The sequence below is a fragment of the Balaenoptera acutorostrata genome, chromosome 11 (genome assembly GCF_949987535.1).
Source record: "Balaenoptera acutorostrata chromosome 11, mBalAcu1.1, whole genome shotgun sequence".
NCBI classification, from domain to species: domain Eukaryota; kingdom Metazoa; phylum Chordata; class Mammalia; order Artiodactyla; family Balaenopteridae; genus Balaenoptera; species Balaenoptera acutorostrata.
In genome coordinates, this window is record NC_080074.1 from 63,318,494 (window position 1) to 63,454,089 (window position 135,596).

At 55.8% G+C, this 135,596-nt stretch overlaps 4 protein-coding genes and 1 long non-coding RNA gene across 19 annotated transcripts; 1 reads left to right on the forward strand and 4 right to left on the reverse strand.

The window, feature by feature from the left end:
• The first annotated feature begins 12,826 nt into the window (after window positions 1–12,826).
• KRT80 (keratin 80) lies at window positions 12,827–35,127 on the forward strand. 2 transcript variants are annotated; one of them, XM_057555847.1, is made up of 9 exons: window positions 12,827–13,126; window positions 18,709–18,917; window positions 23,477–23,537; window positions 23,816–23,911; window positions 30,916–31,080; window positions 31,514–31,639; window positions 32,269–32,489; window positions 32,987–33,042; window positions 33,174–35,127. In XM_057555847.1, the coding sequence occupies exons 1-9, from the start codon at window positions 12,827–12,829 to the stop codon at window positions 33,296–33,298; spliced, it is 1,359 nt and encodes a 452-aa protein (XP_057411830.1). In that variant the 3' UTR covers window positions 33,299–35,127. The 2 variants fall into 2 exon arrangements, with proteins under 2 accessions (XP_057411830.1, XP_057411831.1); XM_057555848.1 differs by having other exon boundaries at window positions 33,139–33,293.
• Window positions 26,461–67,845, reverse strand: LOC130709168 (uncharacterized). The gene is made up of 5 exons (XR_009009637.1): window positions 67,713–67,845; window positions 39,048–39,182; window positions 35,894–35,985; window positions 30,991–31,660; window positions 26,461–29,052 (listed from the first exon to the last, which is right to left on the reverse strand). It is a non-coding gene; the product is annotated as an uncharacterized LOC130709168 (long non-coding RNA).
• Window positions 67,846–77,381: 9,536 nt separating this feature from the next.
• SMIM41 (small integral membrane protein 41) lies at window positions 77,382–82,617 on the reverse strand. The gene is made up of 2 exons (XM_057556943.1): window positions 81,052–82,617; window positions 77,382–78,300 (listed from the first exon to the last, which is right to left on the reverse strand). The coding sequence occupies exon 1, from the start codon at window positions 81,470–81,472 to the stop codon at window positions 81,197–81,199; it is 276 nt and encodes a 91-aa protein (XP_057412926.1). The 5' UTR covers window positions 81,473–82,617; the 3' UTR covers window positions 77,382–78,300; window positions 81,052–81,196.
• An 828-nt stretch (window positions 82,618–83,445) lies between these two features.
• Window positions 83,446–90,012, reverse strand: ATG101 (autophagy related 101). 4 transcript variants are annotated; one of them, XM_057557638.1, is made up of 4 exons: window positions 89,890–90,012; window positions 89,227–89,368; window positions 86,192–86,519; window positions 83,446–84,157 (listed from the first exon to the last, which is right to left on the reverse strand). In XM_057557638.1, exons 3-4 carry the CDS (start codon window positions 86,441–86,443, stop codon window positions 83,753–83,755), a joined length of 657 nt encoding a protein of 218 aa, XP_057413621.1. In that variant the 5' UTR covers window positions 86,444–86,519; window positions 89,227–89,368; window positions 89,890–90,012; the 3' UTR covers window positions 83,446–83,752. The 4 variants fall into 4 exon arrangements, with proteins under 4 accessions (XP_057413621.1, XP_007179458.1, XP_007179457.1 ...); XM_007179396.2 differs by lacking the exon at window positions 89,890–90,012 and adding an exon at window positions 89,691–89,709; XM_007179395.2 differs by lacking the exon at window positions 89,890–90,012 and adding an exon at window positions 89,626–89,694.
• A 7,466-nt stretch (window positions 90,013–97,478) lies between these two features.
• On the reverse strand, window positions 97,479–118,749 carry NR4A1 (nuclear receptor subfamily 4 group A member 1). Of its 11 annotated transcripts, XM_057556335.1 has the most exons (10): window positions 118,540–118,660; window positions 115,745–115,851; window positions 114,249–115,003; window positions 112,167–113,213; window positions 101,582–102,459; window positions 100,643–100,772; window positions 100,184–100,335; window positions 99,645–99,847; window positions 99,381–99,559; window positions 97,479–98,297 (listed from the first exon to the last, which is right to left on the reverse strand). In XM_057556335.1, exons 5-10 carry the CDS (start codon window positions 102,455–102,457, stop codon window positions 98,041–98,043), a joined length of 1,797 nt encoding a protein of 598 aa, XP_057412318.1. In that variant the 5' UTR covers window positions 102,458–102,459; window positions 112,167–113,213; window positions 114,249–115,003; window positions 115,745–115,851; window positions 118,540–118,660; the 3' UTR covers window positions 97,479–98,040. The 11 variants fall into 11 exon arrangements, with proteins under 11 accessions (XP_057412318.1, XP_057412320.1, XP_057412315.1 ...); XM_057556337.1 differs by lacking the exon at window positions 115,745–115,851 and having other exon boundaries at window positions 114,249–114,422; window positions 118,540–118,662; XM_057556332.1 differs by lacking the exon at window positions 118,540–118,660 and having other exon boundaries at window positions 115,745–118,407.
• Window positions 118,750–135,596: the final 16,847 nt, after the last annotated feature.

The following is a 135,596-nucleotide window of genomic DNA, read 5'->3' on the forward strand; positions in this document are numbered from 1 at the left end:
GACTGCAGGTCTGCCGTCATCGTCATCCCTGTCGGCTCCCTGGCCCCTGAGAAGGAGGCAGGAGGCCTTATTAGCATCTTCCCTCCACTTCTCAGAATCCCCCTCAGTCTCCCAGAGGCCCCGCACTCCTCCCTCATCTCTTTCCCCAGACATCCCAAGAGAAGCCACCTGGACGGTCCACAGGCCAAAACTCAGCCAAACTTCCTGGAGGGGAGGACCTGGCTCAAACCTGCACCACATTTCTATGTCATTTGTAAGTGGCTCCAAGTGGGCTGGGCAGATGTGTGTCAGATCAATCCCCACCCAGGAGGTGGGGCAAATTCCCAGGGTACCAGGTCACTGAGCCAGCACTCTGAGGCATGGCTCCTGGGGACAATCTGGCTCCAGAATGATGATGTCACTGGGATGCTAGGTGCCTGCTGTCCCCCTTGCCTGCCCCTACCCCAGGAAAGACTTGTCCTTCTTCAACTGGTCCACACCCCCCGGCTCTGGGAAGCCTTTCCCGGACAACCCCACCCAGCTCTTGCCACAACCTATTCCCAGCTCCCTAGTGACTTAGGTCCAAAGTTTTCCGTGTATTCAGTTGCCCTTGTTTATGTGCTGCTTTGCAAATGTTCTCATAAAGCTATATATCTCGGGACATCCCTGGTAGTGCAGTGGTTAAGAATCCGCCTGCGAATGCAGGGGACACAGGTTCGAGCCCTGGTCTGGGAAGATCCCACACGCCGCAGAGCAGCTAAGCCCGTGCGCCACAACTACTGAGCCCGTGAGCCACAACTACTGAAGCCGGTGCGCCTAGAGCCCGTGCTCCGCAACAAGAGAAGCCACCGCGATGAGAAGCCCGTGCACCGCAACAAAGAGTAGCCCCCGCTCGCCGCAACTAGAGAAAGCCCACGCACAGCAACGAAGACCCAAGGCAGCCAAAAATAAATTAATTAAATAAATAAATTAAATAAATAAAAATTTTTTAAAAGCTATATATCTCATGGTCATCACTAGTTGTGGGTCCCCGTATTAATTCAGCCCATTTTGCTAGAGGATTAGTTTCTGCCCTTAAGGAGTGCCAAGGAAGACTCTGAAATCTAAGTCACATCTCTCTTCCTGCAATTTTTTCCTCTTGATAATCAAGCAATCTCACTGATGAAATGGGCAGTTTCATCATCTCACTCCCAACAATGGGCAGCTTCTCCCCATGGCCAAGTTCTTGCCTTGATTGCCAACGATAATGCTGTATCCCAGCAGGAATCTCTGGGGAGTATCTAGAAGAGGTCAGCTCTTCCTCAAGGGAAGTTTCTCACTTTGGAACACTGCGAACCCTTCCCAGATCAGGTTCCCTCTTCCTGGCCTCTGGAACTAGGCTGAGAACTAATGCAGTGTCCCCACCAACACACTGGGGTCCCTCAGACACTGCAGTAGGATGTAGGGAGAGACTGACATGGGATTGAATCTACACTAATTGTGAGGGCTTATTTCAGTGCTCCGGACCTTGGTTTCCTTACCTGTAAAATGGGCACAACAGTAAAATGGAGTTGACATGTGTAAATCAGGCTGAGGCAAGTCCCACCTTTTGCAGAGGAGGATGCTGGAAGTCACTTCAAGGTCACACAGCTAGTTCCAGGGGTGCATTCATCAACCCAGAAACCCTTTAGTGAGCCCCTGCTGAAACCGAGCAGAGGGCTAAGTTTATCTGCTTATCTAGGTAAACTTATGGTAGGAGGAGGCAGACCTGTGAGTGGGAAGCATCAATAGGATGGAACAGGTTCAAAGCTATAAGAGAATATGAACAAATTGCTAAGGGCTCACAGAAAGGGACCAGCAGCCCCTCCCCAGCGTCTCCTTCTGAGTCCAGAAGGCTCTTTTAACTTCATTTCAATCATAAAAGACAGTTTGGTACAGTCAGCCAATGAGGCTTCAGCAGTGAGACTCCAGGGGGTAGCTTGCCCTGGACGCTGCAAACTCCTGGGTTGCCCCAGACCCCCCCCCTCCCACTCCCCAGGGGCAGCTCCAGACCAGCACCTCTTGAGCACAGACAGGCTTGCTCAGAGAGGCGCTCTTCATCGGCAGAGGTGAGGAGGGACTGAAGGCAGACTCCTGTCTATGGGAGCTAATGTGGGTCAAGGGCACCTTGCGGGGAGGGGCAGCAGGAAGCAATGTTGGGTCCAGGCAGCAGCTGCCCTGCCCGGGCAGAGACGGAGGGCAGGGCCCGGACCTTCCTGCCCAGGAATGACATCAGCCAGCTGACATTCCCAGCCCACCGGGCACCCCGGAGGACTGTGGGGGAGAGTGGGATTTATGCTTCTCCCCAGCCCCACTGACACCCCAGCGGGAAATGCTTTGAGCTCGTCAACATCTCTCTGGCCATGGGCCCAGCGCTCCTGTGGCCCTTGAATGATGGGGCAGAAGCCAGGTCATTAGGCAGGAGAGACTATCATTAATGCAGGTGATGCCACTGCCACACGGACAATGGCAAACAGTCATTAGAGGCTGTGTCACACGGGTGAGGCAATGCTGGCGAGACGCAGGGAGCCGCCCCTCCCCCAGCGCAGCTCACACACACTCGCACGCTCACCTGTGCACACACACCGAGGAGAAAGCAGGCCCACACTGCCCCAAGCACACGTTCACGCACTCACACACTTGCCCACTCACATGTTCACACACACACACACACACAAACACACACACACAAAGGGCCTGAACAGACACACTGCCCAGAAGGGTCCACAGGATCTGGGATGTCCCTCCACACACATCTGAAGGACAGGGTTCCTGGATCCTTCCACAACCAGGTACCCAGACACACAGGTATCGCCCCCTGACTTGAGATGGACACACAGACCTCCAAGGGCCCCAGAGGAGAGAGACTTCAGACACCCCCTCCCATCCCACCCACTCCCTGCTTCAAAGGACCAGCACCCAGGACAGAGAAACCACACAGAGTGCAGAAGCAGGCAGGCTACGCGTGCCCTAAGGGTGGGGACCACATTGGTTTAACACTGTAACCCCCTCCACACCCCCAGCCCTAATGGCTAGCACATGCCCTGCCTTACTTGAACCCCCAAGAAATGATCTACTGTAGGTATGTTTCTAAGCACTTTTCTGAGCCCCCCAGCAGGTGGAAGGGAGCAGGGGGCCGGCTGAGTCCTGGGTTCAGATCCAAGCTCTGCTACCAGCTGGGTGTATTCGTTTCCTGCTGCTGCTGTAACCATGAACTTAGCGGCTTAAAATAATGCAATTTCATTGTCTTATGGCTTGGAGATCAGAAGTCCAAAATGGGTCTCCATAAGCTAAAATCAAGGTGCCAGCAGGGCTGCGCTCCTTCTGAAGGTACTAGAGGAAGATCACTTCCCCACCTTTTCCGGATTCTAGAGGCCACCCACCTTCCTTGGTCCCCTTCCATCTTCAAAGCAACAGGAGTCTTTCTCACAGCATCACTCTCCTGGCACCCTCTTCCACATTCAAAGGACCCTTGTGATTACACTGGGCCCGATGTAATCATTCAGAGTAATCTCTCCATCTCAAGAGCCTTAACTTATTCATGTCGGCAAAGTCTGTGGCCATGGAAGGTAACATATTCACAGGCTCTGGAGGTTAAGACATAGACATTTGGGGGGTCCAAGACATTTGGGGGGTCCATTATTCTGTCTACCACACTGGGTGACCTTGGACAAGTCCTTTAACCCCTCAGAGCCCCAGCATCTTCAACTGTAATCTAGAAATAGCTCCTGCCACATGGGTGGTCATGGCGACTTAGAAGCCACATGAACGGGAAGCTCTGTGCCTCACACTGGGGGCGGGGGGTGTCCTGGGCCAGCAGCGCTGCCCTCTCCCTTTTGGGCTTCCTGAGGATAGAGGAAGAAGAGCAAGCTGCAGAGAGAGCTGGGTAAGGGATCTCAGAGGCTAGCGAGGGGGTGGGTGTCTGGGGGCTCAGGCAGGACTGGGAGGAGGTACGGGGGTCTGTGAGGGTCCCGGGACCTGGGCAGCTGTGAGGCCCTGCCTGGAGGGCAGCCACTCCACACGGCTGCGGACACACGTACCTGCAGCGACCCGGGGTGGGGCAGCAGGCGTGCCGCTCCTGCCTGCTCCTGCCTTCCTCTCCCTCATCTGCCACCATCTGTTTGCGGGGCTCTGGGGCCAGCGGGCAGGCAGGAGCCCCAGTCCAGGCTGCCATTACCCTGCTAAGTTCAGGGTGCAGAACAATGACCCAGGAAGACAAACCCCACATAGAGGAATCGCCCGCTACAAAACACTGATTAGGCCCCAATTTCGCCCAGCGCTGTCTGCCCACTCAGGAGGCAACAGGCCACCTCAGAGAGGAGCTGAGGGTGTCAGGTTCCCACTGGCCGGTCCTGCTCCATCCAGCAGCCCAGGCCACGGTGGGGGTCCAGCCCTGCACCCTGCTCCCTCTGCTCCTCACCCCACCTTCCCTTCCCTACCCCTGCCTGGTCCATCCCCACCCCGGCTCATCCCCGCCTCTCCCAGCCCCCAGCTCCTCCCAGCTTCCCCCAGAACCTCAGAGCTGAACTCAGGAACGAAGACTCCAATCGGGACTTCCCTGGTGGCGCAGTGGTTAAGAATCTCCCTGCCAATGCAGGGGACATGGGTTCGATCCCTGGTGCAGGAAGATCCCACATGCCGCGGAGCAACTAAGCCCGTGCGCCACAACTACTGAGCCTGCACGCCACAACCATTGAAACCCGTGCACCTAGAGCCCGTGCTCCGCAACAAGAGAAGCCACTGCAATGAGAAGCCCGCGCACCGCAGCAAAGAGTAGCCCCCGCTCGCTGCAACTAGAGAAAGCCCGCGTGCAGCAACGAAGACACACCACAGCCAAAAATAAAAATAAATAAAATAAATTTTAAAAAAAACAAAACAAAACTCCAATCAACAGGAGGAAGCCTGGGCTGAGGGCTGCATTTAGAGGCAGAAGTTCCAGGTGCCAATCCCACAGCTCTGCACGATGAGGGGGCAGGGATGCCTGGCCCGCCAAGCAGTGTTGGGGAGATGAAATTGGGTCACCTGTTGGAACGCTTCTTGTAAGCCTGGGTACTAATTTGAGTTATGGGGACATATGGAAGGACTTCCTCCTCCTTTTCTCCCAGAGACACAATGGACAGGGCTGGCCTTGGATTGACCTTTCATAGACAGCTGTCTTGGAGACTCCCCCCATCTCACTGCATCAGGAGATTCCCAGCAGGTGCTGGAGGAAGGAGACGGAAGGATGGAGAGGGAGGGAGTGCTCTTCTAATTCCTAGAGGGGATGCTGCCCAATTCATGAATCACTAATAAAGCCAATTAGATCTTCAATTTTTTTAAAAAAAGAACAGAAAGAAAGGGACTTCCCTGGTGGTCCAGTGGTTAAGACTCCGCACTTCCACAGCAGGGAGCAAGTGTTCGATTCCTGGTCGGGGAACTAATATCCCACATGCCGTCTGGCGCAGCCAAAAGTAAAAAATAAAATAAAATAAATGTGTTTAAAAAAGAAGGATGGAGAGAGAGAGGACACAGCTGCCTGCACGTGGTAGGTCCTGATAAATAGATGTTGAGTGCATAATGTTCAACCCCTGAGCTCCTACTGTATGCCCGGCATTGTGCTCAGTGCTACGGATACAAAGATGAATGAACCACAAACCACCATCGCTCAAACGTCGGTTCTCCAGATCCATCCTGAGGGTCTCCCGTGTGCCCGGTATGGGCACTGAGGAGTGCTGGATGAGTGGGACATCCGTGCACTGGGGGGGTGGTCTGCGGGCTGGTGGCTACCCACGGGGCCGTCCAGCCTGCGTCAGCTGGCGCAGTGCCCAGCACCACCCTGGGCTACTGCCATCCTGGCAAGCTTGCACAGGCCAGGCACTGACGGCTCCGCAGGGAGCAGAATATGGTTTCGGTCTATTATCAGGGCAGATAAAGCAGCAGCTGAAGCTCAGGGAGCAGTCTGGGCTTACAAATAAGCATCTCCAGATGCCCTACCACTCCCCGATCCTGCCTTTGTCAGCCACTCTGGCTTTCCAGTCCCTCTTTGTTCCTCGCTGAAAGCAGCCCCAGGGAGGAGGACCCTCCTAAATAGCTGCGTGCAGTGTCAGGAATGGAAGGGTGAGGAGGCTGGAACCAGCCGGGCAGCTGGCCTGGAGGCAGCGGCTGGATGGAAAGAGATTCCAGAGTTCAGAAAGAGCTGGACTGGGAAGCAGAGGGGTCGGTAATGTGCGGAGAACACCCAAGTCACCACCCTGCCACCCTGATCTTTGTATGTGCCCCACTGCTCAGCACAGGGATAGGCGCCCAGGAGAAGTGCAGAAAGCATTTCCTGAATGAAGGCACAGTTGGCCGCGGTAGTTAAGGTTGGCGGTTTCTCCAGTGACCAGGATTCCAGGTGTGGGGGGACTCACTGGAGGGGAAACTGGGTCCCCAGATCCTGTCTAATGGGGGAGGGTGCTGGAGGAAAGAGACCCTTGCCTAAGAGAGCCATGGAAACAAGTGCTAAATAATAGAGGACACACCATGTTTTAACTCAACAACTATTTCCATGCGCACCGACTATATGCCAGCGATGATGGAACAGTGGGTAAAACAAAGTCCTGCCACCACAGAGGCTGCTTTTGAGAACTCTCCCCATCAAAGACAAGTAAGGGGGCTATCTGGGAAGACTTCCTGGAGGAAGGGGGCAGGCAGGCTGGCTGAGTGGACAGCATGAAAGCTCAGAGGCAGCCAGGAGGGAGGGCCGTGGGGGAGGGAAGAAGAAAGCTGAGTGTCTGAGGCCTGAGAAATGAGGGCTGTTGGGAGAAACCATCCTCGTGGGTTGAGCAGCCACAGTGGGTGGATGGAGAGTGGGCAGGAGGCCACTAGGAGTCCCCTGTTGCTGGGACCTGGCATTTTCTCCTGGGGAGGAAGGAGGTGAGAAGGTGCGGCATTTCCCGGGGAACAGGTGTCTGTGCTGCCGCGGGGCCCTCCCTGGGAGCAGCCTGCGGAAGCAGGGCCTCCTGCCAGTTTCCCTTTGTGCAATCCTCCTTCCTGCCCCCTCCACCCAGAAGCAGGCCTGGCAACCCCGCCAGACATCACTGGCATGAGCCCAGCACCCACACAGCTGGGCAGGGGCTGAGGTACCCTACATGGAAGGAGAGGGACCTGGGCAGCTTATGGCTCGTCCCTGCCCTGCCCCAAATGCATGCCTGACCAAAGTCTGAGCCTAATGGGGCTTCTGCCAGCTTAGGGAGGCTTCCTCCTGCCTCTTTCTTTTGCAAGAAGGACCATGAATCTTCTCGCCCACCTGAGGCACCTGGCCGTGACAGGAGGGCATCAGAGTTCCCACCCTGTGCTAAGCAGGAGCCAAAGGAGCAGGAGGCCAGGCCTCCGGGAGTCCACCAGTGGGTGCATGACACCCCAAGCGGAGGACCCGGCGTCTTGCTCCACGACCCACCTGGGCTCTGTCGCTCTACACCATCTGAAGCTCTTGGTGTTGTAGCCTGTGTTGCAATATCATATAACAAGTGCCCGGTGTGGAAGGGTGGCCTTTTACTCATTCCAGAAGGAAATAGTCATCAAGAACCTACTATGTGCCAGGCACTGTGCCAGGCCCTGGAAGCTCAAGGCATAAAAGCATCATGTGGTCCCGGGGCTCACAGAGCTTGACAGGGTAGGCAGGCACAAGTAAACAACCAACAACAAATCATCACAAATTGGGCTAAGTGCTGTGAGGACAGGAAAGTGTAATTAGCCTATGCTTACCTCTCCCTGACCCCAGAGGCCTGCCCTCAGTACAGAATGCGTATACCTGCCTGACCTCCCCAGAACACTGCTTGGCTAGAGACCTTGGATCACGCTGGAAACCACTGAGTACCTGGCATAACAAGGGGATTGACCACACTGAGAGGAACATTTGTCGAACCAGATTGGAAAAAAGGATTTTTAATTAAAAAAAAATTCAAATCATCCAGTACAATCTAATTTTACAAGCTACTAAGGCCCAGAGAGGCCAAGCATTTGACCCCAAACCACACAGCTGGTGAGTAGCAGAGCCCAGACCAGAAACCAGCTCTGCCACCACCCCATGCTGCCCCCTAGTCTATCCTGGACCAGTTCACAGCCTCCAGGGCTCTGCAGACTCCTGGCCCATCTCAGATGCCTTCTTTGCAGATCAGCACTGGCTGATAGAATTGTACGCGGCCATGGAAATGTTCTGTATCTGCGCCAGCACGGACACATGACGTCGCTCGTCAGGTTCAGGGAAACGGGGCCAGTTTGGTGGGGGTGGGAATAGGCAGGGCCTGTGGTGAGAAGGAGAGTGTGAGGAGATGAAACAGAGAGGAAGAAGGGCAGCAGGTGCAAAGAATCTTGTTTGACATTCCAAGGAATCTTCTAGACCTTAATCCATGGAGAGCCACTGAAAGGCTTTATGCCAAGTGATGAGATGCCTGCATTGCAGCCTTCCTGGGTCCCCAGGGAGGCTGCTGCTCCTCTGGGCTCTGTAGCACCTCTGACACCCCAGTCACGCTGGCTCCCGTCATCGTCACCGTCCCACACGAACAGTTTGCTGCCATCTTAGCCTGAAAGAACCTCCCCACACCCTTCCTGGACACGTCTTCCTCTTCCTTCAAGCCTTTGCTCACTGCCCCAAACAGCTTCGCCCGGGTCAGTGCCTCTCCCGTGTCTCCGCAGCCTGCCTGGCACGTGGAGGGAGCTTCATAGGCACCGTTTTTAATGTCTCCATCCTTGCTATTGGTCCCCCTTTCTTGGCAGTGGGACAGAAAGGAAGGGCAGTGGGCCAGAAAAGGAAGCTGTCTTCTTACCATCTGGGGCTCGATCCCACCTAACTGTCTTTAAGTTGGATGCTCAGTTCTCCAGAGCACCTTTGGGTAACTCAAGTCTGCTGCTTCTTGCTGACTCCTGCTGACCTCCGTCAGCCCCTGTGTTTTCACAAGTCACAGTCCCTGGCTTCGAGGCTGGCCTTGCAGGGCGGTCTCTGGGGTCCGGGCACTGGGTGGCCTTCCTTGAAGGTGGCCTGGCTTCTTGGAGGCACGGAGGGCACGCTAACCTTGGACGCTGCGTGTGGGGAGAGGGAAGTGGTCCCACCTGCTGCTTCCTCTCTGGCCCAGGAGGCTTCCTTGGGTGCAGTCATAGAGGTGCCTTTGGCTGTCACAGCTCTGGCTGCTGAACAGGATGTGCAGCAAAAAAGCTCCAGACATAACTCCGTGGAAGCACCCAGACCCACCTTCCTCCCCTTCTCCTTCCCTACCCTAGCTTCGCCCATGCCTCCCTCCACCCCTGAATTAGCATCCTTGGGGGCCCACTGTACAGACCTCTGACTTTCCACCCTAACTGAGGACCTGACATAACCCTCTCCTGGCCTTGATATGGAGCCCAAACTTCCTAGGGGTTCAGGCCCCCAGGGAGCAGGAAGCCTGGCAGGGGTTAGGAGAGGGAAGATGGAGGGTGGGCGAAAATTTCAAGTCTCTCTGGGGTATGTTTGGGTACCTGGGAAGTCTCCCAACCCCTCCTGGATCTACTCACAGACAAACCTTCTTGGGGCGTCTGGTGGGGCATGAGCTTGGGTGACCCCAGCTGGAGACAGAGTCTTGTGCCCCTTTGGGATTCTGGAGCCCTGTCCTGGTTGATCCTTACATAGTCCAGGGACAGAAATCTCCATCCCCCACCTTCCACCTCGAGTCCACCTCCTTTGCCCCTGGTCCCCTGTAACTGGCGACAGGAGGCAATCCTCATCATCCAGGAGGCCGAGAAAAGGTGGAAAAGGGACAGGGGCTGGCCAGAGGTAAGAATGGGGGAGGCTTGGGCCCCTGAAATTAGTCCTCAGAGAAGCAAGGGGGAGTTTTCTTATTTTCTCTACTTCCTCCTTCCTTCTACTTCTCTCTCCAGGTCACTACCCGCCAACAGCTGATGTATCTCCTGCTCACTCCCATCCACCTCTTGTTTCTTGCCTCCCTGCCTGCCTGTCCCTCTGGGAGAGTCCTGGTCCAGGGCTCCTCCATCTCTCAGCCCTGGGATAGCATCCTGGCCCCGCAGCCCACCTGGATGGCGTTACGGGAGTGGCACGCCCGTGTCACAGTTTCAGTGCCTCGTCTGTGCCTCTTCCCCATCTGGCCCAGGAAGGCCCGGGATAATGCAGAACAGCAATGCATAGTTGCTGGATGAGTGTGCCAGTGAGCACATCCTCGCCTGCCTGAGGCTCTGGGGCGGGACGTGGCTCTGGGCGAGACCGACAGGGACTCTGGCAAGGAAGACTCTTAGCCTCACCACAGGGCATGATGGGAAGGCCGGGCCACTTCTCCAGGAAGCTTCCCAGATGAACCTGCTTAGGTTTTCTGCCCCTCTCTCTGCCTCTCTCCAAAATGCACACCCACACCTATGCCCTCGCCTGGGTCAGTGCCCTCTCTCTTTGTGCAACCCATGGCTTGGTGGAAAGAATTTCTGAGGGCCCCAGAACTGGTGACTGGGAAGCTGAGGGTAGACTGGGAAGGGCTGGCTTAGAGGCTAAGACAAGAGGAAGGACTCATAATTCCAATTGTCCGGGTTCAAATCCATTACTTACAAATTGCTATCAACAGACCAGACCCTCAACCCCTCCGAGCCTCAGCTTCCTCCTCTGTAAACAGGGGCTGATGAGAATTAAAGCGTCTACAAAGGATGAGTGTCGTGCGGATTAGAGGAGCTAATCCATGTAAAGCACTGGGGACATACATGATACGTCTGCTGCTATTTTGGCACCAACAGAGCCCATATGCCTTTGTCTGCCCTCCCCCCTCCCCACAGAGCACACGGGGGTGGCCAGGGTTGGGGCGGGCAGGGTGCTGAGTTCCACCACATGTTATTCAGATATCAGGTCAGGGAGGCTGGGTGGGCTGTGCAGGTGGGCGCTGCATGGGGGAGGGGAAGCACATGTCAGGAGGGGTTGGGAGACTGCCCAGGTACCCGAACTTACCCCAGAGACACTGCAGAGACACCCCTGCAGTGACCAGAAGTGTCTCAGCAGCCCACCCCCAGCATCAGAGCCTGGGATCCAGCCTCAGTATAGACTCGTGCCCTCGGGGCAGATTCCTGTGCCCCAGTGGAGCCAGAAATGCCCATTGTGTAGGACGGAGGTCTGGCCTGGGAGGCAGGAGGCCTGGAAGGGGCGATGTGACCCGGGCAGGAGCTCCCATCTCCAGCCTGTCTCCCCCTCCAGTCCCAGAGATCTCTCCACCCCTGACCACCGGAGTCTCTCCCAGACACGCTCCTCTCTCTGCTGTAGCCCCACCACCTAGGGTGGTGAGCCAGGTCCAGGGAGGACACACAGAACCATCCAGCCAGGGCGAGAGCACCCAGGGACATCAGGCCAGGGAGGAAGGAAGAGATAGGCCCAGGAGAGCTGAGAAGTCCCTGGAAGTGGAAGAGTGGGGCCTCCAGAACTTCAGGAAGGCAGGAGGGAGTGCGCTGGGCTGGCCGAATCCTCTGCTACTCCATCAGAGGCTCTGCGGGAGCAAATCAGTGTCTTTTCTATTTACACTTCATATTTAAGATAAAACCAGGGCAGGAGAAGGAGAAGAGGGGCAGGAGGAATGGGAAGAAGGGGGAGGAAGGAGGCAGGGGCACCTTCTCATAGCCCTTGAGGCAGAGTTGCACTTGACCCTGGCCATCTCCCCCCCAGGCTCAGATCCCGGAAGGTGGGCTCGGGTCTCAGCCACCATCCATGGAGGGCTTGGTACCCAGCCCTCTCCCAAGTTCTCTGCATATACCGCCTCCTGTGGGGTTGGTATCTTCATCCCGATTTTATATGCTAGGACAGAAGTCAAGGAACATGCCAGAGGCCACACCAGTGGTGAGCAGCCAGGCTGAGTTTTTTTTTTTTTTTTTTTTTTAGGTTTGGGCAGGGATGACTTTGTTTTTATTTGTTTGTTTGTTTATCTGGTTGCACAGGGTCTTAGTTGAGGCAGGCAGGCTCCTTAGTTGTGGAATGCGAACTCTTAGTTGCGGCATGCATATGGGATCTAGTTCCCTGGCCTGGGCCCCCTGCATTGGGAGCACGGAGTCTTACCCACTGCACCACCAGGGAAGTCCCCATGCTGAGTCTTGAACCAAGTCTCACTTGTCCAAAGCCACGGGCTCTTGACCTTGACCTTCTATTTCCTCTCCAGCCCTTCAGATGGTGGAATGCACACAGTAGGTGCTCAATAAATAATAGATCAAAGGCAGGAAGGAGGGAGAGCAGGAGGAAGAAAGGAAGAGGAGAAGATAAGCCGGGAGACTCTTGCGCACGTAGAAAATAAACAGTCAAGGTGCTGTTTTCCAATGCCAGGCTGGCACGGTACCCAGGACGGCTGTCTTACACTCGGGAGCCCAGGGCCTGTGCTTGCCTCATCTTTTCCAGAAGTATGTAAGCCTAGATACGTCAACCTTCAGGTATGCAGTGAGGTCTTCGGTGAGAGGCATAGCTCTCTCTCTCTCTCTTCTCTCTCTCTCCTTCTTTGTTGAATCTGCCTTTCCTCTGGCTACCACCCTACCCCCACCCAGCCAGCCAGCCCAGCCATGTCCCTCTCCCCTGGAGCCAGGCCTGGCTTGGTTGGGAGGCCTATGAACAGCGCCCCGCAGCAAGGCAGATCCCTGCCCCGGGAGGAGATGGGTACATGGTGCCGGGGGAGGGGCAGGAATCACATCATCTAACAGGTTGGTCGGGCTGGGAGGCGTCACGCCTTCGTGGAGCTAATGAGCCCTGTGCGACAGGTGTCTGCCCCTCAGTCCCCAGCCTGCCCTGCCTGCGACCGGAGCCAGCTGCCGCCACCCCTCAAAGGCTCGCTCACCCATCCCTGCGCCCTGCCCGCTCTGGGTCCCGTGGGTTGCAATGGCCTGCCGCTGCTGCATCGTCAGCTTCGGCAACCTCAACAGCTGTGAGGTGACCCAGGCGAGCAGTCCCTGGCCTGGGACCTCCGGATGGAGCAATTACAGGGCCCCCGAGCCGGGCTTCAGCTCCGGCAGCCTCACAGGCTGCCTGACAGCTAGCACCATCCCCAAGGTGACCGTGAACCCCAGCCTGCTGGTACCTCTGGACCTCAAGGTGGACCCAGCCATCCAGCAGCAGAAGAGCCAGAAGAAGGAGGAAATGAAGGTCCTCAATGATAAATTTGCCTCCCTGATTGGCAAGGTGAGCAAAAGGTGTGGAGGGGCTCTCTCAAAACTAAGCCCTGGGCAGGTGGCTGAGCTCTGTATTTCCCAAGCATCACGTCTCACGCCTGCCCCCAGCCAATGGGAAGCCGGCACTGCTAACTCCGCAGGCTAGCTCTGAGCGGAGAGATGGGGAGGGAAGTCCCTGCGCCATCCTGACATGGGGGAGAAAGGGCCCCCAGAATGGCCTCTGAGGGGTGTCAGGATAATAATGTGCTGCATGGCCTGGGGTCACCCTCCCTCCCAGGCGTGGACTAGGGAGGGGCTCTGAGTATGACCAAGAGGATGCCCCCTCGTAGGAATGGCTGATGGGGCCACGGGTTGCAGTCTGACTCCAAGGTAGATGGACAGGGCCCACCTTCCTGTCCACGCTGCTGGCTCTGTTCAGCTTTCCAGGGTCAGAAACACCGGCAAGGGCTGGGGGGGTGGGGCGTGTGGGGCGGCCAGAAGGAGGCTGCAGAATGGGGATGCAGCCCTGGCTCGTCAGGAGATAGGAATGCGAGGGATGGATGCTTCGAGTCAGAAACAGGTGTCGAGCCAGTCCTCCCTGCACCCACCTGAGTAGAGGGATTGAGTCCCTGGCACCCCACTTCCTGGACCCCACTGCCATGGCCAGCACGCTGGTCTGGGCACTGGTGTCCATCTCCGGCCCAGGGCAAGGGCTTCAAGGGCTCCAAGGAAGTCCTGTCCACCTCCCAAACCCTCTCCTCATTCACCTCCTCCAAGAACCGCCCCTAACCAGCCCTCGCAGCTCTGCTCCCTCCCGCCCTGCCCGAGAATAATAGTCGGATAGTAACAGCTACTGATCTTTAACAGCTTACCATGTGCCAGGAACTGTGCTGGGTACTTTACATATTTATCTCGGTTTCCCTCAACCTTAGGAAAGAAGTCATTTTCATGCCCATTTTACAGATAAGGAAAACTCAACTTTCTTGTCCCCACCCCCGCATCCTTCTGCCCCTGGCTGGGTCCTTCTCTTCCCCTTGCTCTCCCAGCCTCTGTGTCCCTCTGTACTTCCACCAGGTGGGCACTCACAGAGAGGGGAAGAGGGAAGAAAGTAACATCTGGAGCACCGGCTTGTGCTCTGCCCACACCACCCAGCACTCCACAGTGGCTAGTTCCCCGACTGTGTAGATGGGGAGACGGAGCAACCCAGGGGTGAAGTGCCTTGCCCACGGTCACACAACCAGCAAGGGTACGGTCTGGACTTGAACTCAGGTCTGTGAGACATGAAGCCAGTAGCCTCTGAGGTGGGAGTCATTTCTCCCCGGCCCCCTCTCCCGCATTCATGTGTCCAGACCAGCATTCCTGCGCCCACACCTGGGGTGCCTGGGGTAGGGGTGTGTAGGGGAAGTGACAACTGGAGGACAACCATCCTAGGAGAAGCGCCCGCTGCCCTGGGAAGGCAGGTCCCTGCAGAGCCACCTCCTCTCCAAATACAGCTTAATCCCTTAAAAGGAATGTTTCATGAGCTATGTAATTCAGCGCGGATGGGTGGCTTTCTCCCTGAACGCCAGGGCTGATATCACCCTGTGCCTCTCCGCCATGGGGACAGAAGGGGTGTGTAGGCACAGGGAGGGGCCCGAGGGGTCTGGGTTCTGTTCCCAGGGCCAGGGCGATGCCCTCTGAGATCTTCAGAAAAACTGGAGCTTCCCAACCCGCAATTCAAGCCTTGGCCTTGAGGATGGTGCTCTTCAGGGTGGGACGCAGGCAGCCGGGGTGCCAGCCCCTTGGGGAAGCTGATCGCTGGGGCTCTGCCCAAGGAGTCTCAGCTGATCCACCAACTCTATGGAGAAGGTCTGTTATTAGCTCAAATCCCTCCTTGTAAAGACCGTGAGGGCCCAAGTGGAAGCAAGCAGAGGTTAAGAATGTGAAACCTGGAGTCGCGTTGCTGGGTTTGAATCTTGGCTTCACCTCTGACCGGCTGTGTAATCTCAGGCAAATTATTTAACCTCTCTGTGCCTCAGTACACGTCGGTGTAATGGGCTTGTCAAACGGGATCATTTTTGAAAAGCATTTATAAAGTCCTTACCAGGTACCAGGTGCATTCTGTTTGTTATATTAAAAATACCATAACTGGGCCCAGCCCAGGGAACTCTTGAACCCATTTAGTCCCTTCCAGGCAGAAGGGAGCCTGGGAAGAGGGAGGGAAGGGCCCTGATGGAGGGAGGGGTGGAGGAGCTTCGTGGGTAGGGGTGCAGCATGGGGCTGGAAAGAGATGCATGAGCCGGGGGGTGAGATGCCATCACCAGTGGAGAGGTGGGCTCTAGGCAAAGTGAAGAGATAGGCAGGGCCACCCTCCAGCTCTGCATCCCCTTCTGGGCCCTCTGAGGCACCGAGAGAAATCAGAGAGCACTGGGGAGGAGGAGGAAGAGGGAGAGGGTTGGCGGGGAGACCCCCAGGAGTCCACCGAGGGGCCCTGGAGCAAAGCTAATTCTTCCACTTGCAGGCTGTGTTTCCTTGGGCAAGGCACTTACCCTCTCTGTGCTTCAGACGCCACCTGCCTGCTCTGCTCCTGCTCTGAGGGTAGCCCTGAGCTCATGCCAGTGGAGGGACTGGTACAGCTGCAGCCGTGAAGGAGGGGGATGAGGAGAAGCAGCAGCAGGAGAGGAGGCCGAGGGAGGAAGGGAGGGGGCAATGCCAACAGCCAGCAGAGGCCGGCCGGCTGGGCCCTCTCGCATTCACATGCAGACACCAGAGGGGATGGAGGTGGGACAAGAGGAAGGACTACCAGCGGCGCCCAAGGGGGCTATAGAGAGGGAATCCCAGAGGGGTGGTAAAATGCCTGGGGACAGAGAGTTGGGCACAGTGTCTTCCCTTGGTCTGTGTGGCCTCTGGAAGTCACCAGAGCCACCCGGCACCTGCACGCGGGAAGGCACAAACCAGCCCTTCCTGACGAAGAGACCCTGAGGCTCCTTAGGCAAAGCCAAGTTCTGGCTGAAGGCAGAGGATGTGACACCACCTCCACCTGAGGAATAAGACCTGCAAGTGCCAGAGGCATCGCTCCGAACGCTCACCTGCCTGGACTGTGGGCCATGGGCTGGGGACGTGAAGCCTCCCAGGTGGTCAGCCCCCCTCCTCAGAGGGGGCCCCAGCCCAGCCCAGGCTGCTCAGCTCCCTCCACAAAAAGCACATCTCTCCCCACCCTCGTGTGGGCCTGCTTTTCAGTGGGGCGCCCCAGGACCCTGGAGTTGGGTCACAGTGAGTTCTGTGCTTCTGAGTCTCAGTTTCTTCATCTGTAAAATGGGAAGCAGGTAGATCAGAGGCTTGCTCTCTGAGGCTCCTCCTAGAGCTGCCACCTACGATCTAAGGGCAGGGGTCAGCCAGGACAGGGAGGAAGGGGAATGAGAGGGGAGTGCTCGGCAGCCTTGACAAGTTGGAAGCAGTTAACCCGGCACCTCACAGGGTGCCAGGATTTCCTGCCCGCCCTAGGCCTTTGTTCTGAGAGGGAGGAGCCCTTCTGCAGGGAAGGTTCTGGGTAGGGGATGAGTTTCCATCACCACCCACTGAGACAAGCAACTCCCCCAAGGGCAGCAGGGGGAGGGGGCTTCCTTGGATCCCCCAGAGGCAAAAGTGCCCTTGAACTGGCTGGCCAAATGCACACCATCTCCCAGCAGGCAGGTACTAAAGCATAGGGGATCGAGGTTAGACTAAGGGAAGGACTTCCTGGTCTAAAGGGTTTTTTGGTTGCTTATGGGTGGAGGAAGGAGTCTCACATCTCTCCTCTCACCCCACCCCCAGTATAAACATGGGGCTCTTACTTGTCAAAACACAGGGAAGGTGGAGTGAGCAGAAACCTGCCCTCACCCCCACCCAGCAATCCCTCACACACACGAGTAGGACAGAAACTCTCTTGACCGCATCCCTACTGAACCTGTTTGATTGCGATGACGGCAAACTGTAGGCTTAAAGTCAGCTTCAAGCAGAATTTGCCGGTACCAGTGGGAGTTAAGGGGAATGACAGCCCACAAATGCCATTGTCCAGTGTTCCCGCTGGTGTTGTCTGCTGCAAGGGTCAAAGGGACCTTCCCCAGAGCATCAGAGTATCTCAGGGAAACCCGGGAATGTGGGTAGGACAGAGAGAGAGGCGAGCCCACCTGGCACCCAAATTCAGGAGGAACAGGACCACGAACGTCCAGAGCAGGCAGCTGCCATCAGACGGGCCTGTCTGTGAAGCTTGGCCACCGAGTTGCTGTGTCACCCTGGACAAATGTCCTGACTGCCCTGGGTCCCTATCTCCTCCTCTGTATGTGAAGGGTATAGATCAGCTGATCCAAAAGGCTCCTGGCTGTGGTTCTGGCTCTTTCAGCATGTGATTCTGGGAGCTGATGCCAGCCGTGGACGGGAGGAGGTCCAGCTACTTGCCTGTGGTCATAGGGAACCTCACCAGGCTCGTTGTCACAACATCCTCACGACAACAACAGCCTGCACTGTCCAGGAGCCTAGCCCCAGCCACCTGTCTTGCCTCGCTGGCTTACCCGCGTCCCGGGCTCTGACAGCCTAGGGACCCCAAGAGGCAAACAGTTGGCTCTCAGTCTGATAGGGAACGTGGTAGATCAGGACAAACGAGGAGCAGATAAACCGAGGAGGGCCGAATACTGGAGGGAAGAGGGGAGGCGGCTGGGAGCACATGGGGGAGGGGCTGGGATGGTGGGAAGGAGAGTGAGTGCCCGAGAAAGGCTGGGCCTGGAGAGGACAGGCGGGGTGGGGAAGAGGCAGGAGGAGCCCCCAGGCTGCGCTGGGCTGAACTGGGTGGAGGGAAGCAGAGAACTCAGGAGGGACCCTGCCGATCGGCCAGTGGCTGGGGTGGGAGCTGTACGAGCCCCTGTAGAAGTCTGAGCAGGAGAGTGTGAAGGACGCAGAGCTTGAAAGGAGCCCTGGGCCCAGAGCCCTCCCAGTCTTTGTCCTCAAGGCAAGACCAGCCCTAACTAGAGGCAGAAGCCCGCCCAGCAAGGGCAGCTGGGTCCCAGGGCCTGCAGAGACCTTGCAGCCGACCGGAGGCCTATGCTGCAGCGGTTCAAACATTCTAAGCCCAAACTGCCTGGATTCCACACCTGGCCCTGCCGCTTGCTAACTGTGTGACCTTGGGCAAGTTATTTCACGTCCCTATACCCTGTTTCGTTGTCTGTAAAGTGCAGCTGAAAATAATACCTACCCCGTCGGGTTGTTTGGGGATTTAATGCGTTAAAGACGTCCAGCTTCTGACACCTCACGTTCCCTGGGGTCTCCCACCCAAGTCCCAGGCAGGCCTGGAGAGCCTGTCACATGTGGGCACGTTCACAGCTTAGTCCCCCTTCCCTCATCTCCTTGGCCCTGCCCCTCCCGTAGGAAACCTTGGCTAATTGTCTCCACCTCCCTGGCATTCTCGGATTCCATCCTTATCTCACCATCTGCGTTTGAAAAATCGGTAACTGGAGATGCCACCTGAAGGCTCTGAGTGAGGGCCCCGGGTGGGTGTGCTCCGAGCAGATGCGCTGCCCCTTCCCATGGAGGCCCCCGGAAGGGGGGTGAGCTGGCTGGGCCGCACCTGGCCCTCTCACGACAGCCCTTCCTCTCTCCCAGGTGCAAGCCCTGGAGCAGCGCAACCAGCTGCTGGAGACCCACTGGCACTTCCTGCGGAGCCGGGACTCGGCAGCCTGTGACCTTGGACACCTCTATGAGGAGTACCAGGACCGACTGCAGGAGGAACTGCGCAAAGTGAACCAGGAGGGGGCCCAGCTCGAGGCCAAACTGCTGCAGGAGCTTGCGATGGTGCAGAAGTTTCAGATCAGGTAGGGGGCGCCCTATGGGGGATGTGGGCCGGGACTGAGGCTGGGGATCAAGCTGCCCTCAGGGGCAAGGTCTGGGAGCCCAGGCCAGAAAAAGAGGAAACTTCTTTAAAAAACAATTCTTTAGTCCTCACTTACTTATTGAAGACCTGCAATGTGCTAGCGGTACTCTAAATATTGGGAGGATATGACAGTGAAGCTACAGTTACCCCCCAAATAGTGACCCTTACGACGAAGCCAGTCTCATGCTGGCTGACAGCCAGGCCCTGTGCTTGCTGGCCCCTGGGCACTGTCACAGCTGGCATCCCCATACCCTCCTCTTGTGCCCATAAACACACTGGCTCTCGGCCACATGACCCTCTGGCAACGGGAAGTTGTGTCACCAGCTAGAGCAACAGATGGGCTCCTGCTTTGAATGTAGCTTGGGATTTTGATCTCTCTTGGACTGGCAAGAGAAGGGGGTGGGTGCAGGCAGGGAGCAGAAATGATGGGGTTTGCTTGCACAAGGAAACAATCCCCTAGAGGTAATGTGTGCCTGACCTCAGTGGTGGACTTGGGGTCTAGAGAGAGATGAGGAAAACAGCCCCAGCCTGCAGGATGCTTTTATAACTTAATGGGACACACAGACAGGGGGACAAGCAGCTGGCAAGCAGTACAGCCCAGTGGTTAAGGGCCCAGGATTGAGCATGACTATGTCCTGTGGAAGGGGGTTACTCCCTGCCCACACCCCTCATTAGCTCTGTGACCTCGGGCAAGTTGCCTCACAGGTGAACCCCAGTCTCCTCCCGTGTGGAGTGGGAACAGTGATGGCTGATGCCAAGCCAGGGCTGGTGTGAGGAGGAAGCCGAGAGTTCAGCGTGGTGCCTGGGGCTGATAAACGGCCACTCTTCTGACCCCTGAAAGGCTGAGTGCCCAGCACACAGCGGTCCTTGACTCGGGCTTGCTGAGCTGAATCAGCCAGTCTAGAAAGGCAGACCAGTTACTCTGGTAGCTCAGAGGAGAGGTGACCCTTTCTGACCAGACAATGGCCACGGCTTCAAGGACAAGGAGGCTGGGCAGAGCAGAGAGGCCGGTTTCCTTGCAAGGAGTGAGAGGAGGACACCCTTGCAGGGTGAGGAGAGGACAGGGTGCGGTTGAACCCACACCCTCCTCCGGCAGGGCTTGGGCCAGACCCCAGGCCAATGATCTGAGGCGAGGCCCAAAGCCTCCAGAGTCAGAGGGTGGAGGCAGCCCGTCAGGAGTGCAGGGACCTGGCTCAGCTTTTGCCCACCGCCTCTCCGCATGGCCTCCCCTGCTCAGACCACATTCAGAGGGGAGGGTCACACAGGGAGCTCTCCCCTCTCTGGGGACCTCAGTTTCCTTATCTATGCATCTGGCTGGAACTTCCCAGCCAACTGCCATGATCTGCAGCCCTGGCCTGGGCTGGTCCTCGAGGCTGGGCCCCTTTCTGACCTGGGGGCCACCTCTCCCCCGAGCCCTGCCCTCCCAGGTCCTAGGGAAACACACAGGGAATCTGATTGCCCATTCTGACGGGGACGAGGCAAATCATATTGGTGCACCAGAGCCCACGATTCATTTCACTGATACCTAGCAGGTCTTTGGCCCTCAAAGGAGAAGAGAATGGCAGAGCTGGATGGCAACTTGGATCCTCCTTTTATGGGGAAGGAAACAGAGGCCCAGAGAGGGCGGGGGCTTGTTCTCAGTCACATAGCCACGCATACTGAGTTCCATCCCTAACCTCACAAGCTCCCGGGTGAAGCTGCTCCCGTGAGAGCAGCCAGATCACATCCACAGAGGCACTTTGTAACTGGAAGTTCTGTACAAACACTACTTGTTGTCTTAATCTGGTTCAGCCCCCCTCATTTGGCCTGCTGCCTGGTTTGCATCTGCTGCCTGATTTTACTATTTAGGCTCAGGGCCTCTCTTCACCTCTCTGGGTAGGGAACACTCCTGAGTTGGGGGAGGTAAGGCTGGAGGGTTTCTGGGTCTGCGGGCCAGAGCCATAGAAGCTGAAGCCTGGCTGTGCAAAGCCTGGGGCCCCCAGGAGCCAGGAGACGCCAGGCCAAGCCCTGACAGGGAGGGGTGTGCCTTGACTCTACAAGGCCGATGAGATCAGCTTCACTCCTAGAAATAAACAAGTCTTGGGGCGGGGGGGGGGGAGGTATGGGTGTGACGAGCTGAAAAGGGCTAAGAATGGTTTGGGGAGCCAGTGGCTGACAGACTGGCAGGGGATTGGTGGTGAATGGGGGGACATGGCATCACGTAAGCCTCTAGAGGAATGGAGACTTCCAAAAGCTTTGATGTAGCAGGGACCCCAAGGATCAGCTAGCTAACCCCTCTATTTACTAAGGATGAAGCAGAGGCCCAGCAAGGGGAAGCAACTTGCCCAAGGCCACACAGCAAGTGACTCAGGAATGTCGCGTACGATTGTGTAAGCTGTCTGCTGCACAAGAGCATCTGTTTGAGGGGGTGAACGGGAATTGAAATGCAGTGGAGTCAATGAGAAGGGGGCTGGAAGGCTGCACAGAGGCTGGGAAGGGCAGTGAGGGGTAAAAAGGAGGTTTGGCACCTAGGAGGGCTCCCCACTGGACAGTTCTCCCCAAGGTCCTGCACCCAGGCGGGCAGAGCTCTGCTATCCAGAGAAGGGGGGGATGGGGAGAGGCTGGACACAGGGTGCGCGTGGGGAGGGCCAGTCAATGGGAGCTGCTCGGCTTGGGGCTCCCCACACCCCTGTCCCCAACTCAGGAGACCCCCAGATTCCAGAGGGAAGCCTCTTCAAGTCAGATTTGTGAACGATGTGCAGAGAACTGCCCCCTCCCTCGCCTGCAATGAGGATTCCCGTGGTTTCTTTCTGGAAATGCTGAGACAGAGGGGCTGAGGGCCGGGGCCTGGTGTTGGAGAGGAGGGAGCTTGGGTAATAATAATAGCAGTAGCTTTAGTGGATGCCACGTAGCGTTGTAAACACTTAATGTATTAACTTATTTAATACTCGCGACATCAACATTATCATGACAAAGGCACACAGAAGTAGCCTATCCAAGATCACACAGCTAGTTAACAAGACAGCCAGGAATTGAACCCAAATAGTCTGGCTCTGGAGCCCCACGCTTAACCAGCACACTACACGAGCCTCCAAGCCCCTCTCTGTGTCTCCATTTCCTCATCTGTGAAATGGGACCAACAGGACATCCCTGGCTGGGAGTTCTGAGGGTCACGGGAGGGGGTGCAAGTAAAACTTCTTGGGCATTTTGTTTGCCCTGGCAGGCCCCAGATTGCAGACCAGTCTCCCTGGCCCTCCCCACCACCCTGCCCCCATGACCCGTACTCTCAGAGTCCCTCCAAACTCTCGGAAGCCGAGGCAGTGACCGGGGAGAGCGCAGGCCCTCAGCACACTGAGTTCCAGAGACCCAAGTGCCCCATGGGCTCTCACCCCCTGGGGCCTACTCCTCTGAGTCCCTCAGGGAGGCTGGGGGAAAAGAAGGCCTAGGGGATGGCAGGTCCAGCTAGTTGACATGGGCGATGGGTGACGCTGCCCCATCTGTGAGGTCAGGGACCGGGGCAGGCGGGTGGCTGTAATTAGAGCTGCCAGTGATTCAGGCATTCCCTGGAGAGGAGGGGAGAAAACAGGAAGCCACAGAATCCCCACATCTGCTGGGGCAGGCAGGGCTGCAGGTGGAAAGCATGCAGCTGGCCGACACCAACCCCAGGGGTCAAGAAAGTAAGGTCAAGGATCCAAGGAGCCCGTCTCCCCATCCAACAGTGTCCTTGTTCTGAATACGAGGTGGACTCGAGCAAGGAAGAGGCACATCTGAGGAGAGAGGGAACCCACCTTTGTGGAACGCTGGTGGACTTCAGCCCCCAGGCACACACGCATGCACCCATGCACAGGCACACGTCCACACCCGGATAGACAAGCGAGGGGGTGGAGTTACCTGCCCCCAAACACACCGGGGAACCCATCTGACTGCAAAGTCCATGCCCTTCCCGTCCTCCCGCTGCGGGGAAGATGGCATGGTGTCCTACTGTCTAGCAAAGCAGTGGGGATAAGGGTGGGGCTGCAGGGGCAGGTAGAGTTAGGAGAGGATAACGTGTGAGCAAGATGCTCAGAGCAGACTCAACCAAAGGCACAGCTTGTTTGAAACTGAGACTCTCTGGGGAGGAGATGGGAAAAAGATGAGGGAACAAAACATCAGAGTGAAAGGGCTGCACAATCAGGAGAGGCTTCCTGGAGGAGGTGAATGTGAAGCAGAGCCAGGAAAGGGGCAGATGCCACTGGGAGAGGAATGGCTGATCATCAGGAAGGAGAGAGCCTGGAGAGCGGGATGCCTGCTTCCCCAGAGCCAACACTAGGGTATCGTGGAGGAGAGGGGCTGCATCCACCTGAAGAAAGGGACCACGTTTTCCTAACTGGCACAAGGCACCAAATGGAACTACAGAGGCCCTGAGCCCCACCCAAGGAGGGTTAAACAAACCCTCACCAAGTCCCACCACATCCAGCTGAGCAGCCCCTCTCTCTCTCCGTCTCTCCCTGCCTCCCCCTTCCCTCCCTCCCCACCTCCCAGGTATGAGGACGAGGTCTCCAAGCGCACGGACATGGAGTTCACCGCTGTGCAGCTGAAGAAGGTAGCCTCCCCAGCCTGCCCCGGGGGCTCCTTCCTCATGGACACTCTGCCCTCTTTTGCTCAGGATCCCCAAGCAAAGCCTCCAGAGGCTGAGTCCCAGGACCACAGGCAGAGAGACAGGAACCTGTCCCCACCCTGCTCCTTCTGCCAGGCTCTGAGCCACGTCCCCTCTGGGAATCACCCCCATCTCACCCAGGAAGCAAAGTCCCCCCTACCCCACCCCTGCCCTGGGACCCCTCCATTCCCTCTCCCATCATTCACTGCTGCTCCCACCCCCAGGACCTGAATGCAGAGCGTCTTCGACAGACACAACTAGAGACCAAGTTAAAAGGCCTGAAGAGCTTTGCGGTAATGATGAAAAGCATCTACGAGCAGGTGAGAAGATGGGGCCAGGGTCCCGCTGAGGCGTGGGTAAGGGATGCAGGGGAGGCAAAGGTGTCCAGTGGGTCGTGGAAACTTCAGCAGGCACTCACTGTTGCCAGCCACAGAAGTAACAATTTCCTAAACCCCTTGCATGCCGCTGTCAATAATCCAACATGTCCCCTCGTCACTCATTTCATGGAGTGTGGCAGGTTCCCACAAAGCCTCTCTCAGGGAGACCCCTGCCTTCATGTGTGCTGGAGTGCTGAGGGCATGCAGGGGACCAGGTACATCAAGGGTCAGGAGGTGGCCTCAGAGCAGGGAACCAGGAGGCCTTGAACAACCTTTCTAATTGAACTAACCTCTCTCTCATCCCCGTAGCCTAAATTGCAGACACCCACAGTTCTAGCTCTGATAGGTCTTCACTGCACCCTCCTCCACTTTGGGGTCAGGCAGGAAAGACCTATAGTCAGATTCTCTGGTTCCCAGACAAAAATGACGCAGTAGGGACTTCCCTGGCAGTCCAGTGGTTAAGACTCTGCACTTCCACTGCAAGGGGCATGGGTTCGATCCCTGGGGAACTAAGATCCCACATGCTGCGTGGTGCAGCCAAAAAAAAAGACCCAGTAAATGTAGACAGAGGAGCCTCCAGACACGTTCTCATTTGTCCTCAGCTGAGCCTGGGGGGACAGCGGCCCAGCAAGGCCTGTCCCACTGCCAGTGCCGCCAGCAGATGAGCCCTGCCACTGGACTCCGCCCCTCGGCGCCACTCTGCCTCCCGGGCATTCTTTGGGACGTGTGTGCTCCTCTCTGCATCCCCCGTCTCAGGGGTGAGGAGGCTGATGGGGCGATGCTTCAGTTCATCTACAAGCAGGCAGGACCCTAGTTGGGGATGACCGGGCGCAGCGGCCTGTGTGCTGCAAACCGCTGGTGCCAAGCTATGGCAATGCAGCCCAGGGCAGAGCAGGGGTCAAAGTCACCACCGCAATCAGAAAGGTCTGCTCAAATGGCCCTAGGGCTGCTGACCATGGCTTCAGGGCCTCGCCCTGTGGAGACGGAGACTGGGCCTCGTGGCTGCACGTGGGCCTCAGTACTCTCCGGCGGCTCAGCCCCCAGAGGGGCTTCCGTGGGCCTGAGACCTGCCTGCAGCCATGGGAGGTGGCAGAACCGAGAGGACACCCCAACCCTCGCCAACAGCAGGGAGGCAGCCCTCGCAGGCAGACGGCTCCAATGCCCACCGAGTGGCGTGGGGAGCGGGTGAGGGTTTCCGCTGCCCACACTCACCAGGCCTGCTGCCGCCCCGGCAGACGTCAGCAGGACCAACGTTTCAGCCTCTGGTCTGTCCTGCTCGCCCACACCTCCGCGAGCCCAGGGCTAGGTGGAGGCCCTACAAGGGTAGAGACGTAGCTGAGGAAGGTCAGGCATAGCCAGCCATCTATCTGAGCATTGCTAGAGGCACACCCGCCAAACTTCTGGGCCCCCGCCCCAATAGCCAGACTGTGAACTCCATTCGGACTCGGCAGCCCTTGGGCCCCAATCCTGACTCTACTTTTTTTTTTTACCATTTCTGTGACTCAGAGCAAGTTATTTCTCCCCTCTGTGCCTCAATTTCCTCATCTCTAAAATGGGGAGAGTGATAGTAGCAGGCTCGTCGGGCTGTGACGGGATAAATCCGTTCATTCACTAAACAAATGTTTATGGCATGCCTGCTAGATGCCAGGCACTGATATCACAGCAGTGAGCCAGGCGGGCAAGTTCCCTGCTCTCAGGAGGGCACAACTTAGCTAAGAGGCGACAGGCTAATAAGCACCTATCTGGACAAGATCATTTTGGAGGGTGAAAAGTTGCTGGTATGCAAAGAAACAGGGTGATGCCTTACTGCAAGAGGGCAGGGAAGCTTCCGCCCCTGAACCCGAGTGTTGACGGGGGTGTGTCTCAGAGGAGGCCCAAGCGTGTGAAGGCCCAAACGAGGAAGATCCAGCTCAGCAGAGATTTGAGGAGGCTTCCGCCAAAGGAAGAGCTGTGTGAAGCGCCTGAGGCAGGAATGATTTGATCCTGGGAGGGAGAGAAAGCAGCAGCTGTGGTGAAGGCAGAGCGGGCAAGGGCCAGCTCATGCAGGGTCTGGGGCCCAGGATGGGCTGTGGGCCTTATTCTAAGCATGATGGGCAGCCCTTGGTAGGGACCAGCGTGGGTGCTACAGGCGGGGTAAAGGTATGGCTTGTGCTGCTGGAGGACTGCAGTGGAGAAAGGGCCACAGTGAACGCAGGAGTGCATTTAGTATTACTTATGTTATATTATAAATACTATCATATTATATATTATATTATAACATAATATATTTAATATATTTTTAATATATATGAAATAATATATTTTTTATTATTACGTATTATATATAATATATATAATAACAGCAGTTATTATTGCTTTGGGAGGCAGCAAGGTGGCAAGTTGATATCGGGCCGTGAGGTTTGAGTTTCTCTCCACACACCTCTGTAGGCTGAGAAGGCAACGGCTGACCCACTGCTAAAAAGATTCCCCACACCAGTGGGTCTCTAAGCTGGCACTGCCTAGTAGAAATATTATGCAAGCCACATAGGTAGTCGTAAGTTTTCTAGTAGCCGCATTGTTTTAAAAAGCAAAGAAACAGAAAAAAATATTTTTAATGTATTCTATTTAGCCCAATATATCCAAAATATGATTATTCAACATGTAATCCATATAAAAAATGAATGGGCTATTTCACATACTTTTTCCCATTCTAAATCTTCTAAATCTGGTATTTTACACCTCCAGCTCATCTCAGTTTTGACTGGCCACGTTTCGTGACCACATAGAACTAGTGGCTACCACATCAGACAGAGCAGGTCCAAGCACAGGAAGGTGCCAGCCGTGGCCACCTCAGGTAGAAGGAAAACAGGGCGGGATGTGAGTAGCTCCAGGTGAGGCCAGACTCTCTGGTTTCAACTTTGGAGCAGACACCAGAAGAGCACGGCTATGTAGGCCCACCCCAGGGTCCCAGGAAAGAGCCCTCCCCTCTCCCCAAAACACACACACACCACACACACACACACCCAGGGTAAGTTGTGAAAGGCCTTTCCCAGAAGCCAATGGCCATCAGCTGCTCAGGGCCTCATCTACACACTGCAGCCTCCCAGGCAACCCCCTTACCCCTCACCTGCAGGAATAGAGGCTGTGAGAGGACCCTGGGGCCCCCATTCCCCCTCAGCTTCCAGGGTACAGCCCAGCTCCCAAGTGCACTGGGGCCTGGCTGCATCCAGCCAGAACGCCACGTGCCCCACCCATACACTCTGGTTCCAGGGAGATTAGCTACGGAATCCACTGACAACCCCCTGCAGCCAGGCACACCTAGGATTCTGATGCCTGCAAAAAGGACCTGGCATGACTAAGCTGCTTTGGCACCTGCCTTCGTGGTGCCTCGGGAGGCTGCTCCAGGCCCTGGACACTTCCTCCCGGCTCCATCACCGTTACCAATCACAACAATAGTTTCCTTAGCTGTTGCTTATTGAGCACCTACTACATTCCAGGCACCAGGCTGAGTGCTTTCCAGATGTAATCTTCCCAATAACCCTATAAAGTAGGGATAATGATTAAGAAAGCATGGACTTTAGAGCAGCTTCGATTTGAATCCTGGCTCCGTGATTATGTGAACTTGAGCAGGTTCCTTTATTTCTCTATGCCTCAATTTCCCCATTTGTAAAATGGGGAGAACAATAGCACCTAGCTCACCGGCCTGTTGTGAGGATTTATTTTGCTAATATATCCTAAAACACTTAGAACAGTGCCTGGCACATGGTATTTGTTAAATGTTAGCTGTGTTCAGTTCCATAATTATACACATTTTTCAAATGAGAAAACTGAGGCTCGGCTAAGTTTACAGACTTGGTCAGGGTTGCCCAGGTAATAAGATGTGGTGGTACTCAGAGCTCAGTTCCCTTTTCTTTTGGCCGCATCACGCGGCATGCAGGATCTTAGTTCCCCAACCAGGGATCGAAACCGTGCCCCCTGCAGTGGAAGCGCGGAGTCTTAACCACTGGACCGCCAGGGAAGTCCCCCAGTGCCATTAAACACTGCATTTTACCAAGCAGTACTGGTACCCCCTCAGAGTCACCATCTTCCCTGACCTGGGGGACCACAACAAGAGCGGTCATACACGTGGCAGCCTCCTCAGACTCTGGCTCCTAAGAGAAGCTCTAAACTGTACCTCAGCTTAACTCTTGCCAACTTGGAGGTGCACATCCCATGGTGGCACTTCCACACCACACAAGTCAGTATTGTTATGCCCTCTGCAGCCCGGCAGGGGCCGGCATGTCTGCAGATGTTCTAAACCCTCCACTTCCTGCTGCTGTTTACCATGCTCATGCTTACGCTGCCTCTTTCCAGAAAGGATCTGAGGCTGCCCCATCCACTATGTTTCTCCCATCCTTTTGCCCCAGTGGTGCCCTGTGTTCTGACAGCGCCCTAGCCTTTTCCTGGTCCACAACAAACGCTACCCTAGGCCTGGGCTGGAAGTGTCCCTGGAGAGCTTTGTCTGAAACACCCCAAGTCCACCAACTTACACAACATGGTGACTGAGGAAGCCCCAAGCTACATCTCTGAAACTGTTCACAGCCAAGCTCCGGCCGGCATGTCCGTTCCATTTGGGAGATGTCAGTCTCCAAAAATGACCCGAGGCAGCAGAGGTGGGGCATGAATCCGTAGGCACCGTCAACCTTATTCTGGCATGGGTTGGGGCCTCCTGCTGCCCCGCTCCGAGATCTCTGTTAAGTTCATCTGAAGATCAGCCAAAACTCTCCATCAGGAAACCCCCTAAAGGGCGGCTGGCCACTGAGCTCAGAGTCCCGCTGGCTCCAGGGTGGAGACAGGGTGCTGCCACTGCCCAAGCAGCCTTTTCCAGGAGGCGATCCTGACCACCAGAGGTGCTAGTGGGCAGGGTCGGGCAGCGAGCAGACAGGGGAGGGGCGGCCTTCCTCTGCAGGCCTCGCAGCCGCCCGACCCCACGGTCCACAGCCACAGGGATACAAGCTGCAGGTCAGGAGTAGCGGCATCCACAGGTCCAGACGCCAGAGCTTCAGCCACAGCCTCGCTGACCATAAAGACAGATGAGGGTCAGGAGGGGGCCCAAAGTCAGGAACCTAGATCAGAATGCGGTCATGAGCCAAAAACAAAACCTGGATCTGAGCAGGTCTCCTGATCCAACTGCCACTTTTCAGGAAATGCAGGGGCCACAGGAGCACGTTAAACACCAACACGCAGGGCAATCGGTAAAATTCAGACTATGGGCAAGCAACTCGGTGTTTTCAATACGAAAAAGAAAAACAATAAACCGAGACAGAGAGAGATGGAGATGGTATCTACAAAATAAGAGAGACTTAGAGACATATGGACCAATGACAGTGTATGGACTTTGTTTGGATCCTGAATCAAACACAAACTTTTTTTTTAAATTATATATATATATATATATATATATATATATATATATATATATATATATATATATATTTATATATATATGCCATAAAAATGAGAACACTGACCAAATTTTGATGATTGAAGTAAGTGTCAAGGATGGATTGTGAACACCAGCAGAAGTAACTATGCCGACCCTGTCCCACCCCCTCCCTCCCCTGGCTGAGCCCCGCCCCCCCCTCCCAGGGTGCCCCGCCACCCTCCCTGCCTCTCCGAGGCTCTCCGGCCACCTGCCTCACTCTGTCTGTAAGATGCTGGCCACGGACACTCTGCTTATACCCACTCACTCCTTTCCACACGGGCCCCACCCAGGCCCAGGTTGTTGATCAGCACCTCCAGGGAAAGCAGCCCAGGGCCCTGGAGGTGACACCTTGCAGCCCCTACAAAGACACCTGTCCCCACCTGCCTTTCTAAACACCCCTGAACCTTCAGGCCAGAAAGCTGTCAAGCTGCGGGGCATGACAGAAAGCAGATCTGGGGCTTCAGCTCCTGTGTCCACCCCGCTATGTGAGCTTAGCAGGAGCAGCAAAGGCTCTGGAGTCCAGCCCTGCACTCACAGCTGTTTCCATCAACTCTGTGTGCTGTAGTTTCCTTCCTCTCTGTAATCTGGGGCTAACAATCGTGCCAACCTGATGAGGAGGAAATGTGAGGATGCCTGGAAAGCCCTTAGCACACACACAGCCTGGTCTATCATGAGCCCCCAGGGAAATGGGAGGTTTTACCGCTTCCGGGGTCTCTGAGGACATAGGCTAGCATTTTCTGGGCAGAGAAGAGGACAGAGAAGAGGGGAAAAGAAGGATCCCAAAGGACAGAGAGAAGAGAAGATATTGAGGCTAAATCCTGCTGTGGTCGGGCAAGCCCCTCAGCTAGACGGGGAGGGGCACTGAGTCCCCAGGTTGACCCTGAAGTCACCTCTGCCTTGGCCGCTGGCAGGGGAGTGGGGATGCACGATTGTCAGCCTCTGGTCCACTCCTGCCCTCATCATTCATGGGCTTCCATCCCAACATGCATTCAACAGAGACATTCCCCTGCCAGACATGGAGGCCTGGAGGTGAAAATGGCTCATCCAGGCCCTTGGGGAGCTCCCGTCCTGGGAGGGTAGGGGTAGTGGAGGTCAGCTGCCCAATGGTAGAATTCCCTCAGGCCCAGAGGTCCTGGGCCCTTTCCTCCCCTGCCAGGAGAGGAGAAAGGTGGTCCGCCCTGGGAGTGGACAACAGTGTAGACAGGGGGAAACTGAAGAGGAATAAGGCTTGTAGGGTGGGCCCCTGGAGCCAAGAGTCCCTCCCTGCCCTCTCAGAGAGGAAGACCAACAGGTGGGTGAGCGGGGGCCAAGAGCTGCTTCCCAAGAGTCCACGCTGGGGAGGCGGGGCAGGGAGGCATCTATCCTCTGATCATCTCTCCGGGGAGGCAGGGAGGAGCCCGCCCTCCCCTCGGCCCGGGGGATGAAGGCACAGTGGGGACTATGTCTGGCTGAGGGTCTGGTGCCCCCCTACCAGCCCTGAGCCCCCAAGTCTGTGCCCGGCCAGGAGCTGAAGGACCTGGCAGCCCAAGTGAAGGATGTGTCGGTGACCGTGGGCATGGGCAGCCGCTGCCACACTGACCTGAGCGGCATCGTGGAGAAGGTGATGGCCCAGTACGGCGCCGTCGTGGCTCGCAGCCTGGAAGAGGCCAAGGCGTACTCCCGGAGCCAGGTTCGGAGCTCACGAGCAGGCTGGGGAAATGCAGCCGGGCAGAACGGGCTGCAGCAGCGATGGCTGAGGCCGCCTGCAGCTCTGCGTGCTGAGACCCTGGGAGAGGGGAATGGGGAAACACAGGGGGGACGGAGCCCACAGCAGTGAGTTCACAGGCAGGAAGGAGAATGTGAGAGCCCGGCGCTGTGCCTTGGCCCCTGGCAACGCCAGGCCAGGTGTGGGCACGGCCCGTGGGGCTCAGTCTAGGGCAGCCAGGAGAGGCCATCCAGAGACGGACGGACGTGGTGGGGGGAGGAGGGGGAGGCTGGCCGGGAGTGGTGGCCCCCAGAGGAGGAGGTGGCGCCGGGGTGAGGAAGAAGAAGGGGCAAGGGGCCAGGGTGCTGGGGGGACACAGTGAGTGGCCCCTCACTGCCGCCTCCTCCACGGCCTCCAGCTGGAAGAGCGGGCTGCCTGCTCGGCCGAGTCTGGGAACAGCCTCCAGAGAAGCCGCAGCAAGATCAATGACCTCAGCGCGCGCATCCAGAAGCTGCGATCCCAGATCCTCTCCATCAAGAGCCACGTGAGCGTCTGAAGTACCCACCTGGGGGTGGAGCAGGGAGGAGCGTGGGACACACACTCTCGCCCATTCTCACACACGCACACACACTCGCACATGCTGAGTCGAAGCAAGCCCTGGCTGAGTGACCCTGGGCAAGTCACTTAGCATCCCTGGGCCGCGGTTTCCTCATCTGTCCTCCTAAGATGGCTCTGCAGATCACATGAGCCTTGCAGGTAGAAGTGCTCTGTAAACTGGCCGGGGCTGTTGGAACGCTGAAGGGCCCCGCCACATACACCCAGAGCCCACCGCCTCCCTCCAGGCCTCCCACCAACTACACGGAGAGAAGGGAGGGGAGGCCTAAGCCCCAGCTTCCAGCCAGAGAAGTGCCATCCTTTAAGGACAGTTGAGACAGGCTCCTCTGGGGGCCTGTTGTACTTCCCCCTTTGGTGGCCTTGGGGAAGTGTCTCCTTAGGTCTAACTGAATGCCCTCCTGCTGCAAGGCGACCCACTACCACGCTCAGGAATGCCGTGCTGAGTCCTCCCTCCCCATGCACACCCCCACCAAGGACAGAGGTGGGCTCCTGGCCCTGGCCCGGTCTCTCTCTCCCACCTTGCTCACTGACCCCTTCCCTCTGTCCTCCTGGCTGCAGTGCCTGAAACTGAAGGAGAACATCAAGGCAGCCGAGAACCAGGGTGAGCTGGCCTTCCAGGATGCCAAGGCTAAGCTGGCCCAGCTGGAGGCCGCCCTGCAGCAGGCCAAGAAGGACATGGCGCGGCAGCTGTGCGATTACCAGGAGCTGATGAATACCAAGCTGGTCCTAGACATCGAGATTGCCACCTACGGCAAGCTGGTGGAGGGCGAGGAGAGCCGGTGAGGAGCTGGGCCAGCGGGGTGGGGCTGGAAGGCGGGGAGGACTGGAGGACCAGCCCCACGGGAAGCCAGCCCTCTCCACACCCCTGCCCGCCCCCGGCATGATTCTATGAGCCTGGCAGGCCTGGATTCATGTCCTGGCTCAGCCACTTAAACAAACTGGTACCTCGGTCCAGTTCATTAAATTCTCAGCTTTCCCATCTGGAAAATGGACCGATCATAAGCGTGGCTCGCCTGTGGTGCGGAGGATTAATACGATCCTGCATGCAAATGCCTGTCACAAATTAGTGCTCAGTAAATGACAGCCATTCATGCAGGGGAAAGGGGACAGAGCCCAGAGAGGACAAGCTGGCTAGCCAGGGTCACACAAAAGGGCAGCCCAGAGCTGGGAGTGACAGCCAAGAATTGCCCTCCACATGCCAGTCCCCATGCCCCCAGTCCCAGGGGAGCTTAAGCCACAGGCTCCCTTCACATCCCACCATTTCCTCCTCCCCCAGGATGGACTTGCCCTCAGCCACTGTGATCAGCTGTATGCAGTCCAGATCTAGAACTGGTGAGCTCACTTGCCCCAAGAACCCATGGTGGGAGGTGGACAGTGGGGGGATCATGGCCCTAAAGTCATCATATTAAACGGCTCCCAAACCTCCAGCCCGTACCCTGCCCCACCCCTTTTGTTCTCTGTAGCTGCCTCCAAGTATGGCCTCTCGAGATCCCCCTCCCGGAAAAAGAAAAACAGAGAACACCCCGTGATCAAAATCACCGAAACCTCAGAAGAGTTCCTCTCGCAGGAGTCAGAGGTCTCACAGTAAGGCCGCTGTCCAGACCCCAGGAGCCCCACGTCATTCCCCTGTAGCAGGAGGAACATAAGCTACACTCAAGAAAGCAGCTTGGAGCCTCTAGGCTGGGAAGGAAGACAAACCTGACCCTGAACTAAGAAGAGGAGGGTTGGAAACAGTGACTGCTTTTCTGTGGGTTGCCAGGGATCCGACAGGACTGTCACCAGCTATTCAAAGTCACTGGGCTCCATAACAATATCTCACAGTCCTACCCTTCCAACCTCTGGCCAGAGGTTTTCCTGACTGGGTAAACTGGAATCGGGGGTCAGTTTTGCCTGCACCTCTTCACTCCTCTGAGTCTCCTCCCCCGACAGAGGGCTCTGACCAAGGTCCCTTTGACCCTTTGCCCAACCCTTGCCCTAAGCTCACATCTCAAGTCTTGCCTTGCCTCTGCCTCTGAACCGAGGCAGTGCCCTTGCTCCCCCAGCCCTGGCCAGCCACAGACCAGGGGCTGATGGGACTGCCTGGGCACCCTCTGTATCTGGAGTTCCTGGGGAGGCTGGGTGCTGAGGACCCCTGGCTTTCCTGCATCACCTGGGCTCCCCGGAGACCTGACAGTATTAGGAAGTGAGGGGAGGAGGCTCCCTGGGTGTTTGGGACCTGAGCCCGGAACTCTGAGATCAGCGCAGACACCTGTGCCCCTTCGCTCCTCCTGTGGGTCCCTCCCAGCAGGTCACAGTCAGACGTGGACAGGCTGCCCAGCCAGCTCCCAAGCACCTTTTCTAGAAGCTATTCTTGCCATGACGAACTCCCTGGCAGGGAAGTGGGAAGCGGGGAGGCCGGATGGCAAGCGGAGATCAGGCAGGAGAACTGGACCCTCCTTTCTCCTCCCTGCCATCCTGGGGTTCACCACCTTGCCTGGGATCTGAGCTCTCTGCCTCCCACCCAGGTGTTTCCCAGCCTGAAACCTGGCTTGGGTGCACGAGGCCCTTAAGAACCCTAGCCCCACCCCTGCCATGAAACCCCAGGCCCATTTCCCATGAATCCCACTCCTGGGCATCTCTGTTCTCTCCATGGGGCCAAGCAGCCTGGCCCTCCCCTCCTCTGCACCCACACCTGTGGGTTAGAGCTCCTTGCCTTCTTCCCCCTCCGCCCCTCCACTCTCCATGCCCTCCCCCCCTGCCGCCGGGGTGGGAGGGTAGGTGGGTCATGAAGAAGGCACTGTCCACTCGGGTCTGGGAGCTGCTGAGCCCTTGAGGTCAGGCGGGAGGGCCCCAATAACAACCAAAGAGAAATTCTGCAGCGATGCAACAAGAAGATTTGGGGCTGGGAGGAATGCTCCTCTTTCCTCCTCTTGGCTCTCACCTTCGGGGCCTTGCAGGGGGATCCTGGCAGCTCCAGCCTGCCACCCCATAAGCCACCTTCTCTCCTTCCCTACCTGCCCCTTGCCTCACCTCCTCTTCTAGCCCCAGTTTTGATTCATTCATCTTGTTTTCCAGGAGAGGGTGGCCCAAGGCTCTGGCCCCCTCCTAGGCCTCAGGGTCCTCTGGGCCTGTGGGAGGCACTGAAGCACTGCTGACTCTCAGGCTTGGGGGAACTCAGACATATGCTCATCCCTCAAGTCCCAAAAGGGTGCCGATTGCTGCTTTTTCTCCGCCTATTTATTGGTTTCCAAGGGAGCAAATCCTCAGTGGGGATACAAGATATAAAAAGTATATATATTATTTTCTCATAACTTATGTGTCTTTTAACTTATTGCTTCCCTTCCTGTTTCTGCATAATCAGTGCTATGTATTATACTATCTGGAGAGACAACACATACTCCAGCCGCCCCACCCGACTGGCTGACTATCTTGGGGCAATGCCCCCTTCTCCCCGCCAAGGGATGAATAAAGTGCTGAGATTTGTCCATGGATAAAGCTGTGTGTCTGTTTTTATCTCCCCTCTCAGGATTGGTCAGTCACTGGTCAATCAGGTTGACCACAGGACTTTGGAAATTCTCCAGTTATGGGGAAAGGAGTCCAGGGACCTAGTTATACCTTCAAACCAATGCAACTTGGACACAAAAAGTTCTCCTGCCCCACCATCCTACAAGGAGGCTGTACCGGTGCGACCTATGTTCCCAGCGCCTCCCGATATGCCCAGGCACCACGTGGCCGCCTCAGCAAGCCCAGACACGGGGGATTCCCTATGTGGTGGCGGTTCCCCCTCAAGCTCTTCTGTCCGACTGTGCTGGTTGGCACAGCCCAGAATATTTCTGATAGGTACAGGCCTAATCCTGCCCAATCAAATTCTAGATCAACAAACAAGGATCAACAAACAAGACACCTACGAGCATTCCCCACCCCGCCACCTCGAGCAGCTCACTATCAGGTCAAGAGAGGAGCTATCTGCTCAGGGTAGCCATCTGAACTTCCTCTCCACGTGAGGAAGGCAGGGGAGAGGGGCTTGTTCAGGGAACCCAGGGATCAGAACAGGAAGAAGAGATGTCTCAAGGACAGGAATCTTGGGGGTGAAGAAGGGCCTTTGAAGCCTCCGTGTCCTGGCTCACCCACTCACTGGAATGAGACCTCAAACAGAGCCTCACTTTTCTCATCTGTAAAATGAGCATACAGCTTCCCTACTTACCTAAAAGGGTGTTTGGGGATCTGACGAGATGGCTGGGTTCACTCCTACCAGGAATAGCACATGTCGTGCTTGAGCACTCCGAACTGTAAGAGCTCAACAAAGGTAAAGGATTATTAGTGATGTCGTTATCGTTATTACAGCAGATGTTATGGAGTAAAGACAACCCACTAGTCGAGAGACTAAAATCAGGCAAATAGGCCTGAGGCTGGCTCTCTCAGGGCACAACACAGCCATGCCCCTGGGCTGGAAGACTAGAGACTTCCATTCAGAGTTTATCCATTCTCCTGAGGCCCCTGAGGGATGGGCTCCGCTCTCAAAGCTCAGAAGAGACGGTGGATAAACCTCACTCCTATTCAGGAAGGGCCTGGGAACTGAGACCAGCTCTCTTACTTATATCATCTTTGTTTTCTATTGTATTAATTTCTGAATTACTACTTATCTTTGTTTTCTATTCTGTTAATTTCTGAATTATGAATTTCTGAATACTAATTTGAATTTCTGAAACTGAATTCATAATATCTATAACATAAAAAATAACCTATTCGTTATTTCCTTTCTTCTACTTTCTTTGAATTTATTATTTTTATCAGTTTTTGAACTCTTGAGTTGAATCTTTAATTTTCCATCTTTCTTCTTTTTCAATATAAGATTGTCTAAAGACCATAAATTTCCTTTTATGTACTATTTTGACTGCTTCATATTAGCATTTTTTATTAGCATTTAGTTAAAATGATTTTATTCTTTGACTCATAAGCTGTTTAGAAAGCTCCCCACACAAGGGTCACGTATTTCACATTTACTGAGCACATACTTGGTCTGTGCCTGGCCCTGCTCTGGATGCTTAGGGAGACATTAAATCCAGCCAGCATTTATCTCTGTATCCTGGCCTCCCTAATCCTCTACTTTAGCCATGCTTCCATTGCCTACTTTTGTGCCTTTTATCCTCTAAACTCCTTGTGGGCAGGGATTGCACCCCATTACGTCCCCAGGGCCTTGCACAGTCCCTGACCCATGGCAGGTTTTCAATAAAAGTAAAATTAATGAAAGAATGAATGAATGATGTACCTCCCCAACCGAGGTCTCCTAGCCTAAAAGTCCCATGAAGGGGAGGGCATATCTCCTCAGCCTTTGTGTCCCTGGTGCTAATGTAATGCCTGGCAAGTTGAGGGAGCACAGTTAGTGAACAAAGACAGAGAGAAAAGGGAGAGGGATAAAGAGAGAGAAAGAAGAGGAGGAGTGCAGAGAGGGAGGGAGGGACGGAGGGAAGGGAAACAATGACTTCCCTACCCAAACAAGGATGCTCTCCTGCCCCTCTCCTGCCAGCGGAGGATCCTGACTAGTTGCTGGGAAGGCTGGAGTCTGATTCCCCCTCCTCGTGCAAGCTCCCTCCTTCCTCCTCCTTCCCACTCCTGGCCTCCAGAGTGATTCAGTGAACACCTAGCCAAGGGCACAACCCCTGCTCTGAGTACAACAACAAAAATAAGCCCTTACCTGGGCTTGGCTCTTTCTTCTCCTTGGTCTCTGGTCCTCCCAACCACCTGTGAGATGGGCTGGACAGGTGTCATTAGCAGAGGCCCAGAGAGGCCTAGCACTGTAACTTTGGTCACCCAGCAGATAAGAGGCAGCATGTTGGTTCCCTGGAACCATTTTTCACCTGTAGGCTACCTGCCACAGGGACAGTAAAATGGCCAAGCCCGGGAGTTGGTGAAGTGCAGACTGAAGGTCCCCACCTTCAAACACAAAAGGTGCTGGGGCTGAGTGGGTACCCAACAGCTGGTGCCCAGCCTGAGCCCCCAGGCACAGTGTGGAAGATCAGGGTTCAGGGGTCTTGGGCAAAGACTAAGTCAGTGCCCTGGTAGTTCCAGAGAAATCTTCCTCTAAGGGGCTCCCAGGGCCAGGGCCCAAGGCAGGCCCTGTGTGCTGGGAGCTGACCACACGACCTCCCTTCCTGCCTCTTCTGGTCTATGTAGGCCTGAGGAAAAACAGCTGGAGGGGAGGCAGTCCCTGTGTTTGGGAAACTCCAGAGCCTGATGGTGGGAAACAGAAACAGACAGACAAAACCAGAGATACCTGGGCAGAGCTCAAGACCTCAGCACTGGGGCCTGCAGAGCAGCTGGGGGACTTAGTCAAAGAGGGCTTCCTGGAGGAGGGGAGGGAGGCGGCTTGGGAGGAAGGGTTGTCTGGTCTGGCAAAGAAGAAAGCAGTGGGAATGACCTGGGGGCGGGAGTGGAGCAGATTGCTTAGCCTCTGGCCTGGGCAGAGAGCAGGTTGCAAGTACCAGGCTGAGCAGAGGAATGAGGAAAACTGTGGGGGCACGGGTCATAATGTGGGGTAACCCCTGAAACCCCCACCAGGAGATAAGCCAACAGGGGTAGGCACTGTGCCTTATTCAACTGTGCGTCCCAGCGCCTAGTAGGGTGCCAAGCACACAGTCAGCGCTTACTAAATGCTGAATAAATGAATGACGGCATGAATGGCAGGTGACTGCAGCTACTGAGGGATGCAAGATTTACTCGTGGGGCTTCCCTGGTGGCGCAGTGGTTGAGAATCTGCCTGCTAATGCAGGGGACACGGGTTCGAGCCCTGGTCTGGGAAGATCCCACATGCCACGGAGCAGCTGGGCCCGTGAGCCACAACTACTGAGCCTGCGCGTCTGGAGCCTGTGCCCCGCAACGGGAGGGGCCGCGATAGTGAAAGGCCCGCGCACCGCGATGAAGAGTGGCCCCCACTTGCCGCAACTAGAGAAAGCCCTCGCACGAACCGAAGACCCAACACAGCCAAAAATAAATAAAGTAGCTATAAAAAAAAAAAAAAAATGCTTTAAAAAAAAAAAAAAAAAAAGATTTACTCGTGAAGGACTTTTTGAGCACCTACTATGTGCTGCGCCCTGTGCTAGGTATAGCAGGGAGGAATGGGGTAAAATGGGGTCCTTGCCCTCAAGGGGCTTCTGGCTTCTGGCCAGGATCCAACTCATGGTCCCCTGTCGTGGGGAACCCTCTGTTGTGGCTGACCACGTGACTGATCCCTGTAGGACCTTGGGCAACGCTGGAGTTGTTTCTCCATCCGCAAAATAAAGGAGTAGATGAGTGCTCCTGCAGATCCCTCAGGGTCAGCACCCTGACGGTCCCCTTCTGCTCATCCCCTGCATACTCACCTCAATTCCCTGGGCAACACACCCTCCTTGGAGGCAGCAGTCAGAGGAATTGAGAAGTGGCCAGCAGAGCAAATCCTGCTTCTCGCTGTGTGGTCTTGGGCAAGCTCTGGGAGACAGAGTACCTGTCTCGTAGATCTGGTGTGAAGTTTTAAAGAGATGATGCATGATAAAAGAACTTAGCGCTGTGCCTGGCACATGCTAAACGCTTAAAAATAATAATAATAGCAAATATGCTAACTGTGGGAGCCTTTCCCCTTATCCCAATGGAGTTGGAACTTGGCCAGGAGTGGATAGGCAAGATCTGCCCAGCCTCACTTGCATCTCCCTCCCCACCACCCCCCCCCTCATCCCGCAAAGAGAGGCCAGGACTCAGAGATCTGTTGGGGGGCGGCTGAGGATTAGAGAAGGGAAGGGAAGGGAAGGCGCCCAACCGTCCCGTTCCCGGCGGAAGATGACTGCCCACATTCCGCTAGAGAAAGGTCAGCGCCCGCCCGACTTGCACGCACCTCGGCAACCACTGCCCTCTGCCGGCAGCGGCGAGACCAGCACTTCTTAGGAGCCTGAGCCTGCAGAGGCTTCCGCTCCCCTGGGGAGGGTGAGACGGGAAGCAGGAAGGGGGTATGCGTTTCCCAGCGCTGAATCCATAACCCAGATCCCCGCACATTTAGCGCAAATCTCAGGCCTCAGTGCTCAGAGGCCCAGGGCTGAGCCCTCAGAGCTGGGGCCACAGACTAAGCCATCTCCTCTCCCCACCGCCACGCCCCCGATCATCGCCCGCCCGCGGGGGCAGGCTCAGCACCTTTCACCGAGAGGCTGCCGCAGCCCACAGGCCTCAGAGACCCTGACCCCACCTGGAATACTCAGCCCCCAGGTGCGGCTCCTTCTCATTTGTCAAGCCAAACATCACCTCCTCAGAGAGACCTACCCGTCTAAAAGAGCCCTCACTCCCACGACCTGCACACTACTTTCTATTTTCTATTTCATTATTACCCTGTCCTGTGTTCCTCATAGCACTTAGCACAACCTGCTTTGTCTGTTGATTTTCCCTTCTTTAATGTATCAGCTGGGATCTGGTCAGGAAAAGAGAAACCAGGCTAGGCATTTCAAACAGAGAGGATTCAACGCAAGGAACTGAAAGTGTGAGTATTGAAGGTGTAAAGAACAAAGCAGGAAAGCAAGAGGTATTCTAGAGATTAGTAAACACTGAGGCAACGTCATCCCTAGGGCTGAAAAGGTGGCCTTACCCAAACCCAGGAGTCCCCAGGGGGCTGGTTCTTGCACATGGGGCAGGGAATGGATGGGTAAAACATTTTCCCTCTACTGGGAACAGTTGGGACTTAAAGACCAGGTGATTGCTCTGACGAGGTGGCCAAGGCCCATGTGGGCTTCCAGAAGGTATACTGCACGTGCGTCCTGGTGGAGAATGTGTAACCCCTGCAGACCCCCTGCTGGAACCCTCTGTTCAGAAACACAGACATCTCCCAAAAATACACAAGTGAGACTACATCAAACTAAAAAGTTTCTGCACAGCAAAGGAAACTATCAAGAAAATGAAAAGGCAACCTACGGAATGGGAGAAAATATTTGCAAGTCATATCTTTGTTAAGGGGTTAATATCCAAACTATGTAAAGAACTCATATAACACAATAGCAAATAACAATAATAACTAATGACCTACTGTATAGCCCAGGGAACTCTACTCAGTACTCTGTAATGGCCTATGAGGGAAAAGAACCTAAAAAAGCGTGGATATATGTATACGTATAACAGATTCACTTTGCTGTACACCTGAAACTAACACAACATTGTAAATCAACTATACTCCAATAAAACGTTTTAAAACTAGCAAATAACAATAATAATAATAATAATCCAATTTTAAAGTGAGCAGAGGAACTGAATAGACATTTTTCCAAAGAAGACATATAGACGGCCAACAGGCACATGAAAAGATGCTCAACATCACTCGTCATCACGGAAATGCAAATCAAAACCACAATGCGGTATCATCTCACACCTGTCTGAATGGCTATCATCAGAAAGACAAGAGGTAACAAGTGTTGGTGAGGATGTGGAGAAAAGGGAAACTTGTACACTGCTGGTGGGAATGTAAATTGGTGCAGTCACAATTGGTGTAAATTGCTGGAAAACAGTATGGAAGTTCCTCCAAAAATTAAAAATAGAACTACTATATGATCCACTTCTGGGTATTTAACTGAAGGAAACAAAATCACTATCTTCAAGAGATATCTGCAGTCCCATCTTTATTGCAGCCAAGATATGGAAATAACCTAAGTATCCAACTATGGATGCATGGATAAAGTTGTGGTATGTATACTACTCAGCCATAAAAAGAAGGAAATCTTGCCATCTGCGACGACATGGATGGACCTTGAGGATATTATGCTAAGTGAAAGAAGTCAGACAGAGAAAGGCAAATACTGTATGATCTCACTTACATGAGGAATCCAAGAAAAGCAGACTTACAGAAACAGAGAACAGATTGGTGGTTGTTAGAGATGGGGCGGGTAGTTGAGGAAAAAGGAAAGAGAGAAAGAAAGAAAGAAAAAAAGGAAAGAAAGAGAAAGGGAGAGAGAGAGAGAAAGAAAGAAAGGGAAAAAGAAAGGGAGGAAGTAGGGAGGAATGAGAGAGACAGAGAAGCAACACCTCCCCCACTTTGATTGGTATATTTTTGTATGATAATAATTTTTTTCAAAGAGAGAAACCTGCCTCTCCCTGTCCCAACTAAGGCACAAGAGTTTGGTGGATATGACCATAGCCACTCAACTTCTGTCCCAAAGAGAGCAAGAAAGAACCAGAACACTCCTGCCGTCTCCTCCTCCCTGCCCCCAGTCCTCCAGCCCTTGACAGGTTTATGGCAGCTGGGGCTCAGCTGAGGCCTAAAAGTCAGGGACCCCCGTGTCATCAGCCCCCATCACCAAGGGATGCGTGTCACTCAGAGCCAGCACTCAGCATTCCCTTGACAAATATTTATTGACGCCTACAGTGTACCAGGCATGTTTTAGGCTCTGGGGAGAGAGCATGAACAAATCTGCCCAAATCCCTGCTCACGTGGAGTTTACATTCTCATGGGGAGAGACAGATAAGAAAGAAACGTGTTACAAAAGATATAGTTGGCCAGATGGCAATAATAAATGGTATGGAGAGAAATTAAGTGGCAGTGTGCATAGGGAATATTGGGGGTGGGGGGGAGTCACAAGAAAATTCAGGGAAAGCCTCACTGAGAAGGAGACATTTCATCAAAACCCAGACAGGAGTGAAGCAGAGAGCCACATGGATGCTTGGGGAAGAGCATTCTAGCAGAGGAAACAGCAAGGGCAAAGGCCCTGAGGCAGGACCCTGCCTGGCATGGCTGAGGACCTGCAAGGAGGCCAGGGTAGCAGCAGCAGTGGAGGGACAAGGGGGAGAATGGGAGGAGACTGGTCAAGCTGGGGGCCAGGCTGTGCCCCGGCCTCATGGGCATTACTGGACTCCAGCTTCAACTGAGGGAGACGGAGCGTTTGGGATGGAGAGTCAGATCCTGACTTCTGTGGTAAGAGGCAGAGGACCAGAGCAGAACGGTAAGATCTGGAATTTTCCCAGCCCAATATTTGACAAGAAATAAAAGAGAGAAAGAGCCTTCTCTGCCAGCCTTTCTTTTACCCTGTAATTTCCACTTTGGAGAATCAAAGGACAAGCCATAGGACACCTGACGCCATTAGAGCCTAAGCTCCTGGAGGCAGGTGCCACCCTGTGTGACGTGCTCACCACTGCACCCAGAGGGTCTCACAAAAGGGCCTGGCATTCAGCGGGTGCTCATTAAAGATCTGTGGAAGAAATGTGTAGATGCACCGTGAGGGAACCTCCGGAAACTTGTAATAGGCTCCGCGGCCAAGGTGTGTGTCAAGGATCGTGCTGGGCACCTAGCAGACATTGCCCCCTTTTCAGGAGAGCTTGAGTGCCTTGCCCAGGGTCACCCCGAGGCCGAACAGGAATCAGACGGCAAATCTGTCTGACTGCAGGGCCCTCGCCCCCTTCTCACTGCCACAGAGGCCCAGCACACCCTGTCAGGTCAGTGGGTCACTCCCATCTCCCTCTGGCTCGCCCAGGGCCCTCAAACACCAGCCCAGAAGGCTCCAGAGGGGGAGGGGGCGTCCCTTTGCCTGTCCCTCTGAGGGTGTGTGAGTCTATGGGTACGGGGGGTGGGGGTCTGACCCACCGTGGAGAGGGTGTATTTCTGTCCCACTGGGAATCTGGCCCTCCTGGCGCAAGGTCGGTCCTCCGGATCCCACCTCCACCCGCCCTGCTGGTGGGACTGTACCTGTGTTTCACCCCCGCCCGGCCGGTTCCCATCCCCGCGGACCTGCCTCGCATCTCCATCCGCGGGCCCCGAGCGCCCCCAGCCGACCGCTGCTCCGCCTGCACGTCCACGGCCAGCAGGAGCCCGAGGGCGTCGGTGCAAAGGGGCGGCGCAATGGGAAGTTCCCCGACACCCAGGAACCACAGGGGAGTCCGATCTTGGATTGAGGGGGGATTGCCTGCCACACGCAGTAAGGGGACAGGGGCACAGAACTCACAGATGCATCCTCCAGGCCCTGGGACTCTCCTGCAGGCTCCCTGGAGCATTTTCCGGGGTATTGGGGGTCTGAGCCTTGAGAGAGGTGGGTAGAGAAGGCCAGGGGGGAGGGGCAGGACCGGGGCTCCCGGGGCCAGACCACACTGGGTCCTCTGCCCCTGCCTGGGACTGAAGAAAACCCCGGCTGATCCCCACCCCCAGCCTTAATCCCTCTTATCCCCTGCGTCTTCCTCTTTTCCAACCCCTTGCCAATCATATCCCTCCCCAAAATGGCTTTCCTTCCAAATCCTCAGAAGTCCCAGTGCCATCAACAAGGCCATCGCACATCCCATCTTGACACTGAGTCAGGAGCTTGAGAAGGGGACAGAAGGTAGGTGAGCAGGAGGGCAAGGTCAGCCTTTGGAGAGGACAACATATGCACAGGCTCACAGCTGTGTGCAGACGTGAACGCATGTACACAGCATGTGCACATGTGCACACATGTGCACTCAAGTGCTGTATATGTGAACACATATGCACAGATATGCCGTGGGTACATATGTGAGTCACATGCTCACACATGAGCATTGCATGCACACCTCCATGCCTGGGCACAGGTATCCACACCTACAAGCAGGTGTCCTTAGATAAACACAGACTGATACAGGTCTGCCATCAAAGCCCACATCTGCACACTTGGGTACACACACAGCCCTCAGTCGATACTCATGTGCACACACGTCTACACATACCTGGAGGAAAACTAGACTCTGGAGTCAGAAAGACCTCAGTTTGAACTCTGGCTTGGCTTTACCACTCTCTTGCTCCGCGATCTTTTGTGTGTGCAGCTTTTCAAAGCCTCAGTATCTCTGTCTATAAAGTGGGTAATAAGGGTGCCTGTACGGGTTGTAAGGATTAAAGGAGCTAATGAATGGATCAGGCCCGACACGTAGTAAGCACTCAGCAGTGGCAGCAGACAGACCCCCATCCTCAGGCCTGCGTGTGACGGTGACTATAGGGTAACCAGAAGGGTTCCCATCTAGGGACTGAGGCAAGGAGGCCCCCAGCACAGGCACATACGCGTGCACACACGCCGGGGCTGCTCTGTGTTCCTGCTGTTTGTGCAGGCTGCTTAGCTACGAGCTGCGCTGAGGAGCACGTGGGCCCACACGGGAGCCTGGCCCTCCCACCCTAGCCTGTTGGGACAGGGCCTGCCCAGGATTCATTCCTGCATTCCTGCTGCCTTCCCTCTTCCTCTTGGCCACAGGCAGTTGGGGTACAAAATGGAGGATTTAGGGAGCCACTCACCCTCCAATCCACCATAGGCTTTGCCCTGCCCCCGGTGCGTTAGGGGTGCTGCAGGGGCCCTCCCTGAGACAGAGGGAGCCTGGGGTCCTCCTTGGGGCTCTCCAGCTTGCCTGACACCCTCTCTCCATCTCCTCACAAGCCCAAGTCTGCTGAGACTATACACCTGGCGGGGTGAGAGGTGGCAGGCCCTGCCCCCCCACACACACACATGCCCCCCCATGGCCTCCTGGGAAAAGGAAGCCCGCCAGTATCCCTGTGAGCTCCTTTCCCAAGGACTCTAAGTCCCCTCATGAAACCCCGCCCCCCAGGCCACTCCCATGGCCACCCTAGTGCCCGGGGCCGGTAGGGAGAGGAGCTCCTTAACCTGGGTCCAGAGCAGAGAACAAGCTGGGCTCATAGGCTGGCTGTGAAGACCACACAGCAGGTCACCTCTTGAAAGTGTGCCTTTCCATCGCCAAGCCCCCAAACTATCAGGCCCCAAAGGGATGACTGGGACTCTTCCCCTTGCCTGTCTTCACCCCCAGGTGGGCAGGGAGCACCTGGCAGGAACCACTGCCATACTTCATACAGTGACAGTGGAGTACATACTGCCATACTGCAGACAGTAAGAGCCCCTTTCTTTGGTAAACTGGCCCAAAGATAGCGGGTGCAACCCACCCAGGCCCTTCCCCTTCCAGGTCCCTTCAAAACAGGTCAGGGCCACCTCACACCTCAGGTGTAGGGTTGTATGAGAGTAGCACAGGCATCCCAGGGGTGACACCCAGCCGCAGAAGTGTAGCCAACCACCTTATTTTACAGATGGAGAGACTGAGGCCCAGAGAGAGGAAGGGCCTTGCTCTAGGCCCGCAGTGGAGCTGGGCCTCCGGACCCCTTGCCACCCTCTTTGGAGACAGCCAGGGCTGTAGCAAATCTGCCACTCGGAGCTTTGCTCTGTGTCCTGGGACTGCCTAACTGGTCAGGTAGAAAGAGAAGGAGGGGATGCACACCCCAATTCAGCTGATATTCTATTGAGAGGAGATGCAGGCTTAAGAAGGCTTCTTCCCAGTGCCTGGCCTTAGGGCTGACAGGAGTATCAGTGCCCAGACAGGGTCCCTTCTGGAATTCCAGGGGCCTAGAGCATGCCAGAATGAAGGGGTCACTGGTGTGACCACAAACAGGTTGGAAAGGGGGACCCTGAACATATTCTGAGACCCACACCCTCTCCACCACTGCGGCTTTGCAGTTGTAAACCCCAAAAAATGTGGAGATAAGAAAACGGAAAAAGAGCACTGGACTGGGAATTAGAGGCTCTGGGTCTGGTCCTGTTTCTGTCACTAACTCATGGGGGGAAGTTGAGCCTCAGTTTACCCATCTGTCAACTGGCAATGGGATTTGTGATCTCCCTGCTTCCACCACCCCACACTGCCAGAGCCTGCCCCTCTGCGATGGGATGGGGTGCAGGGGACCGTGAGGCCCCTCCCTGAGGAGTCTTGCCCCGGAGGAGCTGCCAGTCTGACTGGGGAGGTGGGCAGGGGCGTTCTTTACTGTCCCCGGCCACTGTCCAAACCATGGAGTTTGGGTCATCGCTATGGAGTTTGGGTCACCCTATGGAGGTAGGGTCATCGCTCTCTTTTACAGATGCGCAAACTGAGCCCAGAGCCGGGACTCCAGCACAGCTCTGGCTGCCTCCAGCAGGACAAGGGGGAGGCCACCGGAGACGGGTGGCCCAGGGCCCTAGCCACCCACCATCAGAGCAGGCGTGTCATGCCGCTGCGGGCAGGGGGTCCCCTGGGCCCAGAAACTCAGGGACTCGGGATCTGTGTCTCCCGCACCGTTCCGCGCCCACCCCCACGGCGCCCGACGGGGACAGGACCCGGTGTGGCGCCAGGTCCCGGGGAGGGGCTCGGAAACCTGGTGTCCGCCCGCCCGCGGGTCGGCGTGCCTGGGCAGGGAAGCGGCTTGGGGCCGCCCGGGCCGGACGGGACACGACGCGGGCGGCGACGCCACATCTGAGCCCCGCCGCCTTCGGGGGCGCCCCGCCCGGGGCAGGGGAGGAGGAACTTCCCAAAGCCGGTCGGGCCCCGCCCCCTGCCGGCCGCCGCAGGTGGATGCAGGTCCGGGAGAAGGCGCCGCCTCTCGGGTCCCACTACCCCAGATCAGTCACTCATCAAACACTTCCTGCCTGGGGCTGAGGCTGGGGGTCCTGCAGAGGGGAAAGCCAGAGCCTGGTAGAGAGGCCTTGCCTTCTACCATCTTTGACCTGCCAAGCCTCTCAACCAGCCCGGCAACACCCAACACACCCTAGGCCACACCAGCGACACCCTCTGCACACCCCGCAGCCAGGCTGCAGAAGTGGCCTCCAGTTTCTGGACTCCCCTTGCCCAGAAAGTGGGCAGAGCTGGAGCCCCCTCTTCCTGACTCCGAGCTGCCCACACACCCTCCAAGCACACGTGTCATGCTACCCTTGATGTCCACCCCTCCTCCTGCCTACAACCCAGCCGGGAATGTCCACCCAGTCTTTGCCTGCCTGCTCTAAGACCCCTCAAATACCAACAGCAAAATGCTTATGTAGGGGCTTCCCTGGTGGCGCAGTGGCTGAGAATCTGCCAGCCAGTGCAGGGGACATGGGTTCGAGCCCTGGTCTGGGAAGATCCCACATGCCGCGGAGCAACTGGGCCCGTGAGCCACAATTACTGAGCCTGCGCGTCTGGAGCCTGTGCTCCGCAACAAGAGAGGCCGCGATAATGAGAGGCCCGCGCACCGCCATGAAGAGTGGCCCCCGCTTGCCGCAACTGGAGAAAGCCCTCGCACAGAAACGAAGACCCAGCACAGCCATAAATAAATAAATGCTTATGTAGCAATTACTATGGGCGAACACTGTTCTTCCTGCTTTATAAACATCATATATTTAACAAGCCTGCCCAGAACAAACGCTGCACCGCCCCTGCCACACACACACACACACACACACACATATTTTGTGCCTGTCAGTAACTCCACGTTCCCAGGTCTGGGCTCATGTGGCTTTCCTATTCCCCCCCACCCCACCCCGTGCTGGCTGCTGTGCTTCAGAACATCGAGCACTGCCTGTCATTCCCTCCGCTGAAGCCCCCTCCCCCACCACTGTGCCCCGTCCTCAGGCAGCTCTGTGGGCAGCAGGCGCTGGGGAAGGAACAGAGACTCTAGTCCCAGCCACTATGCACTGCTGTGCTACCCAGGGCAGCACAGGACCCTCTCTACGCCTCAGGTTTCTGAGCTGCGGGAAGAGGTCATTTCTTAAGGCCACGTCAGACCCCATACCAATGTGGGGTTTTGTATACAGTAAGTGCTCACTAAATGCATGAACAGCTGTTCACAGATTGTGACCCTGCTCTCAGCCCTGCTTTGAGTCCAGGACCTGGGAAGAACCGTGCCCTCTGCCTCCCGTGCCCTGGCCTTCCTGGCTTCTAGAACTTCCTGATAGATCCTGGTCCAGGCCCAGAGGAGTCCATGACAGGAGGGGGTGATGATCTGTGAACAGGCCTGACAGTCTCCTCCTCCCTCTAACCCTCTTCAGGGCCTGGCACCAGCATACAGGCCAGAAGAGAAAGATAGTCCAAGTCCACATGTGTTCAGAATCCCCCATTAGAGCACCATGAACCAAAGGTCCGTGTGGGTTGGACCTACAGGGTCTACCCTGGAGTTTCCCATCTGTAAAATCAGGAAGAGTCAGCTGACCATGGTTTTCAGCATGTACTTGAAGAGCTGCCCTTAACAAGCTCGTAACACTTATTGAGCACCGACTGGTGACAGGCATTGCCCAAGGCACTGGAAAGACAGGCTGCTGCGGGACGCAGAGAAGATGCTGGCAACCAGCTCAGATGCAGAGGCAAGGACAGAACCTGAGGCAGCAGGTTCTCTTCCTGGAGAGGGGAGCATGCACACGGTGTGGAAGGCGAGGGCAGGGCCAGCTGGCTGGGGAGGGGCAAGGAGAAGGGCATCCCTGTGGGAATTCAGAACGGAGCCTCGGGTTTCCGCAAACCCCACAGGTGGAGGACAGGAGACAGTCCTGACCTCCAATTCACTGTGGCCTGAGTGCCGGACAGTCACATCCTCCAGCGGACAGGACAAGAAAAGAGGGGGTTAAACACACAGCAGAAGAGACCAGAGCCAAGCAGCAGGCAGAACTTCCTGCTAGAACTGTCTGAATTCCAAACTGGCAAGAGACTGAGGGGTTCCCTGATGCCCAGGGCTTTCAAGAAGGGGTGTCACCAAGAGGCTTCAGGAGGGTCCTTTCTTTAGAGGGCTGGGGGCAGACCTCTCAGGGCCGCTCCACGCAAGGGAGGCTGGGAATAGGACAGCAAGTTTCAGCCATCCTCACATGTCTGGCCTTGTTTTCTTCACACAGCAGAAGTTACTTCGTCAGCTTCCTGGAAAACCTCTGTGCAATCACTGATGGAGAAGCCCTGCCCCAGGCCTCGCTCTCTCTCTCTCTCTCCCTCCACCCTCTGTTCTGACGCAGGAGCACAGACCCGACCGCTCCCAGCACAGGCTTGGGACCTGGCCCTCACCCTGTCCTCTCCCAGCTGGGCCATCAAGATGCACTCACCAGCACAAAACCCAATGCACCCCCAGGCCCAGGCCCAGGCCCAGTCCCAGCCAGACGGGGAGGCAGCGGGGAGAGCACACAGCCTGTGCCCAGGAAACGGGGCGGGGCTGGGGGTCAGGAGTCCCGGGCTCTAGTCCCGGCTCTGGGCCTCAGTTCCCCAAGCTGCACAGTGAGGGGCTGAACTAGATAATATCCAAGGATACTCCCAGCTCCAACTGTTCTAGGACCAACAGGAAGACACAGTCCCTTCCTTCACTGCGCCCACAAGGAGGCCAGGGCCAGAGCAGGGGCTGCTTCCAGACTCTACCCCCACCACGCTGTGTAACCTCTCTGTTGAACTCACTTGCCAAAGTGTCCTGGCAGAGGGGCTGTTGCTAGGGTCAAATGAGATAATGCTGGAAAACTGCACTAGGAGCATGGAGTCGGCGCTCTCACCTTTCGTCTCCAGGGTGAAATTCCAAGATGGTGCATCTGGCACACACAGGATGACCGGCACAGGAAGATACAAAACACATTGTACTCAAGGGCTGGGGAGAGTATGGCCAGGAGGTAGGCTGGGGGCTTCCAGGGAAGGTCTGCTTCTCAAGGGAGGCTCTGGTCGGGAGCTGGAGATGCGAGCATTACAGACAGGGAGACGGGTTTAAGGAGGGGGCACCTGCTTCCTCAGGCCGTCTCCACCGAGCCCCCTCGCTGGGAATTAGGCAGGCTGAGCCAGACCACCCCACTTGGAGAACTGACCAGGAGAACTGCCCTGCGACCCCAGCTCCCTTGAACAGAGAGGGCGGCCCTTGCCAAGGGAGCCCAGCGAAGGCTCCTGGGCTTGGAGAAGGGAGCCAGGGCTGTGCGGTGTGGCCTTGGCCTGTTAAGAGTCTATAAGTGAAGGGACACTCCATGGGGTTTAAGATCCTTGGGGGAATTCACGACCCCTAGCCCACCTCCCTAAATGTGCAGAGGAGGAAACTGAGACTTGGAAAGGAGAGCTCACTTAGCCAAGGTCACACAGCAGCAAGCTCCCTCTCTGAGCCCTGACTGCCTTTTCTGCCTCCCAGGTGGGGAGGGCCAGGCCTCCCCGACTCCAGGTGCCCTTACCCGGGTCTGGGGCAAGTGTCAGTGTCTCCATGGAGACCGGGGGGGGGGGCATTGTTGGGCTCAAGGCCAGGACTGGGATACTGCAGAAGCCAGCTTCTTCCTGAAAAGGGCGGGGAGGCCCGGAAGCAGGGAGATAGCCTGGCCTCCACCTGGCAGACAGCATTTGTTACCTTGTAAGGTACTTTCTCTTCTCCCTCAAACAGCTTCTGACCGAACTAGGTGGGGCTGTGGGTGGAGGAGGTGAGGCTTGTTCTTGGAGCCGCGCCTACTTACCCACCCAAGGACACCTGAATAGCCCTCCCTGGGAGCAGCAGGGTCCAGAGCAGCCCCCTGGCCTGTCAGAGAAAGGCAAACAACATACAGGCACGTCTGAGGACCCAAGCCTGGCCTGGGAACCACGATCCCTGGGTTCCCACCCTCGCCCCTCTGGGAGGGGTTGTCTACCTGCACTTAACCTGCGCTGCTTCCCCCTCACCTCTGATTTACAGCCAATCTGGCTCTCCTGCCCTCTCACACTCACACCCAGACATACACACAGCACCTGCAGGGGGAGGTGGGGGGCAGGAGGCAGGAGGCTGGGGGCTGTGTGGAAACCGCACTTGCTATCCTTCCCTGAGGGCAGAGAGGCCTGGTTCCCCAAGGAGGGAGCTGCCCATCAGGGTCCCAGGGCCTCCTGCCTCTTGCCCAGAGAAAGCAGGCTGGGCACTGCCCGGGAGTCCAGCAGGGCCATGTCTGTCTCCATCTTCGGAGGCATGGAGGGATCCAGGACCCAGGGCCGGTGGCCGGGAGGGGCAACAGGGTTGCTCACTCACCGGACCCTGTGGGGCCCCTGCCTGACTCTGAGTGAGGAGTGGTGTCCGGGGGTCCCAGTGACAAACTGGACTGAAGTGGAGGACTGGGGCCAGGCCACCATCACTGATGTTCCGCACCTGACACAGGGCAGGCCACACTGAACACCTGATGAGGGGCTTTAAGGCCGGCTGGTCACTCACTAGCTATGTGACTTTGGGCGACTATGAGCCTCCTTAAGCCCTGGTTTTGTCTCTGTAAAGTGGGAGTGATAGTTTCCTCCTCCCGGAGTTGTTGACAGTTTGGACAGTAGCACATGATGGCCTGCAAATGGCCTTTACTGGGCAGCTGAGGAAGGGTCAGTGTGCTCCCCAGGGTCTCTGGCTGTGTCTGTGGACACCAAACCATTTCAGCCCCTCCAGGCCCTAACCGGAGGGAGCTCCAGGGGTACAGGGCACTTGGTCACTGAGGAACACCTCAGGAGGGGCTCACAGCACCACCGGGGAAAAAGCACTGAGGACAGGGCCCATGCCAGGCAGGCCCCTCTGCCCCCAGGTCGGCATGTCCTGGCCCCAGTGCCATCTGTGCACACAACTGTGTGTGTGTGTGTCCAAAGTGCCACCAGGCCCCCTGGGCCACACCCTGGTGACTCAGGGCTATGGCATGCACCCTACCCAGCCAGTGGGAAAACAAAGCCACCAACTCAGGGCCTCGGCATCCAGGCTGAGTCACACGCAAACACACCCAGCCAGGTGCCCCCATGCCTCCCAGGCTGGTCCCACCCCAAGGGATCTGCAGTGGAGAGCAGAGGCAGCCTCTCACACTGACGAGGGAGGGCGGGGGCTTGGCGTCAGGGGTTAGGGTTAGGGGTATGCCCGGGCGCAGCTGACTGACAGGCGCCTGACTGACAGACAGGTCTCAGGTGTTGACCAGGGCCATCATCCCACCTCTGGGCCCCCAGACTTCACTCACCCCAGGCAGCAGAGTCACAGGCCTGACCCTGGGACCCCAAGTCTGGCCCTGAAATGTGTGGGAATTGTGACAAGGTGAGACGGCCAGGCCTTCCAACTACCACTCTGGTTAAGGCCGGGTGAGGAGTGGTTTCCCCACCTGAGCCTGGGAGTCAGGGTGGTCAGGAGAGGGGCCAGGGCTCACCCTGATAAGACCCTCCATCTCCCTGACCACCAGTGGCTCAAAGAAGGAGCAGAGGTTCCCAGACAAGTGTCCAGAGTGAGAGAAGACGCCCAGGCAGGAGGGCAGGGAGCAGGTGGGTGGCCTTCACTGGCAGGGAGGAGCCCCAAACCCCAGGCCAGCCCAGTGTGGCATGGGGCCCCTGCTTCAGCTAATACCCAGGCCCTAGAGAGTCCGGGGCTCAGCTGCAGAATGCCACCTCCTTGGGCCCCCGCCTGAGCACAGACGGTGGAGGGGGTCCTGCCACCATCTGGGGCCAGAGCATCCAGTCTCCAGCCGACGCCTTAGCCGAGAGCAGCCCACCAAAAAGGGAGAGGACAGACCCAGCAGGACACCACAGGGCAGACAACCAGATCCCTAAGACCCTCAACCAGCTGCGACCATGCCCGACCCTAACACGGAAACCCTGACTCCAACCCAACCCAAACTAACCCCAAACTGTGCACGACGCTCACCTGGGCTTGCCCCACCCCCATCCTGAACCCATAGCCCGATCTGGCACTGCACTAACCCCAACCCTAAGGCCAAGTTTGAACCGTACCCAACCTTACCCTGAATCAACTTCACTCCAAACTCGGGTGCTTCCCTATGCCCAAACCTTACCCCATTCGCAAAATTCAGCCCTAAAGCAATCCCATCCCAAACCCCAGCTCTGACCTGCACCCACTCTCAGACTTTTGCCCAAAATTCCAATGTCAGCCCAACTGCAGCCCCAAACCTACAACATTCCTCCAAACGCTGCCTTCCCAGGCCCTCCCTTAATCCTAACCCATATTCCACATCCCAGTAGACCCCATGCCCTGTCTCTACTCTCACCACCGACCCTACCCCAAGATCCCCAAACCCCAAGCTCCCCACAAACCCACTTCTACCCCACCCGCCCCCATTGAGCCCACCCTGTGTCCATTTTCTGACCATCAGAGACCTCTGCTGAGCCCTGGAGTGTCAGGTGGGGCATAGATCCAGGGTAGTGGGTCAGGTCCCACATGCCCAGGCTGCGAGTTGAGGTAAAAGGGCAGGGGCTGTGTACAGGACATGCCCCCAGTAAGAACGGCAAGCACTCTGCCAGTACCATGAGCCCTGCACCCAGTGGCCCCATGTGAGGACTTGTATGGGGTGGGGAGGGTGTCATTCAGACTCTGGGCCTGCGCTAGCATGCCTGTCCTCCCAGCTGAGGTGGGAGTTCCACTCAGGGCAGTCCAGGGGCCCACTGTGCCCACCCAGCCCAGAAACCCACCACAGTACAGCCCCCAGCCCACTCCTCTACCCCAGACCCTGGGGTACCCACACCTCGGGGGAGGGAGTCAAACCCAGACCCCTGAGACTTGTGCCAGCACTCCCCAGGGGGCCCCAGCACCCCTACCCCCTGTCCCTGGTCTATAGGCCCAGTAGGCTGAGCTCGAGGCCCTCCCTCTGCAGTCTGGGGGAGAGGGAGCAGGGATGCCTGGCTGGTATCAGCCGCTACCTCCTGCCCCCAGGCCCAGGCTGCATTCCCAGCAAGCCGGGACCTGCCACTGGGTAAACAAGCCGCGCTCAGCACCCTCTTCCTCTGTCCTCCCAGACTCCAAGGTAGCTGCTGCAGCCAGATGAGAAGGTCTCTCCCTCTGCTCTAGCCTGGGGGCTTCATGCTGCAGTTTCTGTCACGAGACTCCCCAGGACTCCTCTCAAGCAGGCCCAAGCACCCCAAACTCCTCAGCCTTCTCTCACCCACTCAGCCCTGCACCCCAGAGACCCTGCACCCATGGCAGCAGCATGATCCTGAGTGGGTCCTTTCCTTAGCCTGCCACTCTCTGTCAGAAGACCTGGCCCTTAGTGGGACAGTCAGGAGCTGCGGCTTCATGCCCCCCACCATAGTGGGCAAAGGGAGACCCTGAGAGGTCGTAACTCATCACACCTCACCTAGGAGGGTTAGCGGGTAAATTGCCTTGCCCCACCTCAGGCCTCAGCCAGTCCAGGGCTCGCTCCAGAAGCCTGGATAAGCGTACGGGGCCTCTGGAAGCAGTGGGAGCTAGAAGACGCAGGGGACTCAGGGATGGGGAAGGCAGGACCAGGCCCCCGGGACAGGGCCTCCCCAGACCTCGGCCCTGGAAGTTCTTGCAGTCATCCAACCTGATTCCCTACAACGCAGTCCAAGGGGAGAAGGAGCTTTTCCTCCTCTCCATCCCTCCGGGCACCAGCCAGGTCAGGACCCAGGCGCCTCTGGCCTGGTGCCCACTCTTCCCCACCCCTGCTGTTCTCACTGGCCCTGACCCTGCCGCTCCCATGCTTAGCAGAGGGACCCAGCCCTCCCTCGTCCGGGGGTCCGGGCTGCCCAGAGTCTCCCCACAGCTCCGCTGCTGCCCGTGGAATTCACGGCAGGACTCCCACAGAGTGTCAACCCACCCATCCCAGCAACCAGACCCCTGCTGCTCTCCACCTGCCCCTGCCCGGGCCACGCTGGCCCCTTACGCTCTCCAGAGAGGCCGTGCGGTGTCAGCCTCCTGGCTTTGCTCAGCTGCCGCCTGGAAAGCCCTCCCCTCCACTTCCACACAGGAAGCAAACCCTATCTGTCCCTCAAGCACCAGCTCAAAGGCAGCCAGGACTCCTCTCAAGCAGGCCCATCTCCTGCCTGCCGCGCCAGGGACGGAAAGCTGTGGCCGGATGGTCTGTGCCCTTAGGAAGCAGGAGATCAGGGGTGGCAAAGACCCATCACAAAGCTGCAGGACAGGGGAGGTGGACGTGCCCTCAGAGACAGAGCACAGTGGTCTGGGCCTGGGCTTCCCGGAAGGGGACTCCTCTTGGAGGAGATGGGGCTGTGATTTCACGGTGGTCTTGTCTGACACCTCCATCCCTCCACAACCGGCTTCAGGCCACTGGGTGGCAACTGGGGGCTAGTGCTTCCCACCTGGAGCTCCAGTTCTCACGACAGTTTTGTGACATTGATGTTACTGTCCCCATTTTACTTACTAGGACACTGAGGCTACAACAAGATAAGTGACTGCCTACGTGGCAGAGTGGGAATTAGATCTCAAAGCCCACCCTCCAAAGAACTAAAGACTTGCCACAAGTGGGTGTGAAGGTTGGGTCCCCTGGGGAAGGGCCAGGAGGGTGGCAGAGCCAAGGCCAGACTTTCACCTAAGTCGCTGAAACCCTACAGCAGGGTCCCCGGGCCTGGGGGAGCAGCCAGTACCCCAGGGCACCTCCACAGCCGGTAAGCCACTGATGCCCTGCCCGCCCCCCCACATTCCAAGTGTCGTGAGCAAACCCAGCACCGCAGTCCGTGCACCGCGGAACGCACCCACGCACCTCAAACCTGCCCCCGGCTTCCGCCCCCACTGTCCACATGCAGACCAACCAGACCGGCCGCGCCAGCCCCGCTGCCACCGAGAGAGGCTCCAGAGTCTCCCCGCCCCCACTCGGAGCCGGCGTGAAAATATTCCGTGGCGCACTAGCGCCCCCAGCTGACCATTGTGGGATAGGCAGGGCACAGGGACCCAATCCAGGCACCAGGCCAGAAGGAAGAGTCCTGCGTGCCCCAGGATCCCTGCCCGCCCACCATTCCTCGACCTCCCTGAGCGCCCAGGGTCAAGTCGGAGGGGGTGAGCCAGGAGCAGAGGAGAGGAAAGGGCGGGCCTGGGGAACGCATTAGCACAAACATGGAGGGGAGAACAGCAGGGCCTGAAGCTGATGGGTGGCTGGAGTGTGGGTTTCTGCCTTGGACTTGGTGATGGATCAGGCCCGGGCTGGAGAAGGGACAGTCGAATGGGCCTCCCAGATTTCTGGCACCGGCTGGATGACGATCAGAGCTACAGGTGAGAACAGGTCTGGGACAGTGGCTGAAGGACTTGTCTTGGTCATGTGGGCCTTGAGGGACCTGAGCGATATCCTGTGGAGACCAGAAGGAAGTGTGCTGGAGAGTCTGTGGACATGGCAGGGAGGCAGGGATATTCACAGCGCTGGTCCCCTCTCTGGCTTCTGACCCATCCTTGGGCAAGTCTCTCAGTGGGTTTGGTGTGGATTAGCTGCTCCTAGGGTCCCTTCCTGTTCTTGTACTTGTCATTACCTGCCCAGCCTCCCTCTGCCTGGGCCTCAGTCCCCTGCAGAGCCCTCCTAAGAACACACTGAGGACACAGATAGTATTAACTCCATTTATTGAGCACTTACTAAGTGCTAGGCACTGCGCTAGGTGGCCTCACCAGCCTGGGGGTGAAAACTGGCCACTTTGACATCAGTGCCCAGATCAGAGGGGCTCCTGGGCCCCACCCATGTGGCCCCCACCCATGTGGCCCCCAAGGTACTTCCAGGGCCCCCAGGGATGCTGCCTTGCCCACAGACAGGCACGTGTAAAGGCACCCTGCCTCAGTGGCACTGCGTTCTAGATGATGCAATACCACCGTGGGCAAGCCTGATCCCTCCCTTCATGGAGCTTACATTCCATTCGGGGGGAAAAGGACAGTAAACAAATATGTACAACATTGTTGGGGTCACTTCATGGGTGTGAAACCCACGCAGTCACCCAGGGCCCCACACTTGGTTTAACGCTCTGCTGCCACTGTCTTGGAATTCTCAATAATTTTTTAACAAGGTGCCCACGTGTTCCTTTTGCATTGAGCCTGCAAATTACGTAAGCAGTCCTAAACATAGTATGTTCGATGGTCGTTGCCATGGAGAAAAATGAAACAGGAAAAGGGAATGGGGGTGACAAGGAGGAGGGATGATAAATTTAAATAAGGTTTCATCCAAAAGCGATGGTTAGTGAAGACTTGGATGAGGTGACGGAGCCAGCCAAACGGCTGTCTGCTGAGGACAGGGCAAGGGCGGAGGGCAGAGGTGGGACGTGGCTGGGGTGTGAGGAGAGGCAGGAGGCCAGGGTGGCCAGAGAGAGGTGATGGAGAGAGGGCTGCTAGGAGGTGAGGCCCGAGAGGCCCCCGGGCTAGTCACTCAGGACTTGGCTTTACTGTGAGAGACAGGAAGATACAGGAGACTGGTGACCAGGGTGCTGACGTGATCTGACTTGAGGACGTACCAAGAGCCTCCTGCTGCCACGTAGAGGAAAGCCTGCGGGGCAAGGGCAGAAGCAGGAGACCACTCTAACACTTTACTGGGATCCCCGTTACTTTTCTGTGTCCCCAGTAGACCTGATGGACTAGGGGTGGGGAAGGGGAGTAGAGGCCTCAGGGCTGATGCCCAGATGTCTGGTGTGGGCAACCAGGTGGGCGGAGGAGCCATTCCACAAACCAAGACGGGGACCATCACAAGAGGGCAGGGCCGGTGGGGAGATGAGAGGCCATGGCTGCAACTTTCACCTCCGAAGCTGACCGCAGGCCCAGCCGGGGTCAGGGGTCCACCCACAGACACCCACCCCCCACCCACCCTCGAGCTCATTTGTTCCTAGATGCTGTGGGGAGTATAAAAACCTGGCCCTGCCCCTCCCTTCTCTCCCCTCTCCCTGACCCCTCCCACCCTTGACGAGGGAGCTTCTCTTGTTCCTCTCGGACCTCCCCAGCCCTTCCTGTCTCTCTTACAACCTCAGGGAGGTGAGGGCTCCAGCAATAGTTAATTTGCATTTCACTTCGATACGTGACCAGCAGTCAGGGCCACCAAGTCCAGCCTTCAACCAGGGTCCCCTCTGCTGCATCCTGCATCCTGTGTAGCAGGTGCCCTCTGCTTTCATATCTCCAGGGCCCAGGAGCTCACTCTCTCACCAGGAAGCCCAGCCCATGCTTGGACAGCTCAACCAGCCACCATTCACCTCCCTGTTAGTCCCTGCCTGGTCTTCTCTGAAGCCACGTGGAACACAGCGGCTCCCTCCTCCATGAGATGCGGGCAGGGGGAGACAGAAATGGCTTACTAAGCACCTGCTCTGTGCCAGGCACCTGGGGTGCAGAGGCAAGCAGCGTGCTAGGTTCCTTGCCCTTAGGTCACGTGACAAGTCCCTGCAATACAAATTGAAAAGGAAAAGAACAGCGAATTTTATCGAGCACTTACTATGTGCCAGACAATGTTCCAGTGCACTTTATGTGTAATAAAATCATTTAGTTGTCCCAAAAGCCCTCAAAGCTGGACTCTGTTAATTATATTCACCTATGCATTGGCCCAAAGTCCTGCAGACACTATGGTGAACCAGAGTTCATGCTCAGAGGAGCAGGCTGCTGGAGTTAGCAACTAACTGCCTGTTTTAAGTGCTGGCCACAGTTTCGCTTCTCAGTTTAAAGGGTTTCTCTCTTCCATCATCTCCAAAATACAAAATGCCTCTTCTCCCCAGAATGGCCCGCGCAGGTGGGAAGGGGCACAGTCCTCTGGCGCCATCTAGGGGCAGAAATATGCATTGCAGAGGTTTAAGTGCCGCCGAGGTGGGCGCCCCCGCCTGGTAGGGACCCAGAAGGACTAACTGCAAAAAAACATCCTATTAGGACGTCAGGCACCGCCCACCTCCCACCACGTGGGTGTGGTTCAGCACTGTAATGATGACTGCACACCTGCTTCATCTAGTTGCCAATCAGAAGACGGCTCCCTGCAGAACTGTGTCCCTAAAACGTTATTGTTTCTTTGGAGGGGGGGGGAATCCCAAGCCCTTTTTATATGAACACAGGTGACTTTAAGTTCTGCAATCTGATGCTCTGACAGACGGCTTCATACAGTCCCTGAGCACTGTTAGATTGTCCCTGATTCTGGAGTTAGGTAGACTTGAAACAGAGACCTTACTGGGGGATGCATGTAAGGGGGTATCACTCACAATACTGGCAACATTCTTTTCCTTAGGATGGGGGTGGGTACATGGATATTCATTTTATTATTTGTTAAACTTTGTCTATAAATTTTTATAGATATGAAATATTTTATTTAAAACGTATTAATTCTTTTAGACAAACTTCCCAATGTTTGAAACCAACTCTATTATCGCCCAGTTGTACCCACAATGAACCATAGGGAAACAACCCTGGAGGCAGGCCCCCAGGGAAATCTCAGTTTCTGACCCCACGCCAGCCACCCAGAGAATAAAACCAAGCCCCGAGGCCAGGAAGCTGCATGCAGCTCTATCCTGAAAACTCTGCCCCTTGAGCTACCGAAGCTTAATGTGCAAGAACTACAACGGGTGTTTCACTCATTTGACAAATAGTAAGCACTTACTATGAGATAAACACTGTGTGAGGTGCTGGGAATCCATAAGTGAGCTAGGCATGGCTCCTTCCAGCAAAGAGGTGACCCTTTCGGAAATGAGTTCTGACCGTAAACAACAACAGGACAAGATGGGGAGTGGGAGGAGCCATAAGAGGGAAGGGGGGTGGGGTACAAAATGATCACTTCTATCTTGGAAAATCTGGGAAGGCTGCCAGGAGGAAGAGGCCTAGAGCTGGGCCTTTAAGAGCACTAGAGGTTGGCTGCTGAAAGGAAGAGACTCATTCCAGAAGGAGGGAAGAGGGTCAGGAAAAGCCCAGAGGGAGCAGATCCAGGGGTAGGTTTAGGGAACAGCAAGAAAAAGATGGATTTTAGAAAAAGAATCCTGGATTCTCAGGCGGGACAGGTAGTTTGGTTTGCCATAGTGGCAGGCCTGGAGTGGGTCTAGACTTGACTCAGGAGGAGTAGGGAGCCATGGCAGGTGTTTGAGCAGGAGAGTACCCCATCAGAGTTGCAGCTGTGTGCTAGGTGCTCGGAGCAGGGAGCAACTGAAGCTGACCAGTGAGCTGGCGGCGTAGGCCTGTGCTGGGGGGTGCGAGCAGAGGGAGAAAGGATTGCCCCTTCGAGTCTGTCTCTGTCAGTGAGTCTGTGCAGGGTCAGGAGTCATGTGGCCGACCCTCCCGCCCACCCACCCGACCAGAGGAGGTGGGAGTTAACCAGCCCAAAGCAGTGTGTGCACAGCATCCACTGGGCCCTGAGGGGCCACAAGAGATGCAGGACAAGAAGCCCAAGCCCACCCATAGGAGCCAGGGGCAGCTCCCTGGAAAGTTGCCTCTACGAGGTGGAGCTTTTAGGAGCCCACTGAGCCCTTTCCTCCCACCAGAAAAATCCCCCCCACCCATCTACTCGCTAAGGACTGGTCTCACCACAAGAGATGCATTGCTTAGATCCAAACTTTAGTCCTTGTAGTAGATTGAATGGTGACCCCCAAAAGATATGCCCACGTCCCAGAATCTGTGAATATGACCTTATTTGGCAAAAGTGTCTTTGCAGATATAATTAAGGATCTTAAAGTGAGATCATCCTGGATTATCCAGGTGGACCCTAAATCCAACGACAACTGTCCTGATAATATACAGAAGAGAAGGGCCTTCCCTAAAGGTCCAGTGGTTAAGACTGTGCTTCCACTGCAGGGGGCACAGGTTCGATCCCTGGTTGGGGAACTAAGATCCCACATACTGCGTGGCACAAAAATAAAAAATAAAATAAAAATTAAACAAAAAAAACGTTTTTTAAAGTTTCAGGAAAGGAGGCATGGATACATAGAGAAGGAGAAGGTGATATGAAGGCAGAAGCAGAGATCGAAGCGATGCAACCAGAAGCCAGCTGTTATTGTTATTATACTGATGCACAGAGAGGTTAAGTGATTCACCCAGGGTCACACAGCTTCTGAGTGATGGAGCTGAGATCAGTAGCCAGGTTCCTGCCCGCACCCTGAATCATTACAGGAGCCTCTCCCATCAGCTAAGTGCTCCCTGCTTTGCTTCTCTCACAACACTGCTCTGTTTCCTTCTTTCTGAGGACAGCCTTGTAACCAACGCCTTTCTGCCCCAGCTGCTAGGAAAATCGAGTCAACACTAACACCCAAGTACAGCAATGGGACTACCCTTTGTAGTCCCACCAGCTTTGTTTTCTTCCCAATTAAGGGGCCCTAGTTTTCTATTTTATTATTAATGATAGCCTGCTTCTTTCTAGAGAGAATGCGGAAGGCAGCATGTATTAAAGACGTAGCAGTAAGACCAACACAGAGAACTAAAATGCTGGGCCCACAGGAAACAGCGATTGTACAAGGCTGACCGAGTGGCCACAGATGCTGTGATTAAGCATCCGGGCAGCCAGGGCGGAAGAAGAAAGCTGATCTCTTACTATCTGCAGGAAGCAGGCTCCTTTCTCAGTGGGAACAGAGTTTTTCCCTTATAATAAACTCAAGTGAAAGTTGCTCACGTGGTCCTTGGTATAGGGAACGCTGAGTGATGTGATCCACTGGCTACGTCCTGAAAAACTATTTTTGCAACAAAAGGAAAGTGTATTTCGTGTGACTCTTGGCCAACGTCAAGGGCACCGCACTGAGCCACACTCAGGGAGGGAGAGTCAGCCAGGAGAGAGACCAGCATGGTCCAAGGACAGACTGGCCAGAACTCGGAGACCCAGACCTGGATGGATGGCTCAGTCCTTCAAAGCTGTGCCCTAAACATCCTCCACAGGCTTTGGTTTGTGAAAAATTGTGTTCCCTGAGAGCAGGGTCTAGTCTTTTCGTGTCTGCAGTGCCGCTCCCGGCTCAATGCCCTCAACAGCTGAGCTGGTTGGGAAGGTGGGCAGAAGGATGGTTGGGGCCGGCACCACGCCCCCTTGCCTAGTGCGGCGGGCACTTCCTTTGCCCCCCATGTCTGCTCTCCCCTTCTGTAGAAGCAGTGGAGCCCTGATTTGTCACTGGGCACATGGGCGCCCTGGTGTTTCCCAGCACCCCGGGCAGCTGGCCGTGGTCATGCAATAGGACAGCCAACAGGATGTGAGTGGAGGTCATGAGTCCCGCCTCCACTTTGAGGAGACACCCTCTCCCTGTCTCGCCCCCTCCCGCTGGCTGGAAGCCAGAGGTGGGGTTGGCAAGTCAGCGTGGATGGAGCTCGCCTGTCAGCGTGTGGAGCAGCAAGACAGAAAAACCCTGAGACCTGATGCTGTACAGCTGCTAAGCCAGTCCTCAATGTTCCTACCAGGACGGTACAGGACAGAAAACCAAGTTCCATCTGCTTAAGTCACTGTTATTTTGAGTCTCTGATGCATGGAGAATGGATAGCCCAACTAATACCCCAGTGAACCCAGGAACTTGGGTGAAAAGCCATCGTCTTTTGTCCCTGGGTGCTGGGTTCAACCAAGCAGTCTCTCCTGAGGCTAGTTCCCAAGTAGAAGGATGGCTGTTCCCACTGAGGCTTTTCACGCATTACCTCTTCCTCACAGCAACCTTGCAAGGGACTACACACTGTCCCTGTTTGGCAGATGGGGAAACTGAGGCTCAGAGATATGACCAAACCTGCACAAGGGCTCAGAGGCACTGAGAGGGGGAGCCAGTCTCAAATCCAGGTCTGCCTGCTCCAGAGTCTTTGCTCCCGTGACAGAAATGAGAATTGTTCACCACTGGACCAAATGCAGACACGCTGTTCTCTGAGCGGGGGAGACCCGTGTCTGCAGGAAATGCCTTGGTAAGCCTGCCTGACGTCTGAGCTCAGATCCCCGAGGTCTGCGTGACGGGTTGTGACAGTCAGTCGGCAGGGCTCACCAAGCGTGTGGGGTTTCGCAACCCTACTGAGGCCTGGTTCCCCCAAAAATCCACTGAGTGCGGGGCGTGGCGGGGACCCCACAGGAGAAGGGCCCTTGTGTGGGCAGGGACCCAGGCTGCAGTCAGCTGCCACAACGTTTCAGACCTCCTCCAACTTAGTAACATAAACAGCATCTGGTTTATTGTGCTCACGGAGTCCAAGGGTCAGGGGGCTGGGACAGGGTGTGTGTTGGGGGTGGGGGCTGCGGCCTCAGTGGGGAGGACTCGAGGGGCCGAGGGTGGCTCAGATGGACGGCCGGGGCTAGAATCACCATCACTCCAGCTTCTTCCTTCACATGTCTGGACCAGACGATCCAAAAGCTGACCTGGGCTGCCACTGTCAACTAGAGGATCCACGCAGGCCTCTTCACATGGCTGCTCACAGCATGACAGCTGGGTCCCAGGAGGAAGTGTCCGGAGAGGGTCATGGGGAAAGCAGCGTTCCCAGAGGCCCAGGCCAGCGCTGCCTGGCTTTTATGACCTAACCTTAGATACTATATGGCATTGCGTCCACTGTGCCTATTGGTGAAGTGGTCTCAAGCCCACCCAGTTTTAGGGAGGGGACATAGATCCCACTTCAATGGCAGGAGTGTCAAAGAACTGGGGGCCATATTTTAAGCTGCCTAGTCCCATAACACCTGAGGGTATCTCTTCAGTCGACTTACCTGTATGATTCCAGAGTGTTCTAACGTCAAAAAATAACTCCCCTTCCCATAGCTGATGCCCAGAATTCCCCTGGAGAGCTTTAGTCTTTGAGCCCCGCCCCCAGCCCCAGCCGCCATGGGGACTGTGCTATAGGCCTGACTCTCCTTATGCCTCAGTGTCAGCAGGTGGGCTCACCAGGTCTTTCCAGAGAGCAGCCAGTGGCTAAGAGAGGAAGAGAGAGCACCTGGGCCATTGTGTTACACCAGAAGTCCATGCTGACTGGATGCCGGGGAAGGGGGAGGGAAGGAAAGAAGGGGGGAGTCCTAAGGTCCAGGGGTAAACTTGGCAATGTCACCATTTAGCTGGTCCTCTCACAAGCGTCTGCCTCACCCCCACCTATACCCACTGCCCCACATCCCACTGGCTTCTGAGAAACAGGACTCCTGTCCAACGCTGTCCCTCTGAGGGTCCCTCCCCACTCCTATCCCCCAATCTGGGGTGGCCCTCTCTCTTTTAGAGCCAAAGATCTGTTAGGAGCAGACTCAGCATTGTTTTCCATTCAAACCAGCCTCCTCTGAATACTTACTGTATCAGCAGTGTAGGAAACAAGCCAATCTAGGTTAAGAAAGTGGGGTGGGATTCAGGGAATTAGATGCTTATAAAATCACGGGTGGAGGCAGGAAGCTGGCGGCTTCCAGTGGAATTGTTGAGTTCAAAGACACACCAACATACCACCAAGTCACCATCCGCAGAGCAGGAATTGCTGCAGCAATGGCCCCCACGGCACCTCCGCCTTCCAAATCCTGCACAAGCGGAATTTGCATTGGCTCTACCTAATGCACTCTAGCTGCAAGGGAGTCTGAGAAGGGCGGTTTCTGGCTTTCTGGCCTCCACAGTGCAAAGGACGCATTGAAAGAGGAGGGAATGGATGCTGAGATCCAGGGCATCGTACCCAGCACAGATGACAAGGAAGGAGTTTGCTGGACCCATCCCCCTCCTCTCAGGCACCTGCAGAAGGTGGGGTCTCTCATCTCCCCAGCACGTGTCCCCTGATTTATTTTTCCTGCCATTGCTGTGTCATCTCTAGAGTCATCAATCGCCCCGTGGGCTTCCTGGCCTGAGTAAGCTGACGTCCTCTCTGATGCAAAGTGGAAGGAGATGGGGTGACACTGGCTCCCTTTGCCACCGTGTCCCTTAAATCTCCCCCAAAGGCACATTTACTCCATATGCAAATTTCTTTACTGAAACATTTACATAAAAGGGAATTACCTCTTCTGAGAGAAAACGGGTAACTCTCCAACTGACTTGGACTTTCCCTTGTGGCTCACTAAGGAATGTACCTAAAGACAAGGGCCTTTCCAAGGAAGGGACTTCCCTACACAGTGTACCCCCCTCCCACCTCTCCCTCCCTCTCCCTCCGTCTCCATCTAGCATCTGCCTCTTCCCGCCAGATCCTCCCCCCTGCACCTTCCTTCCTAAAGCCTCAGGTCTGGGTCCTGCAGCCCTAAATAGTGTCCCCCGCTTCATTGGGGTGGGGAGAGGAAGCAGTGCCAGGCTGCCTATCCCTACAAGCCCCGGGGGGTTGGGGGATGGCTTGGAGGAAGTGGGGTGCAGTCCGGCCTGACATTGACTGGAATCCTCCCATTGGGTTCCTTTTCATGATTCCCACTAGAGGGAGCTAGACACCCACCAGTGCCTTTGCAGGTGGCTCCAGCCCAGAGGAGCACGGGAGCACCTCCCAGGGACCAGAAGTTTAGACAAATGAGATTCAGAGGAAGAGCATTCCCACATTTTCAAGGTGCCTGTCCTGCTCCAGAGGTCATCGGGTCCCCATTAATCCGTCCAGAATCCTTCATTTCTTCCTGGTCCCCCAAGGCCTAATGGAATCAGAAGAGAAGGGCTCTGGCCTGGATTACCTTCTTTGGTTCAGAGCTTCCCTGGGAAGAAATGAGGGTTCTTTCAACTTCCCTAGCACACTTTCAGGGTGCCTTGGGAGCTTACAGGAGGGGGTTTAGGCTGAGACAGACAGCCCTCCCTCATCCCCACCACTGCATAATTTAAGGGGTGCGGGGGGTCGGGGGAACATGGTAAGGGGAACATGGGGCGAGGAGAGTTTTGCCGTGGGGCTCCTTGGAAAGTGGCTTCCTTGCCCTCCTAAGAGAGCCTCCCAAACCCATCCTCCCTCTCTCCCAGGACCTGGACGGGAAGCCACAGCCCAGGGAGCTGCTATGCCCTCTTGGGCCACACGAGGGCGCCAGTCTCAGGTGGATGCTGCACCACATCTGCCTGGAGAGAGACCACTGACTCCCCAGGCCTTGACAGACTGAGCCCACATCAAACCAGCCCTGAAGTCCATCCTTCCTCTACACTGACCAGTTGGTCGAGCTGAAAAGCTCCCTTTACTGCTTAGCCCGGTGTGAGTGAGGTGTGTCCTTGCAGGTGAAAGCTTCCTGCTAACTCCAGGTGCTTCTCAGGATTGTGTTCCCCAGTCTCTTCTGACCCCACCCCCAATCACCACCCCTACTACTGGGCTAGACGTGGGGAGTGCAGATAGGAAGGAAGCACAGCCGGACTCACAGAGAGACAGACAGACAAATTGTCGCCAGAGTGCTAAGTGCTGCAGTACAGCTGTGCTATTGTGAGCGTGACCTGGCAGGTGTGGGGTCCTGGGGTGAGCGCTACAGAACCCCAAACAAGAGGCGTGTTTGAGCTGAGTCTGGGGTTATGCAGGTAAACAAGTGGCTCCAGGCTGCAGGACCAAGGGCGCCCAGGCATGAAGGCAGAAGACGGTCGACACAGGCAGGGAGCTACGTACGGGGAGCTGGGGTGGCTGGAGCGGAGGGTGCATGTGGGCACAAGATGGCGGATGCAGCTGGACAGGTGCACCTAGACGGGGTGGAGGCATAAACCAGGTTAAGGATACTGGACTTTATCCAGAGGGAAATGGACAATCAGGGAAATTTTAGGTAGTAACATGATTACAGGGCAATGCTGGCCAATAGAATTTTCTGCAGTGATGGAAATAGTCTGTATCTGCACTGTCCCATATGGAAGCCACTAGCCACATGTGGCTACTGAGCACTTGAAATGTAGCTACTAAGACTAAATAACTGAATTTGTAAATTCTACTTGATTTTAATTAATTCAATTGTAGCCACAGGTAACTAGTGGCTACAGTACTAGACAGTGCAGATCCAGAGGAAGGACTGGAAGGGAGATTTGGAGGCAGGGACATCGGTTAGGAGGCTATGGAAGTGGTCCAGGTAAGGGCCTGAAGACAGTGGCAAGGAATTGGAGAGGAGGGCACAGATGCTAGAGGTGGATGCTAGGAGGACTCCCAGGGTGACCTGGGTGATGGGAGGCTTGCTGTATCATCACTGAGAACAGGGACCCAGGATGAACAGGGGTGGAAGAGATGGCAAGGTCAACTTTGGACAAGCAGACATTGAGACGCCTTGGGACATCCAGGTGTATGGGCATCTAGTAGGTAGTTCTGTATGCGGCTCTGGTGCTCAGGAGAGAAGTAAAGCTGGAGAGAGAGATTTGTCAGTCACCAGTGGTCACAAACTGGCAACCCACGGGCCAGCTTTGGCCACAGGTGGAAGTTGGGATTGGCTCACGCCATTTTTTAATGGATCCTACATTTTAAAATCAGTAGAATTCATATAAAAATCTGGATTTCCATCTCCTCTTGAACAGTCAGAAGATCTGACACCATCAGGCCTGAATCCCTCATGCAACAGTCATCTCAGGTCCCTTAGAGGGGCGCCCTACGTTTCCCGCCTAGCCCTCGTGGGCACTGTATTTGATCACCCGATAGTATATTGGGTAGCTATGGTAGATGGTTTTGAAAGAAACTCACAACAATCCCCCCATCCCACAGGCCCCTTTACCGTGTGCCTTTGCCCCTTCTTTCATTAAGAATCTCTTAACTTCCACTCTTTTAAGTCCAGCCACACAACCAACATGACAACCACCAGCCGTAACCACAGCAACTAGAGTACACTCAGAAATTAAAGTTCAGAAGGTATAACATGGTAAAAACATACCCAGGTAAGGTCAGATTCATCTAACAAAACATCTCTCAACCAATGCAGCCAACTTCCTCACAGAGCCAGCCCATCAGGCCTTCGAGCTTCCGAGCCTTGGCCCCCGGTCCCCACTCCTCAGCCAACAGCCCAGGCCACCAAGCCTACTCTCTGGGTCAGTTCATTTTAGCCAACAAGGTTGCTGACTGGCAGTAGAGATTGGTCAAACCAAAGCAAACAAAATAGCTATTCAAGGAATGGGCTTCCTTCGTGACAATCATGTTAAAGGGAAACCAGCCAAGATCTATTGTGTCGCAGGAACCACGGAGCACGGTGAACTTTGGGTAAAATAGTTGTGGCACACTGAAATTCTTGAATCACATTTGCATCCTGCATGAAATTCTTGTACATATTTGGCCATTGCTCCTTGCAGAGATTTGTTTCACATAAGTAGTAGTTCCGAAATGTGTTTTTTTAAAACTCTCTTTGGAAAAAAAAAGTGAATTTAAATTTAGTAATGTGGCATTACAGTCCTTGGAAATAAAATTAATTTTATACTGTTGTTCTGACAAAGTAAAGGAAATGCATGATCCAAAGAGGCATGATTTATGCTTTTTTTCCAAAGTTCTTCTTCTCTTCTAAAGGGAAGGTTTTCAATGTTTCCCCAAAGGATGTTGGTTGGAATGGTGGTCCCATGGGAGTCTCCTTTAAAAAAAAAAAAAAAAGAGGAGGAGGGGGAAAATCAATTCTTTGGTCAAATCTGCTGGGAAGTGCTCTGTGCTTCTCTTAGAGTCATCATAATATTGGCATAACAATGCCTCTTACAGGAACTGCAATAAAGAAACAATTTTAACTCTGCCTAACGCAATAATCCCCTAATTTATTAGACCACAGAACCCTATTTTCAAGCAACACCCATTAAAGTCCCTTGAGGCTGGAGGATCATGGAACCCACTTTAAGAAACACCGCCTTAGCCACGGGGGGGAGGGGAGGTGGGGCATCAGCCTTGCTTTCCACCAAATGGTTTTCAAATATTCATCATTTCTCCCAAGTGACAAAGGACAAACTATAAGTTTCTACTTTTAATTCATTTCTCCAACAATTCCTATAATATTTGGTGTCTGATAAAGACATTTTAAATGAAAAGATACATTCAAATTTGGAACCAAACAGGCAGCACGATGTTCCTATTCGCCTGCCACCTGTGCCTTTGAAGTGGCTGTTTCTGCTCCAGCCCTTTCCACAGCCTCTGGACCTCGCTCCCAGGTGCTGGAACATGCTGTTCCAAACTTCAGCCAATCACACAGCCCAGTCCTCTCCACCCGGCTTGCACACAGGAGAAAAAAATGTGCTTTTTTTTTTTGGCAAACCCATGAAGAGTGATATCTAAAGAACGGACAGTATTGAAAGCATTTGGAGTTATTGGATTTCCTCACAAAACCTCATTGTTGCTAAATCCAAAAGATGAGCATGACGATATCCAGAAGTCTGCCGACTATCCCCCTTATACTTTGCTGTCATTTCTCTAAAGCTTCCATTCATGCCAGCAGCATGTCATATGATCAGACTCCAAGGTGCCTCAGCTAGGTTCTAGCACATTTCTGGGAGCTAACACATCTTTCACTCGAGAGAACTAAGGGGCTAGAATCCATTTATACTTTCTCCCTCCTCCCCACCCTGTGATCAAAGAAGAAATTTAAATTCAAAAATTTAATTCATTCAAAAATCGATTTCCTCATAGCCTTCTGTGTGCAGTGAATGGAACAGCAAAAATCCCTATCCTATTGGAGCTGACATTTAAGCAGATGGCTCAGGCAGAGAAGTTTCCAGCTAACATGGTAGCTCTTGTCATGACAGCCAGTCCAAGGAGGTAAATCTACTTTTAGCTGGGTTGTTGGTTTTTTTTGTTTTTTGGGGTTGTTGGTTTTTTAAAATATTTATTTATTTGGCTGTGCTGGGTCTTAGTTGCGGCACGTGGGATCTTCGTGGGGCATGCGGGATCTTTTTTTAGTTGCAGCATGCAGAATCTTTAGTTGTGGCATGCAAACTTAGTTGCGGCATGCGGGCTCTTAGTTGCGGCATGTGGGATTTAGTTCCCTGACCAGGGATCGAACCCAGGCCCTCTGCATTGAGAGCGAGGGGTCTTAGCCACTGGACCACCAGGGAAGTCTCAGCTGGCTTGTTGTTTTGCAAGGAAGGGATTCAAAGTCAAATAGGAGGGTTCACATGGGCTGTCAACTGTGGGTGAAGAGCTGCTGTCACAGGGGTGAGGAGTCCAGGCTGCTGTGGGGAGAGAGACCCTGGCAGAGAAATGCCCTAGGATCTCCCCCCGTCCCCGTGGAGGGAGCAGAGACCCGGGCTGCGGACACCTCCATCACGGACCCCTGAAGCCTGGGGGAGCAGCTGTGTACAAGGCAGGGTGACTGCAAGAGGAACACAGAGGGGACAGTGAGGTGAAAACGTTAGGGACCCTCAAGTGGTACAAGGGACCGAGTTAGTTAAGTCAAGTCGCCCGCACAGCTTGAAACCCTAACTGGATCCTTTGCTAAAATACATCTTCAGCCTCCAGCAAAGTTCAGTGTGATCTGGGCCAGGGGAGGGGGCCAGCCAGGGACAGGGACAGTATTCCCGCAGAAGCTGTGCCACTTGCTGGCCATCTGGGGATTCTTGGAGGAGAATGGCATCAGGCAACAGATGCTCCAGCCTGAGAGCTCTCGAGTCCGGCCCCCTAGGCATCCCTCTGTCCCCAGACACCACTCCCCTTCCCGTGGGGCGTGTCCCCTTCCCACGCCCCTACGCCATCATTGCTGGGTTGCTCTCTGGTTGAGTAGAGCACATTCTTTGGTGGTTTCCTGAGAAAACGTACGAGAGAGGTGCAGGTTCTGGCTCTCCGTGGAAGAGCTGGTCAGCCTCTCACTCATCCCCCCACCCCACCCCCTGACCTTGGCTCTCACCATGGCCCTGGTCCCTGGGCCTCCTCGCTGTTTGCCCCTTAACTGTTGGCTCGGGTGGGCTCCTTCCTCAGGCTCCCAGCTCTTGCTGTTCTGCTGTCCAGAAGGCTTTTCCCCACTTACCTTTATTGCTCTTTCTCACTCCGGTCTTTACTCAAATGTCACCTTCCCCATGACCCCACTTAATACTTCAACCTTTCCCCCTCACTCTCTGTGCACCCTCCCTGTTTTGTTTTTCTCCACAGCCCTTATTACCACTTGTTATGAATTGCAACCCCCCAAAAACAGATGTGTTGAAGTCCTAAGCCCCAGGACCTCACATGTGACCTTATTTGCATTGCAGAGGCAATTGGTCAAATAAAAGTGAGATCACACTGGAATAGGGTGGGCCCCTAATCCAATATGACGGGTGTCTTTATTAGAAGAAAGATATTTGGAGTCAGGTGCACAGGTGTCACGTGGAGAATGCCACATGACAATGAAGACAGAGGTTGGAGTTACGCGGATACCAGCCAAGAAACACCAAAGGGTGCCAGCAAGCCACGTGAGCTCGGGAGAGTTCCCGACAAATCACAGAGGGAGCATGGCCCTGCCGACACCTTGGTTTTGGACTCCTGGCCTCTATAACTGTGTGACTTTGTTATGGCAGCTCTAGGAAACCAATACGCCATCTGATATTCTCTGTTTTAAATTACTTGTGTTATCATCTGCCTCACCTCACAAGAATGCCAGCAGCACAGGGGCAGGGACTTTTTATCTGTTTTGTTCACTGCTGCATCCTCAGGGTCTACAGCAGTGCCTGGCACAGGTAAGTGGTTTATAACATCGGTGGAATGAATGAATGAATGAAACCTATCATGCCTCTGTACCACTGAAGACTGGGTGCATATGTCTGCCGCTACCTCCCCCTTCCCACCCCTGGGTGCCTTCTGTGACGCATGGCTGGCCCTCCAGCACACCACCCTTTAATGCAGCTCCAGTCACCTGCCATCCACCCTACCTGAGCTACCTGAGCCCACCCTTGGACTTTGGTGTCACCTGGAACTGTCCCATCTGGCTCAGCATCGGGGCTGGACCCAGGGTCTGGCTGTCTTGGGTGCAGATGTCCCCCAGACAATCTGTTATAATCTGAGAAGTGAGAACAAATGGGAGTCAAGAAAGAGCCCTGGTGGTCCAGTGGTAAAGAATCCGCCTTCCAATGCAGGGGACGCGGGTTCGATCCCTGGTCGAGGAACTAAGATCCCACATGTCGCCAGGCAACTAAGCCTGTGCGCCACAACTACTGAGCTCACGCGCCTCAACTAGAGAGAGAAAAACCCTCATGCCGCAACTAGAGAGAAGCCCATGCACCACAACAATAGATTCCCGCATGCCTCAACGAAGATCCCATGTGCCGCAACTAAGACCCGATGCAGCCAAATAAATAAATAAATAAATCTATCTTTTAAAAAAAGAAAGAAAGAGCCCAGGGCCTGGGGCAGGGGAGCAGCCTCCTTCACCCGCAGGTCTGAGGGCTGAGCTGGAGGAATAGAACAGGAGCAGAAAGGGAATCAGAGCTGGAGGGGGTCAGGGCTGAACGGTTCAGGACAGAGGCTGTGAGGATGTCAGGCGGGCAAGGGCTCTTGCTGTTGGGTGAGGCTGAGACACGTGGGTGGGTGTGTGGGTGTCCCGAGAAGGGACACGAGACGTGTAACTGAACACTCGGAGGGAGATTGTCAGGGGCGAGCCCAAGCTGGGGGAATGCCTGACAGGGAGCCCCCAGGCCTGAACGGGGGAAAGAGGCCAGCTGGGCAACGGGAGGAGGAGGGTCAAAGGCCCAGAAGACACGGTGGAGAGTGGGCAGAGACGATGAGAAGAGGGAGCAGAGACCCAGGAGGGCAGCAGCTTGGGGACCTCATTTTGGACTCCATCCTTGGAGCAGTGAAAACCCATGCTGGCAGGTGGGGATGGGGGCGTCCAATAGGGAATGGCTCGACAGTCTACTCCTTTGTAAAAGACCGCTCTGGTGCCCGTGGAGAAGGGGTGGACGGAGAAGCACCGATGGGCGTGGGGCTGTGGGAGAGGTGAGGCTGGTGGCCAGGGATGGAGCAAAGCTTTCTAAGGGGTAGAATGGACCACATCTGGTGATGGGTGGCTGCGCAGGGGTGGGAGGGGGTGACTCGAGGACAACTGCTGGGGAGGATGTGGTCCCTCGCGAGGATGCTGCGCCCGGAACAAAGGGCTTCCTCCCCGACTTCCGTGCTCCCTCTCGCTCATTAAGCTCCCGCCACACCAGCCTCCTTTCGGTCCCTCAGACGTGCCAATCTCACTCCCACAAGAGGACCTTTTGCCCCGCTGTCCCTCTGGCAGGAACACTGTGCCCCAGCCCTCAGCCTGGCTAGATCCTCGTTTGGCCGGGTCTCGACGCAGATGCCGCCTCCTCGGAGAGGCTTTCCCTGACCACCTCCACCTGAAGTCGGCCCGCAGGTCTCTGCCCCATTGCCCTGCTGTGTTACCATCTGCAAATGACCATTTGTTCACACGGCCATCAAACATCCCCTCCCACCAGCACGTGGGCTCTGTGGCGGGGTCCCTCTGTCTCATTTACCACGTATTCTCCAGTGGCTGCCAGCGGAGCTGCTGAGGAAATCATCGCAGAACGGACCAATGCATTAACGCGGCATTCAGGACCCGGGTTAGGCTGGGGCTGCAGCTTTCAGAGCCATGGCATACAGATGGCGATTTAAGCTCCAGGAGAGCGGAGGGGCAACCAGGGCAAGAGGGTAGGGTAAGAGGAAGGCCTCGGACAGTTCTGAGACGCTTGGCATGCAAGCCCTGGGAGAGGAGAGAGGAGGTGCTGGCACGGGACCTTCAGAGAGAGGTGAGACTGGGACGAGGCAAAGCAAGACCTCCCCAAGGGCTTGCGGCTGGGAGCCAGGGAGCCTGGATTCAACTCAGGCAGGCGCTCCAGGGACCTGGGGCTCATTCCCTGAAATCCACATCACCTCGGGAGTTCCCCAAAGTTGGTGTTATCCTTACCCCACTTCACTAATGAGGAAGAGGGTTTCAGTTACCCAGTGAGTGGCGGACCCAGAGTGTGGACCCACTATTGCAACGGAGCCCACAGTTTCAGTGTCTCCCCTCCACATCACCAAGCTTCCTCCCTAGCTATCGTGGAAGCCACGGGGACAGCTGTGAAGAGGAGGGAGAGGTCGGCAGCAGGTTGAGTGGCCAGGAGAGCAGCTGAGATAAGAACTGAAAAGCAGGTTCAAGCAACCATCCAGGGGTGGATCGTGACCGGTCAGCGCCAGTGTAGACAGGGGCCAGGCTGGAGAGGAGTGAGTGGGAGGTGAGGACGCAGGGACAGCAAGTGGGGGTAACTTTGGAGAAGTTTGACTGTAAAGATGAAGCAAGACAGAGGGTAGTAACTGGAGGCGCCCTGGGTGCACAGGAGGGTTATTTTAAGGTGGAAGAAACCTGAGTGTTTTGAAGTTGGAGCCAGCAGAGAAGGAGTGGTTAAAGGAGCATTAAAAAAACTAAAGTGAAGGGGGTGAGGTGCAGAGGTGGAGAGAGCATCCAGTGGGGGGGAGAGGGGTCCTTTCCTGGGGACACATGGAAAGCCCCTGGCTCCAGAGGAGGTCTGGGGACAGAGTGGAGGGAGTCTTGTCTGAAGGCGCCTCCTTTCTGTGAGAAGTAAGAGGTGAGGGCAGCTGAGCAGAAAATGAGAGATGAGGGGTGGGGTGGGAGCAGGGGCAGAGGTGAGAGTGGGCGTGGTCGGCAGAGCTGCCCGAGGCCGGAAAGGGTCCCGTGTCGGTCTGGTGACCATTCTTGGTGCCATTGGTGAGGTGTTCTTTGGGGGCACTTGGCAGGCATCCAGGGCTGAGGTTGTACCAGGAGGACTCCATGTGAGGAGTGAGGTCAGGCAGTGGGCAAATGAGACTGGGGCAACGCACCACGGAGTCTAACCTGGAGGAGAAGAGAGTGGGGGTGGGGAGGCGCTGAGGGATAAGGAAGAAGTAGGGACAAATGAACATGTTGAAATGCACAGAGTGAAAGAGTAAAGGTGTGACATAAAGCACAGCAGCATCTGAAGTAGGGACTTCAAAGACGGAGTAGTTTCCAGCTGTGTCAAGGTAAACAGAGGAACCGTGGGTGTGGGAGATGTGGCTGAAGTCTCAGCCCTCCGGGCAGGATGCAGGCCTCACAGAAGTCACTGCAGCTTGGAAGGGAAGCACAGTAGCCGTGGAGTAGGATGAGGTCTTCTGTGTGTGCGTTTTGTGTTGTTTTGTTTTGCCTAGGTGAGCTGTGTGTGTGTGTGTGTGTGTGTGTATGTTAGAGCATTCACACATAAAAAGGAGTAAACTATAGAAAGGAAACCCATCCCTCTCCCTACAACGGCTTTGCCAGCCCAGAGAGACCACGTTCCCACTTTCTTCTGTAGGGGGGCTCCTCCCCCATCACGCAGGCTTAGGGCAGTGGTGGGGAGGTGTAGCTCAGGGAAGCCATGTGCTCCAGAAAGAAGCCCCCTTCCACCTCTCTGGGCGCCCCTCCTCCACAGCCCACCATGTCCTCTCGCCCTGCCCTTAAGGGGTGGCCTGCTCGGCCTCCTCCCTTCTCCCCACAACCTGGTCCCTTCCCACAGCTTCATTTTCTGCCTCTAGAGTCACCATGGCCTGGAAATCCCTCTGCTGAGCCCCAGCCCCATACACTAATTGTCCACCTTGGATGTCCCTAACGTGCTTCCAACCCCACACACCCGAGCTGGACTCATCACCGCCCCCTCTGCCTGCAGCGCCCCCATCTGCAACAGCCACGAGTCAGTTTATGGACACCCAGCCTCTGTTCACCCCAGGACTGAAACGGGATTAGATTTGGTGAGGCGACAGACCGCTCCTTTAGGCCTTGTGGTTTGGGGTGTCTGAGTAGAGCACGTGACCAAGGCTTAGGACATTCCATACTGGCAGCACAGTACCTTCGGAGTAACACACAGCCACAGCTGCTCCCAGGGTTTGGCCTGAGGGACCTGGGACCTGAGGGACCCTAACCCCGCCTCTTTCGTGATAGATATAAATCTGAGAGGCCATGAAGCCAACATCCCCTCTTCAAATAGAGGCTGAGACTAATAACAGGCACACTTACTGTGCCAGGCTCTCTACACATGGGGATCTCATTTCATCCTAACAAAACGTGTACTAGCTCGGCCCCACTTTTCCCCACTCTGAAGAGGAGGGATTTGAGCCACGAGGGGTTAAGTACCTTGCCCAGGTCACACAGCTAGAGAATGTGGTGCCACCTTTCAAGTCCAGCCACCTGATTCCAAGGCCTTGCTCTGACCACTAGACCACCCTGTCAGAGGCTGACAGAGGCTGCAGACCAACCAAGCCACGGGAGGCATAGAGGCCAGGCCTGCTCTCACTGTCAGACCTGAGTCAGGGCGGACCTGAGGCCAGAACTGCCGCTAGCCTTTGCAGTTATGTGCAGTATAAATTCCCCTCTGCTCAAGCCAAATATCTTTTGGGTTTCCTGTAAATTCAGACCAAAAAAGTTGTAACTGATAACACAGCCCCTCAGTGGGTGGCAGGCATCACCACCCGCTCAGTAATTCAGTCCAAGAGCTGGGGCTTCGTCCTCCCTGCTCCCTCTCCTTCATCTCTCACATCCAACTAGAGACCAAAGCCTGAATCCCAAACATCACTTGGATCTGCCCCCTTTTCTTTCCACCCCAGTCCAGGCCACCATTTTTTTAAAAATAAATTTATTTATTTTATTTATCTATTTTTGGCTGCAATGGGTCTTTGTTGCTGTGCGTAGGCTTTCTCTAGTTGTGGCGAGCGGGGGCTACTCTTCATTGCGGTGCGCGGGCTTCTCATTGCAGTGGCTTCTCTTGTTGCGGAGCACGGGCTCTACGCACGCAGGCTTCAGTAGTTGTAGCACGTGGGCTCAGTAGTTGTGGTGCACGGGCTTAGTTGCTCCGCGGCATGTGGGATCTTCGCCGACCAGGGCTCGAACCCGTGTCCCCTGCATTGGCAGGCGGATTCTTAACCACTGTGCCACCAGGAAAGCCCTTTTGCTGGGTTTTGATCACAGCCTCCTTGCTGTCTCTCTACCTCCAGCCTGCTCCCACCCACAGGCTTACCCCCCATTCCCTAAGATCCAGATCTTACCATGTCACTTCCCAGCTTAAAACCCTCCAGAGCCCTCACTGCCCCCAGGGTAAATTCCACTCCCGTCCAGGCTACCACTCCTCTGGTCTCAGGTCCCTTCACAGCCAGCTCTACTTACCTGCTTCTAGGGTACCACCAGCCCCACACCCCACTGCGCCTCTGCCCCGAACGTTCTTCCTCCCCTTCTTCGCTCCGTGAATGCCCATTCAGTACCCCTTCCTCTACAAGCCGAGCCAGTCACGCTCTGCTCTTGGCTCTGTCAACGCTGCGCACCTCTTACTGTCTGCGTTAGCTTCAGTCTCGTAAGCATCACTCTTTACTGGACTGTGAGCTCCTTGAGGGCAGGGCCTCTGCCTCATTCATCTCATCCGCAGCCCCAGAGCCAGCCTGGCACAGAGCAGTCCCTCAATAAACACTCATGGAAAAGATGAATAATCGGAGTGTTCCCAGGAACAGGGTGGGTGGTGGGTGGTTCTATACCTTTTCTCTGGGGGTGGCCAGGTTCGGAGGAAAAAATAACAACGTCGCATGATGATCACAGCCTTTTATCTACAGACAAGCACACTATATATTTGATCCTCATGCCATTGTTGCTTCCATTTTATGGATGAAGATACTGAGGTTCATGAAGGTTTACAGTGTAGAATTCAGTGCACATGCTCACAAAATCCACTCTTTTTTTGAGGCACAAGCTCTGGCCACACTATGATCAGACGTCAATAGGTCAGCTGAATGAAGACGTGTTCTTGCCCACACTGGCCACAGGGGGGCAATCGATTGTTGGCGTGAGAGTCACTGCCCCACTCCTACCCACCCTTGGAAAGCTTTGGATCTGGGTGTGGAAAGGGAATAGCCAGCACTGAGGAGAGACCAGGGGAGAGGGGCCATGTCTGGGGTTGCTATTTCAGGATCTGCCAGAAACAGTCCAAACTGGAGCAGGGCCCGGGAGTTACCGCTAATGCCAAGAGTCAGGAGCTGGAAACATAGACCGTATACCCCAAACTTGCATTACCAGCATATTTAATAACAAGCCAAAGGAAGAGATAGGGCAGTGATGGGGCATTGCTGGGGCACCCAAGACCTCCAAATGGGGGACAGTGACCCACAGCCCTCAGCAGGGACAAGTCACTGGCTTGTCAGACCACGGCCACACTGCATTAGAGATGGGACAGGGCCCAGCAGGCAGGGGGCTGGTCAGCGTCTGCGGGCACTTAGCATCCTGGGGGTGTAGCCTCTTCAGTGTCCAGGACACACAGCAGTTGCCCGGGGGCCCATTCATTCCTGGAGCGCTGACCTCCCAGACCCACACCATGAGCACTTCAGGAGGTTGGATGGAGCAGATCAGAGGCAGCAGCTGAGTGCAAGGATCCCAAGTTGAGGTCTCACCACAGTCCAGGTTTCTCCCAGGCTGTCATCTGCACCGCACATGCATCAAAGGTAGCAGGAGTTCCCCGTGCAGCCGGTGCGCTGGAATGAGAGCTCTCTGGGAGACAGACCACGCAAGGCTCGGGAATCTGTAACAGACAGCCACCCCCTGTCTTTGCTGGGAAGGGAGCCAAGGAATGACAGACCTTTCCAGCTCAAAGTGAGACTCAGGGCCTGGAGGAAGGTTAAGGCAAGATGTCCACCCATCTGTGGCCCCGGCCTTTCCATCAAGGACAGCATAGGCTAATGGGCCATCTTGCTGGTGACCAGATGCCTGGCCTCACTCCACGGCACTCAGACCTACAGCCATCCCCCACCTCTCCCTCCCAGCCGGAACCTGAGAAATGCCTTGACAGCAGCACCCATTTCCCAATTTTCTAAATTCTTTTCCTCCCCACTCAGTCTGACAGCCTTGACCAGGGTCAGAGTTCCACAGCAAACATCTCAGTATCTTTCTCCAGGAACACTGAGGTCTTCAGCACATGCCACGGGCCAGCTACCCAAGCGCTGAGCTGAAGGGACAGCAAAGGCAGGAAGTTGGATGAAGAAAGCCTTTGCCTACCCCCTCTTCTCTCACCCCACCGGGACACCCCCAGCCCTGCCTGGGTGCGAGCAGACACCATGATGCTGGGGGCACAGTCCGTCCCTCCATCAAATCTCTCTACGCCTCTAACACCAGCCAGACTTGAACCCAAAGGCCAACGCCAGTCATCACCTTGACCTCCGATCCCTCTGCCCTGTCCACTTGGATTTTTTTTCCATAGGTGTATATTTTCCAGCTGACCCTCTGAGCTCACCCCCACCCTCAGGTTCGGGCCAGGAAAGCTTAGCCCAGCTGGTTGGGGAGTTGCTGAGGCACCTGGAAGGCCATTGCCAGCAGCAAGAAGGTATCTAGCAAGGCTGCTGGGAAGTAAGGATGGGAAGGAGGACACGGAGCGGGAAGGGAGGAGTTGAGGTTCCAGTCCCGGAAACCATATGCCGAATGTGGTGTGAAGGTTCATTCTTTTGGGAAGAGAGGCCGTATTTTGCATCAGCATCTCAAAGAGTGGTGAGAAATCAGGGAAAGAGAGGACAGAGCAAAGAGGGAAACCCAAGGGGTCCTTCTCACTCAGGGATGCCACCCCACCCCCTGAGCTCGGAATCAAGCAGGAACCCCAGGGTCCAGTTCCGGCTCTGTCATTCACTTGAGCATGTCACTTTCTTCTCTCTGAGCTTCCCCATTTGTAAAATGAAGGGTTCACAGCAGAACTGGAGACGCTGTCCCAGATGGGGAAGGAGAAAAGAGCATAGTATGGAGATGGGAGAAAGGATGGAAATGCAGCAAATTCAGCAGAACTTACGGGAAAGGGGGTGGGTGAACCTGGACACAATAAAGACAGGGAGTTCCAGCCCCTCCCCCAGGACACAGCAAAGGGAGGTGGGGAATGTTCCCAGGCTGGCCCGCCGCCCTAAGGCCAGGAGCAGTCACAAACACACACACACACACACACACACACACACACCTGGCCAGCCCTCTCTCCAAGGGGGTGGGATCAGCATGCCTGAGGTGAGAAGTCCACAGCTCAGCAAGGCCAGTGTGGCACAGCTGTCCGGGATTAGCACCAAATCCTGGGCTGCTCTGCACAGGGATCACACGTCGTCAGCTTCACAGCTGCACCCTGCCCACTCCGGCCCCTCACCCCTCATCGGCCCCTCCTCGCCAGCACTCACTCCCTTCTCAGAGGGAAGCTGGGACCCTGCCTCTGCCCTGGCAGGCAGGGGAGGGGCTTTAGAGTGGGAGGGGCAAGAGAGGTCAGAGGCACCCCTGGTGAACAGCCCCACCCACAGAAACCTGGGAATCCCCCCGGTACAACACTGAACAGAGGAGACAGACACAGAAGGCTTCCCTCGCCAACCCCTATGGCTCTGCCCAAGGCAGCCTTGGCCTAGAATTACCTTGTCTTTAGGCCACCCAGGCCCTTCCCTCCAGATGGCTCCTGTCCTTGGAGAGACAGAGGCAGGAGGGCCAGATGGAGCCCCTACAGCTGGGAACCCTCAGCCCCAGCTTCCTGGAGCAGCGCGCTCCTGAGGCCCCCCAGCTGTTAGGAATCTTGTCACCTACCCCCCCCACGCACACCCCAAAGCCCCTTGCTCTGGGCCACACACGTCCCCCCACCTGAGCAGGGGCTGGGGGGAGGAGGCCCCAGCACACCTCCCCATCCCCCAGGGTCATCCAGGCTCCTGGCTCTGCCCTAAAACTCGATCCACACTCCCATCCCTGCCTCAAGAGGGAGGCCACAGCGAGGAATCATACCCAAACCCCTCTCCGGGGAAAAGGCTTCCTGAAGGAGAGGACGGGAGGAAGCAGAAGCCGGGGGCCTGGGTTGGCTGAGTTCCTGTGGCCATGGCTCTCCCCAGCCTCCCAGTGGGGTGGGCAGTGCTGGGGTGACACCAAGTTGGGCCTTAGCACTAGGTGGGGCTGGCGCAAAGCGGGGTGGCGTGGGTGCAGGGAAGAAGGGCTCCCCAGCACACTGTGGCCCCTCCAGACTCCCTCCTCTTTGATCCGCCCTGCTTCTCCCTCTCCCGCAGTTACACAGTGACCTAGAAAAAGACCGTGGGTCGGGGCGCCGCTGGGCCGGAGAGACGATCGGGAGAGGGAGGGAAGGGCAGCCTCTCCGCTCAGATCCCGGCACCCCTGGGATAGCCGCCGGCCCCACCCCGTGGGCTTCCAGAGCTGGAACGGGAGTCGCTGAAAAGCTGGGTCTGTGGCTGAGCGCAGCGAGCCCGGTCAATACGACGGTTTCCAGCCCCTGCGCCCCCAGTCCCGAGGCGCTGCGGCTCTCATCTGGGCGGGCTCTCACCTGTGTGTGCGCGCGCGCGCGCGCCAGCATCGCCGGAGGGCTTCCCGCTGCAGCCGTCTGGCGCTGGGAGCCGCTCCCTCGAAGTCGGGCGTGGAGTCTGCGGGCCACCGGGAGGCCGCGACCCCCGAGCGCAGCCGGGCTCGCCTTAGGAGTCATCCTCGCCTCCGCTGGCGCCGCCGGGCTCTCCCTCCCGGGACGCGCGCAGCTCTCGGGCCAGCAGCGCCGTCAGACCCTGGGCGCGGAGCAGGAGGCCGGCGCCCAGGAACAGGAGCCCGCAGAGCACGAGCAGCGACAGCACGCCCAGCACCGCCGCCTGCACGGCGCGCGGCCCCTCGGGGGGCTCCGGCAGCACCCCCGACTGGTTGCAACAGGAGCTCAGCCAGGCGGCCCGGGCTGTGACGTCCGCCTGCGAGCCGTTCATGCTTCACGCCGGCTGCCCAGAAGTGCTGGGGACCGCCAGATGTGCGGGAGCCCGGGGCCGGCGGGTGGGCGGCGGCCGCGTCAGGGAGGGGCCCAAGGGGCGGATCCCAGGCGCCGTGCGACCCCACCCCCTGCGTCGGAGCGCTCAGGCCCTTTCTAGACAAAGGGCTCCTCCAGTGTAGCTATGGCCCAGAATCCCAGGGTCGGTTGTTACTTCTCGGCCCAAAGGCCCACACAACCACGCACGCACCCAACCGGCCAAACCCAGGAGTCCTGTCCCCAGGGCTCTCCCTCCCCCTTAGCAAAGGTCAGGAGATAGCCCTCCCTCAGAATCCCGAAAAGATCTTCCAGACCACATCCCAGGTGCTGGCAGGGTGCTGCCCCCGCTGAGCGGGACACGGGACAAACAAGGGCCATCCCCACTCCTGGGCTTTCTGTCCCTGGGCCAAAAAGGTCAATACTGCTAGGTGGCCCAGGTGGCCACTGGGACAGGAGGCAAATGAGCAGCCTCTAGACCCTTAGTGATCATAGCCTTCATCGTGCATCATCCCCTTGGGAGCCTCCTGGGGCTGGACAAGCAGGCCAGTGCCTCCTTGGTCCCAGGGGAGGGAGACGGAGGGCAGGAGGACTTTAAGGCCTGCCCCCATTCCTTTGCTCAGGTCCCAGAGCTCAAGGAGAGTTACAGACCAAGGGGAAAGCATAGATTTGAGTCACCAGGGCTCCTGTTCTGACCCTGAGTAAATCAAGTCCCCTACCCTCCGGGAAATCACACCACCAAAAAGGGATGGAAATGTTACTGAACTGCCCACTAAGGGGAGCTTGCTGCCAACTGGGTGTCCCACAGCCAAGCCAGGGTGGGAGACTGGAGCAGAGCCTGGCTGCAAAAAAGTAGAAAGTCTGGGGAAGCTGGGATGGAAGAAAGACCCTCCCGCCCAGGTCTCCTGAGAACTCCTGTAGCAACCCTGAGCTCGGTTTAAAACAAAGTCACTGTCGGCAAACACCTGACTCAGCCAACTCCCCAGAAGGGATGAGCTGATGGCCTCTAGGAGGAAAAGAAGGTCCCCCAGACTGCACCAGGCCAGCTAGGGTCACACCTCATCAAGGACTTGCTGAGAATTGGCCTTCCCCATCTCCAAACCCCTGAGAACCTCCTGAGTTCTCCAACTCCCCAGTGCCCCAGAAGTCAAGGGTAGGACATCAGAAAACCCCTCATGAAATAGCACATGGCCAAGAGTGGCCTGGAATGAGAAAAACGTGCAAACACTTCCTGGCCATACTGGCACCTAACTGCTCCAGGACCATGGACAAGACCCCCAGCCCCTTTCTCCCTTAGCACAGCTGCTTATGTACTGCTCATTTAGTTTGGTGAGAACTGGCACCTATGTAACAAAAAGCATTGTAAAATATGGAAGACTAAATCAATGAAAAGCACACAGTGGAGTTCACTGATTTTGAGCATGCTTGCCTAGAAATGAGTGAGTTACCAATGTCCTAACAACTGGCGAGGGCCAGCCCAAACTGGAAGAAGTGTTACCGGACACCAGTCTCAAGGTGGCCAACCTCTCTCCAGAGAGAGAAACACCAAATCAAATGAGCTTTCTGGTGCAAGTGGGGGCCTGTGTGTGCTCTATGAAGACAGAGGAGATATTCTTTGGGGTCATCTGAAGGAAGACCAGATAATATAGAAGGCAGGGATGTCATAGTTTCCTTAGGAAGGGAGGAGAAATAGCACAGTCATATCCGAAAGCAGTAGATCCTGATCTGTGTCCTCATTCATGGGACTGACCATGGTCACACCTGCTTATGTGAATGTCCAACAAAGTACAAAATCAATCAGCTTTAATCTATCTTTAATCCCATCCACCCACTCCCCTCATCTTGGAATACTGCCCTCAACACACACGTGTGTCCTGGCAGGTCTGCTATAAAAGTGTTAATGTTTCAGGGCAGAACACCAGCCAAGGGAGAGATGGCTCAACCCAAACTCACATTCTCGACTTTATTCACCATCCTAGTGACGGCTCTTCTGTACAGTGTAGGAAAGGGGACCCCCACCAGGGGTGCGGAGAGACAGTGTAGGCCGGACTTGACCATCAGTGAAGGTGACAAGGATGACCAGAGACTGGCAACCACACAACAGGAAGCCAGGGGTGGCCCTTCCAAGTCTCATCAAGGACCCGGAGCGGGTTCCAGAGCCCCAAGGGCTAACAGGGCCTACCAGTACGATCCCCAGAAGCCAAGGTCCGCAAGCCATCAAGGAGCACCCAAGGCCCAGCGAGGCCTAGAGGGCCAGGGTGTCTTTGATGAGCCTGCGCATGGTGGTGGTGACAGAGGAGCCCAGGGCATCGGTGATTTGGAAGGAGATCTTGTAGAGATAGGGCTGCACGTCCCGCAAGCCTGTGTCAAACACGTTGTCCACCTCCGACTGCGTGGGCATCTTGGGCAGGTACTCGTGCCGGTTCATCACCTCCACAATGTTGATGATCTTCTCGCAGAGCTTCTCACCCACCTTCTCCCGGCAGATCTGCCGCTCCTGCTCCGTGGCCAGGGCCACCACGTGCACCTTGACCGTCCACACTTCCCAGGGGATGCACTCGTCTGAGAAAGGCCAGCGAGACTTCTTCTTCTGATAGAACTCCAAGGACATCTGCCCCAGCCCATCGCCCCCGGAGTTTCGCAGAGCATCCTGGGGAAGGAGGGGCAAGAGTGAGCAGCCAAAGCCTCCGAGGGGTTCTCGCTCTGTGAGGGCCTGCTTCCTATGCGCCAGGGAACTGCTCTCCTAGCTTCTTTAGTCCTTCGGGGAGGGCAGGGAATGAGACCCGGAGAGTAAAGGATTCGTGTGAAGTGCCACAGCAAGCTGCCGGCCTAAAACTGAATGGTTCAAGCAAACAAAATCTGTGTGCTCACCCAACTCCTCCAGCTTTGCTCAAAAGTGATGTCTTTAAGCACATATTCTGGGCCAGGCGCTTTACACACACAATCCTGCTCGCTCCTCTCAACAGCTCTGTGCGGCAGGTACGTAACCTCCATTTTACTGAGGCAGAATGAGGCTCAGAGTCACTGGCAAGTCACCCTGCCAAAGTCCCAGGCCAGCGGATGACGGCGCCAGGGTTTGAATCCAGATTTCAAAATCTTTGCCTTTCAACTTTACAAGAAGGGCCTTCCTTCTCCTTCCACAACCCCGCCCCTTTGGCCCCCATCCTTCAGAAGGTTCTCCAAAACCACCTTCTCTCCAACGTCTCCTTCTCCCCAGGCCAATTAAGCACAATCCTACTTCATTCACTCAATGACAACGTAAACTCACAGCCTCTAAAGAAAAGCCCAGTGATCCTTAAATAGAGAGACAGAAGCCAAGGAACTGAAGGGGGACAGGAGGGGAAGGACAGACCAGACCTGGAGCTTCTCCCTCTTCTCCTCTGAGAAGCCAATGGGGCCACCTGGTCCGATAAATCTGCCTGTCCGCCCTGTGGGGTGTGGCGACCCCACACTCCTCCTCCTAGTGCAGCCGAGACCCTAAAGCACCTTTCCGAGTCAGGGCCGACCCAGAAGGTAAGGATGCCTCCCTCAAGTCCTTAACTGCCCATCAGGAATAAGTCTCTCCTTCACGAACAAACCAAGCTCGTGTGCCCTCAGCTGACAGTAATGACAGCTGCCACTTCTGTAATGCTTCCTGTGTGCAGGCTGTCAAGCACTTGACATATTTGACTCATTTAATTCTCATGGTGCATATATACCCCATGAGGTGGGTACAATTTTCATCCTAAGTTTACACACAGGGAAACTGAGGCTGGGAGGAGTGGACTCACTTGGCCAAGGTCACACACGTGCTGGGTGGTAGAGCCTGGCTCCAGAGTCTGTGCTCTTACGAGTCCACTGTGTTCCACGTGCCGCTCACAGGCATCTGGAGGACAGAGGGCTGAGTACCGCTGCCTCCCTTTGAAGGGGCAGTGGGAAGCTCTTATGAACTTGCCCTTTCTGGCCTTGGAGGGATGGGGGTGGGGAGCCCACTGTGGCCTGGGAGAGGGTCCACCCCCTGCAAGGATCACACCTCTGTGGAATGCAAGTCAGACAGACAACCCTCCTCCTCTGACCTCAGGGAACACCTTAAGAGAAATTCCCATGGTTACTTTAAAATTTAAAAATATGCACTCATTGAAATAGTGAAACACTGCAACACTGAATGAAGACAAAATAAAAATCACGCCTCCATTCCCACCCCAAGGTGACCAACATTAGCAGACTGCCGTGTCCCTTCCACCTTTCCCCTCGCCCCTACAGGCACACACAGACACGTGCCACGCTGCCCAAGAGACACTCCACTTGGATGCCCACTGCCTGAGCCCAGCAACCCTCCCTCTCAGGGAGTTTCATATAAGAAAGGCCCAAATGCGGAAGCAGAAGCAGAGGGCCATCAGTAGAGAGAGCTGCAGGGTCAGAGAGAAGGTCAAGAGCACAGGGGCAATGATGACCCCAGGGGCCCTGACCGCCAATGCTATGAGGGCTTCCTGCTCTGCTGCCTTGTATTTTTACGAGGTCCCCTCACCTCCCCGCCCCCCACCAAGCCCTCCTCACCCACAGAAGCTCTAAAAGTGCCTGTTCCTTAGAACCTGAAAGAAGCCGACAAGTACACCCAGGAAGGGCAAGCTGTTCCAGCAGCAAGCCGGGGCGGGGCGGGGACGACACTCAGGGGCCACCTGCCGCCCACTGCGCCCCACCTTACCCTGAACTCCCCGACGACCTTGCGCAGGGCGCGGTCCAGCTCCTCAGAGGAGACGCGCACATAGGTGAAGTCGATGAAGTCGCAGTCAACGTCCTGGGTGCCCACGGTGCCGATGGAGTAGGTGCCCTCCTTCTTGTAGTGGAACTTGCCGGTGCTGCGGTGCAGGAGCACCGTGTGCAGCACCGCCAGCATGGCCTCCTCCACCTGCCGCCCCTCCACCGACACCTCCAGCACCTCCGAGCGACAGTTCATCTTGCAGCCGGTGGCCCACGCCGGGATCGGGGACGAGAGTAAAGACGGGGGAGCTTCGCCCCACCCGGGGACCGCCCTGCAAAAGGAGCCAGATCAGATGTGGACACCTTCTGCATGATCTGCGTGTCACCTGTTCACTTCCTTCCAGGCCCAGCCCAGCCCCTGCCGCCGCAGCCCGTCTCTGCACTGCGCAGCACGTGCTGGCAGAGAATCACAGACTCTCGGGATCAGAGAAGGGGAGAGCCTCAAAGTTACCAGCCCAAACAACCGGCCCAGGCCTGAATTCCATGACGGTATGCAGTGCGGTTTACAGCAAATGCTCACTGTGCAACACCGGTCAGCCCCTGCCCTTGAGAAGCTGCCAGGATGGAGGAGAGACAGGCAGGTAAACATTACCGGAGTGGTGAGACTACACGGTGGGAATAAGAATAAAAGGAAGATTGGAATCTGATTTCCTGGGATCTTGAATGACCAGATTAAGGCATCTGGACTCTGTCCCGAGGGCAGTGAAGAGTCAATGCATCACTGTCCGACACTGAATCTGTGCATCAGAAAGTTAACTCTGGTTGACAAGCAAAGAATGGCTCGTCACTATTTTGGGGTCACAGACTGCTCTGAGAAGTCAGTGAAAGCTAAGAAGACTGGACTTGAAAACCTGACTGACACATACACACCAAGTCTCACGTTTCCATCCACAGACTGAGGTAAAAACTTGCCAATTTAAGGCAGAAAGGGCTGGGCAAGGAGTCCAGTTAGAGGCCACTACAGCAGTGACACAGAGACAGTGCAATGGGATACGGGAGAGTGAAGTACAGAGTGTGGGGTTTTCACGTCCAAAGGGCCTGGGTCTGAATCCCAGCTCTCCTATATCTTGCTCTGTGACCTTAAGCAAATCATTCAACCTCTGAGTCTATTTTCTTATCTGTAAATTTGGATCGTTATGAGGATTAAATAAAATAACACATGTAAAACACAGTAGAATAGTGGTTAAGAGCAGTGACTCTAAAGCCAGACGGCCTGGGTTGGAACCCCAGCTCTGCCAACTGCTCACTGTGTGATCTTGGGCAAGCTGCCTCACCCCTATGTGCCTCAGTTTCCCCAATCCATAAAAAGGGCATATTCACGATAGCTACCTTGAAAGGGTCGTCTCAAGGACAGGATGAGTAAGTATCTGTAAAGCACTTAAAGCAGTTCCTGACAAGTAGTATTAGCTGCTGTAATTATTTCATTGTCATTGATGAGAGATGACGCAAGGCTACAGGACAGGACTGGTAGAGGGAGTGGGAAGGAAAGAAGAGACTTGAGGGCTTCTCTGGTGGCACAGTGGTTAAGAATCCGCCTGCCAATGCAGGGGACACGGGTTCAAGCCCTGGTCCGGGAAGATCCCACATGCCGCGGAGCAATGAAGCCCGTGCGCCACAACTACTGAGCCTGTGCTCTAGAGCCCGCGATACACAACTACCGAGCCCGTGCGCCACAACTACTGAAGCCCACGCACCTAGAGCCTGTGCTCCGCAACAAGAGAAGCCACCGCAATGAGAAGCCCACGCACCGCAACCAAGTGTAGCCCCTGCTCGCCACAACTAGAGAAAGCCCGCACGCAGCAAAGAAGACCCAACATAGCCAAAAATAAAAAAATAAATTTTAAAAATTAAAAAAAAAAAGAACAGACTTGAGAACGAGAACTTCACCAGTAACTGAATATGAGCCCAGCAGGAGAGAGATCAGTCAAATTTCTTAGCTGAGAGGGTTCAGCCTACCACACCTCCCCTGACAGAGAATTCACTACCTCTCCCAGCAGGCCATTCCGTCTTTTCAAAGCTCTACGCAGTGATTCCCTCTATGGAAGGAATCTGTCTCTTAGTGCTTCAAACCACTAAGCTTAGTTTTGATATCAAGAGCCACACACAGACTAAGTCTCACCCTTTTTCCACAAAGGAGCCTTTCGGATATTTAAAGGCAACTCTTCCATCACCCCCTTACCCCCCCGTCTACAGATTAAAGGTCTCCAGTCCCCATAAACATGCCAGCTTGACATCACATCTTATATCCTCAGGTCGGGCAGCTCTCTTCAAAGTGTACTGGTCTGTCTCTTTGTCCCTGAAGACAGGGCAGCAGTCCATGGACTGCTGAGAGATCAAGCTGGCTCTGCCTCTCGCTTGGCAATCAGCCCAGGACTACCTGTATTATCAGTTATCTTTTCACAGGTGTTAATCTTGACTGATCTCTCCAACTAGGCAGACAATTCCTTGAGGGCAGGGACTGTATCCTAGTCATCACTGGAATCTCAGTATACCTGATTCCTAGTACAAAGTGACTGCTCAATTCATCCTGATGCAGGAATTGTTGCTGGGTTGGTTCTCTAGTCTAACTCCATCCAGCAATTTCCATTTAAAGATTCCCAGCTCTGGTCCAGCTCCCCTTTCTTCCAAAAACCCCCTCTTGTATCCCCCGCAAACCATCAAACAGGCCATCCATCTCTTCACTTTTGCCCCAAACCCAGGCTCTTCCCTCATTCTCAGCGCTACTCTAGACTCCACTTCTTCAGGAAGTCAATACTAACCAACCTCAGCCTCCTTCCCAACGCGGCCACCTTTCGTCTGTGATGAGCTTGTCTGCTCCCTCACCCCCGACCCCGGTGAGCAGGGGACTTCTCCAAGGCAGGGCCTGGGAAGTCTCGTCCCTTCGGTGTCCCCAAGGCCCAGATCTGCAGAGCACAGGGGCAGAGGCTGACTGATGCCTTCTCTGAGTCAGGCCGGAGCCCAGGGTACCCTCATCCTCACCTTATGCGGAGAGGCTGGAGCGCGGGTCCTTCAGGCTGGATCTTGCCCTTCCTCCTCCTCAGGCGCAGGTACGCCCTCCGCAGGTGCGATCTCCGCAGGTACGCCGCAAACTCCGCGCGCCCGATGAGCCGCAAGAAATGGGCTGAACGCAAAAACACACAGTTATTCGGCTCCGCATCAAGAAACCCCGGCCGGACGCAGGAAGCACTTCCCGTCCGAGTCGCGTTTCTCCAGCCACCAGTCCCGGCGAACCTCCACGGTCCAGGGCTACGCGGGAGGAGCGGACTCCTCCAGGTCTCGGGAGCGGCGCCCCGCGCCCAGCCTGGCCGGTCCCGGGAGTTCGAGGCGCGCCCGCGCTCGCACAGGAGAAGGGGGCACTCGGCTAGAACGGTCCCCCACCTCCCCGAATCGCCGTCCTGGACCTTCGGGCCACGCAACCACCCTCCCCGCGGGCGCCAGATCACCTCGGCAGGAGGCGGTGCCGGCGCCGGAAGCCCTGACCCTCCTCTGCGAGCCTGGCCGGTCCCACCTGCTCCATCGGCCTCCGGCGGGGGCGCGAGCAAGGCTGGCCGAGCCCTGACACTAGTGCAGCTACCCAGATAGTTCTACCTCCACTCCAGAGGACAAATAGAATCATACGCTGCTCTACAATTTGAAAGCTACCTTTTTCTGGATTATCTGTCGGCTTTTAAGATTTGATGGTAAGAAGTATCTCCCTCATTTGGACGAGTCCATTCACTCCCACCACCGAGGATGTTGTGTTTCGGCTGGAACAACTCACTTCCGCCATAGAGATTAGAGGGAAGGAGGGGCCTGATGGGCTCTGTGCTGCCTCCCTTGGCCGAGAGTAGTCATCGGCGGCGAGCCACCCCTGGAACGGAGCCCCAAGTCTGGGCTCAGAGTACTGGAAGGGGCATCGATCCCCCAAGATGAGGGGCATGCCATTTGGAGAGGTGCCCTGGAGATGAGCTCACACCAGTGTTCTGAGTGAATGGCAAAACTTTAGCTTGTTCAATGTGCATGATAGACAAGATCCCCGACCCCACAAAGATGCTGGACAAAGGGGCTTAACCTTACTCCGTTATCGTCACACAGGAGCACTTCTTGGTGCTCTGCCATGACGGATCTGGTGACATTTCTTGTAAAGCTTGTAATTGTGCCATTGCCTCTGTGTCTGCCTCTTGATGTCATTCATCCATTCTGATTTTCTCCTCTATAAATGGGGTCTGGGGAAGGAGAAAGCTGCCTGCTTTACAGACCAGCATCCTCTTCTAGAGCCTGGACTTAACCAGAAGGGAATCAGGATAAAATATTGAGAGGGGAGGATCTGTAAGGAGCCAAAGGAGGGGGACCCAGGGAGGTTAGAACCAGCCCCGGGGAGGGGGAAGAAACAGAGCCTAGAGATTTCCCTGGCGGCCCAGTGGTTAAGACTCCCCACTTCCACCGCAAGGGGCGCGGGTTCGATCGCTGGTGGGGGAACTAAGACCCTGCATGCCCTGTGACCAAAAAAAAAAACCAGAGCCTAACTTCCAGAGACTGCCAGTGAGTGAGGGGAGTGAATGACCGCTCTCTGTCCCCTGACACACTCATCTCAGGGCCCTTCACTGCCACTGTCCTGACATCCCCATCATCACCACTGCCAGTCACCGAGCTTTCCAAGGTACCACACCAGCACTTCACATGCACTAGTGCATTGATTTCTCCAACTGCCTTTGAAAGTAAATACAGGTTCCCCCCAATTTACAGATAATGAAACTGAGGCTCAGTGATATGTAGTGATGTGCTGTGACGGCTAATGTTATGTCTCAACTCGACTGTGCCACAGAGTGCCCAGACATTTGGTCAAACATTATTCTGAGTGTGTCTTTGAGGGTCTTTCTGGAAGAGATTAACATTTGAATGCAGACTTAGTAAAGCAGATTACCTTCCCTAAGGAGGGTGGGCCCCATCCAATCAGTTGAAGGCCTGAATAGAATAAAAGGTTCTGACCCTCCCTGACTGCTTTCAAGATGGGACATCAGACTTGAAGTGAACTATCTGCTCCTCCTGGGCCTCGAGCCTGCCCGCGTTTGGAGTCGCACCATCGGCTCTCCTGGATCTCCAGCTTGCTGACTGTAGATCTTGGGACCTGTCAGCTCCCATAATCACATGAGCCAATTCCTCATAATATATCTCTTTCTATATATACACATCCTATTGGATCTCTTTCTCTGGAAAACCCTGACTAATACACTTGCCACAGCCACACAGCTACTCTTTCCTCATTCTGCCAGTCTTTTTACCCACTCTCCTCCCTCCACACCTCACCTTGTCCCTGGAGCCTTTCCTGCCCGAGCCCCCTCACCTATCTTATCTCACATCCAGACACTGGCCAGTCCTTGCCTCCTCGTACCTCCCTGAATCCTTACAGGGCCATTCTCATTGCAACTCTGACCCTGAGTCCTACACACAGCAGGGTGGTCCTGTCAGGGAGCAAGGGTCTCAGCCCAAAAAAATGAGGCTGTGTGGAATGAATTCTCCCATCCTATGCCACTACTCCTGATGACCCAGATGGAATCATTCAATCATGCCACACCTGTGTAACTGTCCCCATGCCAGGCCGATGTCCTACCAAGGGGGACAAGTCACAATCCTGGCCCTCCAGGAACTCAGAGTCTCACAGAGGAAATGGACCAGAAGTTGTACCTGGGTGAGAAAACACAACCAATGGTATGAAAAATGGCAGCAGGTTTTGCAGGGGCCAGAAGGGGCCAGGATGGAAGCCACTGCTGTCATCCCAGAAAGATGCCTGTGGCCTGGAATAGAAAGTGACAAATTCAGAGTGAAGAGGAGTCCCAAGCCCTGCTCTCAGCAAGCTGGGAGGTGACTGGGCACCAGTGGAAAACCAGGACGACTGCAGAGAGCACACAACAGCAACCTGAGGAGATGGACAAGAAGGGGGCTTGGCAATTCCACGAAGAAGTGGGGCTACAGGGAATTATGCTGGGGAGGCTTCCTGGAGAAGGAGACAGAAAAGAGCTGGAGAAAGAGGTCTCACTGAGGGCTGAGAGTGGGAACTGAGAGTTCCGAGGCAGGACAGGCCAGGACAGAGGGAGCTGACTTCTCAGCCAGAGTCACGGCCAGCCAGTCAGACAGGCGACTGGCGAAGGCCCTCTGAGGCACGTCTGCAGCAAAGGCTTTGTGGAGGGACCTCGAAGGCCAACCCAAGACCTTGGGAGTAGGCAGCTGGCTTCGCATGGCGAGTGTGGCCTCGGATGGCCCCGCCCCATCCTAGTGCGCCCAGGGGAGAGCTGAGCCCTGAAGCTGGCCCTGCAGGCCACCCCCAGCCACTCCAGAGCTGACCCCAGTGCGTCACAGGGAGTGACTCAAGCCTCTGCAGCAACAATGAGTGGGACTGACGTCAGGCTGGGGGCCCCTGACAGTGGCCAGCTTGGCTGTGTAGCCGGCACTCTGCCTGCTGACCCTCTGATCTGAGCCAAGCCACAGGGGCGATGAGGACCAGCTGTCCCCTTCTGACATCTGCCCCCTGGGATCCTGGGCAGGGGTTGCTCCACCTCCCACCCTTTCTGGATGTCACTCCCAGCCCCACCTCTTCCAAGGCAGAGGAAATGGCTGGGCGGATGAGAGAGTGGCAGAGAGCATGAGAAAGAGGTGGCTCCCAGCCCAGTCTCATCAGGCCGCCTCTAGACCTGGGCTGGGGGGGAGGTGGTACATCTGCTGCCCTTTCCCCTGTGATACATGGGGCTCTGTCCTTCTGTGATGGGGGAGGGTGGTGTGCCTCTTTCTCTGAGAAGATCTACGTGTTTGTCTCTCTGGCCAAGCTGGGGCGGTGCTTTATTTCTGTGTCCTGCCGGGGTACGGGGTCAATCTCTCCTTCCTGAGAGGTCTGTGCCTCTGTTCCTTTGGGAAGTGTGTGCACATCTGTTGTTCTTTGGGGCAGAGGATTCTGCGAGGCTATCCTTGCAAAAGAAGAGGCCTGTTTACCCACCCTTGGTAAGGGAGTCTCTCCACCTACTCCTGGGGGGCTGCTTTTCTGTCCCAGGTTTCCTATCGGGCGGGGTCACCTCTGTAGCTATCCTCATGGTACCCCAGTTACCTGGGATGGGGTCCAGGTCTGCTGCTTGGGCTACCCCAAGGCTGGGCGGGAGCCCGGGTGGCGGCCCTTTCCCTCTGATGTTCCTTGACTAGGGCAGTGACAGTCAGCACCCTGCCCGCCCGGCTCGCAGCTGGGCACTGCTCCCTGCTAACGCAGCATGTACTGAGACAGGCCCCCCCTGCACTCCCCTCCCCAGCCCAGCTGCCACCCCCGGCCCTCACAGCCGAGCTGGCATGATTTATGGTCCTGAGCCAGCACCTGGGTGAGACCTTGAGGAGACCTCAAGTGGCTCCCTGGCCTGGCAGGGTCAGGGCCCAGCAGGAGGCAAAGGGGAACCAGGGTGGTGGGCAGGATGGCCGGAGCATGGGCCTAGGGGTGGGGGACAGGAGGCAGACGCCAAGGCCAGAGCCTGTAGGGCCCCAGAGCCCTCAGAGCCCAGCTGGGGACCCTGGAATGTGCCTCCCGCCCTCAGAATGTCCCCAGCTGTGTGGGGAAGGGGATATTGAAGGGGTGGAGGGAGGTTTCCTCAGCCTTGCCCTCCTTCCTGCCCTTCCCACAGGGGGCTGGACATTTCCAAGTCCCACTAGGCAGCCTAGGCCTTACCCAAACAGCCCCCAGCCCGGGGGCCAGGGCAGGGCTGGCAGCGGCCTGAGCCTGAAGCAGGGAGGAGCAGCGGTTTGGGGCTCCAGGGAGAGCAGAGCAGCCGCCGGCTGAGCTGTGGGGCTGCAAGGCCAGGCCCGGACAGGGAGGCAAGGCGGACGGACGGCGGCGCATCCCTTCAGCCTCATGTTCTGAGAAGGCCCAGCAGCCCTGGGGTCACTGCTAAAGTCAGGGGCTCGGCGGGGCTGGGGCTCGTCCAGATTTAAGCTAAAACACGCTGGGAATCCTCAGCCCCAGCTCTCACGTGAGGGGACCCAGCAGTGCCCTCAGCCGGAACAGGCCCAACACAGCTGCCTCACGGCCACGGAAGGACATCGCTAGACCTGCGGACCGTCCAGCCACCACACAGCAGCCTGCCACCTCTGACAGGCTGTCACAGGCTTCCCTCTGCGGCCACAGAGCCGGCTGCCACCCAGCCCGGCGCACGGACACTCAGAGCAACCGTGCGGTATCGTACAGCTCAAGTACCGGCTGCTTGCCTGTGACCTTCAGAAGCTTCTCGACTTCCTTGAGGCCGACCCTCACCACCTAGCTCCATAACCACGTCTGGGTGTAGGACGGCTTCCCCCATCCCAGGCCCCAGTGAAGGGCCATTGGCCCCTGCTCAGAGCCCAGACCTCAGAGCTATGGCCCCAGTCACCGAGCCACCTCCAGACTGGGGAGGGGGCCGGGGCCTCTAGGCACAGGGCCCTGCGTGGGTGGGGTGTGGGGAGACAGGGAGCTAGGCTTCCTGGGTCTCCTGTGAGGACAAACAGCGGGATCTGAGGCCTTGGAAAATCCCGCCTGGGATTCCAGGCCCTGCCGGCGTCACTGCCTTTTGACTATTGTCCCCGACGGAAACGGCCCAGCCCCCGGGCCGCAGGGACAGAGTGGCCATTGTGAGGCCCCACCAGGCTCAATGCCCCCTTGTTCGCCCTCTTGGCCCCTAGCAAGAGTCAGAGGCCAGTTCTTCCAGTTGCTGGTTGGAAAGAAAAGGCCTGCCTGCAGGCTCCAGCCCTTGGGCAGGGCAGGGCGGGGCAGGGCAGGGCAGGGCTGGAGAAATCAGCCCCCCAGCCCGTACCCCAATCGCCAGCGTCCTGGAAAAGAGCCACCATCCATTGAGCTTCTTTCGTTTCCAAGGACAGGGAGACCTAGCGGTTAAGTAGTTAGACCCATCCAGCTCAGCCACTTAGACGTCAAGTGACCTTGGGAAAGTCATTTCCTTTCCTCTGAAATGAATTCTCCTCTTTGGTAAAAACAATAGCTATTATTTATGGGGTGCCTGCTACATGGCAGGCACTGTTGGAAACAGTTTGTATACAATCACTCATGTAATCACTATTAGCAACTTGGTGAAATAGGTACAACTAATTTCCCCATTTATAGATGAAAACACTGAGGCACAGAAAGGTAAAGTGACTTGCCCAAAATTGCACAGCTAGGAAGAGCTGGAGCCAAGATTTAAAGCCGGGTAGTCTGGTTCTGGAGTCCTCGCTCTTTACCACTCTGCTGTGTTGCACGCTTTCCTTACAGTGTGGTATCGAGAGCTAGAAATAACAAATATCATATGAAAAGAACTTGGTGGACGATAAAGCATAATATGGGGTAGCTACTGTCATCACTATGGGGCCTAGATATCTATAGGGACCAAGATTCTCCACTGCCCCGGCCCATTCCCGACCCCTGGCCCCTCCTCAAACACCTTTTGCCTTCCCCAGGGGCCTGCCCTGTCTTTGCCAAAGAGTGATCCAAAGGGAGAGGGACTCAGTCCAGCCACAGCTGGTGGGGGACTTCCCAGCAAGCTCTGCTCCTAACCAGAGTACTGCCACCAGACTCACCTCCGCGTGGGACAGGAAACCAAGGCTCAGTGAGGGGCTTCTCAGAGAGCAGCGTGGAGCTGGGGGCAGGGCTGAGAACAGAAGCAGATCTCCCAACCACCCCACCCCTAGCCCCACCTTGCCAGGTGCTGGTGCTGTGACACAGGCTCACTCACGAGCTCTGGCGGGGGTGCCAGGGATGCACGCTTGGAAGTCCACACACTGCTGGCCGTGGCAGTCATCATGCACACGGCCCAGGACTCCCCAGTCCACCCCACATGGACCCTTCAGAACAGAACCTGAGCAAGGGCAGGTGGCTGGGGACTCCTTGGGGAACCTGCAGACTGGGGCTGGAGTACCAGGGAAGGCCCTTGATTCGGTCCTACTGCAGAGCAGAGCCCTATTTTGTTCGACTTCCATCCAGCAGGGGCTGCCCTCATCCAGCCAGTTCCTAGGGGCTGTGGAGGCAGAGGTTCAGGGGTCCTGGGCCAAGGACCCTCCTGGGTCATGAGGCTGGAAGGGCACTGAGAGCAGGGAAAGGGGCCGGACCCCGCGTGGCTACCTTGGGCCTCGGGTTAGGGTCAGGCTACGTTCATGTTTCTCGAAAGAGTGGCCTCCAGGCCTCCAGCCTCACAAACACCTGGGTGCTGGGTAAAAGTAGAGCTCCATGAGCCCCACCCCGTCAAATCCGAGTCTTTGGGGTAGAGCCTAGGAATTTTTTTTTTTTTTTTTAAGAATCAATTTTATTTATTTTTGGTTGCATTGGGTCTTTGTTGCTGCATGCAGGCTTTCTCTAGTTGCGGCAAGCAGGGGCTACTCTTCGTTGCAGCGCGCGGGCTTCTCATTGCGGTGGCTTCTCCTGTTGCGGAGCACGGGCTCTAGGTGCGCGGGCTTCAGTAGTTGTGGCACGTGGGCTCAGTAGTTGTGGCACGCAGGCTCAGTAGTTGTGGCGCACAGGCTTACTTGCTCCGCGGCATGTGGGATCTTCCTGGACCAGGGCTCGAATCCGTGTCCCCTGCATTGGCAGGCGGATTCTTAACCACTGCACCGCCAGGGAAGTCCCTAGGAATTTGCATTTTAAGCCAGCTAAGCATCTGATGGGCTTGGGGGTTGGAGAACCTACATGGGGGTATTTGGGCACAGGTAGGGACCTCAGAACAGTTTTCCTGCCAAGAGGGTGCTAGACGCATGGGGAGAAATATTGAAAATGGGGATGGGAAAAAAACTTATACTGAGTAATGATAGCTGCTATCACCATCCTGAGCTGCCTTGTACCCAGCCCTATGGTGAGCACCACACCCACACTCTCACAATCCCGGCAGCCAGGTGAGGTGGGGAATGCCCTCCTCCCTGTGTTACAGATGTGGAAGCCGAATCAGAGGCCATCACCCCAGGTTAGGAACTTACAGCCAAAGCCGGTGCTCTTATCCCTGGGTGAATCAGCCTCCAGGTGCAGGCCCCATCCACGAGCCAGGCCTGTTTCCCAGAGGCTTTCTCCGCGACCGAAACTAGTCTCAGTGCTTTGCATAACAACCCCATGAAGCAGCTGCGATTATTTCCACCTTTTACAAATGAGTAAACTGAGGCCAGTAAGCTCAGGTTAGTAACATCCAAGATTTATGGGTGCCACCCCTGCCTCTCATGCCATTTTGGGGATGGGTGGTATGGGGGGGGGTGTCAGAGAGAGACAGGATCCTAGCTTCAGCTACATGTCTATTTTTTATTCAATATATTAAATATATTAATCAGAAAAGTCACATACTATAAATCCAGGAAAATACACAAATATAAATGTCAGAATCTGTCACTTGTCTTCCTCCTAGAGTGAGTCTATGTACACGTGGAAGGAGGGCGGGAAGAGAGAGCAAGTAGGAGGAGGCTGGTGGGGGCCCGTCCCTCCCTCCCAAACCCCACTCCCACCTCAACCTCTTCCTTCCTGTATTTACAGCAGCATTCGGCTTATTTACAGCATGGCGGTGTGTGTGTTAAAAACGGTTTTATCTTACAAAAACATGAAGACCAGGGCTGGGCTGGGGGGTAAGACAAATAGTAAGGGTCACCCCTGTGAATGCATCCCCCCCTCCCCCAGGGCATGAACTCCCTGCCGACCTCCCAGAGCAGGTGGCGGGGAGGGGCGGCCAGTCTGCAGCTCAGGCCCAAGCTGAGGGGTGGTGCTCCAGGGGTCCGTGGGCCGTGGGCTAAAGGCACGTGGGGTGGCGTATGAGCGTGCACACAGAGTGCACACGTGTTCCCGGGCTGGGGTCAGAAGGGCAGCGTGTCCATAAAGATCTTCTCGACGATGGGTGGAGGGGGCACCAAGTCCTCCAGCTTGAGGTAGAAGATGCGCTGCAGGCCCTGGGTGCACAGGGTCCGCAGCTCAGGCAGCTTGCCCAGCAGGCGTGACAGGCAGCTGGCCGGCTGAGGCTCGCCTGCCTCGGCCGAGACGTGCTCCTTCAGGCAGCTGGCGATGCGGTTCTGCAGCTCCTCTACCCTGCAAGGCTCCTGCAGCCCGTGCCGGTCTGCGGGGAAGGTGCAGGATTAGCTGCACAGCTGAGGAGCAAACGTCCCTCTCCCCTGCAGACCCAGCCTCTCCCAGGTCTGTGGAACGGCCACCAGTGACCAGGCCCCACAGCCCTCTGCACTGTGCAAAAGCACAGGAGCCCATTTCTGAGCCCCAGCAGAAGCCTAGCAAGGCAGCAACGCTCATTATCCTCGTCTTCCAAGTGACAAAGGGAGGCCCAGAGAGGTTAAATGACTTGCCTAAGGTCGCAAAAAGGAAATAAAACCCTACACAGGTTTTCTGGGGGCCAGTGTTGCTTTTTGGTTTTCTTCCCCCCAGACTGTTTGTGAGAAACCCTGGGTTTGAGCAGCAGTGTTTCAGAGGCCACCTCCAGGGAAAGCAGGCCTCAAAACCCACCATACTCTCTCTGCAGCCTAGAGTGCCTCAGATTTTGTCCTACAGTTTTTTGTCCTATGTAGCTTTGTGAAATTTCAGTTAAAAACATTAAGTGAAAGAGAGGTGAGGGCAGATTCTGGTGCTTTAAAAAATAAAGAGACCCGAAAACCTCCGCATCTAATGCCAAAAACTCCATCCTGCATAATTATATTTACATGAAGTATACAACAAGCACAGCTAATCTGCGCTGTTAGCAGTCGGGATGGCAGTCACCCTTGGGGGAACTGATGACCGGAAGGGGGCACAAGGAGGGGTTCTGGGGTCCCGGTCATGTCTGTTTCTTGATCTGGGTGCTATTTATGTGCACATGCTCCGTTTGTAAAAACTTCCTGTGTGCAACACGATTCAGTAAGATTTTAAAAGCAAACCCAAACTTTAGGCCACACGTGACACCTACACCATCAGCATCTTCGGTCCTCTGGGATAACTCACAGGCTGGCTTGGTTTGCAATCAGCCACAGCTGGGCCTGAACCCTGGCTCTGCCACCTGCCAGCTGTGTTGCCCTGAGCCATGCTTACCCCTCTCTGCATCTAATCACCCTCGCTCCACAAGGTGGGGGCCCAGGAAGCGCCAGATGCCCGCCCACCCAGGGCCAGGCCCTCAAGCCCTCCCCGTCTCCCCAGGTCTGTGGAACTAGCCACCCACCTGTGATGAGGACAAGCGCAGAGAGGCAGGCAAAGGCAGGGACATCGACGACCAAGCTGTGCAGGGAGCGAGAGAAGGCCAGGATGCTGTCGATCCAGTCCCCGAAGCCGCGGGCACACTGCAGCCGGTGCAGCACCAGGCCCGAGCAGAAGATGAGCTTCCCCTCAGCCGGCTTAGACCTGGTGGGCAGGGATGCAGACACTAGTCAGAGGGGCTTGAGGGCAGGGCGGCAGGCGAGGGGTGAGCAGACAGCTGGAAGCTCACCGGTAGGCCAGGCGGAGGATGAAGAGCTCCAGGAAGGCCGACTCCAGCAGCAAGTCCTGGTCCCCGGGGGACAGCTCGGCAAAGCCGGGGATCTTCTCAGCCCACTTGCGGATAACCTCCAGGGAACCCGAAAGCAGGTCGTAGAACTGCTGCACGTCCCCGGCATCCTCCTTCCCAAAGTGGGGCAGCACCAGCTCCTGGAACTAGGAAGCGGCCTGGCGGGGTCAGACCCCAGGAAAAGCGCCGCACCGAGGCCGCCACGTACAGCCATGTCGTGCCCTCCCTCGGATGCCAGATCCCGGGGGTGAGAGTGGAGCTGAGATTCCGCCCACGCTTGCTTGCTAACTTTCACATATTAACCCAGGGCCGCCGCTGCTGGAAGGAGCACGTTTTTCTAGGTGGCCACTGCCCAAAGGGGTACATTTTCCCATCTGGTCAGCCTGCAGGGGCCTCCTCTCTTTTCAATTTGTGGAACTGGGGGTTGGGGCGGCTTTTCTATGTGCAGGAAAGCGCTGAATGCGGGGTGGGCGGGGCCTCACCTTGGAGTAGTCCAGTTTGGAAGTGCTGGGCCCTGAGTCCAGGTGTGCCCGGACCAGGGAAGTGAGGAGATTCGCAGGGGAGGCATCCGGGGGCTGCTTGGGCTTTGAAGGGAGCCGACCCCGCCGCCCCTTCAGGCTGTCTGTCCGGACAACTGCAGAGAAATGGGCAGGGGTGAGCAAGGGAGGAAGGGACCCAGGGAAGGGACTCTCGGCCCAAGCCGTGCACAGCAGTGCTGGGCAGCACCCCCAAGTCCAAGGACCTAGAGCCCCCGAGACCCAGGGGACTCTGCAGGGACCTCCCCCACCACAAGGCAGGCAGGTGGACCAGAGGTCGGGGAGGAAGTAGGGCCCAGGCATGCCCTCCCCTGCGGCCCACCAGAACAAATGTCTGGGGGCCTCTGCCGGCCCCACCCCACTCAGGCCCGCCTCTGTCCCACTGGGCCTGTGCCAGCCACCCACCTTCCTTCACCATGCCCACAGCCAGGCACTTCTGGAAGCGACAGAACTGGCAGCGGTTTCGCCGTCTCTTGTCCACAGGGCAGTCCTTGTTAGCCAGGCAGATGTACTTGGCATTTTTCTGCACTGTGCGCTGGGCGGGGGGGCAACACGGAACAGGCTGTCAGAGTGTGGGGATGGGGGGAGCCCAGGGGAGGGAAGCGTCCAGATCCTACTGCCATCGCAGACAAAAGCGCTCTCTGTTCACAGCTATTTTTCTAACATTTGGGTGGCAGGGGAGGGAGAGATGGATGGGTGGGGGAAGGAAGAGAAAAGTCTTGGGGACACTGGGGGAGGGTTCGGCCTCACCCTCAGGACACAAGATTAGGGGCTCGGGGCTCCCCAGCAGCCAGTACTTCTTAACGTGCCTGCGTCTGCCTGCCCCTTCCCTGGGGCAGACACGAGAGGGCTGAGGAGGGGCTGGGGGTGGGGACGGGAAGCGAAGCAGGCACCCAGCACTGGGACAAACACACAGCCTGTTCCCAAGTCCGCCCCCAGCCCTCAAGCACCAAGCCCTCTTCTCAGATCCTTTCATCTTGTGCCAGGAACACGAGTGCCTGGGGCCCCCCTTCCCACCAGGACCTTGACTGGGGGGAGGCCAGGCAGAGGAAAGCTAGAGGCTGGCCACTGAACTTCCCCTCGTGGGTACCCCTGCAGCCCGCACCCTCTGCGCAGCTCACTCCTCCCTCCATATCTCTACAGCCCCAGTCCCAGCATGAAAAGGTCCCAGGTCCCAGCTCCCTGCTCCCAGGACAGTGGCCCACCTGGTAGGCCTGCCCTCTTCTAAAAGAGCAGAACTTGTTGGGAGGAGAACCCAAGGGAAGCCACCACAGACCCCGCTGGGGTGAGAGATCGGCCTGTCCCACCTCTCATAAAAGCTACCCCCCCGGGCAGCCCAGATACCTTGAAGAAGCCCTTGCAGCCCTCACAGGTGCGGACACCATAATGCTGGCAAGAGGCGTTGTCCCCACACACAGCACAGCGGCCCTCGCTTCCACCCGGAGCCCCACTCCGGGCCTTGGCTGAGGTCATGGGCGCATCCACCATCCCCAAGCCATCAAGGTGTGAAGAAGCGGGTACCAGGCCTGGGAACGCTGTTGGCATGGAATAGCTCTCTCCCTCCCCCAGCTGGTGGGCAGCCTGCGAGGGGAACAGCTTCAGGGGGCTTTGGGCCAGGCTAGGACTGGGGCCGGTGGGAGGGCTGAAGGAAAAGAAGGTCGGCGGCTGGGGGGGCCCAGAAGCCTTGGGCAGCTGCTCTGTCCATGCCCGCATGCCTTCGTAAGTCTGGTTGGGCGAGAAGGGGCCGAAGGAGCCGTCCCAGGGAGAGAGCTGGGGCGGCTGGAAGCTGGGCGTGGACGGGGATGGGGCTGAGCAGGGACTGCCATAGTAGTCAGAGCCGCTGGAGGACAGGGTCTCATCGAGAGGGCCGCTCAGGGTGCCGGGGTAGCAGCCGTACACCTGGAAGTCCTCAAACTTGAATGAAGCAGAGGCAGGGGAGGTGGCTGACGATGAGGATGCGGAGGAGGCCGAGGAGGAGGCCGAGGAACACGGCTGGGCTGTTCCCGGCAGCTGGTAGAGAAAGGTGTCAAACTCCCCTGTGTAGCCGTCCATGAAGGTGCTGAAGCTGGGCAAGGCAGTGGGGACAGTGGGGGCCGCCTCAGGGCTGGCCAGGTCCATGGTGGGCTTGCTGAGCTCGGGGGTCAGGGGGTCGCTTGTCAGGTGGTCACGGGGTCCTGGGCTTGGTGCTGGTGTCCCATACTGGGCTTGGATACAGGGCATCTCTGGAGAAGGAAGAGACCAAAGAGTGGGGAGGCGGGGGAGTCAGCGAGAGAAGCCTGAGGCCTGACCTCTAAGTATAGGCCCCTGAGCTGCCAGGTGGCAGGAATCCCAGCCAGACATGGGACACGAGGCGTTAGGGCCACAGCCCACCACAGAACCCAGGAATCCTGGCTCCCGGCCAGAGCACCATCTCGACCTCCATGTCACAAAGCCCCTGGGCAATGGCCCAGCAAGAGTGGGCTCAAGTCGGAAGGCCAGCCACACCCCAGGCAGCCTGGGAACCCTAGGGAAGGCATCCAGCCAGCATTTCTCTGCTGGAACAGGGGAAAGCTGTGTTCCTCCAGCCCCCTGCCCTTCCTTCACTGGGTAAGGCATGGGTGGGGGCTGGGAGAAGGGTGGGTGGGAGAGGCAGCCGGGCAAAGCCTGAGCCCAGTCCCGGCAGCAGATATGTTGTTCCTCCAACCTGGCACTTCTGGGAATATTCCCAGGCATGGCCCAGCCTCTCCAGAACCCCCTCTCCTCCTCCCCACACAGTGCCAGTGCCTGGGCTGAAGGACATCCTGCAAATGGAAGAGGAGCTGGGAGTGAAGGCCCAGCTGCCTACGAAAGCAGCCTAAGCAGCAGTGAGCCTGTGCCCTTCCACCCCCCAACCCCCAACCCCACCCCCGTCCCCACCCTATGTACTGAGCAAAGGCTGCAGATCCCACGCGCACCCCAGTCCTGCCATCTGGGGACAGGCACCCACTCTACACTGCCTGGGATGCTCCCAGAAGCAAAGAGAAAGGGAGCCCGGCCTCCTTACCCAGTCCCCAGCTCCCCAAGGGATCAGGTAACCTGGCTCCAGACCTTTAAAGGCCATATGCTGGAAGGGGGAGCATGAGGGAAAAAAGCAGCCCCTGGACTTCCAGGAGAAGTCCTGAAGAGGAATTCCTCTGCTACCCCCAAAGCATTTCCCCCTGTTACTTTTATGAGAGCACTCAGAGTCCAGGAGACTTGAGGTGGCTATGCAGGGAAGAAGGGGAGCCTGCTGGTGAGTGACGGAAGCCTGGGTCCCTCCACTAAAGAGTTCTGTGCCCTGAAGAAACCAGGAGCTCAGGCAAAGGGGATTACACCCTGCCCCAAACCTGAGGAGCCTGAAGGAGCAGAAAGAGCATCATTCAGGGGGGATCCTTAAGTTCGCAGACAAGTCGAAAACTAACACAGAGGAGGCTCTGGGACTGTTCCCCATCCCACCTCCTGGCTTGGGGGTCTCCGTGACCCGGGCCTCATCAGTCAGGGAGGGAGGCTGGGTAAGAAAGCAAGCTGAAACAAAGAGTGCCATAACCAAGGGGGACAGCAGGAGGGGGCAAAGGCTGGCATCACCTCCTGGCCAAGAGCCCAGGGAGTCCTCTGGTTCTAGCCTTTCTCCCACCTCCTTGGGCCCTGGACAGGGCAGCTCCACCCCTGACCTGACACTCCCACAACCAACCCAGACAACAGAGCCCCCAGAAACTCTGGCCCCACCCACCCAGTGGCACCCGTCCAGAGGCACTGAGCACCTGTAAGAGATAAGGGTGGCCACGTCTGCCTGCGCTAGGACAGCCTGGGCAGGGATGGGTTTGGGTGGAGGAAAAGAGGCAGCAGCTACACAGGGTTGGGCTGGGTGTTCCAGCCTTATTCAAATCCCGTTTCTCCACGTGGACGTCCCACATCCGGATCAATCCCCACCAAACTACCCCCACTCCTGCCTTCACGCAGGTACTTAATGACACAAGATATGGACCTACGTCTAGCCTTTGGCGGAAGCACAGAGAGAAGGAAGAGGTGGGGTTGAAGGAGGGAGCAAGGAGAATCCAGCTTCAGGCGGGTCCTGGCAACAATGTGGTTTGCACCTGTTGTGCTAAACAAGCCTCAGGCTGCACCCTACCTGTACGATCCAACACAGACTGAGGCGGGAGTGGGGCGGGGGTGGTATCCTCTAGGTGGTACCACACCAGAGACTGCAACATTAACAACTGCCTACCAAGGATCCCGAAGAATGACGCTTTCCACCTCTCTCCCTCCCTCGCTCCCTCTTTCTCTCACACACACACATAGACACAGATCCAAGCTACAGTAAAAACAATCTTCCCTACGCTTCCAGCGACCCTGCTCTTGCCGGTGAGAAGACTCCTTTATTGCAACACACAGCAGCACCCCCTGCACAGTTCAGCCAATGCTGACCTCAACAATCTAGACCTCTCCTAAGATAATTCAGGCAGAAACTTCCAGCTGGGGGTCACCACAAACTAAGCCACAGCTTCTAAAGTGTTAAGAAAACAACTAACAACTAATGGCTGGGGTGCGAGCTGACAAGCTGGGAAGAAGGAGACCCTTGTGGAAATTCAATCCTGGTAGGAGTCAGATACATCCCAGCAGCCCAAGCTCTGTTCACCTTCTCCCCCACGCACACCGTACTGAGACCCCAACCAGCAACTAAGTCCCAGGCGCCCTGTGCCCACTAAAGGACCCTGGGAGACAACTCTAGCCAGTCTCCTACTGAACAGGTCCCCATTGCTGGCGCCAACCTAACCCTCTGTGGCTTCCACCTTGCACGGACATCCCCCCGCCCCCGACACACACACACACACACACACACACACACACACACACACACAGCGCTCAGGAAACTCCAGTCCGATCTGGGTCCTTACCCCTGGGTCCTCATCCCGTTCCAACCGCTAACCCCCAACGCCAGAGCTGCATCCTACCCCCGCCCTCCTTCATGCTGACCCTAAAACACCCTTTCTGCCCGCGCGAATACCCATCTCCTTCATGCAGCAACCCCCCCCCAACCCAAAACAGAGCTCTGTGGAGATGCACGCTTCCCGGGGGTCACCTACCCGGCTGGCTCCTGCTCCCCCTGCCCAGGACCGGCGCCCCAAGTCGCAGCCCGGTCCCGCGTGCGCTCCTGCACACTCCCCCAACTTTCGCAGCCTCCACCACTGGGACTCCGGTCGCGCCGGACCCTGCTCTTATGCGCTCCGTGACGCACGGGGAGGGGCGGGGGCGCCACTGACGCACGCGGCCCGGCGAGCTTTGGCCATACAAGGGCGCGGGGGGCGGCGCGGTTCCGGCGGGAGGCGGCCAGGGGGAGGCACGGGGACGGAGAGCCCGAGGGGGCGGGGCGAGAGGGGGGGCCTGGAATGTCGGCGCGCGTGACGCACGCGGGGTTCCATTGACGCAGGGAGCGCGGATTGTTTGATCTATAAATAGTCCCCTCTCACCCTCTGCGCCAGCTAAAAATAGCAGCTCGCGGACTCGCGAGGCTCCTCCGGCCGGACCCAGCACCGGCCCGGGGCCCCTGGAGCCGAAATAAGCAGCCCGAGGGCCAGAGGCCGAGAAAAGGGTGCTCTAGCGCCGTGGCTGCGGGGCTTCCCCGGACGAGGAGCTCCTCACCCTCCGGCTGCTCCCGGGAGCCACGACCGCGCCCGGCTCCGCTTTTGCACCCTCCCCAGCCCTTCCTGCGGGCCCGGGGTGCCCACTACCCTCCTGTGCGGCCCGGGGAAGGCCTAGGGCTAGGGCGGGCAACTCAGGGACGCACCCCGGGGAACCTGCGCCCCCCACCTCAGCCCAAGGCGCTGCCACTGCACTTGACCCTTCTTCCCCAGCGGGGTCTCGGGCTGAGAGGTTGCCCAGGGACGTCAGACACCACACTACCCCCACCGCGCGCGCACGCACACACACGCACACACACACACACACCCGCCTATTCCCTCCCCCCAATTTCTCATGCAAAGTACCTTCCGGAGGGCAGGGATTCGCCAAGCCCAAGACAGGCCAACGGGCTGTGCTTCACAGCTGAAGTTGATTTCTCACCACTACCCTCCCCAGTCCCTGACAGGGTGAAAGCACTCTAGTTGGGAAATTACAGAATTTCAGAACCGGGTGGAGCCTGAGAAATCTTTTCGAATCTGTGCCGACTCTTCCCCATTTTAGAAATAAACAGGCTCAGAAAAATAATGGCACTTGCTCAAGGTCACAGAGCAAGGTGGTGGCACACTGGGGTGGAACCTGACTACATCTCTAGGGGATCCCTTCACACCCTCCGCTGTCCATGATCAAGGAGTTCCCACCTGCAGCCTTCCCGGGAGCCCTCGCCTGCTAGGTGGGAGAGGAAGGAAGAAAAGGCTAATATTTAGAAGAAGAGAGCCCCTCCCCACACCCCTCCCACTCTCTCCTCTCAACACTGAGCTTGCGCCCACGGACCCCACTCTGGCCTCCCCTGGTCACCCAACAGCACTTTCCTCTACCCTTGAGGCACTTCATGCTCCTCACTTCCACTCTCACCTCCGTCTCAGGTTTCCCACACCCTGCTCTCCAGCCCCCACTTCTGTCCACTCAAAGGTCCCACCAGCACCTCAAACGTCACCCATTCCAGACAGAGCTTGCCGTCTCTGCACTCCCTGCCTGCCACCCATCTCTGCTCCTGATGCCCCACATGCTACTTTTCACCTTTTCCTGAAATTGTATTTTGGAACTTCTCTTGGATCTTCCGTTCGTATTGCCAGCCAGAGCCCGTGCCTCACTGGTGCCTGAAGGCAGCAGACCGGCTGATTGAGGCCAGCGACTTCCCCTTCTCCTTGCCCACATCCATTAAGAAACTGCCCCTTCACCAGCTTGCCTCCTCTTTCCAAACCCTACTGTTCACCACGGATGGAGCAGTCTTCATGTAACACCAGCATCATTCGGTGATCCGGTCAGAACCTAGCATAGCTCCCCCATTGCAGCACACAGTCTCAACATGGACCAGTCTTCAGAGAGCTCTGGCCTTTGCTAAAACATCTTCCAAAGACGCTTCACGGCCACCTGCGTGAAGGTGAAGTGTGGGCAGGCTGACGTTTAGCCCAAGTTTTGTTTTTCTTTGTCTTGGGCTTTTGCAGAAGATATTACTTGGATAAAAAGGATTCCACAGCTTAAAACTGGTTTGAAACCACTAAGATAATTCATGTCTTCCCATTTTGCGGATTAGGACCCAAGGGCTCCCAGAAGAGCTGCACCTCACTCAGAAGCACAAGCAAGTCCGGGCTGGTGAAACTAACCCAGCTGGGTCACGGGCTGGTTTCCCCACCTAGCCCCCCGCAGCCTCAGAAAATAAAAACAATTCTAATGTGTTAGCAAAAGATGATTAGCCAGGCCAATGTTCTTCCCAGGTCAATGTTCTTCCCTCCAAAACTCATCAGCAAAAGAAAAAAAAGAAAAAAGAAAAAGTATATTAGCTGCAGCCTTAATGGCTCTTTGAAAGCTGACCTAGCCTTGAGCCCTAGCACCCCCTTTTTTCCCCACCACTTTCCATCTGTAAAGAGCAACACAGACCGTCCCCTACCTTCCCATGGGGAGGCCCACCCAGGAGCCCCAGGGAACTCAAGTGCGGTGAGGAGCTGTCCAGGTTCCCAGTCTAAATCTCCACGTCTCAGCATCCAGCCTCCAGATTTGTGCCTGCAGCCCAGGCCCCATCTCCGCGGGAGATTGCAGGTTTGGAGGCTGCAGTCTCGCTGCCCCAAAGGCAGAGGGTGGAAGAGACAACAGCAGCTGCCACCTGGCCATGCTTGTGGAGGTGGGGGATGCTGGGGGCTTGGAACACACTACACTCTGAAAATAAGTAAATAAGGAGAAAAAGGCAGTCCCTCTTTAGGAACACACCCAGGGAGCACCTAGCCTAAGACAGAGGGGGGAGAGGCGAGAGGGGCTTGGGGACCTCAGGCTTCATCCCTGCTGGCCAGATGCCCTCCAGGGAGGGTGGCCTGGGGCTCTGAGGTGGAATCTGGCCAAGGTGGAACTCTTGAAAAGGCATAACTGATGCAGACTTTGGGAGACCTAGAGCATAAGCTGGTCGAAGGCTGGACGGAGACTCCAAGGGACCCCACTAAGCCCAACCTTTAAGAGCAAGGTCAGAGTGAACAGCTCATTGTGGGGTAGGTAAGGGTTGGAAAGAGACAGGTAATGATGGCAGAGGTATCCAAAACTAGAGGTGAGGACCAGAAGGTAAGGCAGGGCCATGGTAACACAGGAAGGGCAGGGAAAGATGCTGTGCTGGAGACGAGACAGCTGCCCAAGGTCAGGCTCGCACAGCACAGCCCACCAATCTACCCTCACCACCCCCAGGCTCCCCACTGCCCCAATATAAAGACCTTGGGCTAAACCTTCCCACCACCCATTGGGCACATTGTTCCTCTTCCTTCTATTCTAATCCTACTGATCCTCTAAGACTTCAGCTCATAACACCCTCCTGGACCAGCCTAACTCTTAATTATAAGTACCTTCTCACTGGAGGGTTTGGGGGGAGGGGGAGTGAGGAATACCAATGAAGGGTCAGACCTCGGCTTAGGGCACTTCACATGGATTCTTCCACTTAACCCTCTCCCTAACCTTCTATGTTTGGAATTACCACCTACATTTTATAAATGAGGAGGTGGAGGCTTAGGGGCCAGGAATCAGACTCCCCTAACTCCCAGTTCTGTGCTAGACCCACTGCCCTCAACTCTGAACTCCAGAGCTGTGGCTTCTGGCCCCATGAGCCTTGATTCTTACAAGTGCACCACAGAGCTGGTACGCACATGGCCTATAAACTGAACACAGCAGTGCCTATGAGGGCGTCTTTGGGGGGACTGGAAGCATCCTGGTTCCTAGTCTGAACGATGGTCACCTGGGTGTGTTCAGTATGGAAAAGTAATCACACTATATACTCTTAAGATTTCAACGTCTATGATTTGTATGCTTTTTTGTATGTATGTTATACTTTCAGAAATAAAAGTTTATTTACAAAAATAGCCACACCTAAATGGGAGAGACATATTATTCAAATGGATGCAGATGCCGCTGGAATTTACTGAAATCACAGAGAAACAGTGGCTGTTTCTCATTATGTATTTGTTCTATCAACACATACTCAAGAGCACAGCTACGGTTAGGAGAGGCTGCAGCATCTGACATTAGAAAGGGGTCCTCTCGCAGTATGTTTTCTGAACCACTCAGCTCGGGCCTGGCCCCTGCTAGTCAAATCTTGTGGGGCTCGGGGACTCTCGTGCTCAGGCCATCCCTCCCCCGACAACCAATGTGTGAACATGAGGGCAAGGCCCTGTCTCTCCCACCTTGGCAGGAGGCCCCTTCATGCATCCTCAACAGGCAGGGCAGGCCCAGGGCAGGCCGCAAATGGGCAGCCAAAGTACACCAAAGTACACCAAAGTACACCATCGTCCCCCAGCCAAGACAGTGGGTAAATAGGAGATGGAGGAAGTGGAACTGCACAGCCCCTTTCCCACGCTGCCCCGCCCACCTCAGGCTGGCCCCTGCCCCTGCTGAGCAAAGGGCAGGAACTTGCCCTACTTTCCACCAAGACCATCCCCACCCATGGGCCCCCACACCCTTCCCACAGGGTGGGCAGAGGGAGTGAGCTTTGCCTCCTCCCCCGAGCTTCCCTACCTTAGCCCCAGGACCTATCACCAGGCCTGACCCGGCCACTTCCTCTTCCTGCCCTGGCAGCAGGCAGGGGGATTTGTGCGGTGGGCAGGGAAGCTCTGCCTACTGCCCCAGGGGGCTTCCACGGACAGCTCTGGGAACTGGGGATGTAGGGGCAGGCCCAGGTCTGATCTTCTGGCCCTTGTCCAGGCCCTGCCATGACCACACGTGTCGTTACCTCCCAGAAAACAGGCTCCCAAGGACACGGGCAGGTCAGCCGCCGCCCTCCACTTCTCACCCCAGCCCCCAACAGAGGCAAAAGATAAAGGAACTCTCAGAGGCATCTTTGACCTGGAGCCAGCAAGCCTGGTGTGTGACCCGGGGCCAGTCCCTTGCCCTCTGCGAGACCGTTTCCTCATCTGCCCAATGCTGACAACATCACTCGTCCCCGGCGCTGTTAGAATTCAAGTCACTAACGGAAGGGGGAGGCTCGCAGTGAAATGGGAGCACTGTCTGGGGACTGGGGCTCTAGGGACCTGCAGCAGGGTCCCAAGGCAGGCACAGAAAGGAGACACCAGAGCCGTCAGCTCGACTGGGGAGCCAGCACCCTCCTTCTTCAAGAACCTGAGATAAACAGTACCCCCATCCCCACCTCTCCCTCTCCAGGGCTGCGTGAAAGGAAATGAGAGTATTGCCCAGAGATGTGGCTCCGACCAGCACCAGGAAAATTCCAGACTGTACGCAGCAAGCGCTCAACTGATGCTCTGAAGAAAGCTGGTTAACTGAGCAGGTCAGACCTCTCTCCACAGAGGTCATTTTCAGTCCAGTGATTTCTCAACCCCCAGCCTGCTAACAGGCCAGAAGGAATCAACATACAACATCAAGGAACAAGATCAGACTTCAGGAAGAACGCTCAGACAGAGCTGGAAAACACAGACAAGATCATGGAGTTCCTCTGGGAAGAGGTGGCCCACGCCTCATTTGTAGCCTCCTCATGGGCTTCCCTGGTGACGCAGTGGTTAAGAATCGCCTGCCAATGCAGGGGACACGGGTTCGAGCCCTGGTCCGGGAAGATCCCACATGCGGTGGAGCAACTAAGCCCGTGCGCCACAACTACTGAGCCTCTGCTCTAGAGCCTGTAAGCCACAACTACTGAGCCCGCGGGCCACAACTACTGAGCCCACGTGCCACAACTACTGAAGCCCGTGCGCCTAGAGCCCGCAACAAGAGAAGCCACGGCAATGAGAACCCCGTGCACCGCAACCAAAAGTAGCCCCTGCTCGCCGCAACTAGAGAAAAGCCCCCGGGCAGCAACGGAGACCCAACGCAGCAAAAAAAAAGAAAAATCTCCTTCCATGCCCCTCAGTCTGCTCAGCTCCTGGCCAGCTCTTCTCTCCCCCACCCTTGGGGGCTCTCCCACCACCTTGCACAACATCAACAACCCACCAAATTCTCCTGTCCCTGCCCAAGGTCTCCACCCAGCCTCCTTGGGCAAAATTTCAAATTCCAAAATAAAAACCCTCTGATAACGAGGCCCAGCCGGAAAGACTGATGCATTTTCCTATTGTTAAAGTATTTTTAGTCACAGGCTCTGGATTCGTTTAAAGACTCACGTTCAGAAAGGGAAAAAATTTTTTTCAAGAACCGAGAAGGAGAGCACACAGCCTCCCACGTAAGGAGCTCCGCTTATTCCACGCCGGCCCAAGCCCCTGGCCCGGCTCCCGGGGAGCGTGTTTGTGGCAAGCCGGTTGGCGGACTTGCCAAGCCTCGCTCCAGTCCTGCTTCTCAGGCACCAAACCAGGCGGGAAGCCAGGCAAGGAGGGCGGGGCAGGGGCCGAGGGCTCAGGGACGTCAATCCACAAGTTCAGACCCCAAGTCCCAACCAGCTGGGGGGCCAGGGACCCTACTCAGGGACGAGTGCTGAGGTACCTGACTGACACCCAGCTCACTCCAGCATCCCTCCCCAGCCTGAGCCGACCAGTGTTATCCAGGCCGGGTCAACAGGGCAGGAGGATGGAAGACCCTGTTGCAAATTTCTGAGGAAGGAGAGAGATGGCATCACCTATTTCCTCGTCTCCTGGTTCTCAACCACAAAGTGGTCAAAGTCCAACTCCCATCATCCAAGTGCCATCAAGCCTTTACTCTCATTCCTTGGGAGGGTCGGCCACCCTTGCTTCCTCCTCCGCCCCTCCTCCTCTCGAGGCCAAAGAAACCACAATGCGGACAGTCACAATGGAAAAAGATCCAAACAGCCCAGCCCCTGTGCCTCGGTTTCCCCATTCCTAAGACTCACCAGCTTCCTCCACACGATCTGCTTTGATTCTCTGAGGTCCTGGACAACAGCACCAAGGGAGAATCCCAGGGTTGGTTGGGGACTCTTCCCGGTGGCCTCAGGAAGCCCTGCGGGAAGAGACGTGACCGCCCAGTCAGCCCGTCCTGCCGACCGAGGCTGTGCACCAGCTGAGTGGACTCAGGACGTGGAGCGGCCTCCAAGCCAGCATGTCCTCCTCTGTTTATATAGCTGAAACCAGAGCTGGCCTCTGGGGGCAGGGGGAGCTGCCTCAGGGCCCTCTTGGCTGAGGCCTGACTTTGGCCCAGGTCAGCAAGAGCCTAAAATAGTCAGCTGACGGGAGCCCCGGCATGAGCGTGACCCTGGGCCCATGCCCGGGCCTGGCAGACAGGTGCCCACGTCACAGGACCAGCAGCTCTAGCGCTCATGGAGCCCCCGCTGGCAGCCCTCACGGTGGCCTTGGCAGCGTCTCTGGCATGGGAATTCGACCCAATCATCACCCTCACCCAGACAACGGACTGACCGCAAGGAATTCTGACCCCAGGAGCCACTGGGTACCCAGAGGGAAGGCTAGGCGCTCAGCAGGCCGCGTCTGACCTGAGGGTGGAGGTGGGGGCTGAGCGGAGGGGAAGACACCCGGCCGCTGCTGTCATCTTCACTCACGTGCTTCCCGAGTCCAGATGTCCGGCTGACCAGGGACACCTGCTTCTTCCACTTACAGTAATTCCTCTCCCTGCCCCAGCCCGAGGTTGGTGGCACAGTGCCTGCTGCCAGCAAGAGGCCAGGTGCATACCCAGCGCAGCCCCCGGAACAGGAGGCCCTGCTTCCCAGGGCTTTCCCTCCTTCCCTCCAGGCTTGGAGGGCTGGTACCCCATCCTCCGCATCCCAGCCACCTCTCTGGGACTCTCTACACCTCTACACCTCGAACACCAACTCCACAAGAGGCAACAGAGTTTGAGGGTCCAGGGGGGGATACTGAGCCAGCTCCTGCTTCATCCGGGGATCTCTCAAGGCCTGAAGGGGGTGTTGCTCAGAGATGACCCTTCCTTTCTGGGGAAGGAAGAAGGGAATAACAGGGTCTCTGTCCAGGGCGCCAAGCTGAACTCCAGCTCTCTCAGGTAAACACGGTGACCAGGACTATGTACCCTTGACCCCGCCCCAGTATCTCAAGTCCCCAAGGAAAGGCCTGGTGGAAATCCCATTCCCACACTCCACCCCTCACCCACAGATCAGCTTGTGTCTTCTCTGGAGGCATCTTCAGGCAAGGAAGGTGTGTCCTCCACCAGCTGACCAGGCCACTGGGCTTGCCCAGAATCCAGAAGACCTGGATTCTGAGCTTGGGTCTACATGTCCTCAATGTAGGACCTTGAAAAGTGCCTTTTCCCCTCTCTAACTCAGTTTCTTCAGCCATAAGAAGAGGAGGGGAGCTAGACAGCCAAGGATTTCTCTGGCCAAGCCCACCAGTCTGAGACTTTCCCTCTCAGGAATGTTGGATGAATAGTGAAGGGTCTGTCCCTGCCCTTTGTCAGCAAGATCCTCCCCATTCATAGAGCCACCTCCCCATACCAGACCCCACAGGACCTATAGGCCCACCACAGAAGGGGGCAGTCATCACCCTTTCAGAGAGGCAAGGGGTGGTCCCAGTTTCCCTTCATGCACTCCCCTGGTACAGTGTCTACATCCTAGGAACAAGGCAGCTTCCCATCCCCCAGGTCTGCCCCACTATACTCTTAGCCTGGCCTTGAGCTACACAACCCCACCCCATCAGCTTCCTGGAACCAGACACATGTTGCCCTGGGAGCAGCTGTCATCCCTGACAACCCCATGACACCCAGGCCCAGAGCCCCCCAGTCTGTCCTGCTAAGAAAGTCAGGCTTTCCCCCTTCCCTGCCCCCACGTTACCCCCACCACTGAAGAAATCAGATCTCCCCATGCTGAGCAGCACCTCGCCTACCACCTCTGCAGGGCTTCCCCCTCCATCCCCCAAACCACATCCGCTTCAGGCAGCTCCACACCCACCTCAGCCCCCCAGCCACCCGCTCAAGGGCCCCGGGGGTGTACAAAGGGTAACAGCAGGGCACTCACCACTCTGGATGGACCAACAGACCTTGAACAACACTCAACCATCCCTCGGGCCTTCAGGGCCTGGCAGAAGGCGCTGACACCAGGGAGGGGCTGGGGCTGGCCTCTGTCCACAGTGGAGGCCTACAGAGGGAGAGTCCACGCGAGAGAGGAGGAACCAGCCGGCAGGACCATTCCCTGGAGACAGCATAGCCAGAAAACACAGGAGTGGGAACAGAAGCAGGACCTAGGCCATGAAGGGGGACAAGCCAGCCAAAGGGCCTCCCCGAGCTGGGCGTCAGAGGCTGGGGGCCCACACCGCAAGCAAACAGCACTTGGGAATGTGGGGTGTGGCCAGGAGCTGCCGACAGTGTCTGGGGCATCTCAGGGCCCTGGAGACACAGCCCCTCAGCCTCACATCCCACTCCTGGGGGGAGGGGCGTACCTCAATCCAGCTTTCAGCTCCCTGACGTGCACAAAAGGGCATGTTGTAGGCAGAGAAAAGGGAGCTATTGTGAGGACAGAGCAGAATACCCCTCTCTCCTTTAAGGGGCTCCAACTTGGCCCCCAAAGCCTCAGAGGCCGCAGAGCAAGGGCTCCATGCCCCCATCTCTAGGCAGCCCAGCCTTCTAATCCGAGCCATGGGGACTCTCAGGAAATCCTCTCTGAAGGGATTCCAGTCACAAAACTGGAAGGTCCAGCTTGCGGCAGAGTGGTTAAGAGCACGGACGCTGCATCCTTGTTGCCTGGGTTCAGATCCTGGCTCCATCACTTGTAACCTTAGGCAAGTTACATAACTTCTGTTACTCATCGGTGAAAATGAGAATCTGTGGGACTTCTCTGGTGGCGCAGTGGTTAAGAATCCGCCTGCTAATGCAGGGGACACGGGTTCAAGCCCTGGTCTGAGAAGATCCCACATACTGCAAAGCAACTAAGCCCGTGCGCCACAACTACTGAGCCTGCGCTCCAGAACCTGCGAGCCACAACTACTGAGCCCACATGCTGCAACTACTGAAGTCCGCGTGCCTAGAGGCCGTTGTCTGCTACAAGAGAAGCCACCACAATGAGCAGCCCGTGCACCGCAACAAAGAGTAGCCCCCACTCGCTGCGACTAGAGAAAGCCTGCATGCAGCAACAAAGACCCAATGCAGCCAAAAAATTAATAATAAATAAATAAATAAATCTAAAAAAGAAAAAGTGAATCTGTAATTGACATCTCTAAAATTAACAACCATACGGTTACCAGCAGGCTTAAAATGAGCTCATATGTGTAAAGGACTTAAAACAGTGCTGGATACATAGGTGCTATCATTATTAGGAGAAATTGAATGAAGACACATAAAAGCTAACCCCACACCCTGGTTCCTATTCCAAGCCACTTCTGGGCACCTGGCCTCTACTTCCAGAGCCACCTGTGTGTGTCACCCCTCCAGCCTCTTCAAGCTCTCCCCGACCCTGCTGGTGCCAAAGCCTTCAGCCAGGGCAACGCAGACCCCACTTCTCTCCTTCCCTTTTCCTACCCTTACTCAGCCCTCGCCTCTCTTGACCGGGCCCCGAGGTGAGGGCAGGACCAGCCAAGGCGTGATCTTCCCTGGTTATCAGGATGCCCTTCAGGCCGAGATGAGATCTGGGAAAAGAGAAGTAGATGCTTCCACGGTGGCAGGCAGAGGGAGTGAGGAGGAGGGGTTCCCAGAGGGTAGGTGATGGACTCCTTCACCCTCCTAACCTCTGTCCCAGGGTCCACAGGCTAAGGGGAGCTCCTCTGGCCCATGGTACCCAGATTCTCCTCTTACAGAGCTATTAGCACCCCGATATCCCTGTGGGTATAATGGGGAGCAGGGCATGAAGAAGGGGAAGGCGGTCTGCATCATCTGGAGGGAGTCCAACCCCAAACAGAAGGCAAAACCAGGCTGCAAACCTGGCCCAGCCCACAGCCTACACCTGCTTCCCAGAATGACCCTGTCATCTTCCCATACACCAGAAACGGTCTGCGGTCATGCCCTAGCCTCCCCCCATCCCCGACCCCACCAACCTTCCCTTTTCTCCCTTCCAGCCCACAGCTGAGGACAAAGGGTAGGGAGGGCCAAACACCTCCTACCACAGTCAGGCCCAACCTGAGTGCCCGGGAAGACCCTGTATCTGAGAACAGAGGTCAGAGTAGGGGATCCAGTTGGTGCCCAGAAAGTGATTCATAACATCTTAGAGCAGGCATCTGATCCCACCTCCTGCCCCCCCATCAAAATCCCATCCTCAACAGTCATTCCACAAGCATTTACTGAGGGCCTACTGCGAGCCAGACAGTGAGCTTCAAACAGTGGGAGATCCAAGAAGCAGCAAATCAAGATCCCTGGGCCCCAGGAGGTTACAAGGCAGGAATGAATCAAGGTCGGTTACAATCAGCACTGTGCAGAGGACAAACCAAGGGCTGAGTGGGCTTGGAGGAGGAGAAAGTGATTCCCCCCCAAAGGAAGTGGGAGCCTCAGGCCAGACTTCAGTACCCAGCTCCTGCTCCCCTTCCTTGCTGTGCTCCAGCCCCATGGGCTTTCTTTCCCCACTCAGAGCCTCTGAGTCACTGCCTGCAATGTCTGTATGGCTAGCGCCTTCTCATCAATCAGGTTTCCATTCCCATTTCACCTCCACTCCCACCCCGCCACATGAACCTATTTTTATCATCTCCATAGGACTAATGCTGTGCATCTGTTTACGCATCTGTCTCAACTGCTGCAGAGTTCAGTCTCTAAACCAGAGCTCAGTACTAATAGGTGCTCAGTAAGTATTTGTGGAATGCGGGAGAGGGGGACTCAGACATGCCTGCATCAGGACAGGTTTAGGAGGAGGGTCAGACAGTCACTTGGAAGGAGGCAGGGAGAACACTGCAGCTAAGGAGCTGTCCCTTCCATTTGGGGGCAGACCCAAACTCCAAGGGTTCTTTCCTATGTTGAGTCATGACTGACTCAAGAGCCCCCAGCCCTGGATCCCAGCCCTGCATGAACCCACCTGAAACCTCCTTCTCCTCCTTCCTATCAACTGAGTCTTTTCTTATCTGAACTCCTTGCAACAGGACATGAATGACAGACCCTCTGCAGCCCTGGTGGCTTCCTGATGGCATAAACTCTGCATTGGCCAATGTCCCCACCCAGAAATGGGCATATTACTATTATCAACAATAACAACAGCAGCTAATATTTGTTGAACACCATATGCTAAATATATCACTAAGCACTTTACACTCGTGTTCTCATTTTAGCCTCACAACACTGTGAGAAAAGCATTATTCTTACTATGAACATTTTAACAAGGAGGAAACTAAGGCACAGAAATGTTAAGCAATCTGCCCAAGGTCACACAGCTAGGAAGTGACAAAGCTAGGATTAGAACCCAGGGAGCCCAACCAGGGAGCCCAGGGCCAGGCATCCCCCTTCCCTCCTTGGATCTGCTTAGTGGGCACAGAGCAATTTGACAGCCAACACCAGAGAACCAGTGGGAAGCTCCGGGGCCTGGGTTGCTGGGTTGAACCTCTCAGCTAATTTTCTTAACTCCAGCACAGGCCTCAACATTCATAATCAGTCTCATTCATCCTGTTAAGACTTGGCCCATCCTTCTGCCTGGCTGCCATCGCTTGGAATCTTGGCTTTACCATACTATACATTTGTCATTGTCATTCCTCTCACCTCTAGGTCACTACAAAGAGTCGGGCTGGCTTCCCTTTCAAGTCTTCATCCAATTCACTTGGTGTGGGTCTAGGACCAAGCCTGAAGTCACCACTGAAGCCTCCTACTACATCAGCACACTTTGGGCATAACTACTCTCAATCCACCTACCTCTGCCCAGCCTTCCTTTTCCCAGCACACCCCTAATACTAGCCCCCAACCCAAATTATTACTCCACTGGAAGCCACCTCTGCAGCATTTCTAATCCCAGGTCCGCTCCTTACTCCACGAGACCCTCTCCAGGCTCGGCTTCTCGGCTCAGTCCCACGAAGGGGTTGCACCGGGCAACTCTGGTTCCTCCCGGCTCGGTGTCCTGGCAGCCGAGCTCCCTAACTCCTGGAAGCCAGCGGGGAAATGGAAGGAATTTCTCCGGCCTGGCCACCTCCAGCACCCCTCGCGGGCCAAACCCCACCCTTGGCGGGCTGGGGCGAGAAAGCGCTGGCCGCCACACTCGGGGGCTGACTCGGATCTAGCCGCTTCCGCCGGGAATCCAATCCCTGCCCCCACGCCCCCCGGTCTCCAAGCGCGGCCCCGACCCCCGCCACGCACCCGCGCAGACCCCATCCTTCCCGGGGCGCCCGGAGCCCCCTCCCCGGCCCCCTCACCTTGCCCGGCTCGCCTGGCTCGCCTCTCCGCCCCCGCCTTCTGGGGTCGCGCCCCCGCCGGCTGGGAGCGGCTCGGCAGCGCAGGAGCGCCCATGGCCGGGCGGCCGGGGGTCGCGGGCGCCGCGCGGGGGGCCCCACTGTTCCGCCGCCGCCGTCTCGCGATCCTGTCGCCGCGCCGCCGCGGCCCCGCGCCCCCCGCCCCCGGGGAGCCCTCCCGCCCCCCAGTTCCGGCCGCGACCGCGCCCCCCGCCCCCGCAGCCGCCAGCGCCGCCGCCCCAGCCCCGGGCTCGCCTCCCCCAGCGGGCGGGCGGGGACCGTGACGCGCGCTCATTGACGTCTCCGGAATCCCGGCGGCGTGGCCGACGCAGCCTCATCAATGGGGCTAAAAATAGCGGCGCCCGGAATAGCCGCGAGGGCCCGGCCCCGCCCCGCGGGCCCCCCTCCCCAACCCTCGCCGCACACCATGTTACATAATCCGCCCCCCTGTGGCCTGGGTGGGGGAGCTGTTTTTCAGGTGAGGCGTCTGCGGCCTTGCTGACATCTTCCCAGGCAGCGACCCTGTCGCTGACTTATAAATAAATTTACCCGGGGGCTTCCCGAGGAAGAGGTGGAAAAAGTGAGGCCCAGAGAGGCTCAGCAGCGGCCCAAAGTCACACAGCAATTAGGCTGCTTTGAGAAACCAGGACCGGGGCCCTCTGAGCCCTGGACACCCCCACCAGCATCAGTTGGCCTACATGCCACTACAAGGGCAAGGAGCCCAGCCAACAGGGTGTCCAGCGTTCACAGAAGAAGGCAGCTTAGAGAAAGACTTCTGGGAAGGTGAAATCTCTCCTGGAGAGAAGCATTCCCAGAGGCAGCTGCTCCCATACTACTGTGTGACCTAGGGCAAGTCACTTCACCTCTCTGAGCCTCAGTTTTCTTACCTATAAAATGAGGATGATGAACTTCCCTGGTGTCCAGAGGTTAAGACTCTGCGATTCCACTGCAGGGGGCGCGGGTTTCATCCCTGGTCAGGGAACTAAGATCCCACATGCCGCGCAGCGCAGCCAGTCAATCAATCAATCAATCAAAATGAGGATGATAATACTAGCCACCTTTTCCAGTTATCAGGAGTCAGGAGAATTGAACAACTGTGGAGGTGCCTTGTACACAGTAGTTACTCATACTTTCTCCTCCTTGCTTTCCTCTAGGAACCTGACTTCCCCAATCCACAGGAGTGCTTAGTGAAAGAAATACACAGAGGCACGCCACAGTGGCCAGAAGTCCCGAGTGGCCCACCCTCTTCTGACCATATTCTTCTCCCCAGTAAGAACCTGCCTGGGAGTGAGAGTGCTTGGAAGGTTTCTCTCTCCCACCTGACTGGAACACTCTTTGGAAATGGGAGAACTATATTTGTCTTGAGCAAACAAATCCTTCTCCCCCAACAGCAGCCCACTTAGGAGGGGCTGGTTCAGGGAAGCCAAGCCAAAGGCCGGAGCAGTGGGGCGGGGGTCTGGCTGGGTCGGGTTGGGGTTACAGTGTCTGCCCCTGTGCTGCCCGGCAGGCAAGGCCCTTGGGGAACGCCCATCAGGCAGGAACCGTCCTGTGCTCTGCGGGCCCCAGCCATCAGCCGCTACTCATTTTTGGAGCCACCTTAAATTATGAGCATGCTAATCAATCCCAGCACCCAGGCCAGGCCCCACGCAGCAAAGAATCTCTTCTGCATTCAAAACTCTCCAAAAGAGGCCCCATACCTCCACTCAGCCCTCATTCCAGGGGCCACATTCCTCTCCCCACCCCCCTGCCCACCCCCAGAAATCCTTTCCCGGACCTGTCCTGAACTCCTGCTGCAACTCAGAAGCCCCTTTCTCTCCTTCTTGAAAACGATCCCAAGAATCTCTGGTTTGTCTCAAAATCACCTTCTCAGAACCTTTATGTTTCTTTCCCAGATTCAAATATTAGGCCAATATGGAGATAAAGAAACCGAGTCTTCAAAAACGGCAAGGTCGGGGGTGCGGGGAGGCTATGAGTCTGGCTTTTTCCTCCCTCACCACCCTCCTCTCCTTCCTACCCCAGGAGTTCCTTCCAAATGGGCTTTTTAAAGAAGCCACTACCCCCACCTCCTCCTTTTCTTTTTCCAGAAATCTAACTTTTGAAATACATTTTAAAAATATTTGCCTGTGTAGGAGAAATACATTTATTTGGACAGGAAGGATAAAATTTTTTAAACGTCTCAGTTACCAGTTTTTCCATGAAGGCTTCCAGCCCACAGAGGTCTCTCCCTTCTATAAATACTTCAGCACAACTTGGCTTTATTATATACTCTCCCGTTTTATAATGAAATAAAAAACATTAAAATATGTAATGCTAAAACACACACACCTTTGTGGCTCGTGGTGGCAGACTGAGATGGTGGAAGGAACATAGGCTCAAGAGGCCTGGGATTGACACTGGTTCCAACTATTACCAACTATGTGACTTCAGGGAAGTTACTCACCTTCTCTGGCCTTCAGTTTCTTCATTTGAAACAGGAATAACGACATACCCATCTCACAGAGTTGTCATTAAGAGTGCATCTTTGATAGTAGATATAAGAATGCAGCAAGGAGTCTGGCACGTAGTAGCAGACCTGCCATTTCCACACAGGAGGATTTGGGGGAAGGCAGGGCTGGGACTTTGTCTTGAAGCTGCACATGCAAAGAACTCACCCTGGCTTTGCCAGCTGGTATGTTTATCAGGGGGCTTGAGGAGCTGCACAGATGAGGGCAAGTTCACCTCATTATGTCATGACAGATGTCCAGTAAATTTCAAACCTCTTGTTGTCTCCTTGACCCTGTTAGCAGCCAAGCCAGGACCACAGCCCCAGTCTTCTGACTCCCAGACCAGTGCTCTAATTTGTATGCACCATATTGTCCCTTCATAACTTAGCCTCTCCTCTTTCTACACAAATTCCAGGAACTACCACAGAGCCCACATGGCAGATGGGAAAACTGAGGGGAGAGAAGTTCAACTCCTTTCACTGCTCAGGAGCTAGGACTAGAGGGGAAAACAGACACCCCAGCCAGTGCTGTCCCACATTCTGGGAAATTCCTAAGGGAGAGGACAAGATTTTGCCACAGAAAGATGGATCCTAGTCTGATGGGGAAGCAGGACACAAGAGGCCTCCCTGGAAGAAGTGAACATGGGCACAGTGTGAAGGGAGAGACAGGACCAGGCAAGGCAGAGAGAAGGGAGGGTATCCCATGGAGGAGAAAGACTGACCTCTAAGTTCACAGGGATGGGGTGGGGGCAGGGTTGAGATCCTGGGGGTGCAAAGCCCCAGGACCCAGGACAATCAACCAGACCCTTAGTGGTGTTCCCCATATGCCCTTCCATCTCAAAGTAGCAGAAACTCATGACCCAACTCCACCTAGTCAGGGAGACACCACTCCACCTCACCTCCACCCTGGCCCACTGCGGGCAGTGGTAAAAGGATGTCAAGGGGGTTCCCCAGCCCATTTGGGCCCTGAAGGGGCTCCCCTATCCAGGCCCCAGCCCTCAGTGAGGAGAGGGGCTGTGGAGGGGATTCCCTTTGTGGTTCCCTTCCTTATCCTGAAGATGGAGAAATACCTGGCTTGGGTCCTCCCACCACTCCCCAGGTTTAGGAGCAATTAAAGGGCAAAAAAAAAAAAAATGGGGGCACAAAGACAGGGCCTTCCAGGGGCTGTCGCAGGGATCATGGCCTTCTACGGACAAAACCCGGATGAGAGTACTTGCTCTGAATTACATAAGGACGAGGAGGGGCCCCGCTGGGAGCTTTTAAAAGTGCCTCCACATTTGCTCTTCCCTAGTTGCCATGGAAGGCCATCAGGGCCAACATGAAAAAGTGGCCAAAGTCACCAGGCTGGAAGTGACAGAGCTGGAATTAATGTCAAGATTTCTCCTAAATCCAAGCCAGGCTCTTTATTAAAAACAAACAGAAATCCTCTGTAACTTATTTTTTTAATTACAAAATCAAACAGGCTCGTTGTAAACAAATGCAAAACGTTACAGGACTGCGTGATTTACGAAGTGAGAGGCCGGTAATCCACTCCCAGAGGAGTCGAGTTTGATAATCCTCTGCTGTCTGCTTCCAAATTTCTCTCCACGTCGCCAGAGATCAGGTCTGGCCCAGCGGGCCCTCCCAGAGGGTCTGAGACCGGAACGCTAGGCCGAAAGAAACAGGGCCGGGCCCCGCTGCAGCGCTGCGGCCTCGGCAGTGCCCCACGTCGCGTTCCCGGGGGCGGCCGCGCTGCCCAGCGCCGGGCCGGGGTGGGCCGGGTGGGGCCCGGGGAAGCCGCTACCTCACGAGGCGGACCCGAGGGAGTACAGCGCGGGGTCCAGCCGGGATTCCGTTGCATCACCCGGCTGCGCGGAGCCGCGACCGTGTAAACACCGCTGCAAACCATTGGCTACCGGGCCGCCCTTCCAACCAATAGCACGAGCGTATGCAAATCAGCCATGGGGCTTTTGCTTCCTTTGGATCTGATGTATGCAAACAGATCTCTCTGCCAGGGTGGGGAGACCCTGGGCTGAGGAAGAAGCGTGTCTCGAATTCCGTAGGGGGGCTGGTTTGCGACTTTCCATCCCAAATCTGGTCCAACCACTCCTATGGGGAATAGAGTGTAATTAAGGGTAAGCGCCCTTAATTCTTGAGCTATCTTTCCAGTTAGACCCTGCTTCTTGGAGATTCAGTGAACCTAAGAAATGATGCAAAAATTAAGTCAACTTGGAAACGAAAAGAAGGAAGAAATAAGAAATACAGAGATACAGAAAGCTGGATCGTACTTTGGAGAACATCTAGGCCAACCCTCTCGCTGGGGACACAGCAAAGAACAAAACAGACACAGCTCCTGTCTCCGCCCCTACTTACAGCCCAGTGGGGGAGACTGCTGTTAAACCATCTTGCAAATAAGTACTAAGCGATGTAAAGAGAAAACGGGTTGCAGGGTGCCAATGCGATATTTAATGTGGAGCTGTAATTTACAAGTGGGGTGGTGGATAAGGGAAGTAATTTTTCTCCTTCCTCAGGAAGTAAGTTTTCAACTGAGGAATATTGATGAGGTGCGGAGTGGGGGGAAGGGCCAAGTGTTCCAGGGAGAGGCAGTATGTGGGAAAGCCCAGGGGTGGGAAAAAGCGTCGTGGAGGGCCGTGTGCCTGACACTGTGCTGAGCACTTTCCTTGCTTTGTTTCTTCTTCCTTCGTTCAACAGCCCTCTCAGGTGGGTACGATTTAGTACTGAGAGAATTGAGGCTCCAAGAGGCTAAATAACATGCCTAATGTCATACAGCTGGGAAATGTAAAGGGTGGATTTGCATCCTGGCTGATGTGGCCTCAAGTCTATGCACTGAACCACTAGTTATTGCCTCCCGGATTAGAGTCTGAAGTTCAGAGAGGTGAAGTGATTTGCCTCGAATCTCATGGCTGCAACAGAGCTAGGACCTCCAGAGAGGTCTGCAGCTTTTTCACTGTGTTGTGAAGGAAGGTGGGGCTCAAGAATGAGGAGCAGGACAGGGAGGGAGGGGAGGGAGGATGGGGAGACAAAGGGTCCTCCCTGCCCAGACCTTGGCCTAGAACTTGGGGTTTACTGAAGTGAAAATAGGTAGAAGTTGTTTTAAATTTTATTTATTTTTGGCTGCACTGGGTCTCCGTTGCGGTGCGCGGGCTTCTCACTGCGGTGGCTTCTCTTGTTGCGGTGCGCGGGCTTCAGTAGTTGTGGCATATGAGCTCAGTAGTTGTGGCTCGCAGGCTCAGTAGTTGTGGCCCACGGGCTTAGTTGCTCCAAAGCATGTGGGATCTTCCCGGACCAGGGCTCAAACCCATGTCCCCAGCATTGGCAGGCGGATTCTTAACCACTGCGCCACCAGAGAAGCCCAGAAATAGGTAGAAGTTTTTAAGCGTCTTCCTCTGGGGGTCTGCTGCTAGCCAGCAGAAGGCTGCCCTGGAGACTCTAAGGGGACTGGCCCGCCAGATCAGCCCAGATTAGCCGAATCTTGTGTGCTATTCAGGTTGCCAAGCGACACTGCTCCTCCTCCGGCTCTCACCAGATGATCCAGCTCTGGTTACCAGTGACAACTCCCAGGGGAGGGCTTGGAGAGGCAGGGAGGCAGGCAGGAGAACACGGGAGGCCAAGCCCTTTCGTATACTGGTTTACCTGGCAGTGGGGGGTGGGTATCCTTTAGCTCTCTGGCGAACTTTGGGCCTGTCTCCCCATGCCATGGGCTCAGAAATCCAGGACGCGCAGGCGCACAGGAGGGTAGCAGAGCATGCGCAGCGCCTTGGCACAGGTGGGGCCTTCCAGGGAGAGCTGCTGTAGGAGCTTGGGGAGGGGGTCCTGTCCCCACACCTGAGCACCAAGAAGAGCAGCCGTGTGTGTGTGTGTGTGTGTGTGTGTGTGTCTGTGTGTGTGTGTGTCTATATCTGATCATTGAGCAGGGAATCTCATCAAGCAGGAGAAGCAACTCACCAGCTTTCCATTGCTCCTTTGTAAAATTTCCCACCCTTCTCCAGTTGGCGGGTTCCGACCTGTCACAGGGTTCTGGAGTCACGGAGTAAAGAGGTCCTAACTCCCTGGGAGTGCCCATTCCACTGAAGGATTTGGGGGAGAATAATTAGGCGATTTAACTGTTAGGTAATTTAAATCATTTCTATACTTTTAGGGAGGGTTTTTTTTTTTCTTTTTGAGGGGTAGGAATCTTAAAGGCTAAGAATTGGAATAGTCATCCTCATAATTCTTACCGTATGATCACCCTACACTGGGAGAACACCCTCCCACACCCTGGGTGGTCTTTGAAAGTCTGCCCAGGGTGCTCTCAGGAGTAGGAGTGTATGTGCCTTGCCTCTGGAGGGCTGTGTCCTTTCCAGTGGGCATCAGAGTGTGTGGGCACCTGCTTGGGTCCAGGGGTCATGAGCGTGGTGACAGAGCGGGCTGTGACATAGAGGCATGGGGGTGGGAGTGGAGTGTAGCCCTGGAATAATGGAGCCTGCAGCCTCCGGCCTCCCCCTTCCCACCCCCAATTTCTCTGGCTCCTCTTGCTCTCCTCTTGGGGCCCTGAGCAGAGGACGCCGAGGAGCAGAGATCCCAGCCTTCCCTGGTGCTGGCTGCAGAGATTCCAAAACACTTTCTCTGGGCGAGGCTCTGGCTCCCAGCACCCAGGGTGGCCGCAGTGGGCGCATTGTAGCTGTGAGCTGCCTCAGCCACTCGGGCTTGAGAGTGGGACGATCCCTCAGACGCTCGCACCATAAATGTCCAGACACAGAGTCACAGAGGACAGGCAGGGCCTCCTTCCAGAGAGGGCTGGGTAACCTGAGCTGCCGGCAGGCCCTCAGGTCACTTCAGGAGAGGTCAGCTGATGTGCCTGAAGACCATTCATCATGCCCCCAGCCCAGCCCGGCCCTGCCACGGCTATTTCCAGCCTCAGAGTGCGGAGCAGCTTATGTAACAGGCTGGCAGCCAGGGGCTGAGCTGGGGGCACTTGTGGCAAGGGATGGGGCTGCTCCCATCTCCCACGGTCAGGCCAGCCCCTCAGAGCCCCTGTTCCACGTGTGGACGTGTGCGGCGGGAGCTCACAGGCCTGGGTGGAATCGCTGGGGACAGCCTGGGGGCCCCCAGCACACTTTCACTTCCTCCCTCCCAACCTGGCCCAGAAGATGACCAGTCTCCTTCCTCCCATGGACCTGAGGCCACCAAGCAGCCTCTCCTTCACCCCTGAGCCCTGCATGGCCTCTGCTCTCTCACCCTCCCCTGAGGCTCAGAGGAAGAGCCAGGTGTGTTTGCTGCTGGCCCCTCTAACAAATGCCTCTACCCATCCCCGAAGCCCCTTTCCTGACTCCGGTGGGGACTGGGAAGTATCCCTTGGAGGTTAAGCAGGCTTCAGATACACGTGTTCACATCACGACTTCGGGCAGGCTTTGTCAGCTTGCTGAGCCTCAGTTTCCTGTATGGGAAATGAAAAATCATATCTCTTTTTCCATGTGCTTGTGATCACGAGGGCTTAGGAACCCATTCTGTCAAGAGGCAGATTATTCAGGTTTGAATCCCACCCAATCTGTGTGGCCTTGGGCAGTTTATTTAAGCTCTCCGTGCCTCCGTTTCCTTGTGTAGAACGCAGACAGTGACACAACCCATCTCCCTGAATTGTAAGGGTCCCATGAGTTTCTACACATAAAGCACTTAGTGCCTGGCACAGGGCAGCCCCATCTAAGTGTTGGCTATAATTAGACAATGTTTGGAGATCACTTTCCTCAGCCTTGGCTCCTAATAAGCTCTTGGTGAAAGGTAGTTATTTTTAACTTCTTTCTCCTTCACTATTTTAATCCCCTTCATAAACCCACCTTCACTTAGCCTTGCAAGTGCCCTCTAATCTCTCCTCTTTTGTTGCTAATCTGCTGCCACTACCAATAAAGGCATGTGTAAATTATATTCCCAGGTGTTTACATTCAGAAAACATTTCACACACATTCCTGTTTGGGCTTCACAGCAAACCCAGGAGCCAGCCATGCAACTCCTGTCATTGCCCTCATTTTGCAGAGCTCAGGATAGGGTGTGATCTGTCCAGAAGACTCAGCTGCTAAGGGGTGTGTCCAGGACAGCAGTCAGGGTATTCCGACCTTGGGCACCGGAGCACACCCAATGAGGCGGCCAGCCCATGCCAGCACCCCGCTGCCAGGGCAGATTAGCACAGGGGTCTCTCCTGCTTCCGGTCCCAGCCTGACTGAGCGCCCACAGAGGGGGAGGAGAGAGGCCTGTGGGCTTTATAAATACCTCCATCCTAGTACCAGCCCTGGGAGACCCCAAAATGCTGTGTGGTGGTGCCCTCTACTGGACAGAAGTGGCCTCTACTGGGCTGCTGCCTCTTTGAAGGAAGAAAGACAAGTGGTAGATTTATTCATATTCGCACAAAAATCTGTCCAGGACCTATGTGCCAGGCAGTCTCCTAGGAGCCACAGAGGTGGAGAAAAAACTCAAAAAGTCCCTACCTTCCAGGGAGATACATTTGGTGGGGAGATACAGATAAAAACATGCACAAACTTATAAGCTTTTGTACAGCAAAGGAAACCATAAACAAAACAAAAAGACAACCTACAGAATGGGAGAAAATATTTGCAAATGATGCAACCAACAAGGGGTTAAGTTCCAAAAAATACAAACAGTTCATACAACTCAATAACAAAAAAGCAAACAACCCAATCGAAAAATGGGCAGAAGACCTAAATAGACATTTCTCCAAAGAAGACATACAGATGGCCAACAGGCATATGAAAAGATGCTCAACATCACTAATTATTAGAGAAATGAGAATCAAAATTACAATGACGTACCACCTCACACCAGTCAGAATGGCCATCATTAAAAAGTCTACAAATAACAAATGCTGGAGAGGGTGTGGAGAAAAGGGAACACTCCTACACTGTTGGTGGGAATGTGAGTTGGTGCAGCCACTATGGAGAATAGTATGGAGGTTTCTCAAAAAACTAAAAATAGAGTTGCCATATGATCCAGCAATCCCACTCCTGGGCATATATCCAGACAAAACTATAATTCAAAAAGATACATGTACTCCTATGTTCATAGCAGCATTATTCACAATAGCCAAGACATGGAAACAACCTAAATGTCCATTGACAGATGAATGGATAAAGAAGATGTGGTACATATATACAATGCAATACTATTCAGCCATAAAAAAGAATGAAATAATGCCATCTGCAGTAACATGGATGGACCTAGAGATTATCATACTAAGTGAAGTAAGTTAGAAACAGAAAGACAAATACCATATGATATCACTTATATGTGGAATCTAAATATGACACAAATGAACTTATCTGCAAAACAGACTCACAGACATAGAGAACAGACTTGTGGTTGGCCAGGTGGGGATGGGGGTGTGGGGGAGGGATGGAGTGGGAGTTTGGAATTAGCAGATGCAAACTATTATATATAGAATGGATACACAACAAGATCCTACTATATAGCACAGGAAATGATATTCAATATTCTGTGATAAACCATAATGGAAAAGAATATGAAAAAGAATGTATATATATGTATAACTGAATTACTTTGCTGTACAGCAGAAATTAACAAAACACTGTAAATCAACTACACTTAAATAAAATAAATTTAAAACACATACGTAGGACTTCCCTGTCAGTCCAGTGGTTGACTCCGCTTCCACTGCAGGGGGCACGGGTTTGATCCCTGGTGGAGGAAATAGGATCCCGCATGCCCCGAGGCGCGACCAAAAAAAATATGTAACATAATGCCATGTAATGAGAAGTGCTATGAAGAAAAACAGAGCAGGTCTAGAGAATGACTGGAGGCTGCTAATGGTGAAGGAACAGTCAAAGAGACTTCTCTGAGGCGGCAACAAGGTAGCAGGGACCCCAGGGAAGTGAGGGGAGGCGGAGACCTTTTCTGGAGAAAAAGCTAAGGAGGCCGAGGATGAGTTGGAGGGCCCCAGAAGGGGAATTTCTGGGTGGGCTGGAGGAATAATGAGACCCACATGGCCAAGAATGGTGTCAGGGTGGGGCAAGCTCGGAGATGGAGATTTCTCCCTTTCTTACCATTATAGCACATGGAGAAGGGACAACATCATAAGTGCTCTGAGAATCAGGCGGCTGGAGAAGAGTACTGCGCAAACCACAGGCGGCACGATAACACCAGCTAACAGGTTCTGAGCTGGCTATGCCCAGGGCTTTACCGCAAACCTGTGAGGTGGGTACTCCTGACATTATCACCATTTTGCTGAGGAGGAAACTGAGGCTGAGAAAAGTAAACGTTATGTGGTTTGCCCAAGGACGGAAATATAAAGTCACAGACCAAGGACTTGAATCCGGGTTTGTCTGACTTCCAGAAGCCAGGCTTTTACGATGATTTGTGCCCTTGGAAAAAAAAAAAGACAGGACATAAAACAGCATGCAGAGTATGGCCACATATGTGATATATATGTTTATTATATAATTATATTTGTATTATATAATAAATATATTTAATGCAAATGTGACCATATATATTACATGTATATTATTTTTTAAAGAAAAGACTGAAAAGCAATGCATCAAAATGTGGTGATCCCAAGGGATGAATTAAGCCTCTCCTTCCAGAAGGCGGGAGAGAACGCCCTTAGCTTTAACAACGACCATACCTCATCCTCAGATGCTCCCTTTCAGTTTACGAAGTGTCTTCTTTCACTGTCCCGCATTTGGACTTCACGACTGCTATTTCACCGGGAAGGAAGCCAAGGCTCAGGGAGACCGCGACTCTGCCGCAGACAGCCTGTAACAGAGTTGGAACCAGGACCGACATATACATAGTCGAAGTCCTGCAAGGGTCAGGTCAAGGAAAGGACAGAGAAGGCCGAGAAGTCAAGGAAGGTCCGATAATAAGTGGCCCAGGGGGCAATGAAAGGACGCGGCGACGGAGGTGAAGCAATTCCCGGGTCTGCCCAGCAGAGGGCGACACCGCCCCAAGCTCTGCAAACTGCCCGGGCCACTACCCGACCCCCCGCCCCCCGCAGGGACAGCTCTCCCCGAGACCCAGGGAGCCGGGCGGAGCGCAGGGGCCGCTTTCCCCGGATTCTGAAGGGTCTGCGGGCCGTGGGGCAAGGGATGAAGGGCGGGCCCGCAGGAGAGGCTTCCGGGCGCGGCGAGGGGGTGGTGGGACGGGACGGTGTGGGCGTCCGCAGTGGGGTCAAGGGTGCTGGGGCACCGCGCGCCGCTGTGGAGCGAGAAGGTCGCGGCGTGGGCGGGGGGAGGGGGTGCGGCGTGTCTGTGGGACTTCCTGAGGCGGCAAGACTTGCTGCTCCGAGGAGGCGGTTACTCGCTCAGGCTTTGCCACCTGCTTCCCTCCCAGCGAAACGAAACCCGGAGTCCCCTTCTCCACACCCAACCCAGCCAATGGCGGCTGCACCCCTTGGCTGGGACCTGCCTCCGAAACTCAGCCCTCAGCCGCTCGGCCTCAGGGTGGGCGAAGGTGGGTGCTGCCCAGCTGACTCCAGTTTGTGCACCGAAGTGGCACTCCCACCCCCACCCCATTTCAACCAAGCCCAGAACTTGAAGGTCAATCCTGAAGCCCCTCGGCAGCTCATGGGGCTGCTCCCCCCAGCACCACCACCAGTCTGATCTCCCCCTGCTGACCCTAATTGCTGGTCTAGACATGAACCCCGGCTCAGCCCCAGACTCCTCTCCCCTTCCCCCACCACCACCATTGGCTACACCCAGTCAGCCAGCAGGTCCTGGATACCTGTGTCGTGTCCCTATGCCCCACTCCAACCAAGGCAGGGACACAGATGTGTCCAGTGGGCTCTCCTTGCTCCCCAAGAGCTCCCAGTTTGGGGGGGAGGGGGCGGAGGCAGGGGAGTGGCCACCGCACATCCCAAAACTTACACCGTGAAGCAGAAAGTGTTTCTGTGCCAGTGGGAGGCTCAGGTCCTCAGCTCCCGCAGGATGACACGGATGCCAGGACCTCAGGGGGGGCCTGAGTTCAGTCAGTATTTGGAGTGCCAAGATTCTAGGTGGGAGGGAGCTCAGAGGCCTCTGGAATCATCTTCATTCAACATCCAGTCAATAAACCCTTATTGAGAGTCTGGGGTGTTTTTAAAAATCCTGATGCTCCAGCCCCGACCCAGAACTCCCGAATCAGAATCTTATGGGGGGGGGGGGTCTTCCCTGGTGGCGCAGTGGTTAAGAATCTGCCTGCCAATGCAGGGGACACGGGGGGAAGATCCCACATGCCGCGGAGCAACTAAGCCCATGGGCCATAACTACTGAGCCTGTGCTCTAGAGCCCGTGAGCCACAGCTACTTAAGCCCCTGCGCCTAGAGCCCGTGCTCCGCAGCAAGAGAAGCCACCGCAGTGAGAAGGCCGCGCACCACAGCAAAGAGTAGCCCCTGCTCTCCGCAACTAGAGAAAGGCCCCGTGCAGCAACGAAGGTCCAATGCAGCCAAAAAAAAAAAGAAAAAAGAATCTTATGGGGAGGGGTAGGGTCCTATCTTTGGTTAAATGTCCCCCAGGAGATTTGTTGCTGTAGTTGGTAACCACTGGTCTTGCATTCACTTAACCAGAGACCATGTTCCTCAGAACTAGTGGGGCTTGATCTGGGCCTTCAATCAGGGTGAAATTTGGAGAAAGCTGAAAGTGGGACCTGGGTGGCCAGTCACTCTGGTGGGGGAAGGGAGTTGCTGAATGGACTGGCCAGCTGTGTGTGTTGGAGGGGGCCCTGTTAGTGACTCTATAGGGAAGCAGTGGGGAAAGAGGGACAGTGTCTGCATAATTTTTACTTTTTGCATAGATTTATGTGTTCTCTACTGAAAGGCTAAACTCCAGGAACAGAAAATTCGCTGCCATTTAGGAGGTGTCCCTTATAGCAGCAATTCTTTGTGTTGCAGTTTAGCAGCTGTGCTTCCTCCCCTCTCCCCCCTCCCACCCCAGTCCCGGAGCCTCCAGACCATGCGGAGTTCCCTGCAGAGAAGGTAAGCTGGTTGAAATCATTGGAGTTGGATGACTTAAAAGTTCTGAATTCATTGTTCACTCCCTTCAGGCATACCTGCCTTCAGTGTTTTTTGAATGCCCACTCATTACCAGGCCCAGGAATGGTGTCCGAGAGCTTCAAATGGGTTGTGTGGTTCCGAAGAGGCCCCGCCTTGTAAGGGCGTGGGAACATGGCTGAAGAGGTGGGCTCGAAGGCGGAGAGCTACCTTCACAGCATGTTGGCTGAGGGGAGAACCCTACTTCTGCCCCACCCTGTTTCCCGAGCTCAGGGCTGAGAGGTGCAGTGTTCTGAGGTCACCACCAGGGGTCAGGCGCACCTGCTCTGTTCTCCAGCGTCTGTCTCGTCTCTTGGCTATCTTATTCTCTGAGGAATCTTCCTTGATCCCTTGCCCTTTCTCTCTCACTTCTCTCGGCCTATCACTCCCTCCTTTAGGTCATCCCATCCAACCATCAGTGCAGGACCAGGGAGGCTCCCAACTCGACAGCCTGACGTTTCTCCCGACACTTGGAGAGTCCCACAGCCCTTCTCACTTCCCCAGCTTCATGAGTGACGGACTGGTGAGCAGAAAGTGTCTTCTACTGTCTCACCTTTTCCCCTCCTGCTGCCGTTCAGCTCACGTTCTCTGGTTTTGTTTCCAGGCAAAACAGGAGTGTTTATAGGTTCCCTCCTTCTAACAGGTTTTCTTATGTGTGTCCACAAAGCACTTCTCTAAACCCAAGTTCTTCTGTGACCCCCCCAGAACCCAGTGCCAAGAGCCCCTCCCCATCTTGCTCCAGGACAGCACCCACATCCAGGAGCCTTGATCCCTGTGGACCTGATCTCCTCCTCCTTTTGCTGTCTGGTACACCTCAGACCCTGCTCCCTCAGGTCCCACCTTTCATTTACCCTCCGTGCTCCCACCTTGCTCCCCACGAATGAGTCTTACAGCTTTGGAGGTTCAATTCCTTGAAATGGTTCCTTACCACCTTGACCCTGTCCTCACACTCCTTCCTCCAGGAAGACTTCCCTCTCCCCAGTCTAGGCTCTAGAGACAGACAGATCTGAGAGAATGCTGGCTCAAGCAGGTACCAGCTGTGCTACCTTATCCTCTCTAATCCTGAGTTTCTTCATCTGTAGAATGGGTTGTCAGATATGCTGTGAGGCCTAAGTGAGGTGATGGATGTGGACCTGCTTAGCACAGTGCTGCTACCTAGGTGATGCTCTGGGAGCCAGTCTCCTGTCCTTTCCTTCAGGACAGCTGCCACCCCCACTGTCCCCCAACTCCAGCCTGCTGTCAGGAACCTGCCCTTGTCTCTGTGCACTGGCTGCTTCCGCCCCCCCCCCCACCGCCCCTGGGCAGAGCTCTGGCCTGGGCAGAGGGGGACAAACCAGGGGACTCAGGGCCATGCAGCCACCATGCTGAGGGGATGGGGCAGATGCAGGGCTCTGTGGGGACCTCATATCTGAACTCCATCTGCAGGGCTGTGTCCTCAGTCTACCATGCATGAGACCTGGGGTGGCATCCACTCTCCTCCTTCCTGGAATTATTAGGGGCCCCTTATGGCCTGGGGAGGGGGAAGGGCTCCCACAGAGTCCCCTGAGGCTTTGAGAGGACCAGAAGGCTGGTGGGAGGGGAAGGAGGGGAGGAAGGGCAGGGGGAATACCGACCACACAATATTTCGAGTCCCTGCTCCTTTCCCATCCACCCCCACCCCTCCACCAAACACGATCCCTGGGTTAATTTTTAGCATCACAGCTCTCACATTAGTCACTCCCTGTCACCCACCTACACGGCAGGAGGCTGCTGTGCTGGTGCCGTCATTCCGTCAGCTGAGAGGTGGGATCCAGCCCCACCCTGGGCACCCCCTCACTCTCCTCGGGGTGCACTCGGCCAGCCAGGAGCCCCCCTTCAGCCTGGGTAAGCGGTGCTGACATCACTGCCAACACTAGCTGCTTGGTGGGGGAGGGGAGGAACAGGCTGGTAAGAGAGGGGCTGGTAATCTTTTCTGGGAGGGGAAAGCCCGGGAGGCCCTGGCAGCCCCCCAACCCCAGGAAGGTGCTAGGCTATGCCCAGGCAGCTGGTCTCCTGGCAGCTGGGGGCCCTGGGAACAAAGGTGCGAGAGGGCCCCTCCCCTAGACCTGAGCCCCTGGGAGCTGCTGTTTGTCATCACTGCAGAGCAGCTGTTCAAACAGGGAGCTTGGGGAAGCTCCATTTTCTTAATCAAATGTCCTCCCTCCCCAGGACCAAGGAGGGCAGGGCAGCCAGGTGCAGGTGCCCTGGCTGGAGCCGACACCCAGCCCCGAAGGGATTTGGGGAGAAGGGCCCACAGATGCCAGCTACAGATGGAGCAGGGCAGGGGCCTCCCCACCCCACCCTCCAGGGCTGAGAGGTGGGTAGGTTGTGGTCACCCCTGTGCAGGGCTGGCCCCAAGGAGGCAATCCCGTATATTGAGCACCTGCCACGTGCTAGGCTGTGTTAGTCCCTGGAGATAGAGTGTAACACAGCTGAGTTTCCTGCCTTAGAAAGGCAAAAGGCAGATACAAAAGAAGTCAGTAAAATTACCAATTGGGAGTAAGTGTTATAAGGAAAGAAAAATAGAGGGCTCAAGATAAAGAATAATGGGGACAGGGAACTTCTTCTGATCAGATCAGGAACATCTCTTTAAGGAGATGATGTTTAAGATGAGATCTGAGGATGGAGGAATCAGTCTTGCAAAGAAGACTATTCCAGGCAGAGGGAACAGTATGGGCAAAGGCCAGAGGCAGGAAAGAGCTTGGCATATTTGAGAATAGGACTAGAAAGAATAGTGTGGCTTAAATATGATGAGTGACATAGAAGGAGAAACGATTTGAGCTTGAAGAGAACGGCAGGGCCCAGATCCTGGAGAGCCTCGTGCAGGGCATCCCAGTATAGTCGCAGAGGTTGTGCACTGCACAGAGGCTCGCAGTTGCCAAATTGTTGGGCCCATGTGGCTGCCGTCAACCCACAGGAAGGAATGCATTTTTGTAATTTGTCTGCCCAGAGGGACAACACATCATGGCTAGGCCATGATAAAGAGTTTGGATTTTATTTTTTTTTTATTCCAGAGGAAGCCATAATGGGTTTTAAGCCGAGGAGGGTTGTGACCCAATTTCCTTTTTGGAAAGATCACCCTAACTGCTGTGTGAAGGGGTGGTCCAGGGGTGAGAGAGGAAGCAGGGAGCCATTCAGGAGGCAAGTGCAGTGGTGCAGGAGGGAGAGTACGGGAGGTAGCCTGCCTGGTACCACTTAGACCTCTCAAAACCACCCCTGTAGGCTGATTACTGCCAGGGAGGAGCACTGGCTCAAGAGGCTCAAAACTCAGGCCCAACTCTGCCACTTACTTTCTGTGTGACCCTGGACAGGTCACTTGCCCCGGGTCACCTCAAAGAAGGTGGTGACCCCCTCTTGCAGATGCTTTGAGCACACACTGTATTTATCGAGGCTCTATTATGTGCTAGCGTTGGGCAAGAAATAAAGCAGTGAGTAAGACAGGAGAGGTCCCTGAGTCCTGCTGTATGGAGTGTACACCCTAATGGGGAAGGGAGTCAGGCAAAAACCAAAACC

Excerpts from the sequence above, each read along its gene's own strand:
- KRT80 (XM_057555847.1), top strand. The coding sequence starts at position 12,827 with ATGGCCTGCCGCTGCTGCATCGTCAGCTTCGGCAACCTCAACAGCTGT. Across the intron at positions 23,538-23,815 it reads CCGCTGTGCAGCTGAAGAAG|GACCTGAATGCAGAGCGTCT; the intron begins GTAGCCTCCCCA and ends TCCCACCCCCAG. Across the intron at positions 32,490-32,986 it reads GTGGAGGGCGAGGAGAGCCG|GATGGACTTGCCCTCAGCCA; the intron begins GTGAGGAGCTGG and ends CTCCTCCCCCAG.
- SMIM41 (XM_057556943.1), bottom strand. The coding sequence starts at position 81,472 with ATGAACGGCTCGCAGGCGGACGTCACAGCCCGGGCCGCCTGGCTGAGC.
- ATG101 (XM_057557638.1), bottom strand. The coding sequence starts at position 86,443 with ATGAACTGTCGCTCGGAGGTGCTGGAGGTGTCGGTGGAGGGGCGGCAG. Across the intron at positions 84,158-86,191 it reads AGGTCGTCGGGGAGTTCAGG|GATGCTCTGCGAAACTCCGG; the intron begins GTAAGGTGGGGC and ends CTCCTTCCCCAG.
- NR4A1 (XM_057556331.1), bottom strand. The coding sequence starts at position 118,633 with ATGGGCGCTCCTGCGCTGCCGAGCCGCTCCCAGCCGGCGGGGGCGCGA. Across the intron at positions 102,460-118,539 it reads AGCCAGGCGAGCCGGGCAAG|AGATGCCCTGTATCCAAGCC; the intron begins GTGAGGGGGCCG and ends TTCCTTCTCCAG. Across the intron at positions 100,773-101,581 it reads GCTGCAAGGGCTTCTTCAAG|CGCACAGTGCAGAAAAATGC; the intron begins GTATCTGGGCTG and ends CCCCCCGCCCAG.